Genomic DNA, 144,179 nt, shown 5'->3' on the forward strand with positions numbered 1-144,179 from the left:
GTAATCAGCTTGCCTCCAGGTTGCTGGCTGATTACCTTGAGGGACAGTGCCATAACAAGGACTCAGTGTTGGTCTCAGCTGCTGACAGGTTGGGCACTCAGCAGTGGCTGTAGCCAAGCCAGCCTTGGTGAGTGGAAGTGCATTTTGCTGGGCCCATGTATAATCTCCAGCTCTGCCACCATGGCCACTTTGTTCATGAGCCCATTGAGCAATGACAGGAATAACTGGGGAAAGAGGATGACTGGTTTCCACAGAATGCATCATCCTATCCACTTGATTGTTAAAATCTTCCTCTGCTGAGGTCACCCTTTGGTGAGCATTCACATGAGATACAAATATTTTCACATCTTTGGCCCATTCAGAGAGGTCTGTCCACATACCTCTTCCCCATAAATCCTTGTCTCCAATTTTCCGATCATGTTCCTTCCATGTCCTTGACCATCCAGCCAAACCATTGGCCACAGGCCATGAATCAGTATACAGTCACACATCTGGCCATTTCTCCTTCCAAGCAAAGTGAACAACCAGGTGCACTGCTTGAAGTTCTGCCCATTGGGAGGCTTTCCCTTCACCACTGTCCTTCAGGGAGTTCCCAGAGAGGGACTGCAGTGCTGCCGCTGTCCACTTTAGAGTGGTACCTGCATATCTCCCAGAACCACGTGTAAACCAGGCACGAGTTTTCTCTTCTTCAGTCAACTGATCATTAGGAACTCCCTGTGAGGCCATAGGTACAGACTGGGAGATGGGAGGTAATGTGACAGAAGTGAAGACCATGGATAGGCATTTGGGCCACTTCCTCATGCAACTTACTTGTACCTTCAGATCCTGCTTGGGCTGATCTTGTATATACTACTTCCGTTTAATGATGGAGTGCTGCTGTGCACGTCCAACTTTATGACTCTGTAAGTCAGACAACACCCGGTTCATGATGGGCAGCTCAGGCCACATGGTGACTTGGTATCTCGCGGTTAAATGTTCAGTCTCTACTAAGGTCCAGTAACAAGCCAAAAGCTGCTTCTCATAAGTAGTTATCTGCAGAGGATGGCAGAGCTTTGCGCCAAAATCCTAAGGGTCTGCCCTGTGATTCACCAATAGGGGCCTGCCAAAGACCCCAGCCAGCATCTCTATCTGCCACTGACACTTCAAGCACCATTGGATCAGCCGGATCTTATGGCCCAAGAGGCAGAGCAGCTTACACGGCAGCCTGAACCTGTTGCAGAGCCTTCTCTTGTTCCAGGCCCCACTCAAAACTAGCAGCTTTTCGAGTCACTTGATAAATAGGCTGGAGAAGCAAACCCAAATGAGAAATATGTTGCCTCCAAAATCCAAAGAGACCCACTATGTGTTGTGCCTCCTTTTTAGTTGTGGGAGCAGCCAGATGCAGTAAATTATCCTTCACTTTAGAAGGAATATCTTGACATGCTCCACACCACTGGACCCCTAGAACTTTCACTGAGGTGGAAGGTGCCTGAATTTTTATTTCCCACCCTCTAGCCCACAAATGTTTTACCAATACATCCAGAGTCATTGACACTTCTTCTTTACTAGGTCCAATCAGCATACTGTCATCAATGTAATGCAGCAGAGAGTTGGGGACCTCTTACCACCAAGAAAGCAGTGCCGGGAGCAGAGCACATCCTTCAGACCAAGGGTTCCTGCACAGAGAAGCTTCTAATCCAGGGGAGAACTGATGAGACAGACCTTCGTCCAGAGCCAACAGAGAGTCAAAGCCTTCCCCTGGAGTTGACGCCCTGAATTTGGACTTTTAGCATACTTTACTGTGAGGAAGCAAATTTCTCTTTGTTAAAGCCATCTACTTGTGGTATTTCTGAGCAGCCATAGATAACTAAGACAAGTGGAAACTGACTAGATGGTACCTAAAAATAACAACAATAATCCCATCTCATGAGATAACCCAGCTGCTTCTGAAGAACATTTGCCTGAGACATTGCCTAGGACATCGTCTGAATCATTACCTGGGGCAACAGTTGAGTCATTGCCAGGGGCATTGCCTGGGGTAGATACCTTACAAGATATTGCTGAATGTTCCCAGAACCCACCCATACCACCCATTTTTTGCTTCTAAACCCATAACTAGACTTAAGTCCTAGCAAGCCCCAAAAGGTGAAGTAGAAAGTGTGACCCAGAAGGAGGTACATTACACTCCAAAAGAACTGCTCAACTTTTCTAATATGTGCAAACAGAAACCTCGGGAATATGTGTGGGAATGGATATTAAGGGTATAGGATAAGGGTGCAAGGAACATAAAATTGGATTGGTCTGAGCTTATTGGTATGGGCCCACTAAGCACAAATTCTTCATTCAGTGTTTCAGCTCGAGAAGTTAGGAAAGGATCTAATAGTTTATTTGGTTGGTTCACTGAAGCATGCGTTATGTGGTGGGCTACACTAAATTAAGTTGAAGTACCAAACCTGCCTTGTTCCACTGTAGAATAGGTATCAAGGGCTTACGGAGAATTGGCACGTTAGGGTGATTTATCAGTTAGACCCAAAAACCAAATATGGAGTGCCTGAAGGACACCTTTTACCACAATGATGAGGAACGAATTTGTGAAGGGAGCCCCAATATCCTTGAATTTCTGTGATTGCTATTTTTTTTAAGTCATATTTGAGAGTGGGAACTGCCTTAACTGAATTAAGACACCTAACTGCAGGGGGGCTGATTGAACCTCATGGTGGTAGGGGCCAAGTGGCAGCACTCAGTCAAGAAAGATAAGGTGGATGTGGTTACCGTAATGGACAGTGAAGTCAAAGCAGTAATCAGAATAGTCTGACTCATGTGGACTTATGGAGTTGGGTACTTAGTCATGGTGTCCCTAGGAGTGAAATAAATTGGAAATCTACTAAATATTTACTTGATTTATACAAGCTGAAGAATTCTAGGTCAAGTGAACAGCAGTCTAGTTCAAATCACCAGAATAGAGAGTCACAGCCCCTCTTTGAATTCCAACTTAAGCCAGTTTACAGGCCTACAACCTCTCGAATGAAGGGAAGGCTGGGTCCCCTTAGGGTAGGACCCCACTACATGGCCAAAAATTTGTACTGTTAAGCCTTCTCCCAGCCTTCCCCAAAGAGATCTATGGCCTCTTATGAGTGTGACTGTTCACTGGGGAAAAGAAAATAATCAGACTTTTTGAGGGTACTGGCTCTGAACTAACACTAATTCTAGGAGACCTAAAACATCACTGTGGCCTTTTAGTCAGTGTGGGTGTGTATGGAGGTCAGATTATTAATGGAGTCTTAGCTCAGATTCAGCTCACAGTGGGTCGATAGAGTCCCCAAACCCATCCTGTAGTGATTTCCCCAGTTCCAGAATGCAAAATTGGAATAGATATACTCAGCAACTGAAAGAAATTCCACACTGGATTCCTGACAAGTGGAATAAGCTATTGTGGTAGGAAAAGCCACGTGGAAGCCATTAGAACTGCCCCTACCTAGGAAAATAGGAAACCAAAAGCAATACCTCATTCCTGGAGGGATTGCAGAAATTACTGCAACCATCAAGGACTTGAAGGATGCAGGGGTGGTGATTCCCACCACATCCCCTTTCAACCTGCCTATTTAAAAAAAAAAAAAAAAATTCTTTTTTTTTTTTTATTTGGCCTGTGCAAAAACCAGGTGGATCTTGGAGCAGGACAGTAGATTATCATAAACTTAATCAGGTGGTGACTCCAATTGCAGCTTCTGTCCCCGATGTGGTTTCATTGCTTGAGCAAATTAATAACGTCTCTTGGTACCTGGTATGCAGCTATTAATCCAGTCAATGCCTTTTCCTCAATTTATTTTGAAGGAGCACCAGAAGCAGTTTGCCTTCAGCTGTTGAGGCGAACAATATACCTTCACTGTCCTACCTCAGGAGTATATCAACGCTCCAGCTCTGTCATAATTTAGTTTGCAGGGAACTCGATTGCCTTTCCCTTCCACAAGATGTCACGCTAGTCGGTTACAATGATGACATTATTCTGACTGGACCAAGTAAGGAAGAAGTAGTAATGACTCTGGAATTATTGATAAAACATTTGCATGCTAGAGGGTGGGAAATTAATCCTTCAAAAATTCAGGTGCCTTTCACCTCAGTGAAATTTCTAGGAGTCCAGTGTGGGGCATTTGTGATATTCCTCCTAAAGTGAAAGATAAGTTGTTTCATCTGGCCACTCCTACAACTAAAAAGGAGATACAATGCCTGGTGGGCCTCGCTGTATTTTGGAGGCATCATATCCCTCATTTGGGCCTGCTGCTCTGGCCTATTTATAAGTGACTCAAAAAGCTGCTAGTTTTGAGTGGGGCCTTGAACAAGAGAAGGCTCTGCAACAGGTTCAGGCTGCCGTGTAAACTGCTCTGCCTCTTGGGCCATAAGATCCGGCTGATCCAATGGTGCTTGAAGTGTCAGTGGCAGATAGAGATTCTGCTTGGAGTCTTTGGCAGGCCCCTATTGGTGAATCACAGAGCAGACCCTTGGGATTTTGGCACAAAGCTCTGCCATCCTCTGCAGATCACTACTCTCCTTTTGAGAAACAGCTTTTGGCTTGATACTGAGGCTTAATAGAGTGAATGCTTAACCATCAGCCACCAAGTCACCATGTGACCTGAGCTGCCCATCATGAACTGGATGCTGTCTGACCCACATGTTCGTAAAGTCAGACATGCACACCCCATCATTAAATGGAAGTATATTTGAGATCAAGCCTGAACAGGACCTGAAGACACAGGTAAGTTGCATGAGGTTGTGACCCAAATGCCCACCCATGGTCTCCACTTCTGTCACATTATCTTCCATCTCTGCACCTATGGCCTCATGGGGAGTTCCTTATGATCAGTAGACTGAGGAATAGAAAACTTGTGTCTGGTTTACAGATAGTTCTGCGAGACATGCTGGCACCATTTGAAAGTGAAGAGCTGCAGCTCCACAGCCCCTTTCTGGGACCTTCCTGAAGGACAGTAGTGAAGGGAAATCCTCCCAATGGACAGAACTTCAAGCAATGCCCCTAGTTGTTCACTTTGTATGGAAGGAGAAATGTGTGATTGTATACTGATTCATGGCCTGTGGCCAATGGTTTGTCTGCATGGTCAGGGACATGGAAGGAATATGATACGAAAATTGAAGACAAGGAAGTGTGGGGAAGTTGTATGTGGACATACCTCTCTGAATAGACCAAAGATGTGAAGATATTTGTGTATCATGTGAATGCTCACCACAGAGTGAACTGAGCAGAGGAAGATTTAAACAATCAAGTGGATAGGATGACATCTTCTTGTGGAAACCAGTCATCCTCTTTCCCCAGTCATTCCCATCATTGCCCAGTGGGCTCATGAACAAAGTGGCCATGGTGGCAGAGGTGGTGGTTATGCCTGGGCTCAGCAACATGGGCTTCCACTCACCAAGGCCTACTTGGCTGCAGTCACTGGTTAATGCCCAATCTGCCAGCGGCAGAGAACAACACTGAGTTGCCAATATAGCACCATTCCTAAACTTGATCAGCCAACAGCTTGGTGGCAGGTTGATTACATTGGACCACTTCCATCATGGAAACTGCAGCATTTCATTTTTACTGGGCTAGGCACCCTGAATACAGATTTGCCTTACCTGCACACAATGCTTCTGCCAAAACTACCACCTGTGTACTCACAGAATGCCTTATCCATTGTCATGGTATCCCATACAGTATCATCTGGGATCAAGGAACTCACTTCACAGCAAATGAAGTATGGCAATGGGCCCATGTTCATGGATTCACTGGTCTTTCCATGTTCCCCATCATCCTGAAGCAGCTGGCTTGATAGAACAATGGAATGGCCTTCTAAAGACAAAATTATGGCGCCAGCTAGGTGGCAACATTTTTGCCACATTCGGGCAATGTTCTCCAGGAGGCTGTGTATGTTCTAAACCAGCATCCAGTATATGGTGCTGTTTCTCCCATAGCCAGGATTCACAGAATCAAAGGATGGAGACGGGAGTTCACCAGTCACTATTACCCCTTGTGACCCAATCAAAAAATGTTTGCTTCCTGTCCCTGCGACCCTATGCTCTGTGAATATAGAGGTCAAAGGGAGGAATGATCCCACTTGGAGATAAAACACAGATTCCATTGAAATGGAAGTAATGCACCTCTGAATCAACAGGCAAATTAGGGAGTTACCATGCTGGCTGGTGTGATTGATCCTGACTACGAAGGGGACACCTGATTGGTGTTCCATAATGGAGGTAAAGAAGATTATGTCTGGAATACAGGATATCCCTTAGGGCATCTCTTAGTACTACCGTGCCCTGTGATTAAAGTCAATGGAAAGCTACAACAACCCAATTCCGACGTGACTGCTAATTGCCCTGACCCTTCAGGGATGGAGGTTTGGGTCACCCCACCAGGCAAAGAACCACAGCCAGATGAGGTGCTTGCTGAGGGTAAAGGGAATATGGAATGGGTGGTGGAAGAAGGTAGTTCTGAATACCGGTTATGACCATGTGACCAGTTGCAGAAACAAGGACTGCATTTTTGAGTATTTCTTCCTTGTATGCGTGCATCAAATATTTATGTTTTCTTCACTTACAAAATATAAGATGTAATTACGGGTAATTCGTTTTCGATTGAACACATGTTTGTTGTATCAAGTCTGGCGCAACTATGACTGTAATTGTCTTTATTTAGAGATTGTGCATGGTTTAAGGAGATGCATACAGGTGCCAAGTTGACGAAAGTTGGACTGTGATGGTTAAGATTGTTTGCCGATTTGGCCGGGCCATGATTCTCAATGGTTTGGCAGTTATGTAATGATGTAGTTTCCAAATATTCAGTGATGTAATGATGTAGCCATCCTCCATGTTGTGATCTGATGTGATCAGCCAATCAGTTGTAAAGGGAGTTTCCTCAGAGGTGTGAACTGCATCCAATATATGTATAGATGTTCTGGCAAAGGTTGCTCGCTTGCCCTATATCCTCCAACCAGCTTGTCACCATCTGATCTCTGGTTCTTTGGACTTCAGCCAGTGAGCTGCCATATTGCCTGCCATTCCTGGGATTATTTGGCCTCTGCAGCCTGTGAAGCAGCAGCCTGCTGTCTGCCCTGCCAATCTTGGGTTTGACAGCCCCTGCAGCTACATAAATCAGGAGAAACCAGCAGCCTGATGCTTGGCCATGGATTTGGGACTTTCCAGCCTCTACAACCATGTGAGCCATTTCCTTGAGATAAATCTATATCATATCTATACATATACACATATGCATATGTATGTATGTGTATATATGTATATGTATATACATATGTATACAAATTTTTTTATATATGTATATGTATGTGTGTGTATACACACACACACACACACACACATATATATATGGAGCCCCGGTGGCGCAGTGGTTAAAGTGATCGACCGCTAACTAAAAGGTGGGCAGTTCAAAACCACCAGCCACTCCACAGGAGAAAGATGAGCATTCTGCTTCCGTAGAGATTTACAGCCTTGGAAACCCGATGGGGCCGCTATGAGTTGGAATTAACTCGATGGTAGTGGGTTTGGTTTTTATATCTACACACACACACACACACACACACACATACATGCTTTCACTGGTTTTCTTCTCTAGAGAACCCAACGTAAGACAGTCATCTTCATTGTTTTTTCTATTGCTTTAGTGATTTTCTGTATCGTGCTAGCACTCTTTTTCTGAAATTCTTTTATACATATATTCTTTGCTGAGCTTTCAAATCCATCAATTTTCATAGCATCCTTTTTTTCATTTCTTTTAAATTTAATTGTTTTTCTCCTTTAACGCCTAAGGACTTTCCAGTTGTACATATTTTCCTTTTGTCCTTTCTAGTTTAGTATCCATTCCTGAAATTATCTTTTATTTCATTCCTTATTCTTTCTTGATTTCTATCACTTCTTATTTGAGTTTTTATAATTCTAACTTAGATTAATCTTTCTTACCTATCATATTCTTAATTTCTTAATTAATATTTCAGTTCAATTTTACATGAAATCAGTTTTCCTAAACTTTTAAAAGAAAGAAGAGAATCAAGATAGAATTTTACTTTCATGATTCCCGTGCTCCCTCCTCTTTGTCTTTATGAGGTTATCGAAGGTGGGACCTTATGATTTCTGCATCTCCCGATTCTCTTCCCCATCTCTACCTTCACATTATCCTTCTCTTTCCTTTACCCTTATTGTTGGTATTTTATTTAGGTTCTATTCTTAGTACTTTTTTTTTGGTCAATGTGGAGTTTTGTTCTAGAAGGATGCTTAAGCTGGTTAATGTAGGGTATTCATAGGAGCCATCCCTCCAGACCTTGCCGCAAGCCCCTTGCACTTACCTACAAACTTAAGCATACAAAAAATTCTTTCAAGTTTTAGTTTCTGCTACTTCCAAATTGGATAAACACACTTTCCTGTGAATTTCTGTTAGCTATTTTGGTTTTTGCCTGTTCTGAAGTCTACCAGATAGATACCTTTGCTTCTTCCCACAGAGATGCTGATGCTAACACGGTTTTTGTAACTGTGGATGATCATGGAAATATCCTGTCAAATTTTTTGAAAAGTTAGGTTTATTGAGGTATAATTCATAAACAGTAAAATTCACCCTCTTTTGTGTACAATTCTGAGTTTTGACAAACCATGTAATCACCACCACTATCAAGATATGGTATACTTAAAGTACCCCCATATAATTCCTACGTGCCCATTTGAAGCTAACTCTTCTTCCTGCCCCAAGCCTCTGGCAAACACTGACCTGTGTTCTGTCCCTATAATTTTGCCTTTTGTAGAATATAAATGGAATCATGTATAAATCGTGTAACTATATAATTATACATACATAGAATATATGTATGTATACATATTCCATATAAGTGGAATGATTCCATACATAGTCTTTTAAGTCTAGCCTCTGTTAGTTAGCATAATGCACTGAGATTCATTTATGTTATTGTGTTATCTGTATTTCATTCTTTTGCATGCTGATTATATACCGTTGTGTTGATATGCCACAAAATGTATATCCATCCACCAGTTGAAGGACATTTGGGTTATTTCTAACTTCTGGTAATTATAAATAAAACCACTATAAATATTCATATATTCGTGTGAGCCTAAGTTTTCATTCTACTTATATAAGTACCTAGAAGTTACTTTGTTGAGTTTAGAGTAAAAACCAAAGCCATTGCCATCGAGTTGACTGTGATTCATAGCAGCTGTATAGGACAGATTAGAACTGCCCCATAGAGTTTCCAAGGAGCACTGTGGTGGATTTGAACTGCCAACCTTTTGATTAGCAGCCGTAGCACTTAACTACTACACCACCAGGGTTTCTTGGGTTAGTGTAAGAATGATTAATATTTTTTAATTTTTATTGTGCTTTAAGTGAAAGTTTACAAATCAAGTCAGTCTCTCGTACAAATATTTATACACACCTTGCTATATATTCCTAGTTGCTCTCCCCCTAATGAGGCAGCATACTCCTCTCCACTCTCTATTTTCATGTCCATTCGGCCAACTTCTGATCCCCTCTGCCCTCTCATCTCGCCTCCAGACAGGAGGTGCCCACACAGTCTCAATTGAAGAATGATTAATTTTATAACATTTGAGTAATGTTTTACATAGAGGCTATAGCATTTTTCATTCTTATGAGTAATTATTGGGAGTTCCAGTTGCCATACATCCTTGCCAGCAGTGTTAGCAGCTTTTTTTTTCCCTCCATTCTAATAGGGGTGTAGAGGTATATTATTGTGGTTTTAAGTTGCATTTTCCTACTGTCTGATGATGTTGAGCATATTTTTATGTGTTTATTTGACGTTTACATTTTTTCTTTGGTGAAATATCTGTTCAAATCTACCCATTTTGTTAATTAGGGTTATTATTTTATTTCAATTGTATTTTGAAAAGTCTTTCTATATCATGATAAGTCTTTGTGAGATATGTGTTTTACAAATATTTCTTCACAATATGTGTTTGTTTTCATTTTTAACCCTGTATTTCAAGAAGCAGAATTTTTTTTAGATCATTCTTTTGGTGTCATTTTTAAAAATACTATCTTTTGCCTATTTGATCACAAATATGTGCCTCTGTATTTTCTTCACTTTAAGATTATAGCAAAGTTTTTTGTTCATCTGTCATCCTTTTAAAATAAAATGAGAAATATAAAAAATGCAAATAAATTGACAATAAAATTCTGCTGTAACAGAGGATAAATTACATCTAATGCAACTGTGGAATAATGATTATACCATGGACTGCCAAAAGAATAAAAAAATCTGTCTTGGAAGAAGTACAACCAGAATGCTCTTTAGAGGCAAAGATGGCGAGACTATGTCTTGCATACTTTGGACATGTTATCAGGAGGGATCAGTTCCTGGAGAAGGGCATCATGCTTCGTAGAGGGCCAACGAAAAAGAGGAACACCTTCAATGAGATGGATTGACACAGTGGCTGCAACAATGGGCTCAAGCATAACAACGATTGTGAGGATGGAACAGGACTGGCCAGTGTTTTGTTCTGTTGTACGCAGGGTTGCTATGAGTCGGAACCAACTTGACAGCACCTAACAACAACAATGTAATCAGGTTTATTCAACCTGAAACTTGTGTTTTTAGTATATGGAACTAAATACATAGTTGTTGAAAGAGAAGAATTCTTGGAAGGTTGTTTCTTAGAATTCTGATTTTAAATTTGCTCAAATTGTTTTAACCTTCTAATTGGACATTAGTGCAAAATTTCACACTGCAGATAGCTAGAATAGCTTCAACTGAATTATGTAAAGTGATCATTTGATCTTTCAAAATGGTCATGAAATTTGGATATGAAATACATGTTTTTATTGCTTTTCATCTTGAAAATTAGATATAATTTTTGTCTATTTTCACACATAGATATTGTACCATCATATAACTTTTGAACACATAGAAGTTTGGAGTAAATATAAATTCATCTAATTAAAACTGTGATATTTGTTTCAACTGCATATTGCCATTAGAGTAAAGATCTAGTTAAGATATAATTTTAAATTCAAAAGAATTATTTTTAACTTTTTATTTGGTAATAATTCTAGAGTCACGTGAAGTTACAGATAGTGTAGAGAGTGCATAAACAAAATGAGAATATAAATACAGAGATAAACCAAAAAAGTTAACTCTAACTCATAGAGACCCTATAGGACAGAGTTGAACTGCCCCATGGGGTTTTGAAGGAATAGCTGGTGGATTCAAACTGCCGACTTTTTGGTTAGGAGCCACTGTGTCACCAGGGCTCCAGATAAAGAAACAGACACTATAAAAGGAAATCAAACAAATACTGGAACTGAAAGACACAACAACTGAGATTTAAAAAAAAAAAAATCACTGAAAGGATTAAACAACAGATTTGAGTGGCCAGAAGAATCAGCAATTCAGAGAATTAGGTAATCAAAAAATGTAGGCTAAGGAGCAAGATTTAAATCTTCAATTGTTTCTGCATTCTGTTGGATCACCTTTCTTGGGAATAGGCATAAATATGGATCTCTTCCAGTCGGTTGGCCAGGGAAGGTGTCTTCCATATTTCTTGGCATAGATAAGCGAGCACTTCCAGCACTGCATCTGTTTGTTGAAACATCTCAACTGATATTCCGTCAATTCCTGAGGCCTTGTTTTTCACCAATGCCTTCAGTATAGCTCGGACTTCTTCCTTCAGTACCATCAGTTCCTGATTATATGCTACCTCTTGATATGTTTGAATGTTGACTAATTCTTTTTGGTATAATAACTCTGTGTATTCCTTCCATCTTCTTTTGATGCTTCCTTCATCATTTAATATTTTCCCCATAGAATCCTTCACTATTGCAACTCGAGGCTTGAATTTTTTCTTCAGCACTTTCAGCTTGAGAAATGCTGGGCGTGTTCTTCTGTTCTGGTTTTCTATCTCCAGCTCTTTGCACTTTATTATAATACTTTACACAAGCAAAATTTTGCCAAAGATCATCCAGAAACAGCTGCGACCGTATATCGAAAGGGAACTGCCAGAAATTCAGGCCAGATTCAGAAAAGGATGTGGAACCAGGGAAATCATTGCTGATGTCAGATAGATCCTGGCTGAAACAGAGAATACCAGAAGGACATTTATCTATGTTTTATTGACTATGCAAAGGCATTCGACCGTGTGGATCATAACAAATTATGCATAACATTTGGAAGAATGGGAATTCCAGAACACTTAATCGTGCTCATGAGGAACCTGTACATAGATCAAGAGGCAGTTGTCCAGAGAGAACAAGGGGATGCTGAGTGGTTTAAAGTCAGGAAAGGTGTGTGTCAGGGTTGTATCCTTTCACCATACCTATTCAATCTGTATGCTGAGCAAATTATCCAAGAAGCTGGACTATATGAAGAAGAATGGGGCATCAGGATTGGAGGAAGACTCATTAACAACCTGCATTATGCAGATGATGCAACTTTGCTTGCTGAAAGGGAAAAGGACTTGAAGCACTTACTGATGGAGATCAAAGACCACAGCCTTCAGTATGGATTACACCTCAACATAAAGAAAACAAAAATCCTTACAACTGGACCAATAAGCCACATCATGATAAACGGAGAAAAGATTGAAGTTGTCAAGGATTTCACTTTACTTGGATCCACAATCAACAGCCATGGAAGCAGCAGCCAAGAAATCAAAGGATGCATTGCATCAGGCAAATCGGCTGCAAACACCCTTTTTATAGTCTTGAAAACCAAAGATGTCACCTTGATATCTTTGTGCTTGACCCAAGCCGTGATATTTTCAATTGCATTATATGCATGTGAAAGCTGGACAATGAATAAGGAAGACCGCAGAAGAATTGATGCCTTTGAGTTGTGTTGTTACCATGGACTGCTAAAAGAATGAAGAAATTTGTCTTGGAAGAAGTACAACCAGAATCCTCCTTGGAAGCAAGGATGGTGAGGCTACATCTTACACACTTTGGACATGTCATCAGGAGGGATCAGTCTCTAGAGAAGGACATCATGCTTGGTAAAGTAGAGGGTCAGTGAAAGAGAGGAAGACCCCTTACGAGATGGATTGACACAGTGGCTGCAACAATGGGCTCAACGATTGTAGGGATGGCACAGAACCAGGCAGTGTTTTGTTCTGTTGTTCATGGGGTCACTATGAGTTGGAACTGACTTGATGGCACCTAACAACAACAAGGAGCAATAAAAGAGAAGCCCAAGACTGCTGAACATAGCACAGTGGAAATGTGGGACACCATCGAGCAAAGTCACATATGCATCATGGGAATCCCAGACGGATATGAGAGAGAAAAAGGAACAGAAAGAATATTTGAAGAAATATTGGTAGAAAACTTCCCAAATCTGAGGAAAGACATGACTCCACAAATCCAAGAAGCTCAACAAAGTCTAAGTAGAATAAACCTGTAGAAATCCACATCAAAACATTATAATAAAACTCTCAAAATTAAAGGTAAAGGAAGAATCCGGAAAGCAGCAAGAGAGAAGCAAATAGTCACATACAGAGGATCCCCAATAAGATTAAATGCTGATTTCTCCTCAGAAATCTTTGAGTCCAGAATGCAATGAGATGACATATTTAAAGTGCTGACAGGAAGGAACTGTCAACCAAGAATACTATATCCTTCAAAACTGTCCTTCATGATTGAGATGCAATCATGACATTCCAAGAAAAACAAAAGCTGAGAGAGTTCATAATCACTAGACTTTCCCTACAAAGAAACATTAAACAAACAGCTGACCTTTTGTTTAGCAGCCAAGCTCTTAATCACTGCACCACCAGAAACAAAGAAGGACATTACATAATAATAAAAGGATCAATTTGTTAAGAAGATAGAACAATTACAAATATATATGCACCTAACATCAGAGCCCCAAAATATATAAAGCAAACACTGACAGAATTAAGGGAAGAAATAAAAAGTTCTATAATGATAGCTGAAGACTTCAACACAACATTTTCAATAATGAGCATAACATTTACAAAGAAACTGAGTAGGAAATAGAGAACCTGAACAACACTATAAACCAACTAGACATGACAGACATATATAGAACACTGCGCCCAACAACAGCAAAATATATAATCTTTTCCAGTGCACATGGGTCATTTTCCAGGATAGACCACATGTTACGTCTCAAAAGAAATCTCAATAAATTTAAAAAGAATAAAATCATACAAAATATCTTATCTCATGACAATGGAATGAAACTAGAAATTAATAACAGAAGGAAAACTGGATAAGTCACAAATGTGTGAAAATTAAATATTATTAAGCAATCAATAGGTCAAGGAAGAAATTAGGAGGGAAATCAGAAAATACTTAGAGTTGAATGGAAAAAAAAACAGAAAAACAAAAAAACACAGCATCCCAAAGCTTAGAGGATGAGTCATTGCCCATAAGTAAATTGATAGCAGTTAATGCCTACATTAAAGAAGAAGGAAGATTAAAAAAAAAACAAATAACCTAACTTTGCAACTCGAGGAACTGAAAAAAGAAGGGCAAAGTCCAAAGCTATCAGAAGAAATGAAATAACAAAGATCATAGCAGATATAAATGAAATATAGAATAGAAAAATAGAGATAACTAATGATACCAATGTTTTTTTAATAGACCAATAAAAATGACAAACCTCTTATTAGACTGACAAAAAAAAAAAGAAGCAAATATCTAAAACTGGAAAAGAAAGTGGAGACATTACAACCAACTCCACAGAAATAAAAAGAATCATAAGAGAATACTATGAACAATTGTACGCCAACAAATTAAATCACCTAGATGAAATGCATAAATTCCCAGAAATGCATAAACTTCCTACATTGACTCAAGAAGAAATAAAAGACCACAACAAACCCATAACAAGTGAAAAGATTGAATCAGAAATATAAAACATCCCAACAAAGTCCTGGACCAGATGGCTTAATTGGAAAATTATACTAAACATTTATAGAAGAAGTGACCCCAATTCTTCTTAAATGTTTTCCAAAAATAGAAAAGGTGGGAAGCCTCCCTAACTCGTTCTATAAGGTGAGCATTACCCTGATACCAAGGCAAGACAAAGACATAACAAGAAAATTACAGACCAATATCCCTTTAAATATAGATGGAAAAATCCTCAACAAGTACTAGCAAACTGAATCCAAAATAATATTAAAAGGATTATATATCATCAAGTGGGATTTACCAAACCAAACCCATTGCCTTAAAGTTGATTCCAACTCATGGCAACTCCATGTGTTACAGAGCAAAACTACAAAGCACTACAGGGTTTTCTTGGCTATAATATTTACAGAAGCAGTTCACCAGGCCTTTCTTCTGCTGGGTGGGTTTGAACCACCAACCTTTTGCCTAGTAGCCAGTCATAAATTGCTTGCGTCACCCAGGGACCTAAGTAGGATTTATCCCAGGATAAATGGTTCAACATTGCAAAATCAATCGATGTAAAACATCACATTAATAGAGCAAAGGAAAACAAACACAGGGTCATCTCAATTGAAGCAGAAGAGGCCTTTGAAAAAAATCAAACATCCTTTTATGATAAATACACTCAAGAATTTGGATATAGAACAGAAATTCCTCAACCTAATAAAGGGCATTTATGGAAAACCCACAGATAACAGTCTTTCTCAATAGAAAAAGACAGCTTTCCCCTAAGATCAGGAACAAGACAAGAATGCCTGCTCTCACCACTGCTTTTCAACATCCTAATGGAAGTCGTAGCTAGAGTAATTAGGCAAGAAAATAAATAAAAGGTATCCAACCTTGCTTGCTGAAAGTGAAGAGGACTTGAAGCACTTACTGATGAAAATCAAAGACTATAGCCTTCGGTATGGATTGCACCTCAGCATAAGAAAACAAAAATCCTCACAACTGGACCAATAAGCAATATCATGATAAACAGAGAACAGATTGACATTGTCAAGGATTTCATTTTACTTGGATCCACAATCAATGCCCATAGAAGCAGCAGTTAAGAAATTAAACAACGTATTGCATTAGGCATATCTGCTGCAAGACACCTTTTTAAAGTGTTAAAACCCAAAGATGTCACTTTGAGGACTAAGGTGTGCCTGACCCAAGACATGATATTTTCAGTTGCCTCATAGCATTAGAAAGCTGGACAATGAATAAGGAAGACCAAAGAAGAATTTATGCCTTCGAATTATGGTGTTGGCAAAGAATGTTGAATATACCATAGACTATCAGAAGGTCAAACAAGTCTGTCTTGGAAGAAGTATAGCCAGAGTGCTCCTTGGAAGCAAGGATGATGAGACTTCATCTCATGTACATTGGACTTCTTATCAGGAGGGACCAGTCCCTAGAGAAGTACATCATGCTTGGTAGGGTAGGGGGTCAGCGAAAAAGAGGAAGAGCTTTGACAAGATGGATTGACACAGTGGCTGCAACAATGGACTCAAACGTAGCAATAATTGTGAGGATGGCACAGGACTGGGCAGTGCTTCATTGTGTTGTGCACTGTGAGTGAGAAGGAATTTGACGGCACCTAACAACAATAACATCCAAATCAGGAAGGGAAGAGTAAAACTATCCCTTTTTTGCAGGTGACATAATCCTATATGTAGAAAAAAAAAAAACCCAAAGAATCCACAAGAAAACTACTGAAGCTAATAAATGAATTCAGTAAAATAGCAGGATACAAGGCCAATACACAAAAATCAGTCGGGTTTTTATATACATCAGCAGTGAGCTTTCTGAAAAAAAAATTAAGGAAACAACTCCTTTTACAATAAAATACCTACGAATAAATTTAACTAAAAAGTCAAAGACTTGTACATTGTGTTCCCCCAAAATGTGTGTCAACTTGGCTAGGCCATGATTCCCAGTATTGTGTGATTGTCCACCATTTTGTCATTTGATGTAATTTTCCTATGTGTAGTAAATCCTACCTCTCTGATATTAATGAGGTAGATTAAAGGCAGTTATGTTCAGGACTCAATTTACAAGGTTAGGTTGTATCTTGAGTCAATCTCTTCTGAGATATAAAGTAGAGAAGGGAGCAGAAAAACAGGAGGGGCTCATACCACCAAGAATGAAGAGTCAAAGATACTGTGTGAATCTGGGTGGAGCCAATATGGCACTATAGACAGAAGCATCACACCATCCCTCTACGGAAAAGACCAAAAAAAAAATAAGTAAAACAGATACAATCATCAATCCTGGACTCCTAAGCATCAATCTCAGGGATAAAGAACTCAACCAAGCACCGAATGGAATAAGAAACTGACAGAGAACAGAGAACAAGGAAAGCCATGGAGTAGAGGTCCATTACCACCTAATGCGGCATGGGCATGCCATCTCGGACCCCTCAGCCACCAAGAACAGTGGACAGGGAGTACGAAAAGGCAACTTCACGGAGCTCCCAGCAGGAGACAGAGCATCCGGTAACCAGGGATACACACTTTCCCACCCCCCACCCTTCTTCCCTCTGCACGGCCTCTGCACGTGCACCCGACTAGAAAGCCAGAGGCCATGGCTCCTAGCCGCTTGGACTCACCCACCAGCCAGTTCCTTCAGTGCCATTTTCTTGTTGTTGTTGTTTTGGCTTCTTTTTGTTTATTCTCTCTCTCTCACCTCCTCCCTTTCCTATCTCTTGCTTAGCTGGTGCCATGTGTCATCTCTACTCCTTCTTGATGAGTTGTGCCATGCTACTCAGCTGGGGAGCCACTTCCTCAGTCCGTGCCACCACTCCAGTGGGCTCCCATAGGGCATTTTCCCCCCTTAGTTTCTTCACTCTCTCTACCTTCCTTCCTTTCCTTTCTCCAGGTGCTGTCTCCACCGTTTTTTGATGGGCTGTGCACACTGCTCAAATGTGAAACTGCCAGCACACAGCTTCCCTACTCCACACTGCCGTGCTGGTAGGCTCCCTCAGGGCTTTTTTTTTTTTTTTTTTTTTCTGTTTCCTGTCTCTACCTTCCTTCCTTCTTTTCCTTTCTCCCGACTATCTGGCCATGTGTGCCATCTCTGCCACTTTTTGACTGGCTGTGACACAATGCTTGACTGGAGAGCTACAGGCCCCCAGCTTCACTGGTCTGAACCACCACACCAGTGCGCTCCCTTGGAACATTTTTTTTTTTTCCTTCTTAGTTTCTTGTCTCTCTCTACCTTCTTTCCTTTCCTTTCTCCCAATATAATGGCTGCATGTCCGATCCCTGCCACTTCTTTATGGGCTGTGCCCACACCGCTGAGCTGGGGGCCACTGGCACATGGCTTCCCTTGTCCACGCTGCCATGCTGGTGGACTCCCTTAGGACATTTTTTCCTGGTTTCTTGTTTCTCTCTACCTTCCTTCCTTTCCTTCCTCTTAACCACCTAGCTGCATGTGCCATCTCTGCCACTTTTTGACAGGCTGTGACACACTGCTCGAGTGGGGAGCCACTGACACATGGCTTCCCTGGTCAGCACTGCTATGCCGGTAGGCTCCCTTGAGTCATTTCTTTTACCACTTGGCTGCATGTACCTTTTTTTTTCCTTCTTCTCTTTTGGTTCCTTATCTCTCTCTCCCTTGTTTTCATTCCTCCTGCCCGCCTAGCCATCTGTGTCATCTCCACACCTTCTTGATGAGCTGTACCACACCACCCGACTAGAAAGCCATTGGCACATGGCTTCCCCAGGTACACACCACTCTTCCAGTAGGGTCCTCAGCACCATTTTTTGTTTGTTTGTTTTGTTTTTGGCTTCTGTTTCTTTTCTGTCCCTTCTTTCCAAACCAACTTAGCTCCACACATCACATCTTCCCCCTTCCCTCATGCCTAACAGCACCATGCACTGAGCACTGCACCTGCAAAAGGCACTGGCACAGACCACTGGACCCTGCCCTGCATTGCCCTTTGTCCCCGCCATGTTGACCTCAGTACATGCTGCAAACGACCCATCCCACCCCACCCCCTTCGCTGGACATACCCTGCTGCACCATAGCTGAGTGACTGGCTGTGCCCACCTAGACAAAGCAATAAGAAGTATCATGCCCATAGACGAGCAAACAACAAAGAACATCCAGCCTGCATACCCAGACATAACCAAATAAAACAAAAAAGCAGGACAAAACAAACAAATCTACAATCAATAAATGAAGAAAATAACTACTGAATGTCCCCAAAGCAGCAGACAATATCAAAACATATTTTTTAAAAAATAAAAGGACAGGATGGCTCCAGAAAGTGTCCAAAATAAAGCACCAGATGACCTTCTGGTAGAAGAACAGCCGTTGGAACTACCTGACAGGGAATTCAAAACTCAAATATTCAGGGCTCTCCAAGAGACGAAGGAAAACACAGACAAAAATAAGGGAAAAATAGACAAAATCATGGAAGAGACGGATAAAATCATGGAAAAGACAGACAAAACAGTATAAGAATTCAAGAATTCAAGAAAATAATACAAAATAAACAAGCAAATAGAAATCATACAAAAACAGCAATTAGAAATCCAAAAGATAAACAGCAAGATTTCAGAGATGGACAGTGCCATAGAAGGTATTATAAGCAAATTTGAAACACTGGAACACAGGATCAATGAAATTGAAGACAAATCCTTGGATACCACTTTGAGGAAAAATTAGAGAAAAGGATGAAGAAAAATGAAGAAACCCTGAGAACAATGTAGGATACAATCAAAAACAAAAATCTGTGAGTGATCAGAGTTCCAGAACAGGGGGAAAAAGCACAGAGGATCATTGAAGAATTGCTGGCAGAAAACATCTCTAATATTATGAAAGATGTAAAGCTGACCATCCAAGAACCTCAACGAACCCTATGTAGGATAGACCCTAAAAGAAAATCACCAAAATGTATCATAATCACACTTGCTAAAACCATTGACAAAGAAAGAATCCTGAGAGCAGCTTGAGAAAAACGAAGAGTCGCACAGAGTGGGGAAACAATAAGACTAAGCTCTAGTTACTCAGCAGAAATCAAACAGGCAAAAAGGCAATGGAACGACATATATTAAACCTCAAAAGGAAAAACTGCCAACCAAGAATAATATACCTGCAAAACTCTTGCTCAAAAATGATGATAAAATTAGGACATTTCCAGATAAACATAAATTAAGGGAATATGTAAAAACCAATCCAAACTTATAGGAGTTATTAAAGGGAATCCTTTGGTTAGAGAACCAACAACATCTGACAACAGCCTGAATCTAGGACACAAGACCACATCAGCCAGATGCCAACCTAGGTAATGAAATCTCAAAGATAAAACTAAAAAATTTACAACCAACGGGAAACCAGAGAGGTCAATCTGTAAATGACAACAACATCAGAACAATAAGAGAGAATAGACGGTGTAGGTAGAGAACTGTCAAATAGAGAGGACGTCAAGGCAACATCAAGCAATGAAAGAATGATTGAAACTTAGGAAGATAAGGGTAAATTTCAAGGTAACCACAAAGAAAGTTAACTAACCTACTACTCATCAAAATAAAGAAGAAAAACATAAAGTCTCAGGAAACACAAAATATACAGAAACAAAGGAAATTTTAAAAAACGCTAACAAAAGGAATTCGGCACAGGAGAGTAAGAGGAACAAAGAACACGTGAGCACCACACACACACACACACACACAACACTACAAAATGACAATGATAAACTCACATCTATCAATAATCATACTGCATGTAAATAGCTTAAATGTACCCATAAAGAGACAGACAGTGACAGGATGGATAAAAAAAAAAAAATTATGCATCAATATGCAGTCTACAAGAGACTCACCTTAGAGACAAAGACATAAATATATTAAAAATCAAAGGATAGAAAAAATAAGCAAACAGCAACCAAAAAGAGCAGAAGTGGAAATACTAATTTCAGATAAAATAAACATTAAAACCAAATCCACCATAAGAGACAAGGAAGGACATTATATAATGATTAAAGGAACAGTCTACCATGATGACATAACTGTAATAAATATACACACATCCAATGACAGGGCTCCAAAATACATAAAACAAACTCTAACAACACTGAAAAGAGAAATCAACAGTTCCACAATAATAGTAGGAGACTTCAACTAACCACTCTTGGTAAAGGACAGAACATCTAGAAAAAACTCAGGAAAGGTACAGGAGATCATAAGGCCACAATCAACCAACCTGACCTCATAGACACATATAGAACACTCCACCCAACAGCAGCATTCTTTTCCAAAGCACATGGAACGTTCTCCAGAACTGACCACATCTTAGGCCACAAAGCAAACCTCAACAAAATCCAAAACATTGAGATAATACAAAGCATCTTCTCTGATTACAACACCATAAAAGTAGAAATCAATAACAGGAAGAACAACGAAAAAATCAAATACATGGAAACTGACTAACACCTTGCCTAAAAACCACTGGATAATAGAAGAAATCAAAGATGGAATTAAAAAATCTCTAGAATCAAATGCGAATGAAAACAAATTATACCAAAACCTATGGGACATAGCTGAGGCAGTGCTCAGGGCAGCAATAGATGTACACATCAAAAAAGAAGAAAGGGACATAATCAAAACATTAGCCCTACAGCTTGAACAAATAGAAAGAGAACAGCAAAAGAAGACCACAGTCACCAAAAGAAATGAAATAATAAAGGTCAGAGCAGAAATAAATGAAATAGAGAAAAACAATAGACAGATTCAAGAAAACCAAAATTGGTTCTTTGCAAGGATCAACAAAATTGACAAACCGCTGCCCAAATTGACAAAAAACAGGAGAGGAAGCAAATAACCCAAATAAGAAATGAAATGGGGGACATTACAAGATACCCAACTGAAATAAAAGGGTCACAACAGAGTACTATGAGAAACTTTACTCCAACAAATTTGAAAACCTAGAGGAAATGGACAAATTCCTAGAATTACCTACCTAAACTAACACAAACTGAAGTCAAAAATATGAACAGACCCATAACAAAAGAAGAGATTGAAAAGGTAAAAAAAAAAACTCCCAACAACAACAAAAAAAGCCCTGGCCCAGATGACTTCACTGGAGAATTATATCAAACATTCAGAGAAGAGCTTGCATCAGCACTACTCAAACTGTTTCAGAACATAGAAAAGGAAGAAATACTTCCAAATTCATTTTATGAAACTAGCATAACCCTGGTACCAAAATGAGGCAAAGATACCACAAAAAAAAAAAAAGAAAATTACAGACCAATATCTCTCATGAATATAGATGCAAAAATTCTCAACAAAATTCTAGCCAATAGAATTCTGCATCATATAAAAAAAATAATACTACACCATGATCAAGTGGAATTCATACTGGGTTGGCAAGGATGGCTGAACATTAGAAAATCAATAACATAATCTACCACTTAAATAAAATTTTAAAAATCACATGATCTTATCAATTGATGTGGAAAAGGCATTTGATAAAGCCCAACACCTATTTCTGATTAAAAAAACTCTCAATAAGATAGGAATAGAAGGGAAATTTCTCAACATAATAAAGGGCTTCTATTTTTTTTATACAAAACAGCCAACATTATTCTTAATGGAGAGAGATTGAAAACATTCTCCTTAAGAATGGGAACAAGACAAGGATGCCCTCTATCACCACTCCTATTTAACATTCGCTGGAAGTCTCAGCTAGAGCAGTAAGCTAGAAAAAGAAATAAAGGGCATCCAAATTGGTAAGGAAGAAGTAAAACTGTCCCTATTTGGAAATGATATGATCCTATACACAGAAAACCCAAAAGACTCCATGAGAAGATTATTGGAACTAATAGAAAGATTCAGAAGAGTAACAGGATACAAGATAAACATACAAAAATCAATTGGATTCGTATACACTAATAAAGAGAATGATAAAAAGGAAATCAGGAAAAAAATACCATTTATAAAAGCCCCTAAAAAAATAAAATACTTAGGAATAAATTTAGCCAGGATGTAAAAGACCTATGCAAAGAAAACTACAAAATACTACTGTAAGAAACCAAAAGAGACCTACATAAATGGAAAAACATACTATGCTCAAGGATAAGTAGCCTCAACATTGTGAAAATGACAATTCTGCCCAAAGCAATCTACAAATACAATGCAATTCCAATCCAAATACTAAGAGCATTCTTTAAAGAGATGGAAAAACTAATCATTAACTTTATATGCGAAGGAAGGAGGCCCCAGATAAGTAAAGCACTATTGAAGAGAAAGAATAAAGTAGGAGCACTTACACTACCTGACCTCAGAACCTACTGTACAGCTACAGTAGCCCAAACGGCCTGGTACTGGTACAACAACAGACGCATTAACCAATGGAACAGTATTGAGAACCCAGATGTAAATCTATCCACCTACAGTCACCTGATCTTTGACAAGGCCCCAATTCCATCATATGGGGAAAAGACGGTCTTTTTAACAAATGGTGCTGGCAAAACTGGATGTCCATCTGCAAAAAAAATGATACAATCCATACCTCACACCATACACAAAAACTAATTCAAAATGGATCAAAGACCTAAATAAAAAGCCCAGAACTATAAAGATTATAGAAGAAAAAATAGGGTCAATGCTAGAGGCCCTAATACACAGCATAAACAGGGTATAAACATTACTAACAATACACAAATGCCAGAATATGAATGAGCTAGATAACTGGGATCTTCTAAGAATTAAACACTTATGCTCATCAAAAGACTTCACCAAAAGAGTAAAAAGAAAACCTATAGACCGAGAAAAATATTTTGGCTATAACAAATATGACAAAGTACTAATCTCTAAAATGTACAGGAAAATTCAACACCTTTACAACAAAAAGGCAAATAATTCAATTAAAAAATGGGTAAAGGACATGAATAGACACTTCACCAAAGAAGACATTCAGGTGGCTACCAGACACATGAAGAAATGCTCCTGATCACTAGCCATTAGAGAAATGCAAATCGAAACCACAATGAGATACTATCTCACCCTGAAATTACTGGCATGAATCAAATAAATAAATAAATAAATATTGGAGAGGCTGGTGGGAGACTGGAACTCTTATGCACTGCTAGTGGGAATGCAAAATGGTACAACCATTTTGTAAAATGATATGGCTCTTCCTTAAAAAGCTAGAAATACAAATACCATATGTTCCAGCAACCCCACTCCTAGGAATATATCCTAGGGAAATAGGAACCATCACACAAAGAGACATATGCACAACCATGTTCATTGCATCATTGTTCACAATAGCAAAAAGATGGAAACAACCTAAGTGCCCATCAACAGATGAACAGATAAACTATGGTACATACACACAATGGAATACTATGCAATGATAAAGAACAATGATGATCTGTGAAACATCTCACAACGTTGATGAATCTGGAGGGCATTATACTGAGGGAAATAAGTCAATCACAAAAGGACAAATATTGTATGAGACAACTATTATAAAAACTCATGAAAAGGTTTACACAAAAAGAAACAATCTTTGATGGTTATGGGGGAGGCGAGTGGTGGTGAGGGAAAAGCACTACATAGACGATAGATTAGTGGTAACTATGGTGAAGGGTAAGACAGTACACAATACTAGGGAAGTCAGCACAACTTAACCAAGGCAATGTTACAGAAGCTACATACCACAAAAAAAAAAAAAAAAGAAGCTCCATAGACACATCCAAACTCCCCGAGGGACCAAATTACTGGAGTGAGGGCTGGGGACCATGGTCTTGGGGAACATCTAGCTCAATTGGCATAACATAGTTTATAAAGAAAATGTTCTACATTCTACTTTGGTGAGTAGCATCTGGGGTCTTAAAAGCTTGTGTGTGGCCATCTAAGATATTTCACTTGTCTCACCCCATCTGGAGCAAGAGAGAATGAAGAAAACCAAAGACACAGGGGAAAGATTAGTCCAAAGGACTAATGGAGTACAAGTACAAGAGCCTCCACTAGACTGAGTCCAGATGGTACCAGGCTACCACCACTGACTGCTCTGACAGGGATCACAATAGAGGGTCCCGGAAAGAGCTGGAGAAAAATGTAGAAAAAAATTTTAATTCACACACACACACACACACACAAGAGACTAGACTTACTGGTCTGACAGAGACTGGAGGAAACCCAAAGTATGGCCCAGAGACTTCCTTTTAGCTCAGTACTGAAGTCACTCCTGAGGTTTTCCCTTCAGCCAAAGATTACCCTAACCCAGTGCTGTCGAGTCGATTAGACAGGGCCATAAAACAAAAGGAGACTTAATGGGCACACCAGCCCAGGGGCAAGGACGAGAAGGGAGGAGGGTACTGGAAAGCTGGTAATGGGGAACCTAAGGCCAAGAAAGGGAGAGTGTTGACATGTCGTGGGGTTGGCAACCAATGTCAGAAAATAACATGCATATTAATTGTTTAATGAAAAACTAATTTGCTCTGTAAGCCCTCATCTAAAACACAAAACAAACCAACAAAAAAAAGAGTGAAGAACGAGGTGAGGTGCGCATCCTTTAGCCCCAGGGTCCCTATGCTGAGAAGCTCCTAGACCTGGGAAAGATAGATGAGAAAGACCTTCTCCCAGAACCAACAGAGGGAGAAAGCTTCCCCTAAAGCTGGCGCCCTGAATTCGGACTTCTAGCCTCCTAGACTGTGAGAGAATAAATTTGTTTGCTAAAGCCATCCACTTCTGGTATTCTGTTACAGCAGCACTATAACAGACAAATGCTAAGAGAAATTTAAGACCTAAACAAACGGAAGGATACTCTGTGTTATGAATCGGAAGACTTAACATCGTTAAGATGTCATTACCAGCCAAAGCATTCTGTAGATTCAAATTAATCCCCATCAAAATTCCATCTGCCTTCTTTGCAGAAATGGAAAAAACCAATTCTCAAATTTATATGGAACTGCAAGTGGCCCTGAACAGCCAAAGCAATCTTGTAAAAGAACGAAGTAGGAGGATTCCCACTTTCCAAATTAAAAAAAAAAAAAACATCTTTTACAGCAATCACAACAATCTGGTATTGGCATAATGATAGATATACAGACCAAAGGAATAGAATTGAAAGTCTAGAAATAAACCTGTACATCTACAGTCAACTGATTTTCAACAAGAATGCTAAGTCCATTCAATGGGGGAAAGAGGAGTCTCTTTAATAAATGGTTCTGGGACACCTGGATTTCCACATGCAGAAGAATGAAACTAGATTCCCATCTCACACAATACACGAAAATTAATTCAAAATAGATCAACGACCTAAATGTAAGAGCTAAAATCAAAAAAAATTTTAGGAGAAAGCATAGTGGAAGTGCTTCAGGATCTAATTTTCAACAATGGATTCTTAGATATGACACTAGAATTATGAGTGACAAAAGACAAAATAGATAAATGGAACTTCATGAAAATTAAAAACTTTTGTTCATCAAATGACTTTTTCAACAAAATGAAGAGACAGCCTACAGATTGAGAGAAATTATTTGATAACTATATACCAGATAAGGGTTTAAGATCTAGAACATATAAAGAACTCTTACAAATTAACAAAAGACACAACACAATCGAAAAATGGTCGAAGGACTTGAATAGACATTCCACAAAAGAAAAAATAGAAATGGCTAACAAGTACATGAAACACTGTTCAACATCATTAGTCATCAGGGAAATGCAAATCAAAACCAAAATGAGATATTACTTCACCCCAATAAGGTGACTATGACCAAAAAAACTAAATAGAGTTGTTGATGAGGATGTGGAGAAATCGAAATCCTCATGTATGCTTTCTGTATGCTCTCAAATCACATATGATTCTGTAATGTTCTTAAAACACATATGCATAATTCACTATTATATATATGTCTCTCTAAAGTTTTTTACACTGTTATGATGTTTTTATAATGCTTTTAAGCACCTATGTATAAGTCGGGAACCCTGTTGGCGTAGTGGTTAAGTGCTACGGCTGCTTAACCAAAGGGTCCGCAAATCTAATCCACCAGGTGCTCCTTGGAAACTCTATGGGGCAGTTCTACTCTGTCTTATAGGGTCGCTATGAGTCGGAATCGACTCAATGGTACTGGGTTTGGTTGGTTTGGTTTTGGTTTTTATGTGAAATTCTAAATAGGGAATTTATGAACTTAGAAACATATTTTTATAATTCTCTCTAATCATAAACTGTAAGTCATTAGAAAGTTGTTCTAACCTTGAAAATAAGATAATAGAAGTAGATTGTAAATAGCTTTCTTAAATTGGTCTGTGTACCTGCAAACTGTGAATACAAAATATAACATTAATCAAATCTCCATAAATTAACAAAACATAAATATGTCACTAAACTATTTCCACAATTTTTAATTAATTAATTTGTCCTTGAAACATTTAGTAAACAAGAATAAAATATGTCATACAACAATTCCCTAATTGGCAATAAAACATAGTATAAATTAACAAAACATAAATATGTTGTACAACAATGCCCTTAACTGGCAATAAAACATAGTAATTATAGTTGAACCTGACAGCGCACAGGGTATATAAACCCATGGATTTCTGGTCATTTTTGTAGAAAACTGAAGCAAAAAGTCTCTTTGACTGTCTGAAGACTGAGAAGCCGGCTGAGATACTGCTAGCCACAACCCTTGCTATGGGATACCTCCTTTGAGTTTAAGGGATGGTCAAGTGTCTTCCTCGAAACTACTTCTTAAAGGTAAAAGCCTGAAGTCTAAAGATTTGGACTCTAACATTTAAACTAATGTTTTAATTGTTAATTCTGATTCTCCAATGCTAAATGAATGTCTTGAGGTCTTACTTGCATGACTTGTCATGACTACCTTGCAATGAGCTAAACGAGTTTATGCCTGACAAACCTGAGCGTTTCTTTATTTTTAAGATAAAATCCTCTAGGACACTACATCCATTGCTGTTGGAATTGTGAAATTGTACAGCCACTTTGGAACACAGTTTAGTGGTTCTTCAAAAAGTTAAACATAGAATTAGCGTATGACCCAGCAACTGCACTCCTAGGTATATTCCCAAACAACTGAAAGCAGAAACACAGATACTTGTACACTAATGTTCATTGCAGCACTTTTCACAGTAACCAAAAGATAGAAACAACCTAAATGTCCATTAACAAAGGAATGAATAAACAAAATGTGATACATAAATACAATGGAATATTACTCAGCCATAAAGAGCAATGAAATCCCGATGCATGCTAAAACATGTATGAACCTTGAAAACATTATGCTGAGTAAAATAAGTCACAAAAGAACAAATGTTGTATGATCTCACTTATATCAAGTATGTAGAGCAGGCAAATGTGTAGAGACCAAAGTTTATTCATGAACATCAGTGGCAGGAGAGAGGGGGAAGGAGGGAGCCATTGCTTAGGGAGCACTGAGATTCTGTTAAGGGTGATGGAAAAAAATAGAAATGGATAGGGTGCTGTTTGCGTAACATGGTGAACATTATTAATGTCACTAAATTGTACATGTAAATAATGTTGAAATGGTAAATGTAGCTAAAGCAAATGGAAGAAATGATGAAGTAAGAGAGTTGAATAGAACATTTCAAAGGGCAGCTCAAAAAGACAAAGTATTATAATGACGTGCAAAGACCTGGAGTTAGAAGACCAAAGGGAAGAACACGCTCGGCATTCCTCAAGCTGAAAGAACTGAAGAAAAAACTCAAGACTCGAGTTGCAATATTGGAGGATTCTACAGGGAAAATACTGAACAATGCAGGAAGCATCAAAAGAAGATCGAAGAAATACAGAGTCACTGTACCAAAAAGAATTGATTGATGTCCAACCATTTCAGGAGGTAGCATATGATCAAGAATTGATGGTACTGAAGGAAGAAATTCAAGCCGCACTTAAGACAAAAAACACTGAAGGCAAAAACAGGGCTCCAGTAATTGATGGAATAACCAGTTGAAATGTTTCAATAAACAGATGCAGCGGTGGAGGTGCTCACTTGTCTATGCCAAGAAATTTGGAAGACAGCTACCTGGCCAACAGCAGAAATTATTGAACTATATCAACAACACACACAAGTACAACTTTGCTGAAGATCATTCAAGAACAGTTGCAGCAGTGTATCAACAGGGAACTGCCAGAAATTCAAGCTGGATTCAGAAGAGGACATGGAACAAGGAATAATAGCATTGCTGATGTTAGATGGATCTTGGCTGAAAGCAAAGAATACCAGAAAGATGTTTGCCTGCGTTTTATTTACTTATTTATTTTGGTTTCTTTTGTGTGTGTGTGCATGCATGTACTTTAGATGAAAGATTACAGCTCAAGTTAATCTTTCATACAAAAATTCACATACATATTGCTTTGTGACATTAGTTGCAATCCCTATAATGTAACAGCACACTCCCTCTCTCCACCCCGTGTTTCTTGTGTTCATTCAACCAGTTCCTGTCCTTTCTTGCTATCTCATCCTGCCTCGGGAAGGAAGCCGCCCATTTGGTCTCCTGTATCTGACTGAACTAGGAAGCACACTCCTCACGAGTATTATTTTATGTTTTATAGTTCAGTCCAATCTTTGTCTGAAGAGTGGGCTTCGGGAATGTTTTCCTTTCTGGGTTAACAGAGCATCCAGGGTCCATATCTTCAGGGGTTCCTCCAGTCTCAGTCAGACTGTTAAGTCTGGTGTTTTTACATGAATTTGAGTTCTGCTCCACACTTTTCTCCTGCTCCATCAGAGACTCTGTTGTGTTCCCTGTCAGGGCGGTCATTGATGGTAGCCAGGCACCATCTTGTTCTTCTTTTCTCAGGCTGATAAGAGTCTCTGGTTTATGTGGACCTTTTGTCTCTTGGGCTAATATTTTCCTCGTGTCTTTGATGTTCTTCATTCTCCTTTGCTCCAAGTGGGTTGGGACCAATTGATGCATTTTAGATGGCTGCTCACAAGTTCTTAAGACCCCAGATGCCACTCAGTAAAGTGGGATACAGGACATTTTCTTAATAAACTTTTTTATGCCAGTTGTCTTCCATGTCCCCCAAAACCATGGTCCCCAGGTCCCGGCCCCAGCTACTCTGTTCCTCAAAGTGTTTGGTTGTGTTCAATAAACTTTTTAGCTTTTGCTTTGGTCCATTTGCACTGACTTCCCCTGTATGGTGTGTTGTTCTTTGCTTCACCTAAGATGATTCTTGTCTACTATCTAGTTAGTGAATTCCCCTCTCCCTCCCTCCCCAGCCCCATAACCTTCAAAGAATGTTTTCTTCTGTGTTTAAAACTCTTCTTGATATCTTTTTTTTGTTGTGCTTTAAGCGAAAGTTTACAAATAAAGTCAGTCTCTCATACAAAACCTTATATATACCTTGCTATATACTCCTAGTTGCTCTCCCCCTGATGAGACAGCACATTCCTTCTCTCCACCCTATATTTCTGTGTCCATTCAGCCAGATTCTGTCCCCCTTGGCCTTCATATCTCCCCTCCAGACAGGAGCTGCACACATAGTCTCATGTATCTACTTGATCCAAGAAGCTCACTCCTCACCAGTATCGTTTTCTTAGAGTCCAATCCAATCCCTGTCTGAAGAGTTGGTTTTGGGAACGGTTCCTGTCTTGGGCTAACAGAAGGTCTGGGGACCATGACCTCCAGGGTGCTTCTAGTCTCAGTCAGACCATTAAGTCTGGTCTTTTTATGAGAATTTGAGGTCTGCATCCCACTGCTCTCCTGCTCCTTCAGGGATTCTCTGTTGTGTTCCCTGTCATGGCAGTCATCGGTTGTAGCCGGGCACCATCTAGTTCTTCTGGACTCAGGCTGATGTAGTCTCTGATTTATGTGGCCCATTCTGACTCTTGGGTTCATACTTACCTTGTGTCTTTGGTGTTCTTCTTTCTCCTTAGCTCCAAATGGGTTGAGACCAATTGATGCATCGTAGATGGCTCCTTGCTAGCGTTTAAGAGCCCAGATGCCACTCTTCTTGAGTTCTTATAATAGTGGTCTCATACAATATTTGTCCACTTGGGCCTGATTAACTTCACTGAGCATAATGCCCTCCAGGTTCACCCATGCTGTGAGATGTTTTTAGGATTCATCATTGTTCTTTATCATTGCATTGTATTCCATTGTGTGTATGTACCATAATTTCTTTATCCACTCATCTGTTGATGGGCACCTAAGTTGTTTCCATCTTTTTGCTATTGTGAACAGTGCTGCAATGAACATGGATGTGCGTATATCTATTCATATGACAGCTCTTATTTCTGTAGGATATATTCCAATAAGTGGAATTGCTGGATCATATGGTACTTCTATTTCTGGCTTTTAAAGGAAGCACCAAATCGATCTCCAAAGTGGTTGTGCCATTTTACATTCCCACCAGCAGTGTGTAAGTGTTCCAGTCCCTCCACAGCCTCTCCAACATTTATTATTTTGTGTTTTTTGGATTAATGCCAGCCTTGTTGGGGTGAGATGGAATCTCATTGTAGTTTTGATTTGCCTTTCTCTAATGGCTAACGATCTTGAGCATTTCCTCATGTATCTGTTAGCCACCTAAATGTCTTCTCTGGTGAACAGTCTGTTCATATCCTTTGGCCATTTTTTAAATTGAGTTATTTGTCTTTTTGTTGTTGAAGTGTTGCAGTCTCTTGTAGATTTTAGAGATTGATCCTTATCAGATATGTCGTAGCCAAAATTTTTTCCCAGTTTGTAGGTTCTCTTTTTACTCTTTTGGTGAAGTCTTTTGCTGAGCATACATGTTTGATTTTTAGGAGCTCCCAGTTATCTAGTTTCTCTTCTGGTGTTTGTGCATTGTTAGTTACGGTTTGTATTCTGTTTATGCCAAGTATTACAGCTCCTAGTGTTGCCCCTATTTCTTCTTCCATGATGTTATGGATTGAATTGTGTCTCCCAAAAATATATGTCAACTTGGTTAGGCCATGATTCCCAGTATTGTGCAGTTGTCCTCCATTTTGTGATTTTTCTACATGTTATAAATCATAATCTCTGCCTGTGGTTAAAGAGGATTAGGGTGGGATGGAACACTCTTGCTCAGGTCACATTCCTGATCCAATGTACAGGGAGTTTCCCTGGGGTGTGGCCTGCACCACCTATTATCTTACAAGAGATTAAAGGAAAGGGAAGCAAGCAGAGATGGGGACTTCATACCACCAGGAGCAGAGCGTGTCCTTTGGACCCGGGGTTTCTGTGCAGAGAAACTTCTAGTCTGGAGGAAGATTGATGAGAAGGCCAACAGACAGAGAAAGACTTCCTCTGGAGCTGACACCCTGAATTTGGACTTTTAGCTTACTTTACTGTGAAGAAATAAATTTCTCTTTGTTAAAGCCATCCACTTGTGGTATTTCTGTTATAGTAGCACTAGATGACTGAGACACATGATCTTTATAGTTTTTGGTTTTATATTTAGGTCTTTGATCCATTTTGAGTTAGTTTTTGTACATAGTATCAGGTATGGGTCTTGTTTCATTTTTTTCCAGATGGGTATCCAGTCATGCCAGCACCATTTGTTAAAGAGACTGTCTTTTCCCCAGTTAACAGACTTTGGGCCTTTGTCAAATATCAGCTGCTCATGGGTGGATGAACTTACATCTGGGTTCTCAATTCTGTTGCGTTGGTCTATATATCCGTTGTTGTACCAGTACAAAGCTATTTTGACTACCGTGGCAGGATAATAGGTTCTAAAATTAGGTAGTGTGAGGCTTCCCACTTTGTTTTTCTTCTTCAGGAATGCTTTACTTATCTGGGGCCTCTTCCTTTTCCATCTGAAGTTGGTGATTTGTTTCTCTATCTCGTTAAAAAATGCCATGGAAATTTGGAGCAGGATTGCATGGTATCTGTAGATTGCTTTGGGTAGGATGGATGTTTTTACAGTGTTGAGTCTTCCTATCTATGAGCAAGGTATGTTTTGCCACTTACGAAGTTCTATTTGAATTCTTGCATTTGTATCTTCTAGTTTTCTTTGTATAGGTCTTTTATGTCACTAGTCAGGTTTATCCCTAAATATTTTATCTTCTTGGAGGCTTTTGTAAATTGGATTGATGTGGTGATTTCCTATTTGAAGTTCTTTGTGTTGGTGGAGAGGAATCCAGCTGATTTCTTTATGTCTCTCTTGTATCCTGATACTTTGCTGAAATCTTCTGTTAGTTCCAACTGTTTTCTTGTGGGTTCTTTGGGGTTTTCTGTGTATAAGATCATATCATCTGCAAATAGGGATACTTTTACTTCTTCCTTATCAATTTGGATGCCCTTTATTTCTTTTTCTTGCCTTATTGCTCTGGCTAGGACGTCCACCACAATGTTGAATAAGAATGGTGATAAAGGGCATCCTTGTCTGGTTCCTGTTCTCAGGAGGGATGCTTTCAGACTGTCTCTGTTTAGGATGATATTGACTGTTGGCTTTGTATAAATGCCCTTTATTATGCTGAGGAATTTTCCTGCTATTCCTACTTTGCTGAGAGTTTTTATCATGAATAGGTGTTGAACTTTGTCAAATGCTTTTTCTGCATCAATTGATAAGATCATGTGATTCTTAGTTTTTTTAATTTATGTGATAGATTACATTGATTATTTTTCTAATGTGGAGCCATCCCTGCATACCTGGTATGAATCCTATTTGGTCTTGAATTACTTTTTTGATATGTTGTTGAATTCTATTGGCTAGAATTTTGTTGAGGATTTTTGCATCTGTGTTCACGAGGGATATTGGTCTGTAATTTTTTCTTTTGTGGTGTCTTTACCTGGTTTTGGTATCAGGGTTATGATGGCTTCATAGAATGAGTTCGGGAGTATTCCATCCTTTTCTATGCTCTGAAATACCTTTAGTAGTAGTGGTGTTAACTCTTCTCTGAAAGTTTGATAGAATTCTCCAGTGAAGCCGTCAGGGCCAGGGCTTTTTTTTGGGGGGGGGGGAATATTTTTATCACCTCTTCAATCTCTTTTTTGTTATATATTTATTTAGTTTTTCTACCTCCGTTTGTGTTAAGTAGTGTGTTTGTAGAAATTTGTCCATTTCTTTAGGTTTTCAAATTTGTTGGAGTACAATTTTTCATAATATTGTGTCATGATCCTTTTAATTTCAGTTTGGTCTGTTGTGATATCACCCATCTCATTTCTTATTTGGGGTATTTGCTTCCTCTCCTGTTTTTCTTTTGTCAGTTTGGCCAGTGGTTTATTGATTTTGTTAATCTTCTCAAAGAACCAGTTTTGGTCTTGTTGACTCTTTCAGTTGTTTTTCTATTCTCTATTTCATTTATTTCTGCTCTGATTTTTATTATTTCCTTCCTTCTTGTGCTCAAGGGTTCATTTTGCTGCTGTCTTTCTATTTGTTCGAGTTGTAGGGATAATTCTTTGATTTCAGCCCTTTCTTCTTCTTGGGTGTGTGCACTTATTGCTATAAATTGACCTCTGAGCACTGCTTTTGCAGCCTCCACCAGACTGAGTCCAGCACAACTAGATGCTGCCCAGCTACCACCACTGACTGCTCTCACAGGAATTACAATAGATGGTCCCAGACAGAACTGGAGAAAAATGTAGAGCAAAAGTCAAATTCACAAAAAAAAAAAAAAAAATAGACCAGGCTCGCTGGTCTGACAGAGACTGGAGAAACACCAAAAGTATGGCCCCCAGACACACTTTTAACTCAGTACTGAAGTCACTCCTGAGGTTCACCTTTTAGCCAAAGCTTATATAGGTCCATAAAACAAAATGAGACTAAATGGGTACACCAGTCCAGGAGCAAGAATGAGAAGACAGGAGGGGACAGGAAAGCTGGTAATGGGGAACCCAAGGCCGAGAAGGGGAGAGTGTTGACATGTCATGGGGTTGGCAATCAATGTCACAAAACAATATGCATATTAATTGTTTAATGAGAAACTAATTAGTCTGTAAACCTTCATCTAAAGTACAATTAAAAAAAAGAAAGCAAACGACATATTGCACTGGGCAAATCTGCTACAAAAGACCTCTTTAAAGTGTTAAGAAGCAAAGGACTAAGGTGCGCCTGACCCAAACTATGGTATTTTCAATCACTTCATATGCATGTGAAAGCTGGACAATGGATAAGAAAGACCAAAGAAGAACTGATGGCTTTGAATTATGGTGTTGTCAAAGAATATTGAATATACCATAGACTGTCAGAAGAATGAAAAAATCTGTCTTGGAAGAACTACAGCCAGAATGCTCCTTAGAAGCAAGGATGGCAAGATTTTGTCTCATGTACTTTGGACATGTTATCAGGAGGGTCCAATCCCTGGAGAAGAACATTATGCTTGGTAATGTAGAGGGTCAGTGAACAAGAGGAAGATCTTCAACGAGATGAATTGATACAGTGGCTGCAATAATGGGCTCAAGTGTAACAACGATTGTGAGGATGGCGCAGGACTCAGCAGTGTTTCATTCTGTTGTTCACAGGGTCACTATGAGTTGTCACCAACTCTGTGGCACCTAACAATAACAACAAAAATATATATATAGTCAAAGAGCACAAGAGTCGTCTATATAAAATAATATCTAAGCTTATTGAGAGTTATTGAGGGAACAGCACTCCCAATTTGACAGAGGTTTTGGGGTAGCTTTTATAGTAAAATATAAGGAACTTATAATGGAGTTTTCTGATTAGGTGACATTTATGTCAGAATACATATTTTTTATAAGAGAACAGTATGTGCTTAAACATAAAAATAGAAGAACAGAAACTTTGTTAAGACAATTACAAGGTCAGTGAGACATGATTGTAAGACCTTTGGAGTCTTAGAAACAACATGTTCATTAATCTTCTATTGTTTTCTGAAACAATGAGTACCAAGGATTTCAGTGAGCCTGTCACCTAAATATAATTATGTGAAACTAGACAAGCTGCTTCGAAAGGTTACAGTTCACGTGACATTCATTTTTTTTTATTAGTCTCATACGTAAGTTACAAGGGAGTTACAAGACATTAGTTATGTAAAGTTTGTTATCTATATTTACCATATATTCCCTTGGAAACACCCTGCTGAGTATAACAAATGAATGAACTTTCTCATAATGTACCTAGGCAAAATGCCTACGCAGGAGGTATGTATCCAGAAAAGAAGAACAACAAAATGGTTTCTGAATTGAACTCTCTGTAGGCCATTTTAGTTGTCAAGTGCCTCTACTTAATTTAAAATGCTCTCGTTCAGTACTTCACACACACACGCACGCACGCACGCGCACACACACACACCCCATGGAACTGGGCAAAAGGAAGACATGTTTTATCATTATTACTTGTTGGAGCCAAAAAAGGAAGCTTTGGTTCTGAAGCCACCACCAAGGCTTCCCCCGCTCAGGCGCAGTTTCTGCCGGTCCCCCTCACCGCCCTCACCTGTGCAGCCACCAAGCCGGGGTTTCTAACTGCAGCTTGGCCCCACTGCACTGTGGAATCTAACCGCAGTTTGAATTTGGGCTGAAGTCCCGTACATACGCAAACCAAGATCTCCGCCTGAGCATGGGACTTAAAGAGCGTGGCCCCAAACTTGATCCCCGATCTGAACTTACCAAGAAAGGAAGATGTTCTCCAGCACTTAGCTGCACCTGAGCTCATTTGCAAAGCAAAAATTCCCTTCTTTTGCAAATGACCAGGTACTTGGATCTCCACATGGAGGGATGGGGTGTCACATTTTCGGTGCCAGTACTGCCCCCTAGGGACTGGAGGGCATAAAAGCTCCAAGCTCCCCTGGGGATGGGTGGCAGTGGCCTTCCAGCTGCTAGGCCCCACTTTCCTCTTTACGTGTGTAAACAATAAATTTCCACTTTCTGTTTCCTTTGCAGCTAGTGGTGTGGCGATCATCTTATTTCGATCAACTAATGGGACAGGACACGAACCAGTGTTAGGTTACAGTTCAAATACCCAGAAATTAGTTTGAAGGCAATATTTTTTGGTCAAGAACTTGAAAGACAAGAAATCACGGATACGCAGGACCAACTCCAGGGCCATCCGAGGTTTTAACTGTTAGAGAAGGTCTCTGTTCTCTCAATGAGTTTATTTCTTTAACCTAATCTAAGGTGGTGCTGTAGAGTTGCTTCTGGCTCATAGAGACCCTATAGGACAGAGTGGAACAATCCCATAGGGTTTCCAAAGCTGTAATCTTTATGGGGAGCCCTGGTGGCACAGTGGTTAAGCGCCCCACCAGCCTCTCTTGGGAAGAAAGATGTGGCACTCTGTTTCAGTAAAGAATACAGCCTTGGAAACCCTATGAGGAGGCAGTTCTACTCTGTCCTATTGTTACCAATTGCCAATCTGACACAAAGGGTCTTTGTCTTTTCCTGAGTAAGAATACACACAAAAGACAAACTTTATCTTCAGCAAGCTTTATTTTGCTTGAGTCAGACAAAAGGAGTCAGTGGGGATCTAAGCCTCTCTAAAAGATTGACTCTAAAAGGGAAGCAAGGCTAGGGCTTATATAGGTACGGTGCAGACAACAGAGTAATGAATATTTAGTGGGCTTCTTTCAAGAGGCGGGTACTTCTCAGAATGGCGGTGTATGCTAATTAGGTTACCAACGCATCTGGAATCTAAGATGGAACCTGTGGATATTCAAGATGGAGTCCTCAGCAGCCCTTGGCATCACTTATTATGGGATATAGCGCAAGCACACTTGATCTGACACTGCATCGCCATCTTTAGAGGGCTAAGAAAGGTTAAACAGCAGTCACACTTTGTTCTGCACATATGGAGCCTGTAAAGGAGGAGACTAGAAAAACACTAAGAAAGAGAGAGTAATTCATGGGTTGTTTCAATCTTATCTCCTGTTGACAGGGTGGGTTCCTGTTTACCCAACTTCTAGGTGGTAATCTTCTAACGCCTCTTTCATTCAGCTGCTCACACAGTTAACCCTATCTGTTTCACTATAGGGTCACTATGAGTGGGAATCAACTCCACAGCAATGGGTTAATTTTTAGGGAAGCTGACTGCCACATCTTTCTCCCGCAGAGCACCTGGTGGATTCTAACGCCTACCTTTAACTGCTCACCTTTCAGTTAGCAGCCAGGCTCTTAACCACCGCGCCACCAGGATTCCTTTAAAAAAAAAACAAAAAACCATTGCTGTGGAGTCCATTCCAACTGACAGCAACCCTATAGGACAGAGTAGAACAGCCTCACAGGGTTTCCAAGGAGCACCTGGTGGATTCAAACTGCTGACGTTTTGGTTAGCTGGGGTAGCTCTTAACCACTACGCCACCAGGGTTTCCAGGATTCCTTTAAAAAAAATTTTCAAAAAAACCCAAACCCAGTGCCGTCCCACTGATCCTGACTCATAGCGACCCTACAGGACACAGGAAAACTGCCCCATAGAATTTCCAAGGAGCGCCTGGCGGATTCGAACTGCCGAACCTTCGGTTAGCAGCCATAGCACTTAACCACTATGCCACCAGGATTTCCAGGACTTCTTTAGTAACACGGAAATGTTCCAAGGCAAGTGTTCGGGCATACTTTTTCGTGGGTCTCTGGCGCTAGACTTGTGCTTGACACAAGTGGTGACCTCCAATACAGTTAGATCACTTTGAATGAAATTGTCAGGTCATGCAAGGAGCTCACACAGGCAAATTCTCTAACAACTGGAGACAAAGAGGAGGGGAAGCCCAGGCGCTGAGGACTCTGGGGGCTGTAGTTCCGTGGCCCCGGTTGCGCACGCGCATTGACCAGCTCGGCGGCCCGGCCCGACCGAGCCTGCGCCATTGTTGGAAGTGTTCCCGCCCTGCTCTGCGAGTGCCCTCAGTTGTCCTCTGTTTGGCCGCCAGGTACTGGTTGCTCCGGGCGCCAGGCTCGCGTTCCCGGCCGCCCCTCCCTCTGCACTATGCTCCGGGCGGTGTCCGGGGCGTGGCTAGGCTGCTCCAGAACCCCAGCCCCGAGCCGACACGCCCACCCCTGAGGCGAGCGGGGCTGGCCGCCGGCAGGGGCGTGTGGGCCGGATCTCCTGGCCTCCGTCTTCGGGCTGGCGGGCCGACGGGCCATGGCCCCCCGGCCCCACGCCCTGGCGGCCTCCTCGCCCGCGTCCGGTTTCAGGAACCTCCTCCCCAGAAGGCCCGGCGGGCGTCGCGGCGCTGGGGGTTGGGGAGCGCCAGCCGCGGGCCCTGGACTGGGGATCGGCGGGGGCTGGTTGTCCCCTCTGACCCGACCTTTCCCCTCTTCTCAGTCCCGCGGCTTTGGGGAGCGAAGAGGGGCAGCAGTGGGCATGGAAGGGCAGTGAGGAAAGCGGCGAGGCTGGCGGTGGGGTTGCAGGCTCCGCCCTGGCTTCTCGGGCTTCACGTCTGAGAGCCCGTGCTACCTGACGGGGGTGGAACGGATTTCACGTCTGAGAGCCCGTGCTACCTGACGGGTGGAACGGCTTTCACGTCTGAGAGCCCGTGCTACCTGACGGGGGTGGGACGGCTTTCACGTCTGAGAGCCCCTGCTACCTGACGGGGGTGGAACGGCTTTCACGTCTGAGAGCCCGTGCTACCTGACGGGGGTGGGACGGCTTTCACGTCTGAGAGCCCGTGCTACCTGACGGGGGTGGAACGGATTTCACGTCTGAGAGCCCGTGCTACCTGACGGGGGTGGGACGGCTTTCACGTCTGAGAGCCCGTGCTACCTGACGGGGGTGGAACGGATTTCACGTCTGAGAGCCCGTGCTACCTGACGGGGGTGGAACGGATTTCACGTCTGAGAGCCCGTGCTACCTGACGGGGGTGGGACGGCTTTCACGTCTGAGAGCCCGTGCTACCTGACGGGGGTGGGACGGCTTTCACGTCTGAGAGCCCGTGCTACCTGACGGGGGTGGGACGGCTTTCACGTCTGAGAGCCCGTGCTACCTGACGGGTGGGACGGCTTTCACGTCTGAGAGCCCGTGCTACCTGACGGGGGTGGGACGGTTTTCACGTCTGAGAGCCCGTGCTACCTGACGGGGGTGGGACGGCTTTCACGTCTGAGAGCCCGTGCTACCTGACGGGGGTGGGACGGCTTTCACGTCTGAGAGCCTGTGCTACCTGACAGGGGCGTGTCCTCTCTCTGGCCTCAGACGAATCGTGCAGCTTTTCTTTGCCGGCTCCTTCTACGGCATTTCAAATAATCACCTTTAAACCACTCCCCTCTAGATCTGACGTAACAGTGTTATTAGTGCATTAATTGGGAAAAGGTGGACTGGTCCATGGCGCTGAAGTTCACGGAGAGAACATGGTCCCTTCATTACTGGGAACAACTACACTCGCTTGGGAACCACAGCAAGTGAAGTTTCCGTGTAAAACCCTGATGTTTCTGCAGTTCTTGGAAAGGTATGGCTTGAGCGAAGTCAAAACATCCAGAAAAGATATCTAGGAAATTCTGGCTCTGGAGAAATATTGACCTGAATAGTTTCTGCGTAATGGCAGAGGGGAAAGAAGGAACGTATAATGTGGTTAACTGACGTTCCGTGTGTTCAGGTGACTTGCCTGTGAACACATTTATACAGTAACCAAACCAGATCGGAACCGGGGGTGCGAAGAGCCACTCTGCGATTGTATTGCTGTATCAAATTGATAGATAGACAGACTTAGGTACTTCTTACTGACAACTGGGAGCGTCTAGAAAAGTAGAAACATCACAGCCCTAGGGTCTCAGAGGTGTCAGTAGTGTTGGGATTAGTCATTTGCAGTCTTTTTTGTTTTTTAATCCTGGGCATTATATTTTTACACAATTGAGATCAAGCCAGATATGTCCAATTTTAAATAACATTGTTTATTCTGATAATAAAATTAAAAATATGTTTACTGCACATTTTGATTGTTAAGCATAGTTAATTAGCATTATTTATATGGCTTATTGCCAAGGAAGAATTTATTAATCTTTACCGTTTTAAAAAGAAATGACGACTCAGGTCATTCTCAGTGAATTTTGAAGATGCAAAAAACTATTACTCTAGTTCTTTGAAAATTACAAAATTGTAATATTGCTCTTTGTAGGTCTGCTTTTGTGTTTGGGAAAAAATAGTTTTCATTTATTATCATATTTCTTTTTCCCAAGCTTGTAAAACGGAACTTCTTTTTTATAAATTGTGATTTAGGTGAAAGTTTACAGAGCAAATTAGTTTCTCATTAAACAGTTAATACACAGATTATTTTGTGACATTGGTTGCTAACTCCGCGATGTGTCTACACTCTCTCTTTCTCCACCCCAGTTTCCCTGTTTCCATTCATCCAGTTTTCCTGTCCCTTCCTGCCTTCTCGTCTTTGCTTTTGGGTTGATGTGCCCATTAGTCTCATGTACATGATTGAACTATGAAGCATGTCCCTCCCATGTATTATTGTTGGCCCTATAACCCAAAACACCAATTCCGACCTGTCTAATCTTTGGCTGAAGGTTGAACCTCAGGGGTGTCTTCAGTACTGAGTTAAAAGGGTGTCTGGGGCCATACTCTTGGAGTTTTTCCAGTCTCTGTCAGACCAGTATGCCCAGTCTTTTTTGTGTTTGTGTCAATTTGAATTTTGTTCTACATTTTTCTCCCACTTTGTCAGGGACCCTCTATTGTGATCCCTGTCAGAGCAGTTGGTGGTGGTAACCATGCGCCATCTAGTTGTTCTAGGTTCAGTCAGGTGAAGGTTGTGGTAGTTGTGGTCCATTAGTTCTTTGGACTAATCCTTCCCTTGTGTCTTTGGTCTTCTTCATTCTCCTTTGCTCCAGCCAGGATGGGACCAGTAGATGTATCTTAGGTGGCCACTCGCAGGCTTTTGAAACCCCAGTCACTACTCACTACATTCAAATGTGGAATATTACAGACTGTGTTATGCCACTTGACCTAGATGTCTCCCAAGACCATGGTGCCAAGCCCTCAGCACAATAGCTGCATCTCTCATGGCATTTGGATGTGTCTGTGAAGCTTCTGTGACTTTGCCCTGGTCAAGTTGTGCTGACTTCCCCAGGATTGTGTACTGTCTTACCCTTCACCAAAGTTACCACTTATTTACTGTCTAGTTAGTGTTTTTCTTCCCCATTACTCCCCTCCCTCATAACTATCTGTGTGTAAACCTTTCCATGAATTTTTATAATAGTGGTATCATACAGTATTTGTCCTTTTGTGATTGACTTGTTTCACTCACTTGTTTTCATGCAGATTAATCCATGTAGTGAGATGTTTTGCAGATTCACCATTGTTCTTTATCATTGCATGGTATTGCATTGTGTATATGTACCATAGTTTGTTCATCCATTCATCTGTTCATGGGCACGTAGGTGGTCTCCTTCTTTTTGCTGTTGTAATGCTGCTGTGAACATGGGTGTGCATATGTCTATTCATGTGATGGCTCTTCTTTCTCTAGGATATAATCCTAGGAGTAGGATTGCTAGAGCATATGGTATTTCTATTTCTAGCTTTTTTTATTGTTTTCCAAAATCATTATACCATTTTGCATTCCCACCAGCAGTGCATAAGAGTTCCAGTCTCCCCACAACCTCTCCAGCATTTGTTATTTTCTGTGTTTTTTGATTCATGCCAGTAATGTTGGAGTGAGATGTTATCTCCTTGTAGTTTGATTTGCATTTCTCTAATGGCTAGTGATCACGAGCATTTCCTCATTTGTCTGGTAGCCATCTGAATGTCTTCTTTGGTGAAGTGTCTATTCATATCCTTTGCTCATTTTTTAATTGAACTATTTGTCTTTTTATTGATGAAGTATTGGATTTTCCTATAGGTATTAGAGATTAGATCTTTGTTGGCTATGTCATAGCCAAAAATTTTTTCCCAGTCTATACGTTCTCTTTTTACTCTTTTGGTGAAGTCTTTTGATGAGCATAAGTGTTTAATTTTTAGGAGAACACATTTATCTAGATATCTTCTGGTGTTTGTGTATTGTTAATTATAGTTTGTATGCTGTTTATGTTGCATATTAAGGAACCTAGTGTTGACTTTATTTTTTCTGCTATCATCTTTATAGTTTTTGATTTTATATTTAGGTCTTTGATCCATTTTGAATTAGTGTTTGTATATGGTGTGAGGTATACATCCTGTTTCATTTTTTCACAGATGGACACTCAGTTTTGCCAGCACCATTTATTAAAAAGACTGTATTTTCCTCACTTAATGGACTTCGGGCCTTTGTCAAAGATCAGGTGACCATAGATAGATTTACAGCTGCATTCTTGGTTCTGTTCCATTGGTCAAAGTTATCTGTCATTGTACCAATACCAGGCTGTTTTGACTACTATATCTGATGCCAGATAATGTGAGGCCTCCTACTTTGTTTTTCTTCTTCAGTAATGCTTTACCTATCCAGGGCCTCTTTGCTTTCCACGTAAAGTTAATGATTAGTTTTTCCATCTCCTTAAAGAATACTATTGGTTTTTGGATCCGGATTGCATTGTATTTGTAGATTGCTTTGGGTAGAATTGCTTTGGAAACCCTGGTGGCATTGTGGTTAAGAGCTATGGCTGCTAACCAAAAGGTCAGCAGTTTGAATCCACCAGGTGCTCCTTGGAAACCCTGTGGGGCAGTTCTACTCTGTCCTTTAGGGTCACTATGAGTCGGAATCAATTTCATGGCAACGGTTTGGTTTTTTTCTTGTTGTCGTTAGGGTGGGAGGGGAAGGATTGACATTTTCATAATATTGTGCCTGCTTATCCATGAGTGTCTTAGTCATCTAGTGCTGCTGTAACAGAAATGCCACAAGTGGATGGCTTTAACAAAGAGAAATTTATTTCTTTACAGTAAAGTAGGCTACAAGTCCAAATTCAGGGCATCAGCTCCAGGGGAAGGTTTTCTCTCTCTGTTGACCTCATCAATCTTCCCCTGGACTACGAGCTTCTCAATGCAGGGACCCCGGGTCTAAAGCATGCTCTCTGCACCCGTCACTGCTGTCTTCGTGGTATGAGGTCCTCCCTCTGCTTCTTTCCTTTTCCTTTTTATCTCTTGAGAAATAAAAGGTGGTGCTGGCCACACCCCAAGGAAACTCCCTTTACATTGGATCAGGAATGTGACCTGGGTAAGTGTGTTACAATCCACCCTAATCCTCTTTAACATAAACTTGCAGTCACAATATGGAGGACACCACGCAACACTGGGAATCATGGCCTAACTAAGTTGACACATATTTTAGGGGAACACAATTCAATCCATGACACTGACCATGGTGTGTTTTTCTGTATGTGGGTCTCTTTTGGTTTCTTGCCATAGTGTTTTGTAGTATTCCTTGTCTAAGTCTTTTATGTCCCTGGTTAGATCTATTCCTGAGTATTTTATCTTTTTATGGGCTATTATAAGTGGTATTGTTTTCCTGATTTCCTTTTTGAAGTTCTCTCTGTTGGTGATTCTTGTTTGTTTATCTTGTGTTGTGCTACTCTGCTGAATCTATTAGTTCCATTAGTTTTCTTGTGGTGTCGTTAGGGTTCTCTATGTGTAGTGTCATATCATGCATGAGTGAGGATAGTTTTACTTCTTCCATACTAATTTGGATGCTCTTTATTTCTTTTTTCTTGCCTTATTGTTCTAGCTAGGACTTCCAGCACAATGTTAAATAGGAGTAGCGATAAAGGACATCCTTGTTTTCAGCCTCTCTTTGTTAAGAATAATGTTGGCTGTTGGTTTTGTATAGAAGCACTTTATTACGTTGAGAAATTTCCCTTCTATTACTATCTTACTGAGAGTTTTTATCAGGAACGGGTGTTGGACTTTATCAAATGCCTTTTCTTTGCTGATTGAGATGATCATGTGATTCTTTTATTTATGTGGTGGATTATATTGATTGATTTTCTAATGTTGAACCATCCTGGCCGACCTGGTATGAATCCCACTTAGTTGTGCTGAATTATTTTTTTATATGATGCTGAATTCAATTGACTAGAATTTTGTTTAGAATTTTTGCATATATTCATGGGAGATATTGGTCTGTAGTTTGTTTTTGTTTTTGTTTTTTGTGGTGTCTCTGCCTCATTTTGGTATCAGGGTGATGCTGGCTTCATAGAAGGAATTCAGAAGTATCCTTTCCTTTTCTGTGTTCTGAAATAGTTTGAGTAGTACTGGTGCAAGCTCTGCTCTGAATGTTTGATATAATTCTCCAGTGAAGCCATGAGGGCCAAGGCTTTTTTTATTGGGAGTTTTTTTTAATTACCTTTTCAATCTCTTCTCTTGTTTTGGGTCTGTTCAGATTTTTTATTTCAGTTTGTGTTAGTATAGGTAATGTGTTTCTGGAAATTTGTCCATTTCTTCTAGGTTTTCAAATTTGTTGGAGTACAGTTTTCATAGTACTCTGTTATGATCCTTTTTATTTCAGTTGGGTTTGTTGTAATGACCCCCATTTCATTTCTTATTTGGTTATTAGCTGTTTTATCCTTTCTTTTGTCAACTTGGCCAGTGGTCTGTTGATTTTGTTGATCCTTTCAAGGAACCAATTTTGGTTTTCTTGAACATTTCTATTGTTTTTCTATTCTCTATTTCATTTCTTCTGGTGGCCATGTGCTTCTTTTGATGTTCTTTTTCTGTCTGTTCAAGTTGTAGGGCTAACGTTTTGATTTTGTCCCTTCTTTTCTGATATGCATCTATTGCTACAAATTGACCCTGAGCACTGCCTTATCTGTGTCCCATAGGTTTTGGTATGATGTGTTTTCATTCTCATTTGATTCTAGAAATTTTTTTATTCCCTTTTTGATTTCTTCTATTACCCCGTGGTTTTTAAGCAAGGTGTTATTCAGTTTCCATATATTTGATTTTTTTTCCTTGCTCTTCCTGTTATAAATTTCAGCTTTTATGGTGTTGTGGTCAGAGAAGATGCTTTGTATTATCTCAACATTTTGGATTGCGTTGAGGCTTGCTTTGTAGCCTAAGAGGTTGTCTATTTTGGAGAACATTTCATGTGCTTTGGAAAAGAATGTATACTTCACCGCTGTTGGGTGGAGTGTTCTGTATGTGTCTGTGAAGTCAAATTGGTTGATTATGGCCTTATGACCTTCTGTATCTTTGCTGATTTTCTTTCTAGATGTTCTGTCATTTACTGAGAGTGATGAGTTGAAGTCTCCTACCATTATTGTGGAACCATCAGTTTCTATTTTCAGTGCCATTAATTTGTTTTGTGTATTTTGGAGCCCTGTCGTTGGATACATAGATATTTATTACGGTTATGTCATCATGGTGGACTGTTCCTTTAATCATTATATAATGTCTTTCTTTGTCTTTTATGGTGGTTTTGCCTTAAAGCCTATTTTATCTGAGATTAGTATTGCCACTCCTGCTCTTTTTTGGTTGCTGTTTGCATGATATATTTTTCCATCCTTTAATTTTTTAATATATTTGTGTCTTTGTGTCTAAGGTGTATCCAGTATAATTGATGGGTCATGTTTCTTTATCCATTCTGTCATTCTCTGTCTCTTTACAGATGCATTATAGCCATTTACATTCAGTGTGATTATTGATAGGTGTGAGTTTATTGCTGTCATTTTGTAGTGCTTTTTTTTTTTTTTTTTGCGGTGCTGACATTTTCTTTGTTTCTCTTACTTTCCTGTGCTGAGTTCCCTTTTTTTGTGAAATTTCTTTTCTTTTTTTCATTATTGTAGATTTTGTGTGTAGTGAGATTTTGTATTTTTCTTTATTTTGATGAATAGCTTTGTTAACTTTCTTTGTGGTTACCTTGAAATTTACCCTCATCTTCCTAAGTCTGAACCAGTCTTTTATTACTTCATATAGCCTTGACCTTCTCTTCTTTTGAAAGTTCTATATCTATAACATGTATTCTGCCTTTTATTTTTCTAACATTGTCGTCATTTACAGATTGACATCTCTAGTTCCCTGTTTTGAATCTTTTAGTTTTGTTTTATCCTTGAAAGTTCATTACCTAGGTGAGTGTTTTGCTGATACTGACTTATGTCCTAGATTCAGGTTGTTTTCTGATGTTGTTGGTTCGCTAACCAAAAAAACAAAAAGGACAAAACCATTGTCATTGAGTCGATTCCAACTCATAGTGACCCTGTAGAATAGAGTAGAATTGCTCCATAGCATTTCCAAGGAATAGTTTGTGGATTTGATCTGCTGACCTTTTGCTTAGCCACCAAGCTCTTTACCATGGCGCCACCAGGGATCCCTCTAACCAAGGACCTCTTTAAAGACTCCCTTTAATAACTCTTGTAAGTATGGTTTGGTTTTTACAAATTCCCTTCATTTCTGTTTATCTGGAAATGTCCTAATTTCACCATCATACTTGAGAGTGAGTTTTACAGGTTTTATTATTCTTAGTTGGCAGTTTTTTTTTCTTTCAAGGTTTTATGTATGTCATCCCATTGCCTTCTTGCCTGCATGGTTTCTGCTGAGTAATCAGAACTTACTGCTTCCCCTTTGTATGTGACTTTTTATTTTTCTTGAGTTGCAGGGTTCTTTCTTTGTCTTTGATTTTGGCCAGTGTGATTATGATATGTCTTGGTGATTTTCTTTTGGGGTCTATCCTATATGGGGTCCATTGAGCTTCTTGGATGGTCAGCTTTTCATCTTTCATTATATTAGGGAAGTTTTCTATCAGCAAATTTTCGTTGATCCTCTGTGTTTTCCATTTTTTCCACTTGTTCTGGAACTCCAATCATGGGCAAATTTTTGCTCTTGATTGTATCCCATATAGTTCTTAGGTTTTTTTTTTTCATTCTTTTCTCTGGTTTTACCTCAAACAAAGTGGCTTCCATCGACTTTTCTTCAGTTATGCTGATTCTGTCTTCCATTGTTTCACATTTGCTCCTAAAGCCTTCTATTGTGTTGTCCACTTCTGTAATTTTGTTGTTTATCTTTTGGATTTCTAATTGCTGCTTTGTGTGATTTCTAATTTTTTTTTTCACATTTTGTTCTTGTATTATTTTTCTGAATTCTTTTATTGCTTTGTCTGTGTTTTCCTCATTTTGGCTATGTTGTGGTTAGTTTTGTCTGTGCTTTCCATGATTTTGTCTGTATTTCAATTGATCTCTTTCCTAATTTCTTGGAAATCCCTGACTTTTGAATTCCCTACCAGATAGTTCCAGTGCCTTTTCTTTTGCTGGAAGGTCAACTGCTGCTTACTGGAGCCATCTTGTCCCATTTTTTTGTTGTTGTTTTTACCTGTTTTTATATTAGCTCCTGTCTCCGAAACATTCAGGTGTTATTTTCTTTATTTATTGATTGCAAGTTTGTTTGTTTCATCCTGCTTTTTTGTTTTGTTTAGTTAATGTGGGTGGGTGGGCTGGGTGTACATTGTTGTTTGCTCATCTGTGGGTACGATATTTCTCACCACCTTGTCTTGGTGTGCACGGCCTGTTGCTCAGCTCTCGTGCAGCAAGGCAGATCCAGCAGGAAGGGAAGGGGAGGAGATGGGTCATTTGTTTGCTGGGGGCTGGAGCAGGGCCACTGTGGTCTTCGAGAGGAGTCCCAAGTCAGCAGGGGAGGGTCTGGGGTCTGGTCCAGGTCCCTTTGGGGGTACAGTGGGTGGCGGGAAGGGTCCAGAGCCAGCGGGAAGGGGTCTGGGGTCTGGGGTCTGGGCCAGGTACCTTCAAGGCTGCAGTAGGAAGGGTTCAGAGTCAGCAGCAGAAAGGCATCTGGGGTCAGGGCCAGATACCGCCGGGGCAGTGGCTAATAGCGGTAGGGGTTCAGAGCCAGTGTGAAGGGTCCTGGGGTCCAGGCCAGGTGCCCTTGGGATGGCAGCAGGCAGCAGGATGGACCAGAGCTGGCAGGAAGGGGCCTGGGATCCAGGCCCAATCCGTTCAGGGCTGTGAGTAGTGGGACGGAGGAGAGAGGTGGGGGAGCGGAGGCAGGGGCAGAGGGAGCTAGATGGAAGAAGGCAATAGGGTGAGTTGGTACTCTGGCTCCTGGTAGTGGGGGTTGTGACAGCAGGGCAGTTATAGCTGCTGTTCACCAGAAGGGTACGGGTTGTAGGAGCATGCTCCTGTAATTACCAGGTGAGAGAGTCTGGGCTTCTCCTTGAGCTGCAGCCAGGAAACATGGTCTTACTTAGTCCTGGGTGTGTCCATGCCATACCTCCATCTCCTGTTGGGAATTCCGTGGAGGTGCCTTACTGTGTGCAGGGTTGTTTGCTTTATTTCAGAATGGCAATGCCGAATCATGCCATTTGGTCAGGAACCTCCACTCTGTATCTCTAGTCCTTCCTCTTTTTCTATCAGTTTATTCCTCTCTTCAGTGACTACCAATCTAATATTTTATCCCTTTGTTTAAGGTTCAGGGTTCTAGGATTGACATCTGTATCTATTTTACTTGGTTTCTTGGGTCTTTGTTGCAGCAGGAGGGCTTAGTGCGTCTGAATTCTGCCATCTTGGCTCCACCTCCGTAAAACTGGACCTCTTAACTTGGCAATCAGTGTATGGGTTTGTGAGGGTCAGTCTTCAAACTCCCTGAAATAATATGCAACATTTTACACGTATGTACATTATCCTGTGGACAGGAAGGCCACAGCTATTATCAGACTCTTAAATGAGTCTGTAAGCCCCAAAAAGTTAAGGTCTACTGCTGTTGATATTTAGTCATTGTTAATATTTGTTAGAACAGCCTCAATTATTATTTTAAATTGTATCCAAACTTAGCAAAACTGTTGCTTCTGAACTGTGAAATGAAGAGTGGTTCAAGAAACACTATCAGGCTCAAAGCAGAAACTCAGCTGAGGGAACTAATGCAGGGCCACTGCTTTGCCTGGCCTCTAGTATTGTCTTGATAAAATGTAGTTCAATTGGATTTTCAAGTATGTAAAGAAAAAGTTTTTAATCTGGGGTTCAGAGATTGGCTTTAGGACAATATTTCTCCAGGTAAGAACCTGAGGTACTTTTTGAAAATGTAGATTTTGGTGCCTCACACGTACAGTAGAGATCCTGATTTAGAAGATCAGGATGTAGCCAGAGAATTTCTTTTTTAATAAGCATGCCTAATGACTTATATACATCCTCAAATTTGAGATCCCTTTAATTCCATCTAGGGGTCTTTTGGGGGAGGATTCATAATTTTCATTAGATTTGCAAAGGGATCCATGACCTAAATAAATATACAGAAACACTTATATAAGGAAAAATCCCTTTCATAGGTAACCTTGAGTCTGCAGTATAGAAATCCCTCAGATTATTATTTCTTAATCAAAATCTTATCTCCACATTGCACTGTTTTTCTTCCCGCAACTTCTTAATTATTTCTCTTCCACCAAAATCTTTCATTGCACCAGTGAAATCCCAGTGTCATGGAAGACAGACTACATTTTAAGACAGCTACAGATTTTCTTGAATTAATTAAAAGCTGCTCTTCCCTACTCCCTAAAAATGCAAACCAAACCCAGTGCCATCGAGTCGATTCCGACTCATAGCGACCCTATAGGACAGAGTAGAACTGCCCCATAGAGTTTCCAAGGAGTGCCTGGCAGACTCAAACTGCCAACCTTTTGGTTAGCAGCCATAGCACTTAACCACTATGCCGCCAGGGTTTCCTCCCTACTTCCTGGAAAACTTTAAATTTTTTTTCCTCATCACTTACTCTATTAGTTAGGAAATTAGCTTGGCAGCTTTAACAGAGACCAAATTACAGTGGTTTAAGCAAGAAAATCAGTTTATTCTTTCTCACATAAAAATCTCAGTTAGTAGGTGGATAACAGTGATAGGGTTGGTACAGGTAGACAACTCTGGTCCCTTAGGTCATCCAGAAACCCAGTGTATTCCATCTTGTTGCTCCACCATGTCATAGGGGACAATGTCCTCCCTATGCTATCATTATAGCTGGCTCACTATCACAGTGTCTGCATTCCAGCCCATCGGAAGGGAAAAGGAAGAAGTGGAAGGCAAGCAGCTCCTTTAAAGATATGACCTGGAAGTTGCATACATCTCTTTTGCTCAGATACCATTTGGTATAATTTAGTGACATGACCACACCTGACTGCAAGGGTAACTGGGAAGGGTCTCTAGCTAGGTAACCATGTGGCCAGCTAATATTTCAAGGCTGTCAAAACGAAGAAAGGGAAACTGGATGGGGAGGGCAGTTCACAATCTTTGCTGTGTTGGCCTATTTAAGTTTTCTGCTCTTTGAGTAAAAGACAGGAAAGAGAGAAAAGACCAAGATGGATATCAGAGGAGACCCTAAAACTTGCTCTCGAATGTCAAGCAGCTAAAGCAAAAGGAAGAAATGATGAAGTAAAAGAACTGAACAGAAGATTTCAAAGGGCAGCTGGAGAAGACAAAGCAAAGTATTATAATGACATGTGGAAAGAGCTGGAGATAGAAAACCAAAAGGGAGGAACATGCTTGGTGTTTCTCAAGCTGAAAGAACTGAGGAAATAATTCAAGCCTCGAGTTGCAATAGTGAAGGATTCTATGGGGAAAATATTAAACAACACAGGAAGCATCAAAAGAAGATGGGAGGAATACACAGAGTCACACCAAAAATAATTAGTCAACATTCAAGCATTTCAAGAGGTAGCATATGATTAGGAACCAATGGTACTGAAGGAAGAAGTCCAAGCTGCACTGAAGGCATTGGCGAAAAACAAGGCTCCAGGAATTGATGGAATATCAATTGAAATGTTTCAACAAACAGATTCAGTGCTGGAAGTGCTCACTCGTCTATGCCGAGAAATACAGAAGACAGCTTCCTGGCCAACTGACTGGAAGAGATCCATATTTATGCCTATTCCCAAGAAAGGTGATCCAACCAAATGTGGAAATTATAGAACAATATAATTAATATCACATGCAAGCAAAATTTTGCTGAAGATCATTCAAAAGCAGCTGCAGCAGTATATTGACAGGGAAATGCCAGAAATTCAGGCCAGATTCAGAAGAGGACATGGAACCAGGGATATCATTGCTGATGTCAGATGGATGCTGGCTGAAAGCAGAGAATACCAGAAAGATGTTTACTTGTGTTTTATTGACTATGCAAAGGCATTCAACCATGTGGATCATAACAAATTATGGATGACATTGCAAAGAATGGGGAATTCCAGAACACTTAATTGTGCTTATGAGGAACCTGTAAATAGATCAGGAGGCAGTTGTTCTGACAGAATAAGGGGATACTGAGTGGTTTAAGGTCAGGAAAGGTGTGCGTCAGGGTTGTATCCTTTCGCCATACCTATTCAATCTGTATGCTGAGCAAATAATTCTAGAAGTTGGATTATATGAAGAACAGGGCATCAGAATTGGAGGAAGACTCATTGACAACCTGCATTAAACAGATGACACAACCTTGCATGCTGAAAGTGAAGAGGTCTTGAAACACTTACTAATTAATGAAGATCAAAGACCACAGCCTTCAGTATGGATTGCACCTCAACATAAAGAAAACCGAAATTCTCACAAGTGGACCAATAAGCAACATCATGATAAACGGAGAAAATATTGAAGTTGTCAAGGATTTCATTTCACTTGGATCCACAATCAACACCCATGGACGCAGCAATCAAGAAATCAAAAGACACATTGTATTGGGCGAATCTTCTGCAAAGGACCTCTTTAAAGCATTGAAAACCAAAGATGTCACCTTGAGGACTAAGGTGTGCCTGACCCAAGCCATAGTATTTTCAATCGCATCATATGCATGTGAAAGCTGGACAATGAATAAGGAAGACCGAAGAAGAATTGATGCCTTTGAATTGTGGTGTTGGCAAAGAATATTGAATATACCACAGACTGCCAAAAGAACAAACAAATCTGTCTTGGAAAAAGCACAACCAAAATGCTCCTTGGAAGCAAGGATGACGAGACTGCGTCTTACATACCTTGGACATGTTGTCAGGAGGGATCAGTCCCTGGGGAAGGACATCATGCTAGGTAAAGTATAGGGTCAGCGGAAAAGAGGAAGACCCTCAGTGAGGTAGATCGACACAGTGGCTGCAAAAATGGGCTCAAGCATAACAACAATTTTAAGGATGGTGCAGGACCGGGCAGTGTTTCATTCTCTTGTGCGTAGGGTCGCTATGAGTTGGAACTGACTCAACAGCACCCAACAACAACAGCTCTTTGAGTCAGCTTTAGAAAATGTTTAAACAAAAATTATTTTGTAGGAAATTTTATTTTTACTGACATACAGTTTTAGAAATTTCATTGTGGAGATATGAAAACCAGGTGAAATTGTACACTACGAATTAGTACCTAAGCACAGTTAAGCCCATGCGTACCTTTCTTACTGTAAGCTGGTGCATGCCATGCTTCCTAGTTAATCTGCTCCTGTTTGTAGTGCAGGTTTGGGGTAACAACTCCGTCAACTTTTATTTATCTGAGAATGTCTTAATTTTTCCTTCACTTTCGAAGGACAGTTTTGCTGGATACCGAATTCTTGGTTGACAGTTTTTTGTTTGTGTTTTTTTAGTACTTTATGTCACCACACTGTCTCCTGGCCTCCATGGTTTCTGAGAACAAATTAACACTTAATCTTACTGAGTATTCCTTTTAGGTGATGAATTGCTTCTCTCCTGCTCTTTTCAAGATTCTTTGTCTTTGGTTTTCGACAGTTTGATTATGTCTTAGTCACCTAGTGCTGCTATAAGAGAAATACCACAAGTGGATGGCTTTAACATAGACAAGTTTATTCTCTCACAGTCTGGTAGGCTAGAAGTCCGAATTCAGGGTGCCAGCTCCAGGGGAAGGCTTTCTCTCTGTTGGTGCTAGAGGAAGGTCCTTGTGATGCATCAGTCTTCCATTGGTCTGGGAGCATCACAGCACAGGAACCTCAGGTCCAAAGGTGCGCTCTGCTCCCACACTGCTTTCTTGGTGGTATGAGGTTCCCCCTGTCTCTCTGCTCGCTTCTCTCTTTTATATCTCAAAGAGATTGGCTTAAGACACTATCTAATCTTACAGGTCTCATCAATATAACTGCCGCTAATCCATCTCATTTCATCATAGTGATAGGATTTACAACACATAAGAGAAATCACAGAAAATGGTGGACAATCACACAATACTGGGACTCATGGCCCAGCTAAGTTGACAGATATTTTGGGGGGACACAATTCAATCCATGACATCCCACCCTTTGGCCCACAAAAATTCATGTCCTCACCACCCGTAAAACATATTCACCACATTATATAGCAAAAGTCTTAAATCAACTCCAAGTCCAAAATACAAAAATTCCTCTTCATCTGTAAAATCTAGATCTGCTTCCAAAGGTACAATGGCAGAACAGGTAGGCACAAGCTAGACATTTCCATTACAAATGGGAGAAATTGGAAAGAAGGCATAACAGGCACCAAGCAAATCAGCAGAACACTTTACATTAGCCCTCAAAAAAACCAAACCAAATCCAATGCTGTCGAGTCGATTCCAACTCATAGCGACCCTATAGGACAGTAGAACTGCCCCATAGAGTTTCCAAGGAGCGCCTGGCATATTTGAACTGCTGACCTCTTGGTTGGCAGCCGTAGCATTTAACCACTACGCCACCAGGGTTTCCGCATTAGCCCTCAGGGCTTTGAAAATAATCGCCTGTTTTCTGAGACAATTTACACAATCGCCTTGCCCTTTAGACTCTAGGTATTAGCCGCACTCTCCAGATTCTGAGTGGAGGCCCCTCTGCCCTGGGCTTCCGCCCTGCCTTCTGGGCTCACTGGGACAGCAACTCTGCTCCCTCAGCTTTAGGCGCACAATTCTCCTGGTCCATCTGGGTGGCATCTCCACCCTTAGAAACACCAGAGGCCATTGCTCCACTCTTCGAAACCCCAGAGGTCCTGCCCATACCTTTTGAGACTGAGGCAGCTTGGCTTCTTGTGTTCCTTGTCTCTTCAGCTTCTGCTTCCTGGTTTCTTGGCCTCTCCGCTCCTCGGGCCTCACGCCTGCATCTGCCCTGCTGGGGCAAGTGTTCTAAAGCTCAGTAGCTCCACTGATAAGTGCCTGGAGGCACCCCCTTCCACCAGGAAGCCTCCTGCGCACAGGTACTCAGCTCTCTCGCTCCTTGGGTAGGCTCCAGTACTGTCTGGTGCTGATCTGGTTCTGCTGCTGCTGCCAGTCCTCTGATGCTGCCACCAGTCCTCTGCTGCTGTTTCTCATCATCTGCACCTTCTCCAGTGTTAACAGTTCTCCTTGCTTCCTTCTGAGTCTTGTATCCATTCACAGTCTCAAAGCTGCTCCCACATTTTAGGTCTCTGTTAGAGGAGCACCCTGCTCTCTCGGTACCAAATTCTGTCTTAGTCATCTAGTGCTGCTATACCAGAAATACCACAAGTGGATGGCTTTAACAAAGAGAAGTTTGTTCTCACAATCCAATAGGCTAGAAGTCCGAATTCAGGGTGCCAGCTCCAGGGGAAGGCTTTCTCTCTCTGTCGGTGCTAGAAGAAGGTCCTTGTGATGCATCAGTCTTCCCTTGGTCTGGGAGCATGTCAGCACAGGAACTCAGGTCCAAAGGCATGCTCTGCTGCCACACTGCCTTCTTGGTGGTATGAGGTCCCCCTGTCTCTTTGCTCACTTCTATTTTTTTATCTCAAAGAGATTGGCTTAAGACACTATCTAATCTTATAGATCTCATCAATATAACTGCCACTAATCCATCTTATTACATCATAGTGATAGGATTTACAACACAGAGAAATCACAGAAAATGGTGGACAATCACACAATACTGGGACTCGTGTCAGCTAAGTTGACAGATATTTTGAGGGGACACCATTCAGTCCGTGACAGAATATAATGTGTCTCAGCACAGATCTTTTTAGTTTTATGCTACTTGAGTTCATTGAGCTTCTTTGATGTATAGATTCATGTCTTTTGTCAAATTTAGGAAGTTTTCAACCATTATTTCTTCAAATATTCTTTCTGCCTCTTGTCCTTCTGGGCCCACATAATGTGTATGTTGGCCCATTTGATGGTGTCCCACAGTCTCCTTAGGCTCTGTTCATTTTTCTTTATTTCTTTTTTATTCCTGTTCCTCAGGCTGTCTCATTCCAATTGTCCTATCTTCAGGTTTGCTGATTCATTCTTCTGCCAGTTCGAATCTGCTGTTGAGCCTCTTTAGTGAATTTCTCATTTCAGTTATTGTACTTTTTAGCACCAGAAGTTCTGGTTTGTTCTTTATAATTTCTGTCTCTTTATTGGTATTCTCATTTTGTTCATAAATTATTTCCCTGCTTTTCTTTAGTTCTTGTGTTTTCTTTTAGCTCTTTAGCTATTGTCAAGTCTTTATCTAATAAGTCCAATATCTTGGAGATTTCTCAGGAGTGGTATCTTTCACTTCATTTTATGGCTTTGAATGAGCTATCCTTCCCTGTTTTTCTCTATGCTTTGTGATTTTTGTTGTTGAAAATGAAACATTTGAGTAATATAATGAATATAATGTGGTAGTTCTAGAACGCAGGGGAGGGGACTGCCCAGCAACAGAAGTCACAAAAGTTTTCCTACTGCTTTCTTGAGTTACCTTTTTCCTGTTCTGCATGTTCTTGATTGCTAGTGGGCTCTGACAGTTTCTGTTTCTTTGATGTTTGTTTGGGGTTAGGCACGTGGTGCTTCTTACTCTTGCTATCTTAGTCGTGTCACTCCCTCAGTATATAGTTTTAACATATTTTATCTTATATAGCCTCTTTCTCATGTCTTCTTTTTTTTTTTTTAATTGCCTCAGTGGCTTGAGTGTTTCATTTTTTGAGAATCAGCTCTTGGCTTTGTCAACTGTTTTTGTTTGTTTTATAACTCAGTTTCTGATTTTACTTTTAGTATTTCTTCCTCTTTCTTTCCTTATGGTTTGCTTTCAGTTATTTTTCTTTCTTCTTCAATTGAATATTTAATTAATATTTTTATTCTCTTAAAGAATTTTACTTGGAAGTGTTTACGGATATAAATTTAACCTACTTAAAGCTTTGGCAGCAATCCATACCTTTTAATCTTATTTTCTAACTCATTGGCAATTATATTTTATAGTTTTCTTTTTGTCTCAGTAGCTACTAAGGAAGGTCTGTTTTAATTCCCAAGCAAAAGTTTTTTTTTCCGATCCCTTCGGGGTTCATTAACATTTTAATTCTGTTGCATCATGTAGAGTAGTATATTCAGTTTCTTCCTTTTGATTGAGATTTTCTTTGTGGCCAGTGATCTTTTTGGTATATGATTAATTTTAGCAAATGTTCCATAAATGCTTGAAAATAACATTTGAGTATAAATGTCAGTATACTCAGATCTACTTAATTTCTATTCTTGAATATTCTTGCATTTATAACAGTCATTTTTCAGCAAATCATAGTTAATTACTGTAAGTATCATTTCAGATGAGCTTCTGATTGTCACAAACTATAAGGTTAGATTAAGTTCTGCTGTTTATTAAGCAAAATATACTGAATCTTATAAGAATAACATTGCCTATTCAGGACAATAACAGGTGCTTAAGCATAGCAGAGTCCCTAACTGAAGGGCCTTGGCAACTTCCTGTAGCATTTTTTGCATAACGGAAGGTTTTGTTGAAAACTCAATACTTGCTAATTCCTTGTCTTTTTATACCTGAGGATAATATTACCATTCTGAACGAATTTACATTAACAATTTATAAGATTTGGCATAAGGAAATACCATATATTAGGCACCTCTGGTTCTTGAACCAAACTCAGAATTACCAAGGCCACATCTTCATTTAAGAAGAGCACTGGGGGAGGGGAAATGGTGTCCCTGATGGACGGTCTTATACTAACTATTGTGGGTGATATACTTGTATTTTTTTGGTTAGCTACCAATCATTTAACTCATATTTATAGATAAATTTTTTTTCTTATTTTTTATATCTTTTCAATCTCATCACAAACTTCTAGTCTTTCTCTGTTAACCGTATTCATTGTTTTTGTTTGTTTCTTTTTATTGTACTCTAATGTGAATGTTTATATCTTCTTTCCACCAACTTTGATGGATCCTACTGTACATTGTTATACCAGACTATGTGTTTAAATTATGGTCTTGCTCCCAAATTTAGGAATCTGTATTTTTTCTTTATCATTTTGAACCTTGATTCAAATATCCTGGAACGTATTCTGGAATGATGATCTATTCTAGGTCACTGTGTCTCAGACTTTAATGTGTGCATATCAGTCACCTAGGAACCTTGTTAAAAGGCGGATTCTGATTCCGTAAGTCTGGAAGGGGCCTGAGATTTTACATTTTTCGTGAACTCTATAGTGATGATGCTTCTGGTTTTCAGACCACACTTTTGAATAGCAAAGCTCCTGAACCCCTTCAGTGTCTTACCCAGGTACTCACTTGCTGTAAAGAAAAAGAATCTCCAGTTTCCCTCCAAGGAAGCACAAAAAAAATACATACATTTATTGAGGACTTAGGAGCTCAGGTTAAATCCCATATAAGCTTTTGAGATTTTGCCTAAAATTCTCCTTTACCACTTTGTTTTCATGGACCCTAGTGTTGCTTTTTTTTTTTTTTTTAGTTTTTATTATCCTTTAAGTGAAAGTTTACAAACCACATCTGTCTCCCATACAAAAACTTACATACACCTTGCTATATACACTGACCCCTTCTGCCCTCATCTCTTCTCCAGACAGGAGCTATTATTATCTTTGCTCCCAGACAATGTTGAGCTCAAATTCTAGTTTATTAAAGTTCTTCAGATTAACACAGATAGGTATTGTTAAGGATTGAATTGTGTCCTCCAAAAATATATGTTGTAAATCCTAACCTCTATGTCTGTGGTTATAAAATGTGTGGTGTTTGGTATGTTAATGAGACAGGATTAGTGTAGGGTGTATCTTAAATCAAACTCTTTTGAGATATAGAAGAGATTAAACAAGCAAGTGAAAGAAGTAGAGATAGGGGATGAGAGATGCCAAATGTCTAGTTACCTAGTGCTGCTATAACAGAAATATCAGAAGTGGATGGCTTTGGCAAACAGGAATTTATTCTCTCACAGCTTAGAAGGCTAGAAGTCCGAATTCAGGGCACCAGCTCCAGAGGGAGGCTTTTTTCCCTTTGTTGGCTGTGGGGGAAGGTCATTGTCATCAATCTTCCCATGGTCTAGGAACTTCTCAGCACAGGGACTCCAGGTCCAAAGGACATGCTCTGCTCCTGGTGCTTCTTTCTTGGTGGTACGAGATCCTCTTTCCTCTGTTCATTTCTCTCTCCTTTTATCTCTTGTAAGATAAAAGGTGATGCAGGCCACACCCCAGAGGAACACCCCCTTACATTGGAACAAGGCTGTGATCTGAGTAAGGGTATTGCATCCCACCCTAATCCTCTTTAACATAACCTGATCTTGCCTCATTTACCACAGACAGAGATTAGGATTTACAACACATAAGAAAATTACATCAAATCACAAAACGGAGGACAGCCACACAATACTGAGAATCATGGCCTAGCAAAGTTGACACACATTTTGGGGGGACACAATTCAATCCATAACACCAAGCCACATGAAGATCGTCCAGGAGCAGAAGCTTAAAAAGACAAGGACTTTCCTCCAGATCCGACAGAGAGAGAAAGCCTTTCCCTCGAGCCAGCACCCTGAATTTCGACTTCTAGCCTCCTGAACTGTGAGAAAATAAATACCTGTTTGTTAAAGCCTCTGGTTTGTGGCATTTCTGTTATGGCAGCACTAGATAACTAAGACAGGTATTAATCTCTAGATTGTACCAACCTAACTTTTTCTAAAACCAATTAAGGATGCTAAAAACTATAATCACATTAAAATAATTACCAGAAATTTAAGCATTCAGAAATAAAGTGCAAGTGAAGTAATTTCTGTAGACTTATATAATTTTACCAATATTTATGGGTTGCACAAAAACAAACTCTTCAAAAAACAACTGCCGTGTTTTTAGATTTCACTTGCAGTTTTAGGTTCACATTACATTTGTGCTCTACTCACCTCAACCCCATGTAAGATTTTTTTGGCAGGAGGCGTTTTGTTTTTCTAATGAAATTATACCCGAAGAGGAGGAGCATATCACTATGCTGGATGTGCCACCTTTCACAGATGCCAAAAGAGTTAGCAGCCACATGAAGGTGGACACCTCCTACCTAGGTTAACTTATCTGCTTACTCTGAGCTTGGGGCTAGTTGCCTGGGCCCTGTATCTTCAGATGCCTGTCATTTCAGCCTGCTAATGAAAATGAAGCAGAGCAAGCTTCCCAGACATCCCAGCCAGAGGGGGTTGTCTAATCTCCACAGCAGCCTGTATTGTAGGACTGATTTTTATCAGCTCTGATAAGTCAACACTTCCACGAATGAGGACAAACAGGAATTGGAAAAAACTGTATTATACTCACAGGTCCTGGAGGAGCACAGCATGCCCAAGGGCCACACTGGGGAGTGTGAGTAAGGAGAGAATGGTGGTGGACTGGGGGCACAGCCTTTATTAGGATCCAAGGGTGGAGTACACACAGTTTTCACAGACTAAATTCTTACGGGTCATTTAAAGGAGGCAAGCAGGAATAGTCAAAGGCAGGTGGGCGTGGGTCGTCTGTGTAGGGGTCTGATCAGCATAGTGTACTTGGGATTTTAGGTACAGCAATGTGAGGACCTAGCCCATGGCTTGGCCACCCACAGGTGGTAACCATTAACATTGAGTCAGGAAGCATTGGAGGTACCTAGTAGGAAACACCCAGATGCTGTTCGTGCAGACCTCTAAATTAACCAAACTAAAATGGATGCCAAGGCAATCAATAAAATGGAATCTGACCAAACTTAATGACACCCCAGCATACATACCAAAATCTCTTCTGTACCAATCATGGTAATGGTATCTTAAGATTTTTTTTACAAAAGCTGTGAAAAATCTAAAATTCCAAACCCTTAAATGGACTGAAATCCAAGTTTTGAATCCTGTGACTGAAAAAAAATTTTTTGTCCTGACATATGGATAAAGCACGTGCACACACACACAGAGACACATAAAATCCCAAGTGTGAGACAGTTTAACCCACATGCCAGCAAGCAGACCAGGTGCTGGGCTTCCTGCTTGAGTGGGGCTCAGCTGATAATTTATTCTTAGCCACTTCTGGGTGGTACCCCACTTCTTCCCCCAACTCCATCTCTAGGAATTCACCTACTTAAGATTAACTAAGTGATCTTCCAACTCCAGGTTATTCTGCTCTCCCTTGCAAGGAAGGTGCCTCTGGCTTCTTGTAGGAGTGTGGGAGCGGGTCTTCTGAGCATTTTCTTGTTTACAACTGCGTTCTCCTTCCCACTTTTTGGCTCTACTCTTCATCCAGGATAATACAAGTTTTTTGTCAGGTCTCATCTGACTTCTTCTCATTTCTCTGATAGCATCTTTTTCTAGGCTTCCTTTTACTTTTCTAACCAATTCTACTATCTTTCTCTTCTGATACCATAAATGTGTCCTTTGTTGAATATTGTCTGTTTAATAGTCCTCTGCTCTATATGATCCATTTCACAGCTTCCAACCTCCTCCAGTATTCCTTCATCTGCTGCAGCATCCCTACATTTTTTACCTTCATCTGTCTTAGCGTGGGTTCCCTAGAGAAGCAAAACCAGTAAAGCGTATAAGTATATACAGAGAGATGTATCAAGGAAACAGCTCACGCAATTGTAGAGGCTGGAGCATCCCAAGTTTGTGGATCAGGATAGAGGCCTCTCCCAATTCATGAAGCCTCAGAAGCTAGTGAACCCAAGATCAGCAAGTCAGAGAGCAGGGCTCTTGCTCACAGGCTGTGAAGATCTACAAATCTCAAGAACAACAGGCAAGCTGCTAACTCAAGTCTCAAGAACCGGAGGTCAGACAACAAGAGGCAGCTGCTGGATCCAGAACAAGCCAAAAGCTTTGGCAAGGTGAGCAAGAAGGAAGCAGCAGCGGAGGGGGGAGAGATAAAGGCTGAGCGGGTGGTGAGCTGCCACAGGCCCTGCACCCAACAGTACCACTCAGCAGATTCCATCATAGGGGTGATCATATATCAGAGTTCAACAGGGAAGTGATGACAACATTATACAACTTCCAAAACACTGAGGATCATGGCCCAGCCAAGTTGACACACAATCTTAACCATCACAGCATCCTTTTGTAATTTTTCTCTCTACATGTAGACAGAAGCCCATCCACATTTTTATAATCTGGTAGTTGGCCAAACCTCTAGCATAGGACTAATATAATTTGGATTAATCAAAATACAGCATATCTGGTAGACAGCGTTGGAAGCTCCTGTGATCTCAATCATTTTTTAATTTAAAAAAAGGAAAAGAAAATGGGGAAAAGGGAGCACCCATTAACCTGAATGAAGACACTTGTACCTCAAGCTAAAATTCTAAACTTTTAAAGTGACCTGAAAGGAAATTTTCTCTCTAAATCCATTAACCTTGGAAAATTTGAATAATAATTGTCTAAGCATGTCCCCTTACATCTGCGTTGACTCTAGTTACAAAGGACATCTTCCTCTAAACAGAATTGTATGTGAAACACAGGCTCCTAAGGTATCACTTTTGTTGAATTTTCTTTTTTTTTGAACATTTTATTGTGGTTTGGGTGATAGTTTACAGAGCAAATTAGTTTTCCATCCAACAGTTTATACACATTTTGTTTCATGACATTGGATGCAATCCCCTCAATGTGATAGCAGTATACCCCTTCCTTCTTGGGTTCCCTGTTTCCATCCACCCATCTTTCCTGCCCCTTCCTCCCGTCTGAACTTTGCTTTTAGGCAAATGCTGCCCTTTTAGTCTCATGTGGTTGATTGTTCTAAGGAACACGTTCCTCACTGGTGTTACTGTTCACTTTATAAGGATGTCTATTGTTTGGCTGAAAGATGATCTCTGGGAGAATTTTCTTGATATTATTTCGATTTGTTATCTTTTTAACTTTTCCACCTGGAAGTTACCCTTTCCAAATTAAAAAATATCTACTTCTTTCCTCTAAACGCTATATTCTTCTTTGTTCTTTATACTCAGGTAACTTGCACGAATCCCAGAGTTTTAAAGTCACACCTCTCTTTTTCAGTCCTGTTGATAAGACAGTAAGACTTAGCTCACACAGGTTAAAACCAGTTGCCATCAAGTTGACTCCAACTCAGGGCGACCCCATGTGTGTCAGAGTAGAACTATGCTCCATACAGTTTTCAATGCTGATTTTTCAGAAGTAGATTGCCGGACCTTTCTTCAAGGTGCCTCAGGGTAGATTCTAATTTCCAACCTTTAGCAGCCAAACCCACTTGCACCAGTCAGGAACTCCCTCACACAAGTTAATACGGAATTATTCACAGTTAAAAGTAATAGAGTCTAATTTTTTTTCCTTCCAGTCAGTCTTCCTTCTTAATTGGCAAAATGAAGGTATTTTTTCCAGCTTATTCTTATTCCTTCCCCCATCTGAAATCTTGGAAGCTTTGTTTGGAAAGTTGTTATTAGTACAACGAGGGCCTGATAGGGGTTCTCCTTAGCTCTTTTTGTTTGTTTGTTTTAAATTATTTTTATCACCTCTATATACACGTGGTCTAAAGAGTCAACAAATTTTGCAAGTTTATTGAGATAAGCAGTGATCCCAGTCTTTACACTGACCAAATAATCCAAGAAGCTGGAATATATGAAGAAGAGCGGGGCATCAGGATTGGAGGAAAACTCATTCACAACCTGCAGTATGCACATGACACAACCTTGCTTGCTGAAAGTGAAGAGGACTTGAAGTACTTACTGATGAAGATCAAAGACAACAGCCTTCAGTATGGATTGCACCTCAACATGAAGAAAACAAAAATCCTCACAACTGGACCAATGAGCAACATCATAATAAACAGAGAAAATATTGAAGCTGTCAAGGATTTCATTATACTTGGATCCACAATCAACGCCCGTGGAAGCAGCAAACACGAGATCAAACGACACATTGCGTTGAGCAAATTGGCTGCAGAAGACCTCTTTAAAGTGTTCAGAGATTTCACTTTATGGACTAAGGTGCGCCTGATTCAAGCCATGGTGTTTTGTTTTTTAATTAATTTTTATTGTGCTTTAAGTGAAAGTTTACAAATCGGGTCAGTCTCTCATACAAAAATTTATACACACCTTGCTATACACTCCTAATTGCTCTCCCCTTAATGAGACAGCACCCTCCTTCCCTCCACTCTCTCTCCTCGTGTCCATTTGGGCAACTTCTGGCCCCCTCTGCCCTCTCATCTCCCCTCCAGCCAGGAGACGCCAGCACAGTCTCATGTGTCTACTTGATCCAAGAAGCCCGTTCTTTACCAGTAACATTTTCCATCCCATATTCCAGTCCAATCCCTGTCTGAAGAGTTGGCCCCGGGAATGGTTCCTGTCTTGGGCTAACAGAAGGTTGGGGGACCATGACCTCCAGGGTCCTTCTAGTCCAAGTCTGACCATTGAGTCTGGTCTTTTTACGAGAATTTGGGGTCTGCATCCCACTGCTCTCCTGTTCCCTTAGGGGTTCTCTGCTGTGTTCCCTGTCAGGGCAGTCATCGGTTGTGGCCAGGCACCATCTAGTTCTTCCAGTCTCAGGCTGAAATATTCTCTCTTTTATGTGGTCCTTTCTGTCTCTTAGGCTCATAGTTAACCTTGTGTCCTTAGTGTTCTTTGTTCTTCCTTGCTCCAGGTGGGTTGACACCAATTGATGCATCTTAGATGGTGGCTTGCTGGCTTTTAAGACCCCAGACGCCACTCTCCAAAGTGGGAAGCAGAATGTTTTCTTAACAGATTTTATTATGCCAATTGACTTAGATGTCCCTGAAGCCAAAACCATGGTGTTTTCAGTCGCCTCATTTGCATGTGAAAGCTGGACAATGAATAAGGAAAGCCAAAGAATTTATGCCTTTGAATTATGGTGTTGGCAAAGAATATTGAATATACCAAAGACTGCCAGAAGAACAAATAAGTGTTTTAGAAGAAGTACAGCCAGAGTGCTCCTTGGAAGCAAGGATGATGCAACTTCATGTCACGTACTTTGGACATCTGATCAGGAGGGACCAGTCCCTGGAGAAGGACATGATTTTTGGTAAATTAGAGGGTCAGTGAAAAAGAGGAAGACTCTCCAAGACATGGATTGACACAGTGGCTGCAACAATGGGTTCAAACATAGCAACAGTTGTGAGGATGGTGCAAGACTGGGTAGTGTTTCGTTCTGTTGTACTTAGGGTGGCTATGAGTTGAAACTGACTCCATGGCACCTAACAACATCAGGCTCCCTCCACTATTTCCCTTTTCCCAGAGGCAATTACTTTCAGTTTTTTTTTTATCTGATTCTTTAAATGACATGCATTTCTTGATTATTTCATTCCTTTCTTACCAATTTATATAGACTCTAGAATATGAGGATTTAACTTTCTTTTTATCCACTGTGAAAGACAAAATGCACCAGGCAATTTAGGAGATGATTTTATTTGGGCTATTGCAATAAGGAGAACATTCGTCAATGAGGAATTTTTCAAAGAAAAGGGTAGGGTTTTATGTTGTTGTCACATGCCCTCAGGTTGGTTCCGACTCATAGCGACCATCCAAAAAAAAAAAAACCAAATGCACTGCGGTGGAGTCCATTCCGACTCATAGCGACCCTATAGGACAGAGTAGAACTGCCCAATAGAGTTTCCCAGGAGCATCTGGCAGATTCGAATTGTTGACCTCTTGGTTAGCAGCCATAGCACTTAACTACGCAACCAGGGTTCCCATAGAAACCATAAAACCAAAAAAACCCACTGCCCTTGAGGGGATTCGGACTCATAGCAACCCTACAGGATAAATTAGAACTGTTCCAGAGAGTTTCCAAGGAGCGCCTGGCAGATTCGAACTGCCGACGTTTTGGTTAGCAGCCATAGTACTTAACCACTATGCCACCGGGGTTTCCATAGTGACCATAAAAAGAAAAAAAAAGGTTTTTTTTCTTAGGTAAATAAGAGACACCTTGGAGCTCTGTGGGAGTCCTCCGAAGAAAGGAGACAGGTCTTATCCTGGAATAAGAGAGGGTAGGGTGATCATTTGCAGTTAGCCTTTCCCAGAACACAAATGTGAGACATTTCTTAACCATCTCTGCTTTCTAGAGACACAGAGCTCAAAGTCTAACATTACCACCACCCATCTCCCACTCCTATTCCTGCCCATAGGCATGTATACTTCCTAGCATAACATGGTGGCTAAGAACTTGGATTCTGCAGTCAGACTGCCTAGGGTTGTTTAACCTCTTTATAATTCAGTTATCTTCTATGCTTGCTATGAGGATTAAAAAATGTAGTATATGTAAAATGTTTAAAACAGTGCCAAAAACAAACCCGTTGCTGTCTAGTCGATTACGACTCATAGCGACCCCGTAGGACAGAGTAGAACTGCCCCATAGGGTTTCCAAGGAGCAGCTGGTGGATTTCAGTTGCTGACCTTTTGGTTAGCAGCCGAGCTCTTAACCAGTGCGCCACCAGGGCTTCAAAGATACAATATATCTCTTATTTCTTTGAGGGTATTCATGATAATTTTAAGGTTATTTTTCTTTTCTCTGCATAGTCTTTGTTGCCTTCAAGTTGATTTTTTTAGACCTCTATGTTGTAAAACGAAATAATGCACAAATGTAGGAAACCACAGAAAGCAAATGTATAGCTTAGTTTAATGAACTAGTAAAAGGTTAACACCTCTGTAACCACGACTGAGGTCAAGAACAGAACTTTGCCAGCCACCCCAGAAGCCCTCCAATGCCATTTTCTAATCACGGCCCTCCATTCTCTCTAAAAAATACCACTAACCCGACTTTATCTTAATTACTTCCATGTTCTCTTTATGGTGTTATCATCCATGTGAGATTATCACCACCCTACCTAACACTAACACTATATACCACCACTAAATACTGTAGTTTAGTTTTGCCTTTTAAGAATATTTCTTGTAAGTCTTTTAAAAATATTTTCCTTCCACCTCCTGCTGTTTCCCCCTATGCAATTTATTAGTTGAAGAAACTATTATGGTCTGACCTGTAGTTTCCCACAGTTGGTATTTTGCTGATTACACCCATGGGTATAATATGTTCTTCTGTTCCGTGTATTTCTTGCCCGCTGATAGTTGTATCTATCAGCTTGATTTGGTTTGATCATTCTTGGCAAGACCGTGTCGTAGGTGATGGTGTGTTCTTTCACCAGAAGGTATATAATCACATGAAAAACCTTTTTGTGTCATTAGTAGCCGTCGTGTCCAATGCCTGGATCTAGCTTAGATCGCTAATTTTTTTAGAGTTGCAGAATTGTGATATTCCAGTGATTCTCATTCAATCATTCATTTTTCTTTTATTAGCTGGTATACTTCTATAAAAATAAAGTTCTCCTCATCTACTATTTGGTACAGTTCATATAGAAAGGCAGAATAAATGTTTGATTCTTGCCCTTTACTAGTTTTCAAGTAATGACTTATTTCCAGGACATCCTCTAGGGATGAATAGTTAAATGTTTTGTTTCATTTTTTTAAATTAATATGAACTCATGTGTTTAAATACCTTGGATTAACCCATTGCAGTTAATGTTTAAATTGTTCCAACTTTGGTCAAAGGAAGCTTCTTTAGGTTGTCTCTAGACACGACTGTAGAAATCTTTGATGAGTCCTTGTTATTTGGTGTGACAGGTGTTCCAGGCTCATCTTTTAATGTCCTGCCCCACACCTGGAAACAGCCATTTCTCTAAGGAAGACGTTCATGATTTCATACTTATGCTTCCACCTAAAATTCAGGACTATGGATTTGTACTTAAACTCACCTATCTTCCTTCCATTTGTTTCCGTTATTTCACACTAGAAATCCTGGTTCTCAAGGACACAGGGGGTGATGGGATTAAAATATCACATCTTTCCTCATTTCTTTTTTTTTTTTTTCATTGCACATATAAGTTTCAGAATAATAATACCCATACTGCTACAACCAGTATTTCAGAAGAGAGCTAATTTTTTTTCTTCCATATGCTTTTCCTACTTCCCTCATTTTTTTCATTTTTAAAATTAAGGTATAATTTACATACAGTGAATTCACCTTTTCTAGTGTACAGTTCTGTGAGTTTTGACAAATGTGTACAAATGCATTCGTGTAGTTAATTGTTTTGGGCATTCCTCTAATCTCCACTATTTCTTGCATATATAGCTTTTTAAGGCCCACATATGGACCCTAGTACCACCACCACAGTCAAGATATAAAGCAATTCCATCATCCAAATAAATTCCCTCACTGTAAGGTGATTTTTGCAGGAATTTTTCTTGGGCTGCTCAGACTTCTCAGAGAAGTCTGTTCCAGCCTCCTGCCTGTCTGCCTGCCAACATTCTGGGAGTGGAATAGTTTTAAACAGTGTTTGCCTTCAGTGTGCAGATTCCTCTTGTTCTCTCTTCCTTTGGTAGGTATTTCACCGCCAATTTTGCCTGGGTCCTGTAGACTAAATACTCTCTGATAATTGTCTCCAGAGGATAAACCTCCAGGCTTCTGCTAGAGGATGGGAAGGGGCTATTTGGTGACATGAGGGGGGAGGATAAAGACGGATCTGTTTTTTAATCAGCTTTCAACCAATCCTTATTTTAGTCTTTCCCCACTCTTGTTTTCATGCCTAGTTGCACAGGTACCAGATGCCATTAATTCTTTAGTCTTTTGTGGCTTCTGTGTTTTATAATTGGAGCTAGTTTTTGGCTTTTCCCAATGAAGGCTTAGGTTTAAACTTTTTCAGATTGGCTAAGTCAGTTACCACTTGTCCGTCGGATTTCCAGCTTCACAAAGGATAGTTGTATTGTTGCCTTTCCTGTTCTCCCTATCCATGTAGGTTTATACCTTTAAAGAAAAAAAAAACTGTTGGCATCAAGTCAATTCCAATTCACAGCGACCCTCTAGAACAGGGTAGAACTGCCCCATAAGGTTTCCAAGGAACAGCTGGTGGATTCGAACTGCCAGCCTTTTGGTTAACAGCCCAACACTTAACTATTGCACCACCAAGGCTCCACTGATATTACTTCCCCACAAAAACCTTCCTTTAGGACCATCAGTTTCATGCCACAGGCCATCTCATCTTTGGTGCTGTCTTCATGTTCCCAGCACCTCTTCCAAGGTCTAACTGCTGGTGGGGATGGAAGGAAATACTTTTCTCTTCAGTCCCATTTCTTATGCCAACCTTAGTGTTTCAGCTGTGGACTGGCTGGAAAAGGGCACACATACACACATATACACGAATACATTCTTATATGGTTTGATGAAGTACTCTGATTTTATTAGATAAGGATATAGATTCTTAATGGAGGCATGTTGTTCATACAAGGCAGGTACCAATGCAACATAATTCAGCATGGATTCCTTTGGCCCCCAAAGACTCTAATGGGTTAGGAGTAGGGTCAGAACTATCATTGCAAAGTAGTATCTCATAAAATCTGGACAGCTGAATTCTTGTTATGCCCCATCTCTTTTATACTCTGGGCTTGCAACATCATTCTGGAAGGGTTTAGGCAACCTAGGTACTTGTTAAAGGAATGCTTACAAACATTAGATGCTCTTTATTTTTGAACCAAACTCAGCATCAGCCAGGCACTATCCTTAATCAAAGGTGAAAAGGCAGAATCAGTGCCTTTCTAATGGATAAGAAAGTATCAGTAGTACCCAAACAAGATCTCTACTACCCTGTTTCTACACAGCATAAAATCTTTCTTAGGTGTATATCTTCTTCCAGTATTAGAGAACTCCTGCTTAATGCTCTGTTCATTGAATTCCACTTTCTATTATATTATTATTATCCTTGTTGTTGTTAGGTGCCATTGAGTCAGTTCCAACTCATAGCAACACTGTGTATAACAGTATGAAACACTGCCTGGTCCTGCACCATCCTCATAATCGTTATGTTTGAGCCCGTTGCTGCAGCCACTGTGTCATTCCATCTTGTTGAGGGTCTTCCTCTTTTTCACTGACCCTCAGGTTTACCAAGAGTGATGTCCTTCTGCAGGGACTGGTCCCTCCTGCTAACGTGTCCAAAGTATGTGAGACGAAATCTCGCCATCCTCACTTCCAAGGAGCACTCTGGCTGTATTTCTTCTAAGACAGACTTGTTTGCTCTCCTCACAGTTCATGGTATATTCAGTATTCTTTGTCAACACCGTAAATCAAATGCATCAATTCTTTTTCAGTCTTCCTTATTCATTGTCCATTGTCATTATTATCCTTGCTTCCTTTTTATTTGGGTTCAACTGATGTAGAAAAGATGGATAAAGATCTGCTTAAATATTAGATTGGGAGGAGTGTACCAGATTTCTAATATTTAAATTTGAAAGTTGTGGTGTTCAGACCAATGGAACAAAATTGAGAATCCAGACATAAATATATCCACATATGAGCAGCTGGTATTTGACAAAAGCCCAAAGTCAGTTAAATGGGAAAAAGAGTCTCGTTAACAAATGGTGCTAGCATAGCTGGATATCCATCTGCAAAAAAATGAAACAAAACCCATACTTCACACCATGCACAAAAACTAACTCAAAATGGATCAAAGACCTAAGTATAAAATCTAAAACAATAAAGATCATGGAAGAAAAAATAGGGACAATGTAAGGAGCCCTAATACATGGCATAAACACTATACAAAACATTACTAACAATGCAGAAGAGAAACTAAATAACTGGGAGCTCCTAAAAATCAAACACCTATGCTTATCCAAAGACTTCACCAAAAGAGTAAAAAGATTACCTACAGATTGGGAAAAAGTTTTTAGCTATGACATTTCTGATCAGCACCTGATCTCTAAAATCTACATGACACTACAAAAAGACAAATAACCCAATTAGAAAGTGAGCAAAAGGTATGAACAGGCACTTCACTAAAGAAGACATTCAGGTAGCTAACAGATGCATGAGGAAATGCTCACGATCATTAGCCATTAGAGAAATGCAAATCAAAACTACAATGAGATTCCATCTCACTTCAGCTAGGCTGGCATTAATCCAAAAAACACAAAATAATGTTGGAGAGGTTGTGGAGAGACTGGAACACTTACACACTGCTAGTGGGAATGTAAAATGGTACAACCACTATGGAAATCTATTTGGCGCTTCCTTAAAAAGCTAGAAATAGAACTGCCATATGATCCAGCGATCCCACTCCTTGGAATATATCCTAGAGAAATAAAAGCCTTTACACAAACAGGTATATGCACACCCGTGTTTATTGCAGCACTGTTTACAATAGCAAAAACATGGAAGCAACCAAGGTGCCCATCAATGGATGAATGGTTAAATAAATTATGGTATATTCACACAATGGAATACTACGCATCAATAAAGAACAGTGATGAATCTGTAAAATATTTCATAACATGGAGGAATCTGGAAGACACACTGAGTGAAATTAGTCAGTTGCAAAAGGACAAATATTGTATAAGACCACTATTATAAGAACTCAAGAAATAGTTTAAACTGAGAAGAAAATATCCTTTGATGGTTATGAGAGGGGGGAGGGAGGGAGGGAAGGAGAAGGGTATTCACTAATTAGATGTAGATAAGAATTATTTTAGGTGAAGGGAAAGACAACACACAGTACAGGACTAAACCAAAAGCAAAGAAGTTTCCTGAATAAACTGAATGCTTTGAAGGCCAGTGTAGCAGGGGCAGGGTTTTGGGGACCATGGTTTCAGGGGACATCTAAGTCAATTGGTGTAATAAAATCTATGAAGAAAATATTCTGCATCCCACTTTGGAGAGTGGCATCTGGGGTCTTAAACGCTAGCAAGCGGCCATCTAAGATGCATCAATTGGTCTCAACCCACCTGGAGAAAGGAGGATGAAGTACACCAAAGACACAAGGTAGTTATGAGCCCAAGAGACAGAAAGGGCCACACAAATCAGAGACTACATCAGCTTGAGACCATAAGAACTAGATGGTGCCCGGCTACAACCAATGATTGCCCTGACAGGGAACACAACAGAAAGCCCCTGAGGGAGCAGGAGAGCAGTGGGATGCAGACCCCAAATTCTCATAAAAAGACCAGACTTAATGGTCAGACTCAGACTAGAAGGACCTTGGAGGTCATAGTCCCCAGACCTTCTGTTAGCCCAAGACAGGAACCATTCCTAAAGCTAACTCTTCAGACAGGGATTGGACTGGACAATTGGATAGAAAATGATACTGGTGAAGAATGCGCTTCTTGGATCAAGTAGACACATGAGACTATGTTGGCATCTCCTGTCTAAAGGAGAGATGAGAGGGTGGAGGGGGTCAGAAGCTGGCCAAATGGACACTAAGAGAGAGAGTGGAGGGAAGGAATGTGCTGTCTCATTAGGGGGAGAGCAATTAGGAGTGTATAGCAAGGTGTGTATAAATTTTTGTATGAGAGACTGACTTGATTTGTAAACTTTCACTTAAAGCACTATAAAAAAAAAAAAAGCAAGTTGTGGCGTTCTGTTTACATGAAGCTGAGGTCTTTGAACTTTTTAGCAAATTGACTTTACAGAAAGGACTGGAAAAAGAGATTCTTAGACCATTGTTAGATGAGTAAGTAATTGTGACAAAGAAAGATTGAATTATTTTCACATCACACAGCAGTGTGATTTAGTGAAAAAGATATAGACTTTGGGATTAGATTTATTTGGAGTCATGCATCTTTATGACCTTGGATAAGTAGTTTAATTTTTATAAGCCTCTGTTTCTGTGGAATGAAAGTAGAATGCCCGTTAGGCTGTGGTAAAGATTCAATGAAATAATATTTTAAAAGTTTCTTGTACAACGCCTGGCCTGCTAGCTGTGACTACATTTAAACCTCAAGACCTCCAGGAACAATAGTTTCCCTTACTGATCTTGGGGGCTACTCTTGTGTTCCCTTAGGGTAAATCATGCTCATTTATATGTCAGGATTTCTGACTTGGTGAGTTTGAGATTTCTAAGGTAGAATTGGTTTTTATGCCTTATTTCTCCCCTTCAGATATGTCTTTGTGGAACTCTGCTCTTTCCAGAGACGGGAACATAGAGGAAGAGATTATGGCTGCTGTGGTTTTTTCAGTTGGACCTCTGGTGAGTTGGGGCCTCCTCTCAGTTTCTGAGCTGCTCTCTTCATTGAGAGCATGTCTACTTTTCCTGAAGTCTTGTGACTTCTCTACCTCACCCACGCCCCATCTGGAAACTAAACCAAAATTCTTGACCCATGAAATTGGGTTCACCATAGTAAAACCTGTGATCTGTAGAAGGATTCACTGTACTTCTTGAACCAAATATCAGGGCACATGGTCACTCAAAAAAGATCTGGCCTATCCTTACATATGCTAGACAGGCTGGGGAATTTGATGTTAGAATTTTATTGTTCCCAGGAAATTTATGAGACAGTGGAATGAAATATTTTTTAATTGGGAAATTTTATGTAGGAATTTTGGGGAAAACATAGGTAACAATATATGCAGTGGTTAAGAGTTCGGCTGCTAACCAAAAGGTCAGCAGTTCATGTCTACCAGCTGCTCCTTGGAAACCCTATGGGGCAGTTCTACTCTGTCCTATAGGGTACCTATGAGTCAGAATCAACTTGACAGCAACGGGTTTGGTTTGGTTTTGGGTATATACCCACACAGGCACACACACGTTCCTAATTCATAGGGACTCTTCCCCTTGTGGAAACCCTGGTGGCATAGTGGTTAAGTGCTACAGCTGCTAGCCAAAAGGTCAGCAGTTCAAATCCTCCAGGCGCTCCTTGGAAACTCTATGGGGCAGTTCTACTCTGTTCTACAGGGTCACTATGAGTCAGAATCGACTTGATGGCAGTGGGTTTTTGGTTTTTTGGTATTCCCCTTATGCCCACTATGAGTGATCGCCTCTTTTCTACTATTAAGAAATGTTTAACCTTAATAGATGACATGGAGAGAAAGATGCTTGACTGTGGAGAGCTAACCATCTAATTGAGGTAAGGCATACAAAAGAAGTCGTCACATAATTTGTTTAGGTGAATGATAGTTGCTGAACAGTGTGCTAAAGATGTGAGTGCTATGTAAGGAAAGAAATGAGAGACTAGGGTGAACTAAATTGGTCATGGAAAGCTCATGAGGATAGTTAGATTTAAGCACGTGTCTAAGTACAAAACCCATTGCTGTCCCGTCGATTCTGACTCATAGCGACCCTGTAAGACAGAGTAGAGCTGCCGCATAAGGTTTTTAAGGCAGTAAATCTTTACGAAAGCAGACTGCCACATCTTTCTCCCGCGGGGCGACTGGTGTTTTCGAACTGCCAACCTTTCAGTTAGCAGCCTACCACTTGACCACTGCACCACCAGGGCTCATTATCCAAGTATAAGCAGGATTTAAATTGTGATAAAGTATCCGTGAAGGTACTTGAGGTGAGAAGGGAGCTTAAGGGTAAGGCACGGAGACAGAGACCAGTGGGTGAGTTAGTGATTCAGGCTGAAAAGCTGTGAAAGTTAAGGCTGGAAATTAGTATTTAGGTTGAATCTTTTTGTATTTCTCTGAAGGCATTTGAGAGAGACAGAGAGAGGGAGTGTGTGTGTATTTGAGATGGGTATCAATGTGTGTTTTACCAGTAACTTTTTGAAACAGGAGATTCAGAAGAAAGGTAGTACTAACAAATATAATTTGTTATAGTAATGATCTGTAGTAATGTGTGGTAATGATCTTTTATTCTTTGTAGCCAGCATATGGAACATGTAAAAAGTCCTTAATAAATATCCTTAATCAGTAGGTCCATTCGTATTTGTCTGGTCATATAGTATGGCCTGGTCGAACCCATCTCTCTAATTATCAGACATTAAGGTTCACATTATCATTAATTTTCCGTATGATGAATATTTGTACTTTTTAGACAAGAACTGGAGAAGGGGAACTAGGATGACATTTTCCCAATGTAATTTAAATAAATAGTTTTATTACCCATAATTTTAAAAGTTGGATAAATACTTTTTAGTAGTATTTTCTTATCAATTTTAGATTTTGTGCCCCTTAAAAATTTCCCTTTAATTTATAAAATCAAGCTCTCATAGGGATAGTGTTTCTAAGATTTGGAAGATAACAATGTTATGGGAGATTCCTGAAATATTTACTGAATGGTCACTGAGCCATGCCCCTCCCACACACACTGCTATATAATGAATGATTCTTCAGTTGTAGAGAACAGATGGTGTTAGCAGGTTTTGCGTATTATTTTTGAACAAGATAGATACTTTTGAGAAATATATTTCATCCCCAAATGAAAAGGGAGAGTTATATATTATCTGAAGGTCCTTTATTATAAGCTTACTTTTATTTTATAATTATACAATGCTGAAAGTTTCTTTGTTAAAAGATTTCTCTAAAAATTATGCCATTGTATCTTATCTCAATCCTGTACACATGTTCTTGTCTCAAATGAGATGAAAGAACTCATGATTATGATTGGATGTTATTACAGGACCTTAATTTCAGCTCTAAGTAAAACAGTACAAGTGTTGTCCCACATCCACCCCACAGCAGGCTGGCTGGTGGTACTTGTTGAGGCTCTGCTGTACAGGCTTAGGCAGCCTGTCACTAAGTGATCTTATCTGTATCCCCTCAGAGTCCTGAAGCTACCCAGCCAGATGATGAGCTTCACCTTCAGGCAGCAGAACCAGAATTGGTAAAGGTAATACCCAGCATTGTATGTTAAGAGAAAGTACCTCTTTTTATTTTCTTTTATTTCTTTCCTTTGTTTTTTTTTTTTCTCTCTCTCTCTTTTTTATTGTTGTAAAAATATGTATGTATGTACCACAACGTTTGCCAATTCAGCATTTTTCAGGTATACAATTTAGTGACATCAGTTACATTAATTGTGTACAACCATCATCTACCACTGACAACTTTTCCATCACCATGAACAAAAACCAATGGCTTCCTAAACAGTGGCTCCTCCTTATCCCCTCCCTCCCACCCTGGTAATCACTGATAAACATTGGTTTCTATACATTTGTCTATCCTTGTTATTTCATATAAGTGAGATCATACAATATTTGACCTTTTGTGATTGATTTACTTCACTCAATATGTTTTCACAGCTCATCCATATTGTAGCATGTATCAGTAATTCATTTCTCTTTATTGGGACCCTGGTGGCACACTGGTTAAGAACTCAGCCGCTAACCAAAAGATCAGCAGTTCGAAATCACCATCCCCTCCTTGGAAACGCTATGGGGTAGCTCTACCTTGTCCTATAGGGTTGCTGTGAGTCAGAATCAACTCGATGGCAACAGGTTTAGTATTCCATTGTGGGTATATACCACATTTTGTTAACCCATTCATCCACTGAGGGACATTTACATTGTTTCCACCTTTTGGCTATTGTGAACAGTGCTGCAGTGAACGTTGGTGTACGTATATTTGTTCACATCACTGCTTTCAGGTCTCGTGGGTATATACCTAGGAGTGCAATTGTTAGGTCATATAGGAGCTCTACATTTAACTTTCTGAGGAACTGCTAACTGTTTTGCACAATGATTGGGCCATTTTGCATTTGCCCTCCATTCTCCTCCACTGCTATCGGGTCAATTCGAACTCATAGCGACTCTACAGAACAGAGTAGAACTGCCCCATAGGGTCTCCAAGGCTATAAATCTTTACGGAAGCAGACTACCACATCTTTTTCCTGTGGAGGAGCTGGCGGGTTCAAGCTACTGACCTTTCAGTTAGGAGCCGAGTGCTTAACCACTGCACCACCAGGGCTCATTTTTGTATTCCCACCAGCAATGGATAAAGGTTTCTCCACATCCTCGCTAACATTTGTTATTTTCCATTTTTTTGTTTTGTTTTGTTTCTTCATCTTAGCCTTTCTTATGGGAGTGAAGTGGTATCGATTTCCATCTCTCTAGTGGTTAGTGATGTTGAGTATCTTTTCATGTGCTTGCTGGCCATTAGAATATCCTCCTTTGTCCATTTTTTTATTAGGTTTTTGTTGTTAAGTTGTAGAAGTTATATATGTATTTTGTATATTAGACCCTTAACAGATATATGAGTCCTGAATGAGCACAGGTGTGGGAGCAAAACTTCTCATTGTACATCTTTTTGTCTCTTTAATTTTTGAAACCTGGGAATTTTTATCTATTCAAAAAAAAAATGTGTTTAAATCACTCGTGATTACTGTGCTCCTCAAAATAATCATCTAGATGAGACCAAATGGGTAACATTTATGCTAGACTGAAGATGAGAAGGTTAGGGGAACAGGGAAGCTAGATTAATGGAAACAGAGCAACCAAAATGAAATAACAAGAATGCTGATATATTGTAAAGAATGTATTCAATGTCACTGAATAATATGTTTAAAAATGAGAACCTAATTTCCTATGTAAACTTTCACCCAAAACACAATAAAATATATATATTTTTTAATTGCTTTGGCTATTTGGGACCTCTTGCCAATCCATATAAAATTGAAGATAGTTTTTCCATTTCTGTAAAGAGAGCTGTTAGAATTTTGATCAGGATTGCATTGAATCTATAGATCATTTTGGTTAGTATTGACATCTTAACAGTATTAAGTCTTCCAATCTATGAACATGGATCGTCTTTCCATTTATTTAGACCTTCTTTAATTTCTTTTGGAAACCCTGGTGGCGTACTGGTTAAGAGCTACGGCCGCTAACCAAAGGGTTAGCAGTTGGAGTCCACCAGGAGCTCTTTGGAAACTCTATGGGGCAGTTCTACTCTGTCCTATAGGGTCGCTATGAGTCGGAATCAACTCAACGGCAGTGGGTTTGGTTTTTTTTTTTTAATTTCTTTTAGCAGTCTTTTATAGTTTTCATTGTATAGATCTTTCACATCCTTGGTAACATTTAATCCTAGGTATTTTGTTGTGGGGGTGCTACTGTAAATGAGATTGTTTTCTTAATTTCCTTTCAGATTTCTTATTGCCGGTATATAGAAACCCAACTGACTTGTGTGTGTGTGTGTGTGCGTGCATGCTCACTCTGTATCCTGCAACTTTACTAAATTCCTCTCCTAGGTCTAGAAGCTTTCTTGTGGATTATTTGAGATTTTCTATGTATAGGATCATGTCATTTCTTTTTGATTTGGGCACCTTTTACTTCATTTTCTTCCTTATTGCTCTGGCTAGGACTTCTAATACAATATTGAATAAGAGTAGAGAGAGTGAGTATCCTTGTTTTGTTCTAGATATTAAGGGGAAAGCTCTCGGTCTTTCTCCACTGAGTATATCGTTGGCTGTTGGTTTTTCATGTCCTTAAACATATTCAGGAATGTCCCTTCTCTTTCTATCTTCTTGAGAGTTTTTATCAAGAAAAGTGTAGAATTTTATTGAATGTTTTTTCTGTGTCAGTTGGGATGATCATGTGTGGGGCTTTTTTTTTTTTTCTTTTTTCTTTTTTCCAATGTAATGTATATTATTACATTGATTGATTTTCTAATGTTGAACCAACCTTGCCTTCCTGGAATAAATCTCACTTGATCATGGTGGATAATTGTTTTAATATGCTGTTTGATTCTGTTCACTAGCATTTGGTTGAGAATTTTTGCATCTATATTGACAAGGGATAGTGGCCTGTAGTTTTCTTGTGGTGTTTTTGTCTGGCTTTTGTTGTTGTTAGGTGCTGTCGAGTTGGTTCCAACTCATAGTGACCCTATGAACAACAGAACAAAATACTGCCCAGTCCTACACCATCCTCACAATCATCACTATGATTGAGTCCATTCCTGCAGCCACTGTGTCACTCCATCTCATTGAGAATCTTCCTCTTTGTCTTAGGCTGGGTTCTCTAGAGAAGCAAAACCAGTAAAGTGTATAAATATAGAGAGAGAGAGAGATTTATATCAAGGAAACAGTTCACGCATTTGTAGAGGCTGGAACATCCCAGGTCTGTGGATCAGGATAGAGGCTTCTCCCATTCACGCAGCTGCAGGGTCTGATAAACCCAAGATGGGCAGGTTGGAGAGCAGGGCTCCTGCTCACAGGCTCTGAAGATCAACAAATCGCAAGATCAGCAGGTAAGCTGCTAGCTCAAGTCCCAAAAACTGGAGGTCAGACAAACGAGAGGCAGCTGCAGGATCCAGAACAAGCCAAAAGCCTTGGCAAGGTGAGCAGGAAGGAAGTAGGCGGTGGAAGGCAGAGAAATGAAGGCTGATGGGACAGTGAGCTCCCACAGGCCCTGCCCCAACTGGTACCGCTCAGCAGATTCCATCACAGGGGTGATCACATATCAGATTTCTACAGAGAGGTGATGACAACATTATACAACTGCCAAAACACTGAGAATCATGGCCCAGCCAAGTTGACGCACGATTTTAACCATCACATTCTTTTTCACTGACCCTGTACTCTACCAAGCGTGATATCCTTCTCCAGGGATTGATCCTTCCTCATAACATGTCCAAACTACATGAAACGAAGTCTTGCCATCTTTCCTTCCAAGATGCAGTTCGAATCCACCAGCCACTCCTTGGAAACCCTATGGGGCAGTTCTACTCTGTCCTATAAGGTCACTGTGAGTCAGAATCGACTCGATGGCAATGGATTTGGTGTTGGTTTGCCCTGGGATCATGAGCTTCAGACCTCTGAGGTTTTCATGACCCCCCCATTTGAATGATATTTGAATGATGAATGACTTCAGTAAATATCTTTGATTTTAATTTAATGGAGTTGGAGACTGTTTTCTCAAAAACAAACCTCTCTCTTGTATTTTCCAGTTCAATTATTGTATTCTTGAATTTCAGTATTTCCATTTGTTTCTTTTTAGTAGTTTCTCTCTACTTAATGAGATTCTCATTTGTTTCCCTGTTTCTTTTAGTTTGTTGTCTGTATTTGGTTTGAGTATATTTAACGTTATTGTTTGAAAGTCCTCTGTTTTGCCCATTGTCTGGGCTTCCATAGTGCTGATTTCTGTTTCTTCGTGCTGTTTTCAATTGAGCAACCCTTTCTTGTTTCCTTGTATGTCTTATAATTGTTTGTTGAACCTGAGAAGCTGGACTATATGAAGAAGAACATGGCATCAGGATTGGAGGAAGACTCATTAACAACCTGCATTATGCAGATGACACAACCTTCCTTACTGAAAGTGAAGAGGACTTGAAGCACTTACTAATGAAGATCAAAGACTTCATTAGTTTGGATTATACCTCAGCATAACCAAAGAGGACTCGAAGCACTTACTGGTGAAGATCAAAGACTACAGCCTTCAGAATGGATTACAAGGCATGGTATTTTCATTTTCCTCATATACATGTGAAAGCTGGACAGTGAATAAGGAAGATCGAAGAAGATTTGACACCTTTGAATTGTGGTGCTGGCAAAGAATATTGAATATACCATGGGCTGCCAGAAGAATGAACAAATCTGCCTTGAAAGGAGTATAACCAGAATGCTCCTTAGAAGCAAGAATGACTAGATTTCATCTCACATAATTTGGACATGTTATCAGGAGAGACCAGCCCCTGGAGAAGGATATCATGCTTGGTAAAGTAGAAGGTCAGTGAAAAAGAGGAAGACCCTCAATGAGATGGACTGAAACAGTGGCTGCAACAGTGGGCTCAAGCATAACAATTGTGAGAATGGCACAAGACTGGACAGTGTTTCGTTCTGTTGTACATAGGGTCACTGTGAGTCAGAGCCAACTCGAAGGCACTTCACAACAGGGGATAAAATCAAAACAGAGGCACCTGACCCCTTTGTAAAATGACTGAGCTAACTCTAAGAGCTCAATTTAATATTTTCCCCCAGACTCTACCTTTGTTGCCTAGGAACCAAAACCTGTTATTGTTGAGGAAATAAGTTTCTTTGTGATCAGGCTAAAGAAAGTGAATACCTCAGGAAACTTATTTGTTCCTTGTTGGAAACTCTTTGTCCTCAGCCTCACTCATCTGGAGATTAATGCTCTGAGCAAGATAACTTTTAACAGACTACTCCTGAAAATTTCAGTGGTGTCATTGCTTTGTGTCCAACATGAAGTCCCCCCTTGACCCCATGTCTTTCAATCATGTCTTTATGTATTTATGGAACCAATAATGTCAAAGATTAGCTTTCCTTTATCTCGCCTTTGACTGACTTCAATCACTATAAGCCAATCAGAATATTGTGTTTTGTACTTCCTCTTCTAGGCCTATAACCGCATGCCCCCACATTGCTCCCCCTTGAATTTTTGTGTTCTGTTGTAGGTAAAAAACATCATAAAGCTTGATAAGTAAAAAGAAAGTTTTACTCGGCGTACTTTCAGAGAGGCAAAAGCAGGAAAATGGATAAGCGTGCTGCCACAGCTCTGTCTGCCCGAGTCTGAGGAAATATTACAGAATAGACAAGAGTGGGGAAACAAACAACCATGTTACCACAGCCTAGTCTGCCCGAGTCCGGGAAAGTTACAGAGTCATCAGTATATATTAACATTACAAAACCATTGAAAGCGTCACCTTTTCACAGATGGGCTAGAAACTGTGATCGTACATTTCGAATCATCTTTCTTAACAATCATTGTACAGGTTTCAGTAAGGACAGTCGAAAGGGTCTTCATTGGTCCAACAATTTTCCATTCACTAAACGTTTTTTTTTTTTTAAACGCTAATAGAAAAAGATAAGAGTGGGAGATCTTTTTGTGTTCTGTTTGATTGGCTTATGTGAAAGGTTCCTTAAAAGATATTTTCCAAGATTGTCCTAGCTATTGTCTTTATACCTCAGGGCCCAGTTGATGTGTCCTTGTGAGCCCAGCTCCAGTTGGGTCACATTCTCTGTGCTCAAGGACAGAGAATAATGACTTCAATATTATCTCCTAAATCAGTTCCGTTTGCCAGGGCTCCATGTTTCCCCATTGCAATGTTCTTTCATGCTGCAGCTGTCTCTATTACCTCAATAAAACTCTTTACTTTCAATTTTAACACAACTTCATGATTTTGCTATAGGATAATGTTATACTGTGATCTCTCTGGAACTCAGCATCTTCACTTTCCCCAGGGATTTTGATTGTGTGTTTCAAGATATTCAAAAATAAAGATATTTTTCCCCTCTCCCTCTAAATTCCCGTAGGGGGTGGACTAACCCTTTGGTTCTGCCGGCACTGACCGCAGCTCTAATGAGGCCTTTCTTAGCACTTGATTGGGCCCTTCAGGGCACAACTGGACCATGCCTTTTTTTCACACTGTGTGACCTTAAAGCCTTGGAGGAGCAGGTCTCCATTGCCTGTCCTGGTGCCAGTCAGCTGTTCTGGGAACATGGACTTCCCTTCCCACTTCTATGGTGAGGCTCAGGAATGCAGGTTCCTAAGCCTGTTGATGTACAGAAATTACTTAGGCAAGATCAGCTGTAATTTTCTTCTCCCAGCCCTTTCCTGGCTGTTTTCAGTGTCCATTCTGCTTCTTCGGCCCTTAATAGACAAAATGGGCCTTTCATGGTCTATAAACTGTTCTCAGCCACGTTTTAATCCTTTTTGTTTTAAAAGCTTCAGGTCTCCTGGCAAGGCTCTTCTCAGTGCTCTTGGATACCTATTGTTAGCAGCCACTAAGTTTAAATTGTTCCCTTTGTTTTATGGAGTCTGGTGGCAGAACAAAAAAATTTTTTTCTCGGTCCTGCCTGGAAGTGGGAGGGACTGGCTTCTCTTCAGTTTTCCTTACTGCCCCCAGACAGTTGTGGGAGATCTGACAGTGTGCCATCAGCAAAAGCCAAGTTCTTTCGCCACTCTTCTGGACCAGGAACTGGGGCTTCGGCAGGAGGGGTTCCCTTGCGGTAGAGAGCAAAACATTCCTACCTTGTTGGCTGGTTCGTACTCCCTCCAGCTTTAGGCCAGGTGCTTGCACTGGCTTCCAGAATTCTGAGTCCATCAGTTCTACCACGTTATTTGTTCATTTTTTTCTTTAGTTGTTGTAGGGAAATGGAGGCTCTCAAGTGTCTGTGCCAGCATCTTGGGGAGAAGTCTACTGTCCCTAATTCTTAATATTCTTAGTTAATTAATTGAGAGTTTACAATGAAAACCTTCTTGCTAATAGGTGTGTTACCCCAGGGGAGGCGGTAGCTTCAATTTGACAGCTTTCATTTCTCTTAGTGGTGGCAGCCCTAATTTGGCAGACGGTCACACCAAAACTGATGATAATAAAATACTGAATCCTACTGCAATGTAGTCCGATTCTTGCTTTGTATTTTAAGACTCAGTACCATTAAAAATATCAACAATGTATCAACATTAGTGTAAATATTTCTAAGATGAGTTTAAATTGGTTTAGAGTTTTTATTTTATCATATAGGTTAAACTTTCTTTCTTGTGAGAACAGAATCTACCTGTTTTTTTCCAGAAAAATCAAAATTAGAAACTTACGGATTTTGTTAAGAAAAATTATTGAAAACTTACAAATAAGGCAAAAGATAGGCTCTGTTAGTATCATATTTGACCATTGTCTAATAAGCCTGTCTGAGAGTCATCTGACATAGTAGAGGAAACTTGACTTACTGTTTACTATCAGACCCTAAAGATATTAACTTGTAGAAGATTGATAAATTGTAAATTAATTCTACCTAGTAGAAAAGATAATCCCAAAAGTTATGGTTTTATTGTCCTATGGGTTTGTATTTAACTTTACAATCTTATTACAGAATTCCTTTTTTCCAATAACTATCTACATCTCGAAAATCCTGGTGGCATAATTGTTAAGAGCTACAGATGCTAAGCAAAAGGTTGGCAGTTTGAATCCACCAGCCGCTCCTTGGAAACTATAGAGCAGTTCTACCCTGTCCTATAGGGTCACTATGAGTTGGAATCAACTCAACGGCAACAGGCATCTACATATCTGTTTCTTGTATCTCCTTTGAACCAACTTTGTCAACCCGCTGATTCCCTCATTAATGATTTAAGTAAATCTTTAAAATATATTCACTACATTTTCACTAGTTGTCTTTTAAAGTTTTTGAAAATTATACCTTGACAACTGGTTTGATTCCAAACAGAATTTTTCTTTTTGTTTCTGTGAGAAAATGCATTCTAGGATTCCATCTTTATACATAATATTTTTGAAATGTAGGCTAATGATTCTTAAAGTTATCCTTAAGTACATAGCACTTTTGACTTTAAAGTTTAATGGAAATATCCATAGTTTCAGACTTTGAATCATAAACCACAGGAAAATATTAGTAATCTTTGACACAGTGAAAAGTTTTATATGATTGACTATTGTTCTTCTGACAGAGGGAGTTCCTGGCAGAAGTTTAACTTTGAATGACTCTTCCTTAAAATTGTGTATACTGTTTATAGGTCCTGAACTTAGCTTTTTAAATTTTTAAGTATATTTTAATTGTTAAGAATGAAACAGAGTTTCTGTAGAATAAGAATTTTGTTCAGATTCAAAGATTTATAAATCGGGAAGCACCAAAATGAAAGTTCAAAATTGCGTTCCAAAGAGGGAGCATAAGCACACGTCCTTTACACTCGTTTTTCAGAACTCCATCTAAAGTTGGGGAAAAGTTCGGGCGTACATTTGCACGGTTGATATTCAACATGCTCTGTGAGACTCATTTATCAAGACTCTCCATTGGCTAGGGTACTCACCTCAGGCACAGTTTCCTATGTTCTGGAGCTAGCTCCTGCAGCCGTCTGGGTGGAACACCTCAGAATGTTGCAGAGAAAGTTATCTTGGTCAAGGATATTGTCAAGGGTCAAGTACTGTAAAAAGCAGAGGCAGGGCCCTGGGACAAAACGGAGCTTGATTCAGACCTCTGTCAGCCGTTTTAATTGTCAAGTACCTCAGTTTTAGAGCGCTCTTTCACATAATAAAGTGGATCCTTGCTGGCTGCTAGCGGAAGAGCAGGCAGTTCAAATCCACCAGCTGCTCCTTGGAAAACCCTATGGGACAGTTCTACTCTGTCTTAGAGGGTCACTATGAGTCAGAATCAACTCGATGACAATGGGTTTTCTTTTCACATGATAATACTTTATAGCATTTAATTTGATTATCAAGAAGTCTTTCATTTAATTTTTTTTTCTGTTTTTGTTTAGTTTGTAGTATGGCTATTGCTGACATTTTTTAAATGGTACAGTTTTCTAGCATAGTTCTTCTGAAGAGGAAATTTCAGTGTTAAATATTTTCCTTTATTTTACAGGTACATGTTTTTTAGTTTAAACATACAGCAAAGAAACTATAGAAGATTTATGAAGAAAAACTTGTATTTGTATGACTTTAAGGAAATTAAACCACTATAGTCACAGATTAGTTAGACTAAAAGGAGAAAGTCAAGATGAAAGGGTCTTGATGCTTTCTGATAAATAGGATTAAAATATTTGTGTACTAGAGAAGTCACAAACTAAAATCAGTGAAGTCATGGACAGTGAGTTAATGATCACAGTGCCGGTATATGTATATGTACAAAATACCAAAAACCAAACCCGTTGCCATCAAGTCAATTCCGACTCATAGCAACCTATTGGACAGAGAACTGCCCCATAGGGTTTCCAAGGAGAGCCTGGTGGATTCAAACTGCTGACCTTTTGGTTAGCAGCCGTGTCTCTTAACCACTACACCACCAGGGTTTCCATATGTATGTATATATATGTTTCAAATTTAGGTAAGCAACTTAAGAAATTTAAGGCATGATAAAGAAGTCAACATAAATGTCTAGGCGGCAAAATGGACCCAGGGTCCTGTTCCTTGGTAACTACAAAGTTAAGATAAATGTAAAATGTTGGGTTCAGACACCCCTTATGTGAAGCTCTGTGCCTAGATGGGAAGTGGAATTGTTCGTTTAATTTCTCTTTCAGAATGTTCACTGCCAGTGTATAGAAGTAATTGCTTTTTGTATTCATCTTGTGTTCTTAACCTTTCAATTCATTTGTTAGTTCTAATAGGTCTTTTTGCGTATGTGAGTTCCTTAGGATTTTCTACTTACAGGATTATGTCATCTGTAAATAGAGATTATGCCATCAGCAAATAGAAATTTGCTTCTTCCTTCCCAATCTGGATGCCTTATATTTCTTTTTCACTCCTAATTGTCCTTGCTAGAACCTGCTTTACAATATCGAATAGAATTGACAGAGCAGATTTCTTTATCTTATTCCTGATCTCAGGGGGAAAGCGTTCAGCCATTTACCACTAAGTATAATGTAAAATAAGAATTTTATTCAGAAGGAAAGATGTGCATCAGGGTTGTATTCTTTTACCATACCTATTCAATCTATATGCTGAGCAAATAATCTGAGAAGCTGGACTATATGAAGAAGAATGGGGCATCAGGATTGGAGGAAGACTCATTAACAACCTGCATTATGCAGATGACACAACCTTCCTTGCTGAAAGTGAAGAGGACTTGAGGCACTTACTAATGAAGATCAAAGACCACAGCCTTCAGTAGGGATTGCACCTCAACATAAAGGAAACAAAAATCCTCACAACTGGACCAATGAGCAACATCATGATAAATGGGAGAAAAGATTGAAGTTGTCAAGGATTTCATTTTACTTGGATCCACAATCAACAGCCATGGAAGCAGCAGTCAAGAAATCAAAAGACGCATTGCATTGGGTAAATCTGCTGCAAAGGACCTCTTTAAAGTGTGGAAGAGCAAAGATTCCACCTTGAAGACTGAGGTGCACCTGACCCAAGCCATGGTATTTTCAGTCGCATCATAGACATGTGAAAGCTGGACAATGAATAAGGAAGACTGAAGAAGAATTGACGCCTTTGAATTGTGGTGTTGGTGAAGAATATTGAATATCCCTTGGACTGCCAAAAGAACGAATAAATCTGTCTTGGAAGAAGTACAACCAGAATGCTCCTTAGAAGCATGGATGGCGGAACTGTGTCTTACATACTTTGGACATGTTGTCAGGAGGGATCAGTCCCTGGAGAAGGATATAATGCTTGCAGAGTGCAGGGTCACCGGAAAAGAGGAAGACCTTCAACTAGGTGGATTGACACAGTGGCTGCAACAATGAGCTCAAGCATAACAACGATTGTAAAGATGGCTCAGGACCGGGCAGTGTTTCATTCTGTTGTGCATAGGGTCACTATGGGTCAGAAGGGACTCAACGGCACCTAACAACAACAACAACAACAACAACATAACGTTAATAAGTATTATACATCAACATAAAGAAAACAAAAATCCTTACAACTGGACCCATAAGCAACATTACGATAAATGGAGAAAAGATTGAAATTGTCAAGGATTCCATTTTACTTGGATCCACAATCAACACCCATGGAAGCAGCAGTTAAGAAATCAAAAGATGTGTTGCGTTGGGCAGATCTGCTGCAAAGGACCTCTTTAAAGTGTTGAAAAGCAAAGATGTCACCTTGAAGACTGAGGGGCACCTGACCCAAGCGGTGGTATTTTCAATCATGGCATGGGCATGTGAAAACGTGACAATGAATAGGGAAGACCAAAGAAGGATTGCTGCCTTTGAATTGTTGTGTTGGTGAAGATATTGAATGTACCATGGAGTGCCAAAAGAACAAACAAATCTGTCTGAGAAGAAATACAACCAGAATGCTCCTTAGAAGCAAATATGGCAAGACTTCATCTTACATACTTTGGACATGTTATCAGGAGGGATCAGTTGCTGGAGAAGGACATCATGCTTAGTAAAGTACAGGGTCAGTGAAAGAGAGAAAGGCCTTTAACCAGATGGACTGACACAGTGGCTGCAACAATGGGCTAAAGCATAACAACAATTATAAGGATGGTGCAGGACCAGGCAGTGTTTTGTTCTGTTGTGCATAGGGTCGCTATGAGTTGGAACCGACTCGATGGCGCTAACAACCTAACAATGATGTTAAAAGTGGATTTTTCATGGATGGCTTTTATCAGATTGTGGAAATTTCCTTGTATTTTTAGTTTTTCTGAGCATTTTTTTCATGGAAAGGTATTGGGTTTTGTCATGTAGTTTTCTTGCATCTATTAAGATGATTGTGTGGTTTTTGTCCTTTATTATATTAGTACAGTACATTCCCAGTTTCCATTCCCAGCCAGAACACCTCAAGCACAGCCACCACTGGCTTGTATCTTGCTGTGATGCTGAACAGATTTCAGCAGTGCTTTCAGGCTGACTGGGAATAAAGGCCTGGTGATACACTTTCAAAAAATCAACCATGAAAGCTGTATGGAACACCATGATCAAATTCCATTGTGCATGGGGTCACCAGAAGTTGGGAGCCAGCTCAACAGCAGCTGGCAGCATTACTTTGATCTTTTTATGTTAAATCAAATTTGTATTCCAGGGTGTATAATTGCCATGGTTCATAATCCCCTATATATGTTCCTGAATTTGATTTGCTAGTATTTTGTTGAGAATTTCCTGTCTGCGTGAATAAAGGAAATCATTTATCTTTTTTTGGTGATGTCTTTGTCTGATTTTGGTAGTACTGGTCACATAGAGGGAGCCATGGTGGCACAGTGGTTAAGTGCTCAGTTGCTAACCAGCAGCTGTGTGGGAGAAATATGTGGCGGTCTGCTTCCATAAAGATTAAAAAAAAAAACAGCCTTGGAAATCGTACGGGGCAGTGCTACTCTGTCCTATAGAGTCCCTGTGATTCGGAAACAGCTTGAAGCAACATCTTTGGTTTTTTTTTGGTCTCATAGAATGAGTTGGGAATTGTTTCCTACTCATATTTTTTGGAAGAGCTTGTGAAGGATTTATGTTCATTGTTCTTCAAATGGTTGGTGGAAGCATCTGGGCCTGAGCTTTTTTTTGCAGAATGTTTTTGATTGCTCATTCGATCTCTTATTATAGATCTATTCAGATTTTTATTTCTTTTTGAATCAGTTTTAGTAATTTGTGTCTTTGTAGGAATTTGTCTATTTCATCTAGGTTATATAATTTGTTGGCATACATTTGTTCCCAGCATTCCCCTTTTAATGTTTTTTTTATGCAAAGTCAGTAGTGATGTCTCCTTTTTTATTCCTGATTTTAGTAATTTGAGTCTTGTTTTTTTATTGGTCAGTCTAGCTAAAAAAGAAAACCAAAATCAAACTTGTTGCTGTCAAGTTGATTCTGACTCATAGAGACCCCAAACGACAAAGTAGAACTGCTCCCAGGATGCCTGGCAGATTTGAACTGCTGACCTTTTGGTTAGGAGCTGTAGCTCTTAACCACTATGCCACCAGGGTTTACAGTCTAACAAAAGGTTTGTTAATTTTGTCGGTCTTCTTCAGGGAACCAGCTTTTGGTTTCATTGAACTTTCTGTATGGTTTTTCAATTCTGTCTGTCATTCTTTTTCCGCTCTAAACAAACAAAAAAATCTATTGCTGTAGAGTCAATCCTGACTCCTAGCCACCCTACAGGACAGCGTAGAACTGCCCCACAGGGTTTCCAGTGGATTCAAATTGCCAACCTTTTCTGCTCTAGTCTTAATGATTTCTTTCCTTCTGCTTGCCTTACTTTTAGTTTGTTCTTTTTCTAGTTTCTTAAGTTAGAAATTTAGGTTATTGAGATCTCTCTTCTTTTTTATTACAGGTGTTTACAGCTATAAATTTCCCTCTAAGCACTGCTTTAGCTTCATCTCATACATTTTGGTATGTTGTTTTCTTTTTAATTCATCTGAAAATACTAATTTTGTTATTTTTTTTGACCCATTAGTGATTTAGGAGTGTGTTGTTTAATTTCCACATATTTGTGAATTTTCCAAATTTCCTTATTACTGGTCTCTAATTTCATTCTGTTTCTGTTGGAATGTATAGTTTGTATGATTTTAATCACAAAAATTAATTTAGCTTATTTTATGACCTAAAATATTGTATGTCCTAGAGAATGTTGTGTGTGCACTTGAGAAGAATGTGTCTTCTGCTGTTGTTAGGCATAGTGTTCCATTAGATCTAGTTGGTTTATAGTGTTGTTGAAGTCTTTATCCTTGTGAGTCTTCTGCCTTGTTCTACTCACTACTGAAAGTGGTATACTGAAGTCTTAAACTATTATTGTTGAATTGTCTCTCTCTCCCTTCAGATCTCTTACTTTTTGCTTCCTGCATTTTGGGCCTCTTTTATTATATGAACTAAAACCAAAACCAAACCCGTTGCCATCAAGTTGATTTTGACTCAGAGCAACCCTATAGGACAGAGTAGAACTGCCCCATAAGGTTTCCGGGGAGTGGCTGGTGGATTCAAACTGCTGACCTTTTGGTTAGCACCTGAGTTCTTAACAACTGCATCATGAGGGCCTCTTGTTACATGAATATATGTTTAAATTTGTTATACCTTCCTGATGCATTAACCAATTTATGTATCATTATAAAATGTCCTTCTTTCTCTAATAACATTTTTTGTCTATTTTGTCTGATATTATTATCACTACTCTAAGCTCTCTTTTGGGTACTGTTTGCATAGTATATCTTTTTCCATCTTTTACTTGCAAGCTATTTCTGTCTTTGAATTTAAGTATGTCTTTTGTAGACAGCATATGTTTGTATCATGTTTCCTTTTTATCCATTCTGCAGTTTTGATTACCTTTCTATTCTATTTACATTTAATGTAGTGTCTGACATTTTACTGTTTCTTTTCTTTACCTTAGTGTCTTTTTTGTTCTACTGTTCTTGCATTATTGCCTTCTGTTGTGTGAAGTATTTTCTAGTATACTATTTAATACCTTTGTTTTTTATATATATGTAGTCTTTTTTTTATTCTCTTAGTGTTTTTTTTTTTAGTTATTCTCTTAGTGGGGATTACAATTAACATCTTAACTTGAAATGATTTAGGTTGAGTCAGTACCAACTTAATTTCAGTTGTATATAAACCCTTGTTCCAGGATAACTGCATTCCCTTCCCTTTCGTTATACTGTTATTGTCATACAAATTGCATCTTTTATACACACAAAAATACATTAATATTGTTATCCATATATAGTGAAACCTGTGAGAGCTGGAACTCAATGGGACTGCCTTGTTTTTCTGGGCCTTGCAAGTTTTCTGTCTTTGACAGGGTGCAGTCTTACCACTTTCCTGTCACTCATTTTAGCAGAAAATAATTTGAGTTTTCCTTCTCTGACAGGTTTCTGCCTTACACAGGTCCTGGCTTTCACAGATTTTACTGTAGTTACCTTTACCTGAGCTCTTTATTTTCTCAGTGGAATAATGTTACTCTTCAGTGTTGTTTCATTTCAGCCAAAAGGCACCCTTTAGAATTTTTTGTAGAATCTAAATTCTCTTAGTGGTTTTTTGTTTGTGTGTTTGTTTTCCCCGGATATAGAATTCCTTGTTGACAGCCTTTTTCTTTCGGCACTTTAAATACGTTACACACTGCCTTCTGGCCTCCAGGATTTTTGATGAGAAATAAGCTGTTGTTATTGAGGATCCCTTTTATATGATGTGTTGCTTCTCACTGCTTTCAAGATTTTCTCCTGCTTTTGATATTTGACAGTTTGACTATGATATATCTAGTGTGGATCTCTGTGAGGTATCCTACTTGGTATTAATGGAGCTTTCTTAGATGAACTGATTAATCAAATTTGGGAAATTTTTTGCCATTCTTTCTTCAAATATTTTTTCTGCCCCTTTCTCTCTCTTCTTTCCATGAGACTTCTATTATGTGTATATTGTTATGTTTGATGGTATTCTACAGGTCTCTGAGGCTCTGCTCATTTTTTCTCTATTTTTTCCTTTTTGTTTCTTCAGTTTGTATAATCTCAATTGGTTTGTCTTCATGTTTGCTGTTTTTTTTTTTCTGCCTGCTTAAATCTGCTGTTGATCTCCTCTAGTAAATTTTTAATTTCACTTATTTTACTTTTCAACTACAGAACTTCTATTTAGTGAGCTATGCATCTCATACTTTCTTTTTAGTTTTTAGACATGGTTTCCTTTAGTTCTTTGAACATACTTAAAATAGCTGATATAAAGTCTTTGTCTAGTAAGCACAACATCTTAGCTTCTTCAGAGACAATTTGTGTTGAATGATTTTTTTGTGTTGACTGTGTATGGGGCATATTTTCTTGTTTCTTTGGGTGTCTTGAAATTTTTTTTGTTGAAAACTGAATATTTTAATAATATGATGTGTGGTATCTAAGATGCATCAATTGGTCTCAACCTACCTGGAACAAAGGAGAATGAAGAACACCAAAGACACAAGGAAAATATGAGCCCAAGAGACAGAAAGGGCCACATAAGCCAGAGACTCCATCAGCCTGAGACCGGAAGAACTAGATGGTGCCTGGCTACCACCAATGACTGCCCTGACAGGGAACACAACACAGAAACCCTGATGGAGCAGGAGAAAAGTAAGATGCAGACCTCAAATTCTAGCAAAAAGACCAGATTTAGTGGTCTAAGACTGGAGGGACCCCAGAGGTCATGGCCCTTGGACTCTCTGTTAGCCCAAAACTAAAACCATTCCTGAAACCAACTCTTCAGACAAAGATTAGACTCGACGGCACTGGGTTTGTTTTTTTTTATAAGACATAAAATGATACTGATGAGGAGTGTGCTTCTTAGCTCAAGTAGACAAATGAGACTACGTGGGCAGCTGCTATCTGGAGGGGAGATGAGAAGGCAGAGGGGAACAGGAGCTGGCTGAATGGACACGGGGAATACAGGGTGGAGAGAAGGAGTGTGCTGTCACATTCTAGGGAGAGCAACTAGGGTCACATAACAATGTGTGTATAAGTTTTTGTAGGAGAAACTGTAAACTTTCACTTAAAGTGCGGTAAAAAAAAAAGGAGAGAGAGAGAATCACACACACAAAAAAATGATAATATAATGTAACTACTCTGGATATCAGATTCACCACCTCCCTAGGGTATTTTGTTGTAGAAGTTTATTGTTATTACTATTTCATTTTTTCTTTTGTTTTATTTTTAGTGATTTTCCTGAATGAATTCTGTAGTCTGTATTCTTTGTTGTGTATAACCACTGAAATCTCTTCTTGATTAACTTAGTAGTCAGCTAATGATTGTAAGAATATTTCCTTAAATGACTTGAACTATAAGTCTTGTAATGTTCCTGAAGGACTCCATGTGTTTCTCGGAGTACACCTTCTACTTTCAGGCAAAGAATTTAGAACTCTACCTGAGCCTTTACTTTTTACATAGCCCCTCAGAGGTGAGAGCTGAGGACCTTCTCAGTCCTTTCCTGGGGCTTATCTCTTGGTAGTAGAGAAAAAAAGCCCAGTAAGTTTGTTAGGATTACAACTGAAGTAATTAATAAATTTTATGAACTGTAATTATCTACTGCACTATCCATGTTTTATTATTAACTGAATTATCTATAATTACCTAAAATTATCACAAAGCTTGATGTCCAAATAAAGAGATTTAAACAATTTGATAAGCATACTTGTATAAATGTCAGAAAAACACAGGAAATCTGTTTGTTTTGGTATAGAACGGACCATAGCCAGATTTTATCTAATTTGAGATCTTTGCATGATTAATTATGGTTCTTAGTTCATTAGGTCATAGAGTATAGTGTTACAAACCTGAATTCTGGAACCAGACTGCCTAGGCTTCAAACCTGATTCTGTCTGTTGTTACTTTTGTGAACTTGGGCAAGGCACCTCACTTTCCTTATTTTTAAATAGCTTCCCCTTAGGGTTGCTGTGAGAATTTGATCAATTAATACATGATAAGCACAGAACCTAACATAGAATAAAGCAGTTGCCATGGAGCCAAGTCTGACTCTTGGTGATCTCACGTATGTCAGAGTAGAACTGTACTCCACGGGGTTTTCAACAGCTGATTTTGTGTAAGTAGCTCACCAGGCCTTTCTTCCAAGGCACCTCTGGGTTGACTTGTACTGTCAACCTTTTGGTTAGTAGCTGAGTGCATTAACCGTCTGTACCACACAGGGACGCCAACATACAGTAAGCAGTAGACGTATATAGGAACCCTGTTGGCACAATAGTTAAAGCATTCGACTGCTAATTGAAACAGTGGTTCGAGACCACCGGCAGCTCCATGGGAGAAAGACGTGGCAACCTGCTTCCACAAAGATTTACAGCCTTGGAAACCCTGTGAGTCACTATGAGTCGGAACCAACTCGATGGCAGTAGGGAGAGTATATAATGGGTCCCCATGTACCTATTGCCCACCTTCAATAGCTATCAACTTATAGACAATCATATTTCCTTTGTAATCCCATCTTCCCTAATTAGTTATTTTGAAACAAATCCAAGACATCATTTTGTTTCATTTATAAATATTTCATTATATATCTCTATCAGAGATTATTTTTTAATGCTAAGTATCCCCCCAAAAATCCATTGCCATCAAGTCAATTTCAACTCATTAATATGACTATTATTGGTAAACCTTCATATCGTCAAATATCAAGTTGTTATTTGTTTCCCCAGTTGAATTATATGTTCTAATTGTATGTTTCTCTTAGGTCACGTAATCTAGAGGTTCCACTTCCCTTTTTTCCTACTTCTTATAACTTATTGGCGAGATGAGATCATTTGTACTACAGAGCTATACTGTCCAATACAGTACTCACTAGCCACATGTGGCTGTTGAGGACCTGCAATGTCCAAATTGAGATGTGTTGTAAATTTAAAACATACACTTGGTTTCAAAGATGTGGTACAAAAAAAAATAATAATGTAAGGTATCTCATTAACAATTTTATGTTGTTTATATGTTGAAATTACAATATTTGGGGTACATTTGATTAAATAAAATATATTATTAAAATTAATTTTGTCCATTCTTTTTTTAACTTTTTTTGGTGAAAATACACACCAACAATTTCTGCATGTACAATTTAGTGACATTGATTATATTCTTTAAGTTGTGGAACCATTCGCTCTGTCCTTTCCCAAATTATTCCACCATCATTAACAAAAACTCACTGCTCCCTAAGCTTCTCATCTAACCTTTTGAGTTGCTGTTGTCAATCTTACCCCATATAGACACTGTATTTTTACACAAATAATGCACTTTCGACATTTGTTTGCCAACTGCTCCCTCTCCCATTGAGGTATTTTTGTAAGCACTGCTATGTCAATTTTTTTTTAACATGTAAAAAAAAAATGCCTAGGGAGATGCCTTGCAGGGGGAAGGAGTGTTTGGCAAACAAACATAAAAGGCACACGTTATTTGTGTAAAAATACAGTCATTCTTTAAAAGAGCACAATGCTCAAGGCAGACAGTTTTTACAAATTAAGCTAAACTATGGTTTAAAGATTTCAGGGGGTACTGTAAGTTTAAGATTTACAGATTATCTCAGAGCAATAGTTTCAGGGATTCATCTAGCCTCAATGGGTCCAGAAAATCTGAATTCCATGAGAATTTGAGATTCATATTCTGAATTTACCCACTTTTGATCAGGATTCTTCTATAGAATCTTAGATCAAAACATAGCTACTGAAAAATTTAAAATATGGCTTGCTTTATCTTTCTATTGGACAGCACTGCTTTAAAATTTCCCACAGTCTGGATTTTACTAATTGCATCCCCATGGGATGATTTAACAAGCCCTCTGTCCTGTGCATTTCCTTTAAATTATTAGATCTAAAGTCTTGATTATATTCAAGTTTTGATTTTTTTTTTGGTTGTTGTTGATTTGGACCAGAGTATTTCACATTGGTGGGCTATGCCATCAGGAATTACATAATGCCTAGTGAGACCCTATCATTATGTCATCAGCCACTGATAATGATTGCGTAGATCCTTTACTTCATTACCCAGAAACCTACTGCCATTGAGTCAATTCCAACTCACAGCGACCCCATAGAACAGAGTAGAACTACCCCATGTGGTTTCCTAGGAGCGCCTGGTGGATTCAAACTGCCAACCTTTTGGTTAGCAGCTGTAGCTCTTAACCGCTACGCCACCAGGGTTTCCTTTAATTCATTAAAAAAAAAAAAATTAATTCATTAGAGGTGGCAAAATAGTGATATTTTAATTCTGCCATTCCTTCTTCATTTATTGGCTGCAATTCTTTCATAAAGAGAAATCTCCGCTCGTTGAAATCTCCGCTCGTTAATGATTTGGTTACATTGACATACGGTTTGCATAAGAAAGGAAGGACAACAGGTTGATTATTTTTACTTATATACCAAATTCCAGGCATCCCCCAAAGTGATCAATGAGGTTTTTGTTTTTTAAGTATCATTGTAAACTCATGAATTCAAACGTATTAGATGTTTTTCAAATCCATTGCCATTGTTATCCTTATTGATGCTGAAATTGCCCCTTCATCGGCCAGTGGAAGCCTCATAAGGTTTTCTCCTGAGTCTTAGGCATGATTCTAGTAATCTTTGGTTCCTTGCTTTTTAGTATGACAGAATGTTCCAGTATATCCCTGGTTCCTTTTAGTGGGAAATAGTATTTAGAGGTCACAATCTGGATTATGTAATGCTAAGGTATTGGTTATTTTTTCTACATCTTTTCAGTAGATGAAACTAGGAAATACTTATTTTTCCTTAAAGATAAAATACTTCATGAGTTTGTACTGATACTTCCAATTCAAATTCAGAACTATGGGAGTTTTACCTAATATCAATATTATTTCTTCTTTCTCAATGCCAAATATTACTACTTCTGAGCAACATCAAAATAGTTACTCACTTGCTTGATCTAAAACTACACACATAACAGAGAATACCATTACTGTCACTACCACCAACGATAAGATTGTTTACTGAAAACAGTTTTTGCTGTTCTATTTGTCCTCATGTCCTACTGTATCCCACTAGGAGTATACGGTCAAATTGTTGTGTTTTAGTTACTGGAAATAGTTCCTCTGAACGGTTATGCCACTAACTAGTATCATCTTACTTTTAATATTTATTGATTACTATTTTAAATTTAAAATTTTGTTTTGTAGTGTAAAATAGCTATGTAGTTCCAAAAGTCAAATACACAAAACAGATATTCCAGTTTCCTTCAAACTATTTCCTATGAGTCATTCTTCCATTTTTTATACCAGCTACTTTTTTTTCATGTCTTCAGCAAAGAAATTCCACAAACTCCCATAATTTCTGATTTTTCTTTCTCAAAGAGACAACTTATAGTATTCTATTTCTACTATCTGAATGATAAACTGTATCTTTTATTTATATATGCTCTGTAAATTGGAACCAAGATACTATACTATAGATACAAGTGATAAAGCAGTGTTTTGATGGAGAAAAATTATTTGAGCAGAAACTACTGGCTGTTTTAATATATTTTAAAGATTTTCAGGCGAGGAGGAAACCATGCCGTTTGATTATAGATAGTACAGCAGGGCCGATAGGTAGAAGTTACAGAAAATCAGATTTGAATTAGTCTTAAAAGATGCTAACAGTTAAAACTACAAAAATGAAATGGCCTTCCTCTTTAGTTTTTAAATGCTTGTCACTGGGAGAGTCATGTATCCTATGAGAGGTTGAACTGGTTGGTCTCCATAGTCATTTGGTGATTTTGCTTTCTAGAGTTCTTCCCTGGTTTTTTACGTATTATTCTGCTCAACGGGCTGATTGTATACTCTCTGGGTGATCACAATATATTAATTTTAGGAAACAGTGACATTTAAGGATGTGGCTATCGACTTTACATTAGAGGAGTGGAGGCTGATGGACCCTACACAGAGGAACCTGCACAAGGATGTGATGCTAGAGAATTACAGGAATCTGGTCTCCCTGGGTAAGAATAATTTCTCTTCTGTGTTTCTTTATATGCCCATTTGCCCAGATTTGCAGAAGATATAGAGCCTCTCGAAGCTTAACTGAATTTTGGTTCAGCATTTAGGCTTCAAAACCTCATAATCTTAGGGCATATTGTTATTCCTTACTCTCAACTGAAAAACTTAGCTCGTTGTAGAGTGAAATATATATTTCACTGGAATCTTGGAGACTGGTGACAGTCCCCCAGATTTAGGACCAAAGTAATTTTTAGACACTTCTATGATTTTTTTTTTATTATAAGTGGAGGTTATTACCAGCCTCCACATAGAGAGGAACAAATGTATTCATTTTCTGTCTAAATTCAGATTATTCCAATGATCTATTATCCCACCAAACCTGGGATACCTTTGTAATTCTTTAGGACACCACTGTATAATACATTCTGCTATGATGGAAATGCTCTGTGTCTGCACTGTCCAATATGGCAGCCACTAGCCACTTGGCAAGTGCAGCTGAGAATTAAATTTTACCTAATTTAATTCAAATTTAAATAGTCACATGTGACTGGTACAGATGTAGAATTTCTTATAATGACCACTCTGCACAGAAAATTAAGAACTGAGACTGAATTTGGAAATGATTCTTGCTCATAGCCACAATAAAATGTTTTATTTTTATTTGAACAGGGCTTGCAGTTTCCAAACCAGACATGATATCTCATTTGGAGGATGGGAAAGGACCATGGGTGGTAGTGAGAGAAATTTCAAGAGCCCCATATCCAGGTGAATGCAGAGAAATCAGGAAAATGGTATTTATTTCAAGTAACAGGTTAAAGATGGAGAGAAGATTTGAAATATTTTTTAGGGTAACTTTGCTCAAAGCTTTGCTGAAAGAGAGTCCTGGTGGCACAGTGGTTAAGCGCATACTGCTAACCAGAAGGTTGCAGTTTGAACCTAGCCAATCCATGGCAGAAGGACGTGGCAGACTACTTCCGTAAAGATTTACAGCCTTGGAAACCCTATGGAGCAGCTCTACTCTGTCCTGTAGGGTTTATGGTTCAGATTTGACTTGACGGCAGCAGTTTGGTTTTGCTCAAAGAGAAGTTTCCTTGTCTCTTCCTCTTTCCCTGCCCCTTTCTCATACCTCCCCCTAGTAGAGACAGAGAAATTGATGTTGCAAGACACAGATGGGAATCACTGAAGGACTTTGAGAATGTGGAAGGGGATAGAATTTAGAATGAAAAAGGAGGGATTTATCTTCCATAGTTAGGAAGGCCACTTCCTCTTGTAACACTAGGAAAAATGGAGAAGATGGGTATGGATATAGGTCATGATGGTGGGAAGATTCTATTACAACAGCTTTTGTGCTTTCTGTGAGGGCAAGAGAGTTGTGAGAGATGGAAAGTTACATTTTTTATGGTATATAGAAATCCCCAGGGAAGCTCCTAGTTCTTCAGTAGTTACTAAAAAAAAAAAAAAAACTGCCATTGAGTCAATTCCAACTCTTGGTGACCCCATGTATGTCAGATAGAACTATGCTCCATTGGGTTTTCAATGGCTGATCTTTTGGAAGTAGATTGCCAGGCCCTTCTTCAGAGGTGCTTTTCAGTAGACTGGAACTGCCAGCCTTTCAGTTAGCATTTTTGTTTCAGTTTAGTGAGTTATATTTATCTAGGGATTGATTCTTTTTGAATTCTTTCTATTGTGTGTTTATTTTGTTTCATTACTTTCCCTCTTATCTTTGTTGTTGTTGTTAGTTGCAATTGAGTTGGCTCCGACTCATGGGGACCCCATGTACAACAGAACAAAATATTGCTTGGTTGTGCCCCATCTTCATAATCTTTGGTACGTGCAAGTCTATTATTTCACCACTGTGTTATCTGAGAGCCTTCCAGTTTAGAGGGCTCATCTTCCAGCGCTATATTGGGAAATATTCTGTTGTGATCCATAGGGTGTCCATTGGCTAGTTTTTGGAAGTGCATCACCAGGCCTTTCTTCCTAGTCTGTCTTAGCTGGAAGCTTCACTGAAACCTATCCACCAGGGGCAACCCTGCTGATGTTTGAAATGCCACTGGCATAGCTTCTAGCACCATAGCAACCTGCAAACCACTACAGTACAACACATTGACGGATGGGCTAAGGCTCTTAGCTTTATTTCATTATTTTCACCTTCTCAGGGATTAATTTGCTTATCTTTTCTAACATCTTGAGTTGGATGCTTACATCGTTATTTTTCCCCCATTGTTTTCTTTTCTTATAATGTATTAAGGACTCTCAGAACTGAATCACATGGATTTAGTATGTAGAAAACAAAACAAACCCATTGCCGTCGAGTCAATTCCAACTCATAGCGACGCCATAGGACAGAGTAGAACTGCCCCATAGAGTTTCCAAGGAGGGCCTGGTGGGTTCGAACTGCCAACCCTTCGGTTAGCAGCCATCGCACTTAACCACTATGCCACCAGGGTTTCCCTAGTATGTACGGCCTTCATAAATTTTGAGTGCAAATTATGTGATAAATTTTCATAGTGATTTCTTTGGACCATTGAGTTATTTTTAAGTTTTTTAAATTTTATATGGAACGTTTCTGATAATATTGTTATCTTTAATTCTACTGTGTCAGAGAACACACTTTTATGGAAGGAGATCTCTAAGTCTTTCTTCTGATTTCAGTCTTTGCAAATTTCTTAGAACTTTCTTTAAGACCCAGCACATGGTCAATTTTTGTAAGCATTTTGTGTGCACTTGGAATTAATGCACAGCCTGCAGATATTGAGCACAGTGTTCTGGGTAGGTCAAGAGATCAAATTTGTTAATCATGTTGTTAAAACCTTCACTGTACTTACTGATTGTCAGCTTATTCTATCAGTTATTGAGAGAGGCTTTTAAAAGTCTCCCCATGTGGTTGGAGAGGGATGCTGGTGAGGAGTGAGCTTCTCGAATTGGGTGGACACTTGAGACTATGTTGGCATCTCCTGCCTGGAGGGGAGATGAGAGGGTGGAGGGGGTTAGACGCTGGCGAAATGGACACGAAAAGAGAGAGTGGAGGGAGAGAGCGGGCTGTCTCATTAGGGGGAGAGTAATTGGGAGATAAAAAAAAAAAATTTTTTTTTTTTAATTGGGAGTATGTAGCAAGGTGTATATAAGTTTTTGTGTGAGAGACTGACTTGATTTGTAAACTTTCACTTAAACCACAATAAAAACTATATATAAAAAAATTCTCCCCATGTGAATGTAGATTTGTCTGTGTCTTATTTTAGTTCATCAGTTTTGCTTTATGTATTTTGAAGCTGAGTTATTATGTGAATACAAAGTTAGCACTCCTATATCTTCCAGGTAAATTGGACCCTTTATCATTATGAAGTATCATCTTTAATCTCTGGTAATGCTTTTTGCTTTAAAGCTTATTTTGCCTGATATTAATATTACTATAGCATCCTTTTTTTTTGGTGTTATTGGCATGGTATATCTTTTTACATCCATACATGCTCACCTTTTCTATATACTTTGTATTTTATGTGTTTCTCTTATAAGCAGTGTATTGTTAGATTTCCTTCTTTTTAAACCAATATGACAGTGTATTTCTTTTGGAGTATCAGTCCATTTATATGTAATGTAATTACATAATGTTGAACGCTACCATCTAACTGTTTTCTATGTGTCTTGCTTATTCTGTTCTTTTTCTTCCCATTCATGCCTGCCTTTATGTTTATGATCTTTTTTTGTTCTATAGTCCTTACAGTTGCCCCTCCATATCTGGGGGTTCCCTATCCACAGATTCAACCAACCACGGATTGAAAATATTCAGGGGAAAAAAAAGTTCCAAAAACCAAGACTTGAATTTGCCGCACACTGAGCACTATGCTGAATGCACACAAATGAAATGATGTGTAAGAATACCCTGTTGTAGCCTCCCGCCATTTCACAGACCCTTGGTCTCCCTCCAGCACCCATTGTTTGAGCATTCTTGGCCTCACATCTTGTCATAATTCCCTAAACAATGCAGTATAACAACTATTTACATAGCATTTACATTGCATTATGTGTTATGAGTAATCTAGAGATAATTTAAAATACACAGGAGGAACTGAATAGCTTATATGCAAATACTGTGCCATTTTATACAAGGGACTTGAGCATCCATGGATTTTGGTATGGTGGGGGAGGGGAATCCTGGAACCAATCCCCTGTGGATACCAAGGGATGATGGTCATTGTTTATTTTTCATATGCAGCTTTGATTATCTGTCTAGTAACCTTTCCTTTTCATCTTATGAACTCTGTTTAGTAATTCTTGTAAAGCAGATCGTGCAGTTGTTAGGTGCCATCGAGTCTGTTCTGACTCATAGCGACCCTATGTACCACAGAACAAAACACTGCCTGATCCTGTGCCACACTCACAATCGTTGTTATGCTTGTGTTGCAGCCACTGTGTCAGTCCATCTCATTGAGGATCTTTCTCTTTTTCACTTTTTCATGTACTATTTTACCAAGCATGATGTCCTTCTCCAGGGACTGATCCCTCCTGACAACATGTGCAAAATATGTGAGATGTAGTCTCCCCACCTTTGCTTTTAAGGAGCCTTCTGGTTATACTTCTTCAAGACAAATTTGTTCATTCTTTTGGCAGTCCGTGGTGTATTCAATATTCTTTGCCAACACCACAATTCAAAGGCATCAATTCTTCAGTCTTCTTATTCATCGTCCAGCCTTTGCACCCATATGAGGCAATTGAAAACACCATGGCTTCGGTCAGGTGCACCTCAGTCTTCAAGGCGATATCTTTGCTTTTCAACAATTTAAAGAGGTCTTTTGCAGCAGATTTGTCCAATACAATGCATCTTTTGATCTCTTGACTGCTGCTTCCATGCGTGTTGATTGTGGATCCAAGTAAAATGAAATTCTTGACACCTTCAATCTTTTCTCCGCTTATCATGATGTTGCTTATTGGTCCAGTAATAAGGATTTTTGTTTTCCTTATATTGAGGTATAATCCATACTGAAGGCTGTGGTCTTTTATCTTCATTAGTAAGTGCTTCAAGTCCTCTTCACTTTCAGCAAGCAAGGTTGTGTCATCTGGATGATGCAGGCTGTTAATGAGTCTTCCTCCAATCCTGATGCCCCGTTCTTCATATAGTCCAGCTTCTCAGATTATTTTTTCAGCATACAGATTGAATAGGCATGGCGAAAGGATACAACCCAGTCGCACACCTTTCCTGACTTTAAACCACGCAGCATCCCCTTGTTCTGTTCAAATGACTGCCTCTTGATCTACATACAGGTTCCTCATGGGCGTGATTAAGTGTTCTAGAGTTTCCACTCTTTGCAATGTTATCCGTAATTTGTTATGATCCACACAGTTGAATGCTTGCATAGTCAATAACACACAGGTGAACATCTTTATGGTATTCTCTGCTTTCAGCCAGGACCCATCTGAAATCAGCAATGACATCCTTCGTTCTACATCCTCTTCTGGATCTGGCTTGAATTTCTGGCTGTTCCCTGTCGTTATGCTGCTTCAGCCACTTTTGAATGATCTTCAGCAAACTTTTACTTGCCTGTGATATTAATGATATTGCTCAGTAACTTCAGAAATCGGTTGAATCACCTTTCTTGAGAATAGGCATTCATATGGATCTCTTCCAGTCAGTTGGCCAGGTAGCTGTCTTCCAAATTTCTTGGCATAGATGAATGAGCACTTTCAGCACTACATCTGTTTGTTGAAACACCTCAGTTGGTATTCCATCAATTCCCGGAGACTTGTTTTTCCCCAGTTGCCTTCAGTGAAGCTTGGACTTCTTCTTTCAGTACCGTTGGTTCCTGATCATATGCTACCTCCTGAAATAGTTGAATGTTAACTAATTCTTTCTGGTACGGTGACTCTGTATATTCCTTCCATCTTTTGATGCTTCCTGAGTCTTTTAATATTTTCCCCCTAGAACCCTTCAATACTGCAACTCAAGGCTTGAATTTTTTTTTCAGTTCTTTCAGCTTGAGAAATGCCGAACGTGTTCTTCCTTTTTGGTTTTCTATCTCCAGGTCTTTGCATGTGTCATTATGATACTTTACTTTGTCTTCTAGAGCCACCCTTTGACATCTTCTATTCAGCTCTTTTACTTCATCATTTCTTCTTTTGCTTTAGCTACTTGACATTCAAGGGTAAGTTTCAGAGTCTCTTCTGACATCCATTTTGGTCTTTTCTTTCTTTCCTGTCTTTTTAATGACCTCTGGCTTTCTTCATGCATGATGTCCTTGATGTCATTTCACAACTACCCTCATCTTCAGTCATCGGTGTTCAACACATCAAGTCTATTTCGAAGATGGTCTCTAAATTCAGGTGGGATATACTCAAGGTCATACTTTGGCTTTCATGGACTTGTTCTAATTTTCTCCAGTTTCAAGTTGAATTTGCATATGAGCAGTTGATGGTCTGTCCCACAGCCTGCCCATGGCCTTGTTCCAGCTGAAGATATTGAGCTTTTCCATCGTCTGTTTCCACAGATGTAGTAGATTTGATTGCTATGTATTCCATCTGGGGAGGCTCATGTATATAGTCACCATTTATGTTGGTAAAAAAGGTATTTGCAATGAAGAAGCCTTTCTTGCAAAATTCTATCTTGCGATCTGCAGCATCATTTCTATCAATGTCATGGAGTGAATTGTGTTCCCCCAAAAATGTGTGTATCAATTCTACTAGGCTTTAATTCCCAGTATTGTGTGATATTCCTATATGTTGTAAATCCTGCCTCTATGTTGTTAATGAGAGAGGATGGGCAGCAGTTGTGTTAGTAAGGCAGGACTCAATCTACACGATTGGATTGTGTCTTGAGGCAATCTCTTGAGATATAAAAAAGAGAAATAAGCAGAGAAGTGGGGGACCTCATACAGCCAAGAAAGCAGTGTCGGGAGTAGGGCGTGTCCTTTGCACCCAGGTCCCTGTGCAGAGAAGCTTCTAGTCCTGGGGAAGACTGATCAGAAAGCGGGCAGAGAGAGAAAGCTTTCCCCTGAAGCTAATGACCTGAGTGTGGACTTTTTGCCTACTTTACTGTGAGGAAATAAATTTTTCTTTGTTAAAGCCATCCATTTGTGGTATTTCTGTTATAGCAGCACTAGATAACCAAACAATCACCAAAGCCGTATTTTCCAACTACTGATCCTTCTTTGTTTCCAACTTTCCCATTCCAATCACCAGTAATTATCAGTGCATCCTGATTGCATGTTTGATCAATTTCAAACTATTGAAGCTGGTAAAAATCTTCAATTTCTTCACCTTTGGCCTTAGTGGTTGGTGCATAAATTTGAATAATAGTCTAATTAATTGGTCTTCCTTGTAGGCATATGGATATTACCCTATCCCTGACAGTGTTATACTTCAGAATAGATCTTGAAATGTCCTTTTTGATGATGAATACACCGCCATTCCTCTTCAAGTTGTCATTCCCAGCAAAGTAGACCATATGATTGTCTGATTCAGAATGGTGAATACCAGTCCATTTCAGTTCACTAAAACTTAGGATATCAGTGTTTATGAGTTCCATTTCATTTTTGACAATTTCCAGTTTTCCTAGATTCATACTTTGTACATTCCATGTTCCAATTATTAATGGATGTCTGCAGCTTTTTCTTCTCATATTGAGCCAAGCCACATCAGCAAACGATGGTCCTAAAAACTTGACTGCATCTATGTTATTAAGGTCGGCTCTTTTTTGAGGAGGCAGCTCTTTGCCAGTCGTCTTTTGAGTACCTTGCAACCTGAGGGGCTCATCTTCTGGTACTATATCAGATAATATTCTGCTGCTTTTCATAAAATTTTTACTGGCTAATTCCTTTCAGAAGTAGACTGCTGGGTCCTTCTTCCTAATCTGTCTTAGTCTGGAAGCTTTGCCATGAATGACCCTGCTGGTATTTGAATACCAGCATCATAACTTCCAGCATCACAGCAACGTGAAAGCTGTGACAGTATGACAAATTGACAGGTGGGGGCAAATCAAGTCTGGTGGTATCAAATTCCCGCAACTTTTGTTTATCTGTGAATATCTTGATTTTATCTTCATTTTTGAAGGACCACTTTGCTAGGTAAAGAATTCTTGGTTGACAATTCCTTCCCTTCATTACTTTATATATGTCATTCGATTGCCTCGTTGCCTTCACGGTCTCTGAGGAGAAATCTACACTTGTTATTGAGGACCCCTTGTACATTATACTTTTTTTTTTCTTGTTGCTTTCAGAACTCTCTTCTTGTCTTTGTTTTTCGAGAAATTGATTACAGTGCATTTTGGTGTCGACCCTTTTGGATTCATTCTGCTGGCTTCCTAGATTTGTAGATTCAACTCCTTATTCAGCTCTGGAATTTTTTCTGTCATTGTATCTTAGAGGTTTTTGTTTTTGTTTTTTTCCCTGTCCCTTTCTGTCTGTCTTTTTGTTCTGGGATTCTCATAATCCTAATGTTGGATTTCTTGATAGTGTCCCACAATTCCATTTGGCTTTGTTTGCTTTTCTTTTTTCTTTTCTCTTGTTTGTCTTGAGACTTGATAAGTTCAGTTACCATGTCATCTACTTCACTTATACTGTCTTCTGTCTACTCCTTCCCACCACTCATTGTTTACTTGGGAACAGGGCAGGAGGAGCTCTTGTAAGCAAAGGAGAGAAGGATTTTCCTATCTTATAGGAGTGGAAGGGGCTAGTTTCTTCCTTGGACCCATTTTCCTGGCTGCTGTCAAGAAGATATTAAAACTTGAAGTAGCAAGAACTTAAGCAAAGGCAAATTCCTCTATCACTCTCCTATCCCTAGGAAGCCATTTCGCCATTTGTATTTTGCAGCGTGGCTTTTAGTTTACATGGGGATGGGGTTGGAGGGACTCTCATAAATGACAGAGAGAAAGATTCTCCTTCCTTGTAGTCTTGATCTTCCTTCTGCCTTCAGCTATTTCTTCGATTGGTTGCTAGATCTCCGAGTCCCTCAGTTCCTTTGTTTGTGTCCTTTGCTTTCTTTTTTTTTCTAAAATTGTTGTGGGGGAATGGAGATGCTAGACTACGTATGTTGCCATCTTGGGAGAAGAGCATCTTTTATTTTCTTGAATGTAGTAATCATGGTTATTTTAAAGTCCATGTCTCAGACTTCAACTATCTAGATCTCTTTTAGGTCTGTTTCTACTACCTGTTTTTTTCTCTTGGTTTTCTTTCATGTGACTTTTGTCTCCTTGTATGCCTGTTTATTTTTGATGAAGTGTCAGGCATTAAACATGAAAACCTATAGCCATAATTTGAGGGTCTGGGTTATGGAATCTTCTTCTATAGAGGATTCATGTTTGTTTTAATGGCAGGCTTTTAAGCTCTGAGCTCTAATAATCCTCAGTCATCTTAGTTCAATTATAAATTTAAATGAACTGGGTTTCAGTCCTTGAGTGACTTGGTCTGTTTCCATTTTTCCTTATTCTTAGGGCATAGAACTTCAAGGTTCGAGCCAAGACCTGGGAAATGCAGGGTTCTGCTCTTTGGTGACCCTGCATTCAAATCTGTGAGTCTGGTAGAAATTCTATTTACTTATTAATCCTATCAGCCATTTTTTATAAGCTTAGGAGACGCCTTTAGGGAAAAGTTTCCCCTTTTGGGTTTCCTTCTCCTTGTAATTATTTAAAGCTTTGATAACTCAAAATCCTATAAACAGACTTTGTTTCTCTATTTTCCCCAACTTTTGTAATTGTTTTCAGCAATAATGTTCTTCTAAATTACCCAGCCTGGCATTACCAAAGTGCAGCTCTCTCAAACATTAAACTTTTTATTTCTTATTTTTCTTGTTGTTTGGGAATGACATTTTACTTCCACTCAAGAAAGGTGATTGTTTAGAAATAAAAGTATTTATTTCTGCTTCTTATTCTTCTTGTTATTTGAGAGTGACGTTTTACCTCCACTCAAAAAAGATGAGGATTTAGCTCACATATGTTAGTGAAGTTTCTGAACGTATGTTTGTTAAAGCTGAACATTTCTAATTGCTAATTAATAAAATAGTAACTTTTCTACACCCTAAGGATATTTTATAATTTTTTAGTGAATTTTAAAGCAAATTTCTATACTTTCCAAATCCGTTTTATTTTTACATTTTAAATTCTTTATTAATTCCTGAATTCCACATTGGAGTTACAGATGTGTTTTCTATAGCTTCTATTCTAACAGGTGAAAAAATTCATCAGATACTGACAATATAATGTCCTACAGCAATAAAAATTATTTACATTTAATGATAAAAAAAATGACAGCAACGTTATGACAAAAGGAATTTAAATTTTATTAAATCAAAATAACTTAGATAAAATATATTGCTCAATAATTAGTTTTAAAGTCATAAAACCATTCTAGCATCCACAAATGATTTTGATTCAATATAATTTTAAACATTTTAGACATAGTTACCACAAAATGAATACAAAATTGGAAAATTGTAAAAGTATTTTAAAAAATAAAACAAGCTGCATATACAAACAAGGTCTAAGATCACCCCACAGTATAATTTTTTTTACAAGAAAGGCTGGGAAGGCTAATAAAATGTTATAGAGCTACCCTTGATAACCAGTAATTATCACTATTTGAAACATCATTAACTATAAATATTATTTTGATCTGTTACTCAATCCACTTTTTGAAGCACAAATTATCTTTTTCCATTAAATTCTATGAAAAGGTAAGTGCAAAGACCTGAATAAGCTACCCTGCCTGGGAAATTTGAGAAAACCCTCATAAAGAGGTGCTAGTCAACAAAGAATAAGAACAATTAGAAAGTATATATGGGTAGAAATATCTGATTTGTGGAGTAAATGGAAAGCAAGGAAGTGAAGACAACCTATGAAGAACACTTTCTAAAGAAACTTAGCTCTAAAGGGAGTGATATAAGGAGAAAATATTTGAGAGACTTAGATTCCAGGAGGGTTATCATGAATATATCATATTCCCTAATAAGGGAAAATCTCATTGAATTTACTACTTTTGTTGTTTGCTCAACCAGTTTTCTTTAGCCCTACCTTCTTCCTAGAATACAAGGACAATTTACAAACATTTGAAGCCATGTATTCATTATAGTACAATTTTCATTTTGTTATTCTGCTTAGTGATATCTCCCAATATAGAAAATGAGAGTAATTTGATTTTTCTTTTTTTTTTTCTGTAGAGTTGGAGACCAAACTAGCAGCCAAGGATGCTGTATTAGCAGAGAATTTTTCTGAAGAAGACTTATCACAGGGAACCATAATGGAAAAACTCAAAGAGAATGGCCTATGGGATTTCAGTTTGGGAGGACCATGGAAATGGAATGACAGAATATTGAGATTGCAAAATAATCAGGAGAGTCATTTGAATCAAAGAATAGTTACACATAAGAACACTCCCACTGGTCAAAGAGCATTTAAGTTTGGATCTGTTCTTTTTCCAGAACCAGAAGTTATCACAGAGGAATCCCACAGCAAATGCCAAACACATGAGGACAGTTTCACAGAGAATTTAAATTTGATTGTCGATACCCATTTGGAGAAGAAAATCTGCAAGGATACCGAAGGCAGCAAAGCCATAAGGGATAGTTCAGAACTTACTTTGGAAAAGAAAACTAATTATAAAGAAAAGCCCTATAAATGTAGTACATGTGAAAAAGCCTTTCGCTATAGGTCATTACTCATACAACACCAGAGGACTCACACTAAAGAAAAACCTTATGAATGTAATGAATGTGGGAAAATGTTCAGCCAACCCTCTTATCTTAGTCAACATAAAAAGATTCACACTGGAGAAAAGCCTTATAAGTGTAATGAATGTGGAAAGGCCTTTATTGCTTCTTCATCTCTTATGGTACATCAGAGAATTCATACTAAAGAGAAACCTTATCAATGCAATGTCTGTGGGAAATCCTTTAGCCAGTGTGCTCGCCTCAATCAGCACCAGAGAATTCAAACTGGAGAGAAATCCCATAAATGTAGTGAGTGCGGGAAAGCTTTTAGTGATAAGTCAAAACTTGTAAGACATCAGGAAACTCACACTGCAGAAAAACCCTACAAATGCAGTGATTGTGGAAAAGCCTTTAGAAATAAGTCATATCTTAGTGTACATCAGAAGACACATACTGAAGAGAAACCATATAAATGTAATGAGTGTGGAAAATCTTTCAAGAATACCACAATTTTTAATGTTCATCAGAGAATTCATACTGGAGAGAAACCCTTTAGATGTAGTGAATGTGGTAAAGCCTATAGAAGTAACTCAAGCCTTATTGTACATATAAGAACTCATACTGGAGAAAAACCCTATGAATGTAATGAATGTGGGAAAGCATTCAATCGTATAGCAAATTTCACTGAGCATCTGAGAATTCATACAGGAGAAAAACCCTATAAATGTAATGAATGTGGGAAAGCATTCATTAATTATTCATGCCTTACTGTACATCACAGAATGCATACAGGAGAGAAACCATATAAATGTATTGAATGTGGAAAGGCCTTCATGCGTTCTTCATCTCTTATTATACATCAGCGAATTCATACTGAAGAGAAACCTTATCTATGTAATGAATGTGGGGAATCTTTCAGAATAAAATCACACTTAACCGTACATCAGAGGATTCATACTGGAGAGAAGCCATATAAATGCACTGACTGTGAGCGGGCATTCACCAAAATGGTAAATCTCAAGGAGCATCAGAAAATTCATACTGGAGTAAAACCCTATAATTGTTATGATTGTGGAAAATCCTTTAGGACAAAATCATACCTTATTGTACATCAGAGGACCCATACTGGAGAAAAACCGTATAAATGTAATGAGTGTGAAAAAGCTTTCACGAATACATCACAGCTTACTGTGCATCAAAGAAGGCATACTGGTGAAAAACCCTATAAATGTAATGAATGTGGGAAAGTTTTCACGAGTAATTCAGGCTTTAATACCCATCAGAGAACACATACTGGAGAAAAACCATTTAAATGTAGTGACTGTGGGAAAGCATTTAGCCAGATGGTACATGTCACAGAACATCAGAAAATACATACTGGAGAAAAACCTTATAAATGTGATGTTTGTGGAAAAGCCTTCAGGAGGGGTTCATACCTTACAGTGCATTGGAGAACACATACTGGAGAAAAACCTTATACGTGTAAGGAATGTGGAAAAGGTTGTATTACCTTATCACAGCTAACTCTACATCAGAGAATTCATACTGGGGAGAGACCCTATAAATGTGAAGATTGTGGAAAAGCCTTCAGAACTAACTCAGACTTCACTGTACATCTGAGGATGCATACCGGAGAAAAACCTTATAAATGTAATGAATGTGGAAAAGCCTTTAGGAGTAGCTCAAGCCTTACTGTACATCAAAGAATACACCAGAGAGAAGCTCAATTAATATAGAGAAAAATAAATCATTCATCCAGATGTCAACTCCACAAGAAGAATCTTCTAAACTGTGTATTTCATGAATGTGAGGAAATTTTCAGGAGCAATTCACCAAGAAATAACATTGAAGAGATACTCTGCAAACATAATGAATGTGGGAAAGCATTTGATCAAATTAAATCTTAGAGGTTATAAAAAGATTTATGCTAGGAAAAAAAATAATGGACAAATGAAAACCTTCATCCAGATTTCATAATTTATTCATTCAACAAATTATCTTCTATGAATTGCCTATGATTTTTTTTTGCTATTTTTCTGTTAGTTTGCCTGTCTTCTTTTCTCATCAGTCTGAAAATGTTTCTCTGTTTTAGATATTAATCTTTTGTCATGTGTGTTGCAGATGTTTTCCTTAATCTAGAATTTGACTTTATACTTTTTTTATTCAGCAAAATAGGTCACAAAATACATTTACTATGTAAATTAAAATATTTATTTTTTTCCTTTTCATATTCTTTACTCTTTTAGTAAAAAGTATCTCTTTAATCACTAGGTTATACATGTTGTTGTTAGTTGCTGTCGAGTTAGCTCCAAACTTATAGTGACCCCGTGTATAACAGAACAGAGTGTGGCCCAATCCTGCGTCATCTTCAGAAACATTGGTATGTTTGAACCCATTGTTGCAGCTCTTGTGTCGATCCATCTCATTTACTGACCATCTGATATCCTTTTCTAGCAATTCTTCTTTCCTGATGACATATCCAAAGTAAGCAAGAGGAAGTCTCGCCATCCTTGCTTCTAAGGATCATTCTGGCTATACTTCCTCCAGGACTGATTTGTTTATTCTTCTAGCTATTCTTCTCCAAGAGTATGTGTAGTATTCCTAAACTTCTAAGATTTTGATAGCTTTATTTTGTACGTTGATCTTTAAGTCATCTGGACTGGATGGGTATTCATGGAAAAGCAACTCCACATTACCATTAACACATGAAAAGATTCCCAACCTAAACAGTACTCAGGGAAATGCAAATTAAAACACCAATGGAATGTCACTTCCACCTCTTGAGTTGGCAAAAGTTAAGAGATCTTTTGTCAGTGGAGTTTAAGGAACCATGTACTCTTCCAGAAAGATTGTACCAACTTATATTTTCACCAGAAATCCAGGGAAATATATTTTAAAATTATAAATATGCATACCTTTTGACCCGGCAGAACCACTTCTGGGAATTTGTCTCTTAAAAATAAAATCATCAACACATAAGAATACATATAAATATGTTTATTGAAATATTGCTCATAGAGGGAAAAAAATCTCTGGGAAAAAAGTGAATGCAGATCAATAAGGTAATGGTTGAATGAATTGTGATGTGTCCATAATATAGAATAGAATAGGAATCACTTAAAATATGAGTTGGAGGCTATACTGATTGACTTCCAGGGATTTTCAATGTATTGACGAATAATTGCTTTATTACAAAGATGTGTAATATATATGTGTATATACAATATTTCATTTTTGTTAAAATAATAACCACTCCTATATATGTGCATATGCGATCAGATGAGTATGGAGACAGGTATGGAATATACGCAAGGCTGTTAATGTTGGTTACCTTGGTGAGAGGGAGGAAATGGGACATGAGGAAATAAGAAAAAAAATAAAAAGACTGAAAACAGAAAAATGTAAGTGCATCACATAATGGTATAAAACTCTGTAAAATTATACATTTGTGTGTACTTTTGAGAGGTAAATGAAGGAATGGTGTCCAAAAAAATGGTAGCTGTTTCAGGATTGGTAGGTTATCTAGCGTGTTTTTAACTTGTTTGACTTTCTTTTTGGTAGTTTTAAGTTTTTCCTTGCAATGTATTGTTATATTTGCACAAACAGGAAAAAAAAAACCAGACTATTTTCCTTGTGAAGCTAATTTGTTGGGTGTCTACTATATGTCAGGAACTGTCCTAAGTACTGGGTATACAGTATACTATATATACAGTGCATTGTTGGCAGGGGGTAGGTTTGTGGATCTGAGAACATGGGAATTAGTTCTGATGGTGCCTAGATTACAAAGAAGGTACCCAGCACTTCATTCCCCCTACCTCCTGTGTTTCATTTGGAAGAGAGTGCAAAGATGATGGAAATTCAAGATCAATGAAAAATGTCCAAGAATATCTGGGAACTGTGTGTCCAAGCTGTAGATCAGCCTTATAAAGAAGTTTCCCTTTCAGTGGCACACGCACAAAGGTCACAGCAGCTAAAGGAGTTGTCTTGGTAGATGGGTCTGGTGTACAGTCTCACAAAATCTTGCATGATGGCGTGTAGAGAGAGGAAGCAGTCAAGAGCTCCCAGGCCCATAAATGGGGACTTGGAAGTTCTGGGAGGACTACGAGAAGTCTGTAGTCAAAATGAGAGCTCAGAGGCTGTGGCCCTTAAACCAGAGGCCATAACAGACCACAGACCTGATATCCAAAAAAGACAAGGCATGATGAGGTAAGGAAAGATCAGATACCACCCGACAGTGCCAGATAAGTATTTAATATTGAGTAGGGAGTATTGGATAAATAATATGAGCTGTCTCCCATTATAAATGAATAATTTGACACTGTGGTTAAAACTACCATTTGTGTTAAATTTTAATAGTGAAACATATTAACTATTACCAAGAACCCCATCCACTTTGGGTACAATTAACATGCCACTTTCTGATTGGAAAGTTTGAGCATCAGACCATGAAATAATACCCTTAGTCTTCTGTCAAACAGTTGACATGGCTAGATACCAATTCTAATGGCTGCTCCCTTTGCCTCCTACTGCTCACCATACCTGCACCCCACCTTCCATACCCACCTCAAATTCAAGCACTTCAAGAGGGTGGGGCAGAATGGCCAGCAGGATCAAATGACCTAAGACAAGGTAAGAAATGGAAAGTGTCCGTTGGTTTAGGTGATGTGCATGACCCAGGCCACCTTGACTAGAGCACTGCTTTCTTGGCGGTATGAGGTCCCCCTGTCTCTCTGCTCACTTCTCTCTTTGATATCTCAGAAGAGATTGGCCTAAGACACTATCTAGTCTTGCAGACCTCATCAGTGTAATTGCTGCTGATCCATCTCGTTAACATCATAGTGGTAGGATTTACAACACATGGGGACGTCGCATCAGATGACAAAAAGGTAGACAATCATACAATGCTGGGAATCATGGCCTAGCCAAATTGATACACACATTTTGGGGGACACAATTCAATCCATAGCAGAATCTCCATCAGTTTTGTTGATTTGTAGGATTCTTTACATATTCTGTATACAAGGCCTTTTTGAAATATTTCTGTTACAAATATCTTCCCCCAGTCTGTGGCTTGTCTTTTCATTCTCTTAATAGTGTTCTTTGATGAATAGGACTTTTTTACTTTTGATAAATAGTAATTGATAAATCTTTTCCTTTATAATTAGTGATTTTTGTGCCCACTTTTAAAATTATTTTCCTAACCAGGTCATAAAGATAGTTTCCTCCAAATATTAACTGTTTTATTTTTACTTTTAAGTCTACAATTCATCTGAAATTAATTTTTAAGTATGATATGGAGCAGGGGTCAAAATTATTTTTCCATAAAAATATACAACTTATCGAGCATCCTTTACTGGAAAGACCGTCTTCCTTCCTTTTGAGTTGCAGTAGTGTCTTTATCATAAATCAGATGAGCATATTTATGAGTGTCTGTTTCTGGACTATCTTCACTGCTTTATTGTTCCACTGTTTGTCTATTCTTCCCCTAATACCAAATGTTCTTAATGAAGATAACGTTATAGTAAGTATTGGTATCTGGTAGTGCTTGTTTTCTGACTTTGTTTTCCCTGTTCAAAATTGACACTGCTGTTCTAGAACCTTGGCATTTTCATATACATCTTTGAATTATTCTTTTCAATTACCACGTAAAAAAAATCTGGTATTTTAGTTGGGACTACATTCTTGGATCCACAATCAACACCCATGGAAGCAGCAGTCAAGAAGTCAAAAGATGCATTGCCTTGGGCAAATCTGCTGCAAAAGACACCTTTAAAGTGTTGCACCTCCACGTGTCTGTCAGTTTGTCATACCGTAGGGGCTTGTGTGTTGCTGTGATGCTGGACGCTATGCCACCTTTACTCAGATACCAGCAGAGTCACCCATGACAGACAGGTTTCAGCTGAGCTTCCAGACTAAGACAGACTAGGAAGAAGGACCCAGCAGTCTACTTCTGAAAAGAATTAGCCAGTGAAAACCTTATGAATAGCAGCGGAACATTGTCTGATATAGTGCTGGAAGAAGAGCCCCCCAGGTTGGAAGGCACTCAAAAGAGGTCTGGGGAAGACTTGCCTCCTCAAAGTAGAGTCGACCTTAATGGCGTGGGTGGAGTCAAGCTCTTGGGACCTTCATTTGGTGATGTGGCTGGAGTCAAAATGAGAAGAAACAGCTGCAAACATCCATTAATAATCAACGTGGAATGTACAAAGCTGCAGTCAAGAAATCAAAAGACACATTTCATTGGGCAAATCTGCTGCAAAGGACATCTTTAAAGTGTTGAAAAGCAAAGATGTCACCTTGAAGACTATGGTGCCCCTGACCCAAGCCATGATATTTTCAGTTGCATCATATGCATGTGAAAGCTGGACAATGAATGCGAAGAATTGACGCCTTTGAATTGTGGTGTTGGTGAAGAATATTGACTGTACCATGGACTGCCAAAAGAACGAACAAATCTGTCTTGGAAGAAGTACAACCAAAATGCTCCTTAGAAGCAAAGATGGCGAGTCTGCATCTTACATACTTTGGACATGTTGTCAGGAGGGATCAGTCCCTGGAGAAGGACATCATGCTTGGCAGGGTACAGGGTCAGGGGAAAAGAGGAAGACCCCCAATGAGGTGATTGACAGTGGCTACAACAATGGTTCTCAAGCATAACAACAATTGTGAGCATGGCACAGGACCGGGCAGTGTTTTCATTCTGTGGTACTTAGGTACATATGAGTCAGAACCCACTCGACGGCACCTAACAACAAACAACAACAAAGTGTTGAAAAGTCATGATGTCACCTTGAAGACTAAGGTGCACCCGACTCAAGCCTTGGTGTTTTCAATCACCTCATATGCATACAAAAGCTGGACAATGAATAAGGAAGACCGAAGAAGAATTGATGCCTTTGAATTGGGTGTTGGTGAAGAATATTGAACGGACTGCTGAAAGAAAGAACAAATTTCTCTTGGAAGAAGTACAACCAGAATGCTCCTTAGGAGCAAGGATGGCGAGACTATGAGTCACATACTTTGGACACGTAATCAGGAGGAATCCGTTCCTAGAGAAGGACATCATGCATGGTAAAGTAGAGGGTCAGCGAAAAAGAGGAAGACCGTCAACGAGATGGATTGACACTGTGGCTGCAACAATGGGCTCAAGCATAAAAACGATTGTGAGGATGGCGCAGGACCTGGGTGGTGTTTTCATTCTGTTGTACACAGGGTTGCTATGAGATGGCAACTGACAACAACACTGGATGCAGATATTATTAATTTTGGGATAAGGGACACTTTAAAAATCTTGAGGCTTCTAGTCCATGAGCATCTCTTCATATATAGTGTATTTTTATGCAAATAACACACACCTTCCACATTTGTTTGCCACCTGTGCCCTCCACCCACGAGGTATTTTGTAAGTGTGCTATGCTAATTTTTCACAGTAATATTATATATGTTGTTCTTAGGTGCCATTGAGAAAAAAAATTATATATAGTAAATATATATTATTTTATCTGTCAATAATACAATATATATCAATAATATACTGTCAATCATAATTAGATAATATTATATAGATTTCTTTATAATTTAAGCAATTTTTATATTTTTTCAACATAGAAGCCTTTCATGCTTTTGTTAGATTTAGCTGATGTTTTTGATGTTGTTATAAATGTTATTTTAATTTCATTTTCTGATTGCTGTGATATATACAATAGATTTTTTTTTTAATTAATTTTTATTGTGCTTTAAGTGAAAGTTTACAAATTAGGTCACTCTCTCATACAAAAATTTACATACACCTTGTCCTACACTCCTAATTGCTCTGCCTCTAATGAGATAGCACAGATCTTCCCTCTACTCTGTCTCCTCATGTCCATTCGGATAGCTTCTGGCCCCCTCTGCCCTCTCATCTCCCCTCCAGACAGGAGATGCCAACATAGTCTCACGTGTCCACTTGATCCAAGAAGCTCGTTCTTCACCAATATCATTTTCCATCCCCTATTCCAGTCCAATCCCTGTCTGAAGAGTTAGCTTTGGGAATAGTTCCTGTCTTGGGCTAACAGAAGGTCTGGGGACCATGGCCTCCAGGGTCCCTCCGGTCCCAGTCTGACCATTGAGTCTGGTGTTTTTACGAGAATTTGGGATCTGCATCCCACTGCTCTCTTGCTCCCTCAGGGCAGTCATCTGCCATGGCCAGGCACCATCTAGCTCTTCTGGTCTCAGGCTGATGTAGTCTCTGGTTTATGTGGTCCTTTCTATCTCTTAGGCTCAAAATTACTTTGTGTCTTTGCTGTTCCTCATTCTTCCTTGCTCCAGGTGGGTTGAGACCAATTGATGCATCTTAGGTGGCCACTTGCTAGCATTTAAGATCCCAGATGCCATTCTCCAAGGTGGAATGCAGAACGTTTTCTTAATAGATTTTATTATGCCAATTGACTTAGATGTCACCTGAAACCATGGTCCTCAAATCCCAGTCCCTGCTCCGCTGGCCTTTGAAGTGTTCAGTTTATTCAGGAAACTTCTTTGTTTTTGGTTTAGTCCATTTGTGTTGCCCTCTCCTGTATTGTGTGTTGTCTTTCCCTTCACCTAAAATGAAACTTATCTACTATCTAATTAGTGAGTACCCCTCTCCCTCCCTTCCCCTTCTTGTAACCACCAAAGAATATTTTCTTCTCTGTTTAAACTGTTTCTCCAGTTCTTATAATAGTGGTCTTATACAATATTTGTCCTTTTGCAATTGACTAATTTCACTCAGCATAATGTATCCAATAGATTTTTTAAAAACTGACCGTATATCTAGTGATTTTGCTAAATTCACTTATTAATTATAATAGTTCGTTCTTTTAGACTTTCTATGTACAGAGTATGTCATCTGTGAATAAGTAAAATCAGTTTTACTTCATCCTTTTCCAATCTTTGTATATTTTTTTCTTCATTGCATTGGTTATGACCTCCAGTACAGTATTGAATGAAAGTGGTGATAGTGGTCATTCTTGCCTTGTTCTCAAAGTAAAATTTAAAACCCTAAATATTTTACTGTTAGTAATGAAATTAGGTGTAAGTTTTTGTAGATGATCGCTATCAGTTAAAGGAAGTTCCCCTCAAGTTCTAGTTTACTGAAATTTATTGCTGTAAACAGTTGTTGAATTTCATCATGTGGATGTTTTTGCAACTACTGAGATGATTATAGGGTTTTTCTAATTTTGTTAATGTGGCTGAATTATATGGGTTTGTTTTTTAATATTAAAGCAACCTTATATTCCTGGAATTCCTGGAATAGATGCCATTTTGTCATTATATATTTTCCTTTTTGTATACTGTTGAATTAGATTTAAAATTTTATGTAGCATTTTATGTCCATCTGTGTTCATATTGGAGCCGTGGTGGTGCAGTGGTTAAGAGCTCAGCTGCTAACCAAAAGGTCAATAGTTCAAATCCACCAGCTGCTCCTTGGAAGCCCTATGAGGCAGTTAGTTCTATTCTGACTCTGTCCTGGAGGGTGTGTTCATATTGTCTTTATTATTTTTTTGGTGTTTTTTTGGGTGTGTTCATATTGTCTTTATTATTTTTATTGTGGTGAAGTATATACAGGAGTCCCTGAGTGGTGTTCAATTGCTAGCAGAAAGGTTGGCGGTTTAAACCCACCCATAGGCACTTTTGAAGACAGGTCTGACAATCTGCTTTCAAGGTCGAAGTCTGGAAAACCCTATGGAGCAGTTCTACTCTGCACATGTGGGGTCCCCAGGAGTCGGAATTGACTCAACAGCAACTAACAACAACAAAGTATATATAACACATGTTTTCTATTGTAACCATTAAAAATGTATAATTCAGTGATATTAGTTACAGTCATGAGGTTGTGCAACCATCCCCACTATTTCCAAATGTTTTCATCATTCTATAGGGTCTCTATGAGTCAGAATCAACTCGAGGGCAACAAGTTTGGTTTTTAAACAGAAACTTGGTATCCTTTAAGCAATAACTGCTCACTACCCACATCCATTGGTAACCACTAATAAACTTCTGTCTCTATGCATTTGCCTATTCTAGTTATTTCATATAAGCAGGGCCATACAATATTTGTCCTTTTGTGTCTAACTAATTTCATTCAGCATAATATTTTCAAGGTTCAGCCGTGTCATGCCAGGTACCAAAACTTTATTTCTCTTTGCGGCTGAATGATATTCTATTTTATGGATATATCATATTTTGGTTACCCATTCATCTGTTGATGAAGTTTTAGGTTGTTTCTTCCTTTTGTCTATTGTGACTAGTGCTGCAGTGAACATTGATGTACAAATACCTGTTTGTGCTCCTGTTTTTTATTTTTTGGGTGTGCACCTACGAGTGGAGTTGTTGAGTCATATGGTAACGCTACATTTAACTTTTTAAAGAACCACCAAACTGTTTCTATAGTAGCTGCAGCATTTAACAGCACCAACAGCAATGGATAAGGGATCCAATTTCTCCACATCCTCTCCTACACTTGTTTTTGTTTTTTCATTTTCCTGGTAATAGATACCCTAGTGGGTGTGAAGCAGCATTTCATTGTGGTTTTAATTTGCATTTCCCCACTAGTGAGGAACCCCTGGGTGGTGCAAATGATTAGGCGCACAGCTACTAACTGAAAGGTTGGTGGTTTGAGTCCACCCAGAAAAAAAAAAAACTGGAGGCATCACAAAATAAAGATCTGGAAATTATGTCCAGAAGATCACAGCCATTAAAAATCCTATGGAATAGAAGACTATTCTGACATATATGGTGTTGCCATGAGTTGGAATTGACTCAACGACATCCTTTTTTAAAATGGCTAATGATGCTGAGCATCCTTTCATATGGGGTGTCTTTCCATTTATGGGATGTTATTTCATTTCTATTTATTAGGTCTTCTTTAATTTCTTTTAGTGATGTTTTATAATTTTTAGTGTACAAGTCTTTCACTCCCTGATGAAGTTTATTCCTGGATATTTTTTTCTTTTAGATGCTATTGTAAATGGAATTGTTTTCTTAATTTCCTCTTGAAATTGTTTATTGCTGGTGTATAGAAAGAATTGCTTACTAGTTCTAGTAACATTCTTGTGAATTCTTTAGGATTTACTATATATGGGATCATGTAGTCTGCAAATACAGTTTTACTTCTTCCTTTCAGATTTTATTATTACCATGTTCTTTCTTTCTTTTTTGCTTGACTGCTCTGGCTAAAGTTTCCAGTACAATGTCAAGTAGCAGCAGTGAAAGTGGGTTTCTTTGTCTTGTCCCTCGTCTTAGGGGAAAAGCTTTCAGTCTTTCTCCACTGAGTATGTTTGCCGTGGGTTTTTCATAAATGACCTTTATCATGTTGAGGAATTTCCCTTCTACTCCCAGTTAGTTGAGGGTTTTTATCATGAAAAAAGGGTTGGATTTTGTCAAATGCCTGTACTGCATCTATTGAGATGATCATGTGATTCTTCTCCTTCATTCTATTAATGTCATTTGTTACATAGATTGATTTTCTTGTGTTGGACCACCACACTTGAATTCCTGGGATAAATCCCACTTGGTCATGGTTTATATATTTTTTGTCCTCCAGTACTTAACCTTGTTTTATTATTTCTGTTTAAAGACACCTTATTTAATATATATTGTTGATTCATTAACACTAAACTCATGGCCAACAGCATTTCAAGGTTGAACAAAGTTTTTCTCTGTAAGGCACATCACAGTCTTTTTCTTTCTTCTGTCTTCCTCCTCCTCTCCTGTCTTTCTCTCTCCTCCTCCTTTCTCCACTTTCTTCCCCTTCTTTTCCTTTCCTCCTCTTTCTTCTTCAATAACGTTTTATTGTGTTTGAGATGAAAGTTTACACAGCAAATCAGGTTCCCATTTAACAGTTTATACACAAAGTCTTTATTCGGTGATATTGGTTACATTTTTCACTGGTGTCATTATTCTCATTCATTCTGTTCTAGTTTTACTATTTCCAGTACTCTAGTTTCCCTGCCCCCTTACCATCTCATATTTGCTTTAGTGGGTTTTTTGTTTTTTGTTTTTTTACCTTTTGGTCTCATATAGATGATTTTTTAAAGGAGCTCGTTACTCATGGGTGATATTCTTTATTTTATGAGCCAATCTGTTATTTAGCTAAAAGGAGACTTCACAGGATAATTTTGGTTTAAGGTTTAAAGACTATCAAAGGGTGATAGTCTTGGGAATTCCTCTAGTCTCAATTAATCCAGTAAATATTGACTTTTTAAGAATTTGAGTTCAGTTCCACATTTTTCTGCTGTTCTATCAGGATCCATCTATTGTGGCCCTGATCAGAACAGTCAGTAGTGGTAGCCAGGCACCATCCAGTTCTTCTGGTCTCAGGGTAGATGAGGCCATGGTTCGTGTAGACTGTTAGTCCTGTATACTACTCTCTTCTCTGAGTCTTTGGTTTCCTTCCTTGTCTTTTGTTCTGGATGAGTAGAGACCCATATCTTAGATGGTGGTGTATAATCAATTTAATATGCTGTTGGATTCAGTTCACTAGTATTTTGTCGAGGATTTTTGCATCTGTATTAATGAGGGATATTGGTCTGTAGTTTTCTTGTGGTGTCTTTGGCTTTGGTATAAGGGTAATTCTGGCTTTATAGCATGAGTTAGGAAGTGTTTCTTCCTATTCTATTTTTTGTAAGAGGTTAAGAAGGATTGGAGTCAATTCTTGTTTAAATGTTTGATAGAATTCCTCAGTGAAGCCATGTAGTACAGAACTTTTTTTGCTGGGAGGGTTTTGATTACTAATTCTGTCTCTTCACTTGTTATGGAAACCCTAGTGGCATAGTGGTTAAGTGCTACGGCTGCTAACCAAAGAGTCGGCAGTTCAAATCTGCCAGGCGCTCCTTGGAAACTCTGTGGGGCAGTTCTACTCTGTCCTATAGGGTCTCTATGAGTCAGAATCGACTCGATGGCACTGGGTTTTTGTTTCTGGGTCACTTGTTTTGGGTCTGTTGAGAGTTTCTATTTCTTCTTGGGCTAATTTAGGTAGTTTATGTGTTCTAGTAATTTGTACATTTCATCTAAGTTATCTAATTTGTTGGTATACAATTATCGGCAGTATTCTCTTGTAATTCTTTTTGTTTCTCTAGGAGATAGTAAAGTTTCCTTTTTCATGTCTGATTTTAGTTATTCTCTTCTCTATTTTTTCCTTTTTCAGTCTAGATAATGTTTGTCAATTATATTGACCTTCTCAAAAAACCAACTTCTGGTTTTACTGATTCTCTATTGTTTTTCTGTTCTCAATTTCATTTATCTCTGCTCTGATCTTTGTTATTTTCTTACTTCTGGCAGCTGTAAGCTTAGTTTGCTTTTATTTTTTCTAGTTACTTAAGTTGTAAAGTTAGGTTATTGGGCTTATTAATTTTTTTATTTTGGTGAAAATACACACAGCAAAAGATATGCCATTTCAACAAGGTTATTGATTTTTATCTTTTTTTTAATGTAGGTGCTTAACACTATAAATTCCCTCTGAGTACTGCCTTTGCTGCATTCCATAAGTTTGATATGCTATGCTTTCATTGTCATTCATCTCTAAGCATTTTCTGATCTCCCTTTTGATAATTTCTTTCATTCACTAGTTGTTTAATGGTGTGTTCTTTAACTTCCATGTGTTTGTGTAATTTCCAGTTTTCGTTCAGTTATTCATTTCTAGTTTCATTCCATTGTGATCATTGAGAATACTTTGCATGATTTCAGTCTTTTAAAATTTATTGAGACTTGTTGTATGACCTAACATATAATCTATTCTGGGTAATGATCCAAGTTCATTAGAGAAGAATATATATTGTTCTGATGTTGGTAGGAGTGTTCTGCATATGCTTGTTAGATTTAGAAGGTTTATGGTGTTTAAAACCTCTGCTTACTTATTGATCCTCTGTCTGAATATTCTATTCATTATAGAAAATGGTGCGTTAGAGTGTCCAACTATTTTTGTGCTGTTTTTCTTCGTTGCTGTTGAGTCAGTTCTGACTCATGGTAACCTTAAGCATAACAGAATGAAACATTCCCCAGTCCTGTGCCATCTTCATGATCATTGGTATGTTTGAGTCCATTGTTGGGGCTATTGTGTCATTCCATCTCATTGAGGGTTTCCCTAATTTTTGTTGGCCCTTCAGTTAGCGAAACATGATGCCCTTTTCTAGTGATTGGTCTTTTCCTGATGACATGTCCAAACTAAGGGAGCTGAAGTCTCACTATCTTTGCATCTAAGGACCGTTCTGGTTACATTTCTTCTAAGACTGATTGCCCATTCTTCTGGAAGGGCACTTTATATTCAGTATTCTTTGCCAGACTCACAGTTCAAATGCATCCGTTCTCCTTCTGTCTTCCTTTTTCACTATCCAACATTTGTATGCATGTGAGGTTTATTGAAAAGAGCATAGCTTGGATCAGATGCACCTTAGTCATCAAAGTGACATCTTTGCTTTTTGAAACTTTAAAGAGATCCTTTGCCACAGATTTTCCCAATGCAATATGGCATTTAATTTCTTGACTGCTGCTTCTATGAACATTGATTGTTGATCCAAGTAGAATGAAGTCTTGACAATTTCAATTTTTCTCCATCTATTATGTTGTCTTTTGGCCCAGTTGTGAGGATGTTTGCTGTATTCATATTTAGGTATAATCCATATTAGTGATGAAATCATCTCTAAGTGCTTCAGGTCATCTTTATTTTCAGCAAGCAAGATTGTGTCGTCTGCATACTGCAGGTTGTTAATGAGTCTTCCTCCAGTTCTGATGTTGTGCTCTTCTTCATGTATCCCAGATTCTTGGATTATTTATTCAGTGTATTGATCGAATAAAAAGTGAAAGAATATAACCCTGACATACACTTTTTCCTATTTTGAACCATTCAATGTCCCCTTGTTCTGTTTGAATGACTGCCTATTGATCCATGTATAGGTTTCACATGAGCACAATTAAGTTTTCTGAAATCCCCAATCTTCTCAATGTTATTTATAATTTATTATGATCCACACAGCCTAATTCCTTCATGTAGTCAATAAAACAGATGTTTACATCTTTCTGATATTCTCTGCTTTCATCCAAGATCAATTTGACAACAGCAGTGGTTTCCCAAATTCTGTGCCCTCTTCTGAATTTAGTTTGAAGTTGTAGCAGTCCTCTGTTGATCTACAGCTACAGTTGTTTTTCAGTTATGTTCAGCAGAATTTTGCTAGCATGTGATATTAATGATATTGTTTGATAATTTCCATATTCCATTTGATCACCTTTCTTTGAATATGGATCTCTTCTAGTTGGCTGACCAATTCTTTCTAGTACAATGACTTTTTATATTCTTTACATATTTTTAAACCATTTTTTATTGTTGTAAATATGTCTATATATGCTTTATATATATACATATATATATATAACATAGCATTGGCCAATTCAATATTCAATTACACTAATCATGTTGCACAACCATTACCCTTAATCCATGCCAAATTTCCCATTACTGTAAAAAGAAACTGTTTCTCCAACAATGGGTCCCCTTCTCCCCCTCCCTCCTGCCGCTGGTAACCATTAACAAACTTTGGTCTATATACATCTGCCTATTGTTGTAATTTAATGTAAGCAAGATCTTACAATATTTGTCCTTTTGTTATTGATTTATTTCACTCAGCATAATATTCTCTAGGTTCACTCATGTTGTACCTTGTATCAGGACTTCATTTCTCTTTATAGCTGAGTAGTATTCCTTCATATGCATGTACCACATTTTGTTTATCCATTCATTCATTTATAGACATTTCAGTTGTTTCAAGCTTTCAGCTATTGTGAATAGTACTGCAATGAACATTGGTGTACCTGTGTCTTTTTGTGTTGCTGCTTTCAAGTCCCTTGCATGTGTATCTAGGAGTGGAATTGCTTGGTCATATGGTAGTTTTGTGAGTAATTTGTTGTTGTTGTTGTTGTTAGGTGTCATCGAGTCAGATCTGACTCATAGTGACCCTATGTACAACAGCACCAAACACTGCCTTGTCCCACGGCATCCTCACAATCATCGTTATGCTTGAGCACATTGTTACAGCCACTGTGTCTATCCATCTTGTTGAGGGTCTTCCTTTTTTTTAGTGACCCTCTACTTTACCAAGCATGATGTCCTTCTCCAGGGACTGGTCCCTCATGATAACATGCCCAAAGTATTTAGATGAAGTCTCGCCATCCATGCTTCTAAGGAGCATTCTTGTTGTACTTATTCCAAGACAGATTTGTTCTTTCTTCAAAGAGTCCATGGTATATTCAATAGTTTTTGCCAACACCATAATTCAAAGGCATCAATTCTTTGTTCTTTCTTACACATTGTCCAGCTTTCACATGCATATGAGGCAATTGAAAACACCATGGCTTGGGTCAGGTACACCTTATTCCTTAAAGTGACATCATCTTTGCTTTTTAACACTTTAAAGAGATCTTTTGCAGCAGATTTGCACAGTGCAATTCTTCCTTTGATTTCTTGACTGCTGCTTCCATGTGTGTTGAGTGTGGATCCAAGTAAAATGAAATCCTTGACAACGTCAATCTTTTCTCCTTTTATCATAATGTTTCTTATTGGTCCAGTTGTGAGGAATTTTGGTTTCTTGATGTTGAGGTGTAATCCATTCTGAAGTCTGTGGTCTTTGATCTTATCAGTAGGTGCTTCAAAGTCCTCATCGCTTTCAGCAAGCAAAGTTGGTCATCTGCATAATGCAAGTTGTTAATGAATCTTCCTCCAATTCTGATGTCCAGTTCTTCTTCATATAGTCCAGCTTCTTGGGTTATTTTGCCCAGCATACAGATTGAGTAAGTATGATGATGAAAGGCTACAACTCTGATGCACACCTATCTTGACTTTAAACCATGCAGTATTCCCTTGTTCTGCTTGAACAACTGCCTCTTAGTCTAAGCACAGGTTACTCATGAGCACAATTAAGTATTCTGGAATTCCCATTCTTTGCAATATTATCCAAAATTTGTTATGATTCACACAGTCGAATGCTTTTTCGTAGTCAATAAAACACAGGTAAACATCTTTCTGGTATTCTCTGCTTTCGACTATGATCCATCTGACATCAGCCATGATATCTCTTCTTCCAAGTCCTTTCTGAATCAAGCTTGAATTTCTGGTAGTTACCTGTTGATGTACTGCTGCAATCACTTTTGAATGATCTTTAGCAAAATTTTACCTGTGTGTGATATGAATGCTGTTGTTCAATGATTTCTGCATTCTCCGGATCACCTTTCTTCGGAATGGACACAAGTATGGATCTCTTCCAGTCAGTTGGCCAAGTAGCTGTCATTCAAATTCCTTGACATAGATGAGAGAGCCCTTCCAGCACTGCATCCATTTGTTGAAACATCTCAGTTAGTATTCCACCAATTCCTGGAGCCTTGTTTTTCCCCAGTGCCGTCAGTGCATCTTGGACCTCTTCCTTCAGTATCATCGGTTCTTGATCATATGCTACCTCCTGAAATGGTTGAACATCAGCCAGTTCTTTTTGGTACAGTGACTGCGTATTCCTTCCATCTTCTTTTGATCCTTCCTGTGTCATTTAATATTTTCCCCCATAGAATCCTTCAATATTGCAACTCAAGGCTTGAATTTTTTCTTCAGCTCTTTCAGCTTGAGAAATGCCGAGCATGTTCTCCCCTTTTGATTTTCAATCTCCAGGTCTTTGCACATTTCATTATAATACTTTACTCTGTCTTCTGGAGCTGCCCTTTGAAATCTTCTGTTCAGCTCTTTTACTTCATCATTTCTTCCTTTTGCTTTAGCTACTCTACCTTCAAAAACAACTTTCAGAGTCTCTTCTCACATCCATTTTGGTCTTTTCTTTCTTTTTAATGACCCCTTGCTTTCTTCATCTATGACGCCCTTATCATTCTACAACTCCTCCGGTCTTTGGTCATTAGTGTTCAGTGTGTCAAATCTATTCTTGAGATGGTCTCTAAATTCAGGTGGGATATACTCAAGATTGTACTTTGGCTCTTGTGGACTTGTTCTAATTTTCTTCAACCTCAACTTGAACTTGCATATGAGCAGCTGACAGTCTGTTCCACAGTCAGCTCTGGCCTTGTTCTGACTGGTGATATTGAGCTTTTCCATCATCTCTTTCCACAGATGTAGTCAATTTGATTCCTAGGTATTTCATCTGGGAAGGTCCACATATACAGTTGCCATTCATGTTGTTGAAAAAAGGTATTTGCAATGAAGAAGTTGTTGGTCTTGCAAAATTCTATCATGCGATCTCCAGCATCTTAGTTTCTATCACCAAGTCCATATTTTCCAACTACCAATCCTTCTTCTTTGTTTCCAACTTTCACATTCTTTAATTTTTTGAGGAACTGTCAAACTGTTTTTCCTAATGGCTGTACTGTTTTTACTCCCACCAGCTATGGGTAAGGGTTCCAGTTTCATCCACATACTTGTCAACATTTGTTATTTTCTGGTTTTTTATCTTAGCCATCCTAGTGGGAGTGAAGTGGTATTTCATTTTGGTTTTGATTTGCATCTCTCTGATGGCTAAAGACATTGAGCATCTTTTCATTTGTTTCTTGGCCATTTGAATATCCTCTTTAGTGAAATGTATATTCAAATCCTTTGCCCATTTTTTTAAATTGAATTGTTTCTCTTTTTTGTTAAGTTGTAGAAGTTATACATATATATATAGTAGTTATATATATATATTAGTAGTTTTAACTTCTGAACTTTTTTCTTCAATCTGTAGGTTGTGTTTTCACTTTTTTTTATAAAGTCCTTTGATAAACGAAAGTATTTAATTTTTATATGGTCCCATTTATCTATTTTGTCTTTTGCTGTTCATGCTTTTCTTATCATATCGAATAAGCCATCATTAAAAACTAGGTCCCACAGCCATGCCCCTATATTTTCTTCTAAGAATTTTATGGTTTTAGTTTTCACATTTAGGTCTTTAATCCCTGAATGTATTTGTGTATGGTGGTAGGCATGGATCCTGATTCATTCTTTTGTATGTGGAAATCCAGCTTTCCCAGTACTATTTAAGACATTCTTCCTTTCCCCCACTGAATGGTCTTAGCACTCTGGACTCTCCATACTATTCCATTGATCTATGCGTCTATTAGTATACCAGTACCAGGCTGTTTTTATTATTGTGATTAGTATAGCGAAACACTGTTGGCGAGCTGGTTAAGTGCTATGGCTACTAACTAAAAGGTTGGCAGTTCGAATCCACCAAGCGCTCCTTGGAAACTCTATGGGGCAGTTCTAATCTGTCTGCTAGTGTCGCTATGAGTTGGAATCAACTGGATGGCAATAGGTTTGTTTGTTTTGATTAGTATAGTTTTTTTTTTTTTAATTGAACTTTAGATGAAGGTTTATGGAACAAAGTAGTTTCTCATCAAACAGTTAGTACACACATTATTGTATGACACTGGTTAACAACCCCATGACATGTCAGCACTCTCCCTTCTCAACCCTGGGTTCCCTATTACCAGCTTTCCTGTTTCCTCCTGCCTTCCAGTCCCTGCCCCAGGGCTGTTGAGCCCCTTTGGTCTTGTTTTGTTCCATGGGCCTGTTTAATCTTTGGCTGAATGGTGACCCTCAGGAGCAACGTCATTACTGAACAGAAAGGGTGTCCAGGGGCCATACTATCGTGGTTTCTCCAGTCCCTCTCAGGCTGGTAAGTCTGACCTTTCTTTCTGAGTTAGAATTTTATTCTACATTTTTCTCCAGCTCTGTCTAGGACCCTCTGTTGTGATCCCTGTCAGAGCAGTCAGTGTTGGCAGCCGGGCACCATCTAGTTGTACTGGACTCAGTCTGGGGGAGGCCATGGTAGGTGTGGTCCATTAGTCCTTTGGACTAATCTTTCCCTTGTGTCTTTAACTTTCTTCATTCTTGCTTGCTCCCAAAGGGATGAGACTACTGGAGTATCCTAGATGGCTACACACAGGCTTTTAAGACCCCAGACGCTATTCACCAAAGTAGAATGTAGAACATTTACTTTATAAATTGTGTTATGCCAATTGAGCTAGATGTTCCCCGAGACCATGGTCCGCGCAGCCCCCAGCCCAGTGTTCGGACCCTCAGGGAATATGGATGTGTCTGTGGAGCTACAATGACCTTGCCTTGTACAGGTTGTGCTGGTTTCCCAAGTATTGTGTGCTACCTTACCCTTCACCAAAGTTACCACTTATCTATTGTCTATTAAGTGTTTTCTCATCCCCACCCCTCCCCTCCCTTGTAACCATCAAAGATTGTTTCTTTTTGTAAGTAAACCTTTTCATGAGTTTTTACAGTAGTGGTCTCATACAATATTTGTCCTTTTGTGATTCACTTATTTCACTCAGCATAATGCCCTCTAGATTCCTCCATGTTATGAGATGCTTCACAGATTCATCATTGTTCTTTATCATTGCATAATACTCCATTGTGTGTATGTACCACGGTTTGTATATCCATTCATCTGTCGATGGGCATCTAGATTGTTTCCATCTTTTTGCTATTGTAAACAATGCTGCAATGAACATGGGTGTTCATATATCTATTAGTATGACAACTCTTATTTCTCTAGGATATATTCCTAGGAGTGGGATTGCTGGATCATATGGTATTTCTATTTCTAGCTTTCTAAGGAAGTGCCACATCATTTTCCAAAATGGTCGTATTATTTTGCATTCTCACCAGCAGTGCATAAGAGTTCCTATCTCCCCACAGCCTTTCCAATATTTGTTATTTTCTGTTTGTTTGTTTTTTGGGGGGAGGGTGGGTGATTCATGCCAGTAGTGCTGGGGTGAGATGGCATCTCATTGTGGTATTGATTTGCATTTCTCTGAAGGCTAGAGATCCTGAGCATTTCCTCATGTGTCTGTTGGCTGTTTGAATGTCTTCTTTGGTGAAGTGTCTGTTCATTTCCTTTGCCCATTTTTAATTGGGTTATTTGTCTTTTTGTTGTAGAGGTGTTAGAGTCTCCTGTAGATTTTAGAGATTAGAACTTTGTCAAGTTTGTACTAGCCAAAATTTTTTTCCCAGTTTGTAGGTTCTCTTTTTACTCTTTTGATTAACATAAGCATTTAATTTTTAGAAGATTCCAGTTATCTGGCTTATCTTCTGGAGTTCGTGTGTTGTTAGTTATGGTTTGTATCCTGTTAATGCTATGTATTAGGGCCTCTAGAGTTGTTCCTGTTTTTCTTCTATGATCTTTATAGTTTTTTGGCTTTATATTTAGGTCTTTGTTCCACTTTGAATTAGTTTTTGTGTATGGTGTGAGGTATGGGTCCTGTTTCACTTTTTTGCAGGTGGACATCCAACTTGGCCAGCACCGTTTGTTAAAAAGACTGTCTTTTCCCCATTCAATGGGCTTTGGTCCCTCATCGAAGATCAGGTAGGTAGATAGATTTACATCTGGATTCTCAATTCTGTTCCAGTGGTCAGTGTGTCTGTTTTTACACCAGTACCAGACTGTTTTGACTACTATAGCTGTATTAGGTTCTGAGGTCAGGTAGTGTGAGTCCTCCTACTTTATTCTTCTTCAGTCATTCTTTACTATCCAGGGCTTCTTCTCTTTCCATGTAAAGTTAATGATTAGTTGTTCCAGCTCATTGAAAAATGTTGGTATTTGGATCAGGATTGCATTCTATTTGTAAATTGCCTGGTTTTGGTATCAGGTTTATGCTGGTTTCCTAGAATGAATTCAGAAGTATTGCTTTCTTTTCTATGATCTGAAATAGTTTGAGTAGTACTGGTGTAAGCTCTTCTCTGAATGTTTGGTAGAATTCTCCAGTGAAGCCATCTGGGCCAGGGTCTTTTGGCAGGGGAGTATTTTTTTATTACCTTTTCAATCTCTTTTCTTGTTATGAGTATGTTCAGATTTTCAACATCATTTTGTGTTAGTTTGGGTAGGCAGCGAATTTCTAGAAATTTGTCCATTTTTTCTAGGTTTTCAAATCTGTTGAAGTATAGATACTCGTAATACTCTCTTCGGATCCTTTTTCTTTCAGTTGAAACCTCTTATTTTTTCGTGTATGACGTCCTTGATGTCTTCACGCAACTCCTCTGCTCTTCAGTAATTAGTGTTCACTGCATCTAATCTGTTGTTGAGATGGTCTCTGTCTTGGTCGTCTAGTGCTGCTGTAACAAAAATACCACATATGGATGGCTTTAACAGAGAGAAATTTATTTCCTCCCAGTAAAGTAGGCTAAAAGTCCAAATTCAGGGTGTTATCTCCAGGGGAAAACTTTCTCTCTCTGTTGGCTCTAGAAGAAGGTCCTTGTCCTCAATCTTCCCCTGGTCAAGTAGCTTCTCAGGGGCAGGGACCCTGGGTTCAAAGGATATGCTCTGCTCCTGGTGCTGCTTTCTTGGTGGTCTGAGGTCTCCCCTCTCTGCTAGCTTTCCATTCCTTTTATCTCTTGAGAGATAAAAGGTGGTGCAGGCCACACCCTCTTTACATTGGATCGGGGATGTCACCTGGTGAGGGTGTTACAATCCCACCCTAATCCTCTTTAACCTAAAATTACAATCACAAAATGGAGGACAACCACAGAATACTGGGAATCATAGCCTAACCAAGTTAATACACACATTTTTTAAATAATTTTTATTGTGCTTTAAGTGAAAGTTTACAAATCAAGTCAGTCTGTCACATATAAACTTATATACACCTTACTCCATACTCCCATTTAGTCTCCCCCTAATGAGTTAGCCCACTCCCTTCTTCCAATCTCTCCTTTCGTGGCCGTTTTGCCAGTTTCTAACCCTCTCTACCCTCCTATCTCCCCTCCAGACAGGAGATGCCAACACAGTCTCAAGTGCCCACCTGATACAAGTAGCTCACTCTTCATCAGCATCTCTCTCCAACCCATTGTCCAGTCCCTTCCGTGTCTGATGAGTTGTCTTCAGGAATGGTTCCTGTCCTGGGCCAACAGAAAGTTTGGGGACCATAACTGCTGGGATTCTTCTAGTCTCAGTCAGACCATTAAGTCTGGTCTTTTTATGAGAATTTGGGGTCTGCATCCCACTGATCTCCTGCTCCCTCAGGGGTTCTCTTTTGTGCTCCCTGTCAGGGCAGTCATCGGTTATGGCCTGGCACCATCTAGTTCTTCTGGTCTCAGGATGATGTAAGTCTCTAATTCATGATACACACATTTTTTGAGGGGAACATAATTCAATCTATGACAGTCTGTAAATTCAGGCAGAATGTATTGGCCCTCATGAACTTGCTTTGCTTTTCTCCAACATCAACTTGAACTTGTACATGAGCAATTGGTGGTCTTTTCTGCAGTCAGCCCTCGCTTTGTCTTGACTGATGATACTGAGCTTTTCCATCATCTCTTTCCACACATGTAATCTGTTTGATTCCTGTGTACTCCATCTGGTGAGGTCCACATGTAGAGTTGTCAATTATCTTGTTGAAAAAATTATTTCCTATGAACTGTTATTGTAGAACTGCCTGTTTTTCTCTTTAAACCTTTTTTTTGTTGTTGTTGTTTCATATATTGTAAGGATCCAATATTAGATGCATATATATTTATAATTATTGCATCTTTTTTGATGAATTGACCCTTTTATCAATATATAATGTCCTTTTTCTCTTGTAATGGATTTTGACTTAAAGTCTGCTTTGTCTAGTATTAGCATAGGTACTCTGGCTCTCTTTAGGTTACTATTTGCATGGATTATTTTGTTCTCATCCTTTCTCTTTCAACTATTTGTGTCTTTGGCTGTAATGTGTGTCTCTTGTAGACAGCATATAGATGGATCTTTTTTTTATCCTTTCTCCCAATCTCTGATTTTTAATTGGAGAATTTAACCCATTTACATTTAAAGTAATTACCAATAAAGATGGACTTCTGCCATGTGGCAATTTTTTTATTTCTGAGTCTTATACATTTGTCATCCTTCATTTCCTCCAATACTGCCCTCTTTTGTGTTTAGTTGATTTTTTGTGGTGAACAATTTTTATTTCCTTCTCCTTTCCTTTCAGATGTACTTTTATAGATGTTTTCTTTTTGGTTACCATGAGGCTTATATTTAACATCCTAAGTTTATAACAACCTAGTTTAAACTGATACCAGATAGCAAAAATTCTATTCCTGTATAACTCCTTCTGCCCCTATATGTTGTTGCTCTCACAAATTACATCTTTATATATTGTGTTCCAAATAACATAAGTTTAAAACTATTTTCATCCATTTGTCATTTTAAGTCATGTAAGACATAACAACTAGAGTTAAAAAAAAAAAATGCCATAAAACTAGCCTTTATGTTTGCCCATGAAATTACCTTTATTGGAGATTTTTTTTTTTTTTTTCCCTGTGTACTACTTCAAATTATTATCTAGAATACTCGTCTTTCAAACTGGAGGACTCCCTTTAACATTTCTTGTTGGGCAGTTCTAGTCATAAGGAACTCCCTGAGCTTCTGTTTATCTGGGAATTTCTTAATTTCATCCTCATGTAGTTTTGCCAAATTTAGAGTTGTTTGGCAGTTCTTTTCTTTTAGCACTTTATATGTCATCCCATTGCCTTGGGGGCTCTAAAATTTCTGAGGAGAATTGGCACTTAATCTTATTTAGTATCCCTTGTATGTGATAATTCACTTCTCTCTTGCTGCTTTAAGGGTTCTCTACCTTTGATTTTTGAGAGTTTGATTAGTTTGTCTCAGTGTGTGTCTCTTTGGGTTTATGCTACTTGGAGTTGGTTGAGCTTCTTCAACGTGTATATTCATGTCCTTTATCAAATTTGGAAAGTTCTATGCCATTTTTTCCTCACATGTTCTTTCTGCCTATTTTTCTCTCTCCTAACCTTCTAGAATTTCCATAGTGCGCAAGTTGTTTCACTTGATGGTGCCCCACAAAATCCTTATGCTCTTTTCACTATTCTTTTTTGCTTCTCAGAATTGATAAAATTTCACTTGTCCTGTATCTGGTTCACTGATTCTTTCTTCTGTTACTTCAAATATGCTGTTGAGCCCCTCCAGTGATACTTTTCACTTCAGTTATTGTATTTTTTTAAGAATCTGTTTGGTTCCTTTTTATAGCATTTATTGAGATTCTCTTTTTGTTCATGTGTTATTTTCCTGATTTCCTTTTGCTCTTTTTGTTTTTTCCTTCTCCGAGCATACTTAATACTGTTGTTTTAAAGTCTTCTAGTCTGTCCACTATCTGGGCTTCCATAGGTATGGTTTCTTCCAGTTATTTTGTTCTTTTGAATGAACTATCATTTCCTCTTATTTTGAATGCCTTGCAATTTTCTGTGGAAACTGGACATACGAAAACTATAGTGTGTTAGCTCTGAAACTCAAATTCTTTCCTTTCCCCAGCTTTTTTTTTTTTTTGTTAACTGTTAAAGGCTGTAGTAGTCCATCTGCTCAGTGACCTAACATAGCTATTTTTGCAACAGCTGCCCTTGTGTGTGTGCATGGACACCAAGAATTCTGTTCCCAGGCTGTGTCCAGCTAGTATTTTGAAGGAAATTTCCAGGGATGGGGGGAAAACAAATGCCTCTTCCAGTCTTTGCATTCTGGGTCTGTGTCAGGGTCCTCCTTCAACACCTAGGCTTGTTTGTAGTTCTCTTAGAAATCAGCCCATAGTGAAAACATAGGATCTTAGATATTTTCTGCACATGCATTTTGCCCTTAGCATATGTGTGGTTTTCTCAATTCCTGTGTATGCACAGTGATTTTGAAGGCATTAGTTTCAAAAACAAACTCTCACTCTGCCTTCTTTTTCAGCCCTTAGGTGTTTACTGTATGCTGCAATCACACTGTTTAGTCCCAGGCAGCTAAAAGGCATCACTGACTTCAGGTGCTATTTGCACTCCCTAAAGCCCTACATAACCTCAAGTCAGGCCATACTGAGAGAAGTGCTCCACTTCAGCCCTTCAGGAAGCCCCAAGAAAAGTAAGAATAAACACACACCATAATCCTTCATCAAAGTCTGCTCTGCTCACTCTAGAGGCAGACATCAGGCTCCCACTTTAAAAGCAAAGCCCTTGGTTTATCGCCACTGCTGCTAGGCCAGGGAGGTGGAGGGGCACAGACAGTAGAAATGAAAAGTTTTCCTATAGTTTAAAAGTTCCCGTTTTATTGATTCAGCATTTGATTAGTTGCTTCAACTCTTCAATTGGTTTTCAGAGTTCTTACAGAATTGAGTCCACTGATTACTGGTTATTTTCCTTGGTCATTATGTAGAGGGACAGGAACATGGAGCATCTCACACTGCCATATTCTAAGAAGTCTCCTGTGTTTGTATCGTCTTGTATAACTCCTTTTTTGTATTTTTTTTGTCAGGTTTTAGTATCAAGGTTAGGCTTATTCCATTTTACAGTCCACTGACAATGTATGAGCAATGTATAAGTTGCTTCAAGCCTTGCCAACTAATGGTATTGTCAGTCTTTTTTAGTTTTAGCTTTTCTAATGTGTGTAGTAATTCTTCATTGTGGCTTTAATCTGTACTGCCTTGATTAAACTATTAATGTTGAACACTTTTCATGTGCTTACTGACTATTCATATCTCTCCTTTTATAAAGTGTCTATTTAAATCTTTTGCCCATTTTTCAAATTAGGTTATTTGTCTTATAATTACTGAGTTGTGTTTCTTATATAGTATAGATACAAGTCCTTTATCAGATATATCTGTTGCAAATATTTTTCTTCCAGTCCTTGGCTTCCATTTTTATTTTTTTAGTGGTGTCTTTTGAAGAGCAGTTTTTTTGTTTGTTGATAGCTTTCAATTTGTCCGTTCTTTTTTATGGTTCATGCTTTTGGGGTCAAATCTAAGAAATATTAACCTAATCTATGGTCCTCCTGAGGTTTTTTCCTCCTGTTTTTTTTAATATATATATATATATATTTTTTTTATATATATATGGTTTTAGCTTTTTATGTATAGGTCTATGATCCATTTAGAGTAAGTTTTTGTGTCCACAGATTTTGATTTTCTACATTTTTTATTATCATTCAGTTAAAATATTTTCTAAATTTCATTGTCATTTTTACATTGACCCTTGGGTTATTTAGAAGTGCTTTGCTTAATTTTAAAAGATTAGTGGATTTTTAATTTTATTTTTCTATCATATATTTTTAGTTTAATTTAACTGTAGTGAAAGAGTACACTGTATTATTTCAATCCTTAGAAATGCATTGAGACTTAAATTTAAGGCCCTGTCTGTGGTCTGTTTTGCTAAATGCTCTATGTTCACCTGAAAATAATATGCATTCTTTTCATCTAAATGAGCCAAAGATGGCCTCTATGTATTTTCCCTGGGTTGTTTATGTCTTCATTGCATGCTGAGACCAATTAGACCAAAAAGCCCACTAGCACCAAACTCAAATTTTTACATACCCAATTGTTTGAAAAACAGCCCAAAATAGGCAGATTTTTAGCCACCAAGAGCCTGCCTGCTTTACAGGGGGGATCAGTCCCTGGAGAAGGACATCATGTTTGGTAAAGTAGACAGTCAGTGAAAGAGAGGAAGACTCTCAACGAGATAGATTGACACAGTGGCCGCAACAATGGGCTTAAGCATAACAATGATTATGAGGATGGCACAGGGCCGAGCAGTATTTCCTCCTGTGGTACGTAGTGTCTCTATGAGTCAAAACTGACGCAATGACACCTAACAACAACAATAATAAAAGCCTTGAAAAGACTGTTGGTGGAATTGTGGGCATCAAAAGCAATTCTGGTAAGGGCTCAGAAGGAAGTGAGGAGAGCTATAGAGAAAGTTTTTTCATCTTAGAGATTATATATGGTGTTAGCAACCAAATGTTGCTAGAAATATGGACATTAAATGTGCTTCTGTTGAAGCTTTCAAAGGAAATGATGAACATGTGATCGGACAATGGAAGAAGGGCGATGCTTTTTATGCAATAGAAAAGAACCTGTCAGATTTATGTTCAAATGTTGAGTGGAAGGTAGAACTTGTAAGTGATGACCGTAAGTATTTGGCTAAGAAGATTTTTAAGCAAGATCTTAAAGGGGCCACGTGGTTTCTCCTTGACACTTAAGGTAAAATGTGAGAAGAAAGAGATGGACTTAAAAATGAACTGTGCAAAATGAATACAAAACTTAAAGGTTTAGAAAATTCTGTTGTACAAACTAAGGACATGTGTCCTAGAATTTTCGCCAAGCACATGTCTACACAAACTCTTATTAAAGAAATTAACCAACTTCTACAGCAGAAAACCCATCAGTTTAAACTAAAAGGAACAGATAAAGAATAAAAGGAGAGAACTCTGTCTGCCTCTTGGAATTCTACAGGCGGGAAACATGCCAAAGGTGCTACATCTGTTGTCTTCCAAGAAAAGAGAAGAACGTCCCCAGAGCAGCTTGGAGATCTCTCAGAACTGTTGGAAGTACCACAGGAAGCAGAGCTGCTTCAATCTCAAAGGGTGGGGCCACAGTCTCCTGGATCTCAAAGGGGAAGCACGGCTTCCTAGGTTCCAAAGAGTCAAATCTTTGCCAACTCAGTTCCAGAGTGTGGAGCTGCTGTCAAGGTGTGCCAGGGGGATGGGGTTGCTGCCTAAAACAGAGGAAGAAGGTTGGTCAAGCCCAAGGTGCAGAAGAATGGGTCCTGCAGTGCCACAGGGGTGAGGTTGCCACTCAGGTGGACTAGGAAAATGTGATCTCTCAAAGCCAAAAGAGCAAAATTGCCATTCCAGTGGGCCTGGGAGGCCAAGCTGAAGCCCAGGCCTGAGAGACACCCACCCAGAATCCAGAGAGCATGGCCAATACCTAGAGTCTGAAGGGAAGAGCCATTGCCTAGATGGTCTCTTAGAACAGGGGATTATTTTCAAGGCTTTAGAGCTAATGTATATTTTTCTGCTGGGTTTTTGACTTGCTAAAAAAAAAAAAGGTGCTTGTTATCCCCTCTTTCCTGCCAGTTTCTCCCATTTGTAATGGATATGTCTACCTTGTTCCTGTTTCACCACTGTACTTTGGAAACATTACTTGTAGTCTAGGTTTCACAGATTCACAGTTAAAAAGGAATTTTTCCCTGGCATGGAATATTCCTAAAGTCTCGCCCACTTAGTTGACTCAGAGGATGAAATTTTAAACTTGGAGTTGATTTAAGAGTTTTGAGATGATATTATGAGGTGAATGTGTTTTACATGTGGCCAGAACATGAATTTTGGGGGGACAAAGGGTGGAATTTCATCAATTGACTTGTGTCCTCCCAAGATATGTGCCAACTTGTCTAGGCCATGATTCCCAGTATCGTGTGATTATCCTCCATTTTGTGATGTGTTGTAAATCCTACCTTCTGCTTGTGGTTATAATGCCGTATGTGAATGGGTTGTTTGTTATGTTAATGAGACATGATTAGGTTATGTTTAGTATGCTAATGAGGCAGGATTTGGGTGTACCTTGAGTCAATCTCTTTTGAGGTTCACCCTTCAGCCAAATATTAGACAGGCCCATGAAACAAGCAATAATACGTATAGCTCAACCATGTATATGAAACTAAGTGGACACACCAGCCCAAGGGCAAGGTCGAGAAGGCAGGAGGGGACAGGAAAGCTGGATGAATGGAAATGGGGAACCCAAGGTCGAGAAGGGGAGGGTGTTGACACATCACAGGGTTGGCAACCAATGTCACATAAGGATACGTGTATTAATTGTTTAATGGGAAACTAATCTGCTCTGTAAACCTTCCCCCAAAGCACAATTTAAAAAAGAGAGAGAGAGATTAAACAAGCAGGGAGAGAAACAGAGATGGGAGAAGAGAGATGCCAAGCCACAGGAAGATCGCCCAGAAGGAAAAGATAAAAAGAGACAAAGACCTTCCTCCAGAGCCAACAGAGAAAGAAAGCCTTCCATTATAGCCCTCTCTCTGAATTCGGACTTCTAGCCTCCTAGTTGTTGTTAGATGTCGTCGAGTTAGTTCTGACTCATAACGACCCTTTGTACAACATAATGAAACACTTCTTTGTACTGTACCATCCTCACAATTGTTGCTATGTGTGAGCCCATCATGGTAGCCACTGTGTCAGTCCGTCTCGTTGAGAGTCTTCCTCTCTTTCGCTGACCCTCTACTTTACCAAACATGATGTCCTTCTCCAGGGAATGATCTCCCCTGATAACACATCCAAAGTACTTGAAACATCTTGCCATCCTTGCTTCTAAGGCACATTCTGGCTGTACTTCTTCCAAGGCAGATTTATTCATTCTTCTGGTTGTAGTTGTCGTTAGGCATCATTGAGTCAGTAGCAACTCAGCGACCCTATGTACAACAGAAGAAAACACTGCCCTGTCCTGCGCCATCCTTATGATCCTTGTTATACTTGAACCCATTGTTACAGCCACTGTGTCAATCCATCTTCTTGAGGGCCTTCCTCTTTTTCACTGACCCTCCACTCTACAAAGCGTGATGTCCTTCTCCAGGAACTGGTCCTTCCTGAAAACATGTCCAAAGTATGTGAGACACATTCTCGCCATTCTTGTGTCTAAGGAGAATTCTGGCTGGCCTTCTTCCAAGACAGATTTGTTTGTTCTTCTGGCTCTCCATTCAATATTCTTCACCAACACCACAGTTCAAAGGTGCCAATTCTTATTTGGTCTTCCTTATTCATTGTCCAGTTTTCCCATGCAGAAGAGGCAATTGAAAATACCATTGATTGGGTCAGGTACATCTTAGTCCTCAAAGTGACTATCTGTGATTTTTAACACTTTAAAGAGGTCTTTTGCAGCAGATTTTCCCAATGCAATGTGTTGTTCTATTTCTTGACTGCTGTTTCCGTGGGTGTTGATTGTGGATCCAAGTAAAATAAAATCCTTGACAACTTCAATCTTTTCTCTGTTTATCATGTTGTTTCTTATTGGTCCAGTTCTGAGGATTTTTGTTTTCTTTATGTCAAGGCGTAATCCATAGTGAAGGCTGTAGTCTTTGATCTTCATCAGTATGTGCTTCAAGTCCTCTTCACTTTCATCAAAGTTGTGTCATCTGCATAACGCAGGTTGTTCCTCCAGACCTGATGCCGTGTTCTTCTTTATATAGTCCAGCTTCTTGGATTATTTCATTAGCATACAGATTGAATAAGTACGGTGAAAGGATACAATCGTGATGCACACTTTTCCTGACTATAAACCACACAGTATCGCCTTGTTCTGTTTGAATGACTGCCTCTTGGTCTATGCACAAGGTTCCACAAGAGCACAATTAAGTGTTCTGGAGTTCTCATTCCTTGTACTGTTATCTATAATTTGTTATGATCCACATAGTCGAATGCCTTTGCATAGTCAATAAAACACAAGTAAACATCTTTCTGGTATTCTCTGCCTTCAACCAAGATCCGTCTGACACCAGCAATGATATCTTTCATTCCACATCCTCTTCTGAATTCAGCTTTCATTTCTGTCAATTCCCTGCTGAAACCACTTTTGAATTATCTTCAGCAAAATTTTACTTGTGTGTGATATTAATAATATTGTTTGATAATTTCCACATTTTGTTTGTTCACCTTTCTTGAAATGGGCACAAATAAGGATCTCTTCCAGCCAGTTGGCCAGGTAGCTGTCTTCCAAATTTCTTGGCATAGATGAGTGAGCACCTCCAGTGCTGCATCCATTTGTTTAAACATCTCAACTGGTATTCTGTCAGTTCCTGGAGCCTTGTTTTTCAACAATGTCTTCTGTGTAGTTTGGATCTCTTCCATCAGTACCATCAGTTCTTGATCATATGCTACCTCCTGAAATGGTTGAATGTCGACCAATTCTTTTCGGTACAGTGACTCTGTGTATTCTTTCCATCTTCTTTTGATGCTTCCTGCATCATTCAATTCAATTTTTGGTCGATAGACCGTGGTCTTGGGGAACATCTAGCTCAATTGACATAGCTTAGTTTATAAAGAAAATGTTCTATGTTCTACTTTGGTGAGTGGCATCTGGGGTCTTTAAAGCCTGTGAGCGGCCATCCAGGATACTCCACTGGTCTCACCCCTTTGGGAGCAAAGGAGAATGAAGAAAACTAAATACACAAGGGAAAGATTAGTCCAAAGGACTAATGGACCACCTCTACCAGACTGAGACCAGTATAACTAGATGGTGCCTGGCTACCACCACTGACTGCTCTGACAGAGATCAAAATAGAGGGTCCCAGACAGAGCTGGAGAAAAATATAGAACAAAATTCTAACTCAAAAAGAAAGAGCAGACTTGCTGGACTGAGAGATACTGGAGAAACCCTGAGTGTATGGCCCCCGGACACCCTTTCAGCTCAGTACTGAAGTCACTCCTGAGGTTCACCCTTCAGCCAAAGATTGGACAGACCCATAAAACAAAATGAGACTAAAGGGACACAACAGCCCTAGGGCAAGGACTAGAAGGCAGGAGGGAACAAGAAAGCTCGTAATAACAAACCCAAGATCAAGAAGGAAGAGTGTTGACATGTCGTGGGGTTGCTAACCAACGTCATAAAACAATATGTGTGCTAACTGTTTAATGAGAAACTAGTTCTGTAAGCCTTCATCTAAAGTACAATAAAAAATAAATAAAAAATTTTGCCCATAGAATCCTCCAATATTGCAACTTGAGGCTTGAATTTTCTCTTTAGTTCTTTCAGCTTGAGAAATGCTGAGTGTGTTCTTCCCTTTCGGTTTCTAACTCCAGGGCTTTGCACATTTCATTACAATGCTTTACTTTGTCTTCTCGAGCTGCTCTTTGAGATCTTCTTTTCAGCTCTTTTACTTCGTCATTTCTTCCATTCCCTTTAACTACTCTACATTCAAGAGCAAGTTTCAGAGTCTCTTCTGACATCCGTTTTGAATTTATATGAATGATCTTTTGCTTTTTCATGTATGATACCCTTGATGTCATTCCACAGCTTCTCTGGTGCTCAGTCATTAGTGTTCAATGGATCAAATCTATTCTTGAGATGGTCTCTAAATTCAGATAATGCCAAAGATGAAGAAACTGAAGATTTTTCTGCAAACTTCTGCAGTCTGAAATTGATCAAACATGCACTCAAGATGCCTTGATAATTATTGGTGATTGGAATAGTAAAGTTGGAAATGAAGAAGGATTGGTAGTTGGAAAATATGGCCTTGGTGATAAAAATGATGCCAGAGATTACATGATAGACTTTTGCAAGACCAATGACTTATTCATTGCAAATGCTTTTTTTCAACAACATAAACAATGACTACACACATGGACCTTGCTGAATAGAATACACAGGAATCAAATCAACTATATCTGTGGAAAGAGACAATGGAGAGACTCAATATCATCAGTCAGAATGAGGCCGGGGCCAACGGCGGGACAAACCATCAATTGCTCATATGCAAGTTCAAATTGAAGCTGAAGAAAATTATGGCAAGTCCATGAGAGCCAAAATACAACCTTGAGTATATCTAGCCTCCTAAACTGTGAGAAAATAAATTTCTGTTTGTTAAAGTCATCTGTCTTAGGATGGGTTCTCAAGAGAAGTAAAACCAGTAAAGCATATAAATATAGAGAGACTTATATCAAAGAAACAGTTTATGCAATTGTAGAGACTGGAAGTCCCAAGTGCATAGGTTTGGATAAAGGCTTCTCTCAATTCATGTAGCTGCAGAGACTGGCAAACCCAAGATCGGCAGGTCAGAAAGCAGGGCTCTTGCTCACAGGCTATGAATATCAGTGAATCCCAAGATTGGCAGGCAAGACCGCAAGGCTTCTCCTGATTCATGTAGCTGCAGGGACTAGTGAACCCAAGATCAGCAGGTCGGAGAGCAGGACTCCACTCACAGGCTGTAAAGATCGACAAATCCCAAGATTGGCAGATAAGCTGATAGCTCTAGTACCAAGAACTGGAGGTGAGATGAACAGGAGGCAGCCACAGGATCCAGAGCGAGCAAAAAGCCAGAACGTCTGCCTATATTCAGATGCAGGCCACAACCCCAAGGAAACTCCCTTTCGACTGATTGGCTACTCAAAGCAGATCCCATCATGGGAGTGATGGCATATAAACACTGAAAATCATGGTCCAGCTAAGTTGACACACAATCTTAACCATCACATCATCCACTTGTATTTCTGTTATAGCAGCACTAGATAACTAAGACAACTACTTGGTCATATCTTTATTTGATCCTCTCTGAACTCCCTCAAAGTCACTGTAATTCTTCAGTTTTTACATACAATGTTTTATAAATATTAATTAGATAAAGTCAGTTAATAGTATTCTTCAAATCTTCTATACCCTTATTGAATTGTTTTTCTGCTTGTTCTATTTATTGCTGATATTTATGTATTCACATCTTCAAGTATGAGTGTGGATTTATCTTTTTCTTTGATTTCTATTAACTTTGCTCTATTTATTTTGAACCTATATTATTCATTGAATACATACATGTTTGGGATTGTTATATCTTCCTGCTGAATTGACTGTTTTGTCCATATTAAGTATCCTTATTTATTTCCAGTAATTTTTTTTGGCAACTTTAAAACTCATGTGCTTTACTGGCACAGGCAGCAGTCAGTATTTTTCCCCAAAGTAAATAATAAGTTTTGCACATTTTAAAATAACTAGCAATAGGTTACCTAACTCCCACAATATGTATTATTCATTGTCCCCTCCCCATCCTTTGACAGCTTCTAGAAATTTTAAAAATGTATGTTAGTTACCTTGTTTGCAAAGCCAGTACTTTGGTTGAAAGTTTACCCCAGGCTGGACCAATCTAAAAAGATTTTAAATAATGTTTTATTGTATTTTTGGTGAAAGTTTACACAGTAAATTAGGTTCCCATTTATCAATTTCTACACAATTTGTTCAGTGACATGGGTTATGTTTTATACAGTGTGTCAACTTTCTCATTTCCATCCTGGTTGTTTCATTTCCAGTAATCTAGCTTCACTGCACCCTTGCCTTCTCGTCTTTGCTTTAGAGTAAGTGCTGACCATTTGGTCCCATGTAGAAGATTTTTTAAAGGAACACAGTACTCATGGGTTATAATGTTTATTTTATGAGCCAATCTGTTATTTAGCCTAAAGATAATCTCATGGAATAGTTTTGGTTCAAGGTTTAAAGAGTTTCTCAGGGCAATAATCTCAGAGAGTCTCCTAGTTGCAACTGACAGTAAGTCTGGACTTTTTAAGAATTTGAATTCTGTTCCACATTTTGCTCCCATTCTGTCAGGATCCATCTGTTGTGTTCCTGATCAGAATGGTTAGTTATGGTATTCTGGCACCGTGTACTTATGGCCTCAGGGTAGATGAGATCATGGTTCATGTAGACTATTAGTCCTGTGGACTTCTTCTCCAAGTCTTCATTCTATTTTACTCCAGATGCTTAGAGACCAATAGTTGTAACTTAGATGGCTGCTCGCAACCTTTAATACACCAGATCTACTCACCAAACTAGGATATAAACATAAACTTAAAAAAAAAAAATTTTTTTTTTCATGTACTATAGTATGCCATTGACTGAGTTGTCCCATGAGACTATGGCCCTAAGCCTTCAGACCCTGTGAACTAATC

The 144,179-nt window shown here is 39.1% G+C and overlaps 1 protein-coding gene across 12 annotated transcripts; it reads left to right on the top strand.

Annotated features, from left to right (window-relative positions):
• The first annotated feature begins 38,539 nt into the window (after positions 1 to 38,539).
• Positions 38,540 to 112,199, top strand: ZNF624 (zinc finger protein 624). 12 transcript variants are annotated; one of them, XM_064271818.1, is made up of 10 exons: positions 38,540 to 38,645; positions 39,981 to 40,157; positions 72,589 to 72,677; positions 73,503 to 73,554; positions 75,192 to 75,257; positions 89,033 to 89,091; positions 91,572 to 91,781; positions 97,001 to 97,127; positions 97,795 to 97,890; positions 108,268 to 112,199. In XM_064271818.1, the coding sequence occupies exons 8-10, from the start codon at positions 97,058 to 97,060 to the stop codon at positions 110,490 to 110,492; spliced, it is 2,391 nt and encodes a 796-aa protein (XP_064127888.1). In that variant the 5' UTR covers positions 38,540 to 38,645; positions 39,981 to 40,157; positions 72,589 to 72,677; positions 73,503 to 73,554; positions 75,192 to 75,257; positions 89,033 to 89,091; positions 91,572 to 91,781; positions 97,001 to 97,057; the 3' UTR covers positions 110,493 to 112,199. The 12 variants fall into 12 exon arrangements, with proteins under 12 accessions (XP_064127888.1, XP_064127889.1, XP_064127884.1 ...); XM_064271819.1 differs by lacking the exon at positions 89,033 to 89,091; XM_064271814.1 differs by lacking the exons at positions 73,503 to 73,554; positions 89,033 to 89,091; positions 91,572 to 91,781 and adding an exon at positions 69,596 to 69,748.
• The last annotated feature ends 31,980 nt before the right edge of the window (positions 112,200 to 144,179 follow it).

This window comes from Loxodonta africana, chromosome 18 (genome assembly GCF_030014295.1).
Source record: "Loxodonta africana isolate mLoxAfr1 chromosome 18, mLoxAfr1.hap2, whole genome shotgun sequence".
Taxonomy (NCBI): domain Eukaryota; kingdom Metazoa; phylum Chordata; class Mammalia; order Proboscidea; family Elephantidae; genus Loxodonta; species Loxodonta africana.

Coding starts and splice junctions, on each gene's coding strand:
- ZNF624 (XM_064271814.1), top strand. CDS start 69,610: ATGTCCTTCTGCAGGGACTGGTCCCTCCTGCTAACGTGTCCAAAGTAT. Junction 72,678..75,191: donor TTTTTTCAGTTGGACCTCTG/GTGAGTTGGGGC, acceptor GTATCCCCTCAG/AGTCCTGAAGCTACCCAGCC. Junction 97,891..108,267: donor TTCAAGAGCCCCATATCCAG/GTGAATGCAGAG, acceptor TTTTTTCTGTAG/AGTTGGAGACCAAACTAGCA.